A 144,179-nucleotide genomic window follows, 5' to 3' on the forward strand; every position below is an offset into this window, starting at 1 on the left:
AAAATTTTGTCCAATTTGCCCGTTAGATCGTCCATAACTCGAACTGGCTTGGGGACTCTGTCCATAAGGATCTTAACGTTCTAAGTTGGGGACAGACCGGTGACCTTGCTGGCCAATGTAGGGTTTGGCAAGCGCCAAGACAAGCAGCAGAAACTCTCGCTGTGTGCTGGTAGGCGTTATCGTGTTGAAATTTAAGCCCAGTACGGCTTGCCACGAAGGGCAACAAAATGGAGCGTAGAATATCGTCGACCTACCGCTGTGCTGTAAGGGTGCGGCGGGTGACAACCAAAGGGTTTCTGCTATGAAAAGATAGGGCTTCCCAGACTATCACCTCTCGTAAGGGGTTACACTTTCATTAGTTCCACTTGTCGTTTATTTTGGGAGACTATTATGCTACCTCTGTACCGTACGTCCTTCTGGCGAGAGATTTGTAACATTTTAATGGATCTTCCATTCCCGAAAGTTTTCTCTAGACACATCCTTGTATGAATGCATCGGGATTAATTTACTTGTAGCTATTAAGAATTAGTTCATTGCCTTCCTTTCACTTCGCTCTACCGGTCTCAATGCAATATTTTGTCAATTTTTCAATATATCATCCCAGTTAGTACGTTTAGAGACCTGAAACGTGAGATTGACAGTCTGATACTTTTCACGTTTGTAAGTTCGTGTCTTTCCTGGTAGTGTAATGATAGATGGTGTGTTTATTAGCCTACCATCATTTCCTGCTTCAGCCCCTTCTTATTTATAAAAAATAATTTGACATGATTCATTTCCACAGCATGCATTGCAATACACGCTGTTACACAAGAAACTCTTCTCTTACACGCTTTGTTTTTGCCACTTATCCGACTAGGCTGGAAAATATCATTTTTATCCCATCATAAGTACGTTACATGCAAATTAACTCGTGTTACTGAACTGGAAATTCAGTATCAATAAAATGTAAACTTAGAGAGGAAAACACAAATACTTCGCTTAGGTTTCGGGAAGATACCGTATGTTACGTTTTACAATACACCGCAAGTGGTTATAATAGAGCAGATCCAAATATTGATTCATTATATCTGGTGACGTTTAGTGAATATGACTTCTGTGGCTATTTTGCACCAGTTCAGCAATTATTCATTTATTATGTTACTAGTAACAGTAACACTAAAATGTGACGTGGTGCGAGTGAGTCCGATTCATCATCCGCTGTATGACGTACACAGCAAAGAGAGCCTCCTAAAGCAGAGTCCAGTCTACTTAATTGCCCATTGCTTTGCGACAGGCTGTAGCAGTTCCACTTTTGCTGATGTGGTGATGACCTGATGGCAATATCAGCAAAGTCATTGAAGTGGTAAAATTACGGGATAGCGATATGCATACATACAGATGACGGCAGTATCGTGCAGACAAGTTATAAAAAAGCAGTGTGTGGCGGAGCGGTCATTTGCACTCAGGTGATTCATGTGAAAAGGTGCCCGACGTCGTTTCAGCCGCAATACGAGAATTAGCAGACTTTGAGCGCGGAATGGTAGTTGGAGTCAGAAGCTCCATTTCGGAGATCGTTAGGGATTTTAGTTTCCGAGATTCACAGTTCCAAGAGTGTGCCGAGAATACCAAATTTCAGGCATTACTTCTCACCATGGACAACGCAGTAGCCAACGGCCTTCACTTAACGACCGAGAGCAGCGACGTCTGCGTACAGTTGTCAGTGTAACAGACATGTAACACTGCCCGAAATAAAGGCAGGAATCAATGTGAGGCGTACGACGAACGTATCCGTTAGGACTGTGTTACGAAATTTGACCTCAATGTTTCAAATGGCTCTCAGCACTATGGGACTTAACTTCTGAGGTCATCAGTCCCTTAGACTTAGAACTACGTAAACCTAACTAACCTAAGGACATCACACACATCTATGCCCGAGGCAGGATTCGAACTTGCGACCGTAACGGTCGCGCGGTTCCAGACTGCAGCGCCTAGAACCGCTCGGCCACTCTGGCCGGCTGACCCTAATGGCCTATGGCAGAAGACGACTGATGCGAGAACCTCTGCTAACAGCACGATATTGCCGGCAGTGCCTCTCCTGGGCTCGTGACCGTGTCTGTTGGGCGCTAGACACTCGAAGACCCGAGTCCAGATTTCAGTTGGTAAGAGCTGATGGCAGGGTTCGAGTGCTGCGCATACCCCACGAAGCTAGGGACCAAAGCTGCCAACAAGGCACTGTGGAAGTTGGTGATGACTCCATAGTGGTCGGTCTGTGTTTACATGGAATGAACTGGGTCCTCAGCTCCAACTGAACCTGTCATTGACTGGAAATGGTTATGTCTGGCTACTTGGAGAGCAGCCATTCACGGACTTCATGTTCCCAAACAACAAATGAATTTTCACAATTGTTCGCGACTGGCTGGGAGAATATTCTGGACAGTCCGAGCGAATGATTTGGCCATCCTGATAGCACGACATGAACCTCATCAACATTCACGGGGCATAATTCAGATGTCAGTCTGCGCACAAAATCCTGCACGGGCAACACTTTCGCAACTATGGACGGCTATAGGGGCAGTGTGGCTCAATACTTCTGCAGGGGGTTTCCAATGACTTGCTGAGCCCATGTCACATCGAGTTGCGGCACTACTCCGGGCAAAAGGAATTTTGTGCGGTGTGTTACAGAGAGACATTTTGTAAGTCAGACTGCAGAAGAGACTGTATTACTTCTTTTATACGCCTGGTAATGGATGGAACCCACTGGAGACACCGAGAATTTTAATCTACAGTGAAGAGAAATTTGTTAACGTAGAGTTTTAGTGTCTGGAAGTCGTTTCTGAAAGTACACTCCTGGAAATGGAAAAAAGAACACATTGACACCGGTGTGTCAGACCCACCATACTTGCTCCGGACACTGCGAGAGGGCTGTACAAGCAATGATCACACGCACGGCACAGCGGACACACCAGGAACCGCGGTGTTGGCCGTCGAATGGCGCTACCTGCGCAGCATTTGTGCACCGCCGCCGTCAGTGTCAGCCAGTTTGCCGTGGCATACGGAGCTCCATCGCAGTCTTTAACACTGGTAGCATGCCGCGACAGCGTGGACGTGAACCGTATGTGCAGTTGACGGACTTTGAGCGAGGGCGTATAGTGGGCATGCGGGAGGCCGGGCGGACGTACCGCCGAATTGCTCAACACGTGGGGCGTGAGGTCTCCACAGTACATCGATGTTGTCGCCAGTGGTCGGCGGAAGGTGCCCGTGCCCGTCGACCAGGGACCGGACCGCAGCGACGCACGGATGCACGCCAAGACCGTACGATCCTACGCAGTGCCGTAGGGGACCGCACCGCCACTTCCCAGCAAATTAGGGACACTGTTGCTCCTGGGGTATCGGCGAGGACCATTCGCAACCGTCTCCATGAAGCTGGGCTACGGTCCCGCACACCGTTAGGTCGTCTTCCGCTCACGCCCCAACATCGTGCAGCCCGCCTCCAGTGGTGTCGCGACAGGCGTGAATGGAGGGACGAATGGAGACGTGTCGTCTTCAGCGATGAGAGTCGCTTCTGCCTTGGTGCCAATGATGGTCGTATGCGTGTTTGGCGCCGTGCAGGTGAGCGCCACAATCAGGACTGCATACGACCGAGGCACACAGGGCCAACACCCGGCATCATGGTGTGGGGAGCGATCTCCTACACTGGCCGTACACCACTGGTGATCGTCGAGGGGACACTGAATAGTGCACGGTACATCCAAACCGTCATCGAACCCATCGTTCTACCATTCCTAGACCGGCAAGGGAACTTGCTGTTCCAACAGGACAATGCACGTCCGCATGTATCCCGTGCCACCCAACGTGCTCTAGAAGGTGTAAGTCAACTACCCTGGCCAGCAAGATCTCCGGATCTGTCCCCCATTGAGCATGTTTGGGACTGGATGAAGCGTCGTCTCACGCGGTCTGCACGTCCAGCACGAACGCTGGTCCAACTGAGGCGCCAGGTGGAAATGGCATGGCAAGCCGTTCCACAGGACTACATCCAGCATCTCTACGATCGTCTCCATGGGAGAATAGCAGCCTGCATTGCTGCGAAAGGTGGATATACACTGTACTAGTGCCGACATTGTGCATGCTCTGTTGCCTGTGTCTATGTGCCTGTGGTTCTGTCAGTGTGATCATGTGATGTATCTGACCCCAGTAATGTGTCAATAAAGTTTCCCCTTCCTGGGACAATGAATTCACGGTGTTCTTATTTCAATTTCCAGGAGTGTATTTGTATGGAGTGTAGCCATGATTGGAAGTGAAACATGGACGATATATAGTTTGGATAAGAAGAGAACAGAAGCTTTCGAAATGTCGTTCTACAGAAGAATGCTGAAGATTAGATGGGTGGATCGCGTAACTAATGAGGAGGCATTGAATAGAATTGGGGAGAAGAGGAGTATGTGACACAACTTGACTAGAAGAAGGGTAGGACATGTTCTGAGGCATCAGGGGATCACCAATTTAGTATTGGAGGGCAGCGTGGAGGGTAAAAATCGTAGAGGGAGACCAAGAGATGAATACACTAAGCAGATTCAGAAGGATGTAGGTTGCAGTAGGTACTGGGAGATGGAGAAGCTTGCACAGGATAGAGTAGCATGGAGAGCTGCATCAAACCAGTCTCAGGACTGAAGACCCCAACAACAACAACAGTGATTGGTGGTAGAAATAACATTCGGTAGGTAGAAAAAGATTCAAGACTGAATTGAAAAAGAAAGTTAAAATGGTGATTTGTGACACAACAACGTTAACACACTAGTGCCGCCCGTCCACTACTTACCACTGCGTGCTCACAATTGACTGGTTGAATGCACATTTATTGTTTACACCTGTTAGTTCAAGCGGCGACAGTAGTTGCTGTGCTGACGTCGCTCAATCGCCACGAATAAAATCACTCTCAGAATTTTTGGGATGGGCGGCGTAATTGTTTGAATTGTGGCAGCTGTACTCTGTAGTTTCTTGAGTTCTGTTAAATCCATTGCGGAGTGTGCTGTGAGGTCTGCGACTGTTAATTAGAATGAAATAATTTGAAATTATGCGTCAGTCACAAAGTTTTATTTCACCCACTGTGTGCTTCGATGGTTAAAGGTGGAAGGCACCTTTTACGTGTGTTGTTAGTGGTAGGCAGTGGCGATTTCGGCGGTCCAACATGCGAAACATGAATGAATGAAAGAAAACTTGGTGACTGACGCGGAATCATATATCTTTTTAATCCTGATTTCCATCGCTGCTCAAAACGTACCGACAGATAAGCTCTGCGACTGTGTTATGCTAGTTAAACAATTATAATCCGGCTACTGCACACTACTGATAATACTTATATTAAAAAGTCATGTGTTTGGACTGGATTCCAATCATAAGGAGGCGTATGACGCATGAAACTTTCATTTTAGGCAAAAGAGTTGAAATTAATGGCGCTGATGAAATTCATCTCTTTTTATTACACAATTCGCAAAATTTACGTAAATTATCAGCCATATTGACTCTTTTTCTGATGTTACTGTTTTAAGTAGTAAGTATATTTTACAGTAGTCACTATCAGTCACAATTTCTTGCTATTATGATTGGTTTTCTTGTTTTAGTGTTGGATGAAGTAGTATACAATAACTGCTACACACAGCATACAGCGTTAAAATGGCGCTCTCTAGACTTCACCATGCAGCGGGCCTGTTTTCTAAGTTCTACCCACCTTCCATTAGGTCGTCATCTCGGACTCATCTTACCTCTTGGAATCCGGCGAACAACTTTTGCTTCATCATTCCTCCGCCTGGTTACGTATGTTAGACCCCACCACTTCGTTTTCAGTGGAGTCAAAAACTCCGTCTCGTACACTATTCAGTTCTGTCATTCATTTTTTTTTTTTTTTTTTTGTCTGTCCCTGTAATCCCCAGCATGCAACTCACCAATGTTAAAAATCATTATAAAAATATTTACATTAATACTTTCATTAGCACAATGTCACAAACGATTATTGGTTTCGCTAACACAATTATCATCTTCAGATATGATTAACCATGAGTTGCAAAAGGGCAAAAATTTCTGTAGAGGAACTCAGGCATAAGCTGTAAAATAACTTGTCATGTCTTTATTTTAAATAACAGTAATAACTCAATACCAGGACTTGACAAGTCTGATTTTGCAGCTTATGACTGAGTTGCAATAAAAGGTTTTGTAGAGCAATCATTCGTCAAGCTAATGTTCTGAGTTGAAATCATCGAACTTCATGCCGTTTAGTTGTGTCCAATGTGTGTTCGTGTTCCCTTCTCCACATCTTTACTCTACTGCATCATACCGCATCACAATTACGTCTCACCTCACTTCGTGATATAGTTAACAAAATCACATTGTTGTCACTCTCAGGGAATGTGACGGTTGAGGTACATTTCCAAAAAAAAGGCCCATTTGGTGTAAAGAACGATCTGTAGTGTTGATTCTGAAGTTGCTTCAGTTGGTTCGTCCACAGTTGTTTACTTTTCTATGACAGCCTCCTCCATGGTTGTTTACTGTTCTGTGATTGCCTGTACGGTGTGTGCGGAAATAAACGACCTCGAGGTGTAATGCTGTTGAAATCACGCTTGGATTTTGTCAATTATAGAGACCTACCATGGTTGGATGAAGGGAAGGACTGATGTCACGCGATTGCCAAAGCCGATTTCAACATGACTCTAAAAACTGTGACACGCAGGACTACTTAAAGATGTGTGCATGACGGGCAGTCAAATATTTTGACAAGCGACACGGAAATATGAGTGCGACCCCCGTAGTGTTCTTTCTGGTTCTCTCTTAAGACAGGTGGATTTTTATGTGGCCTTTGTATATCAGTTTTTAGATCAAATAACACTAATAAGAGAGTCATTCGAGTCCTTCCGAAATAAACTAAATATGGAAGAAAATGAAGGCAGATATATTTCAGGACTAAAGAATGTGCTTCGAATGATTTTCTTGGTGCTTTTAAGTGCTACGGTTGTGCTAATTTTTAAGAGTGATTCTTGGAGACTGCCACGCATAGTTCAGTAGAGACGACTGGGAACACGGGTGTCATGACCTGTTATCCACCACAATAAAACTGCAATACACATAGTCATCCATATTATAGTTGTGGACAATGAGTAATATGTCTTCGTGAACTTAAAGAATCGCCTAGGTATCGAAAATTCGAGTGTATAGGTGACTCAACAAACTTCAGAACTAAAGTGGCTAAACTACCTTCTTACGGGTATAGTTCAGCGAAATATTGTTTCATATTATCAGCTGTCTCATAGCAAAGTATATGTTACGGACCAGTTAATAGGATGTAAGAATTTCTTTCTTGATTCTTCTTCCTTTGTGATTGACTGGAACTTGCTTCCGCTGCATTAGTAAAAATAGAGTTTAACATCATCCAAAACCAAGCAATCATCAAGTAGAATTACTTTCACTGTATAGTACTGATAACTGGGTTTTCTGTGCTGAAAACGGTTTTCAGGAGTAAGGAGGATCACAATCAGTAAGTTAGTAAAGGATCAGTACCCAAGGTGGTTTTATATGTTGGATCAGTGAAGTTTTACGTACGAACACAAAGAAAACTTCTCGCATTGTATTGTAGAAAGCGGAACTTTTCTCTATTGAATACTAGGGTGCTTTTTAAAATAAAGAAAATATTTGATTTTATAAATCATGTATTGTAACGAACTTAAGTATAGGTACACGTCTTTTGGCTTTATCGGAATGCTATGCGACAAAAATATAATATGAACATGTAAATATCAAGGAAATTATAGATCAGTTTGATTTAATGGTTGCATTTCAATATACACTTTTAGTTCTTATCAGTATTCTAATGAGTACATACAAACGATGGAGCTGTATACTTTTGCAGTGATGAATATTGTACGTAATATTTTCAATTTTTACAAGTAACTTTATTATGCTAAAACTGTACAAGGCTCCTTAAATAAGGTAACTGATATAAAATTAATCTATGTTTTGGTCGCGTTTCATTTTCGATGGAGAAATCACAGACGAGAAAAACAAACTAACCTGCAACCAAAAAGCACATCTTTTGGTAGCTTGTTGATCTCTTATTTCTTCTAGAAATTAGGAAAATAAAAAATTGACAACACACGAGCGATGCTTTATACAGTAGTGATCTACTTACTATCAGTACACAAACAGCACCCACTTGTCGCCTCGAGTCACTCTCAGTTCTTCTTTCAGACTCGTCCGCATTACGCTTCGCGAAACAAAATACGTTTTTATTCACACACGGGGCGTCTCGGTCTTTGGTGAGTTAGTGAGACGCAGTTGTGAAGAAAAAGAAAACGTAACTTCCAACAAGTCAACAATATACTATTATTCTCTGTACACAAGAGACTTCACAATTCGATGTAAGACTTGCGCTTTCCTTTCTCAACAAACAGGAGAAAAACACTGACCTCACACTTCGGGTCCGTAGCAGCAAAGAAATGGACAATACAACCACTTTCCTTCCCAAACAACACGTAACACAACGAGCTAAACTGTAAAAACATTGGCGTGTACATAAAAAAACACGTTGAGGCACGCCCGAATATAGTAACGGAAACAAACACTTCAGAGTAAAGAACAAAACACAACAGAAAAAACGAGAAAACTCAACTGAACAAACAGGCGTGGCGCCGGCTCAGATAGCCACGGTGGAGCTGTCGGTCAAACGGAAAGAAAGACTCAACCGGTGGGGACTTTCCACACACACACACACAAAAAGCGCACACGCAGTATAGTACACAGCCAGTTCTTTCGGCAGCTATTTTTTTTGTTTTATCTCTCTGCAGTTATCGTCTATCTACACAAGCGCGTGGACCTTTTTTTTTCTTTTTAAAGGGGGACGTATTGTTCGGCGTCGATTATGACCACTTGTTGCATATGAAGAATTACAGGCCCGGATTTCGCTCTTGACATATTGTCAGTTGCCTGCGCGGCGCGCGAAGCGATAAATTTCGTATACCGATATTATTTGGCAACTGGCGTGAATATTTACGCTGGTGGGCTCTTGATTCCGCAGGCGGTCTGCTTCGGAACGTCGCTTTCTACAAAGAGTTGGATAGCTAGAGATAGAGAGAGGGGGGAGAGAGAGAGAGAAATGTCCTCTACGAGGCTGAATGTCAATGCTCACTGCGTCTCTTAAGAAAACTCGCTTCTGGAAATAATTCTGTATCAGAGACAAAGCCCGGAAGTCTTGCAATCAGTAGCTTCATAGATTACTAGATGTACTTATTTTCACCAAAGAGTTTTATGTAGCTGTGACACAGTTTGGGTGTCGGAGGACTTTATGGATTAAAGATGGAACAAAGAAAAACGAGGGGAAAGTAAAAAGCGCAGTATTAGACGAATAAAAGCTCGATTAAAACTTGGGAGCGACAACAGATACCACGTGACCAACTAAATTATTTCTTAAAGAAATGAAGTGCAACATACCATTTAGTACCTGGGACAAACGAGTTATTAATTTCCTTTTTAGAGAGCGGGATGTTGTGGCAGATTTATCAGGAAAGGGATATACTGAGGTAGGGCCAAATGCCATTCACATGGAGTTAGCCAGACTGCATGAACCCACTACCCATTGATTGAAAATGGAAATCAGTTGACTGTCACGTCAAAATGTTACCAAAAACAATTTTATAGATATGAACATTTGCTGGTATTCACTTAGTAGCGTGCTCTGGGCAGTTCTAAAATGTCATGCCTGTTCTCCACAGATACTATTTGCTATTAAATCGTCTGTCGGAAAATATTGTGTTGGTATGGTCCTTCGCAAGAACATTCGAAGCAAAACCACTACTTCGCTTATCTTTGCTTTTATGACACGATTGCAACATGAAAAGAAGTATCGACGGATACAATCTCTACAATGCTCCTGTAGATATTTTACAAAACGTTTGCTTTTTGCACACACTGTCCGTACGAGAAATAAAATTGGTCTTACCATCACAGTGCTTTACGAATGAATGAGTGACCAAACCATTAATAGTTGGGATAACCCTGTTTTCATCACCAGTTTGTCATTTACAACTGAATATACTTTTGTTATGTGTTAGTGCAAGTATGTTAATATTAACTTGTATAGATATAACGGTCGAGTTTAAGCAACGTTGAGTGTGGTCATCAACATCTGAGAAATGTATAACAGTGTATATTGAAACTGGGAAAGAAAACGTGTCAGAAATAATAGCGAGAATGAAGTGTCTACCGACACGAGATAGATGACAAACTGGTAAAGAAAACAGTGTAGATACAAATATTGGCAACAGTTCCATGCGCTCAAATGAAAGTCTATAAAGGCAAAAAGTAGCTCTGTAGAACATGAATTATTGATGAAATTTCTTTGCTCTCCGTGGTTCACAAAATGAACATTGTGAAGTGCTGCAGATGGAATTGGTATAAGAGAACGTAGCACTGATGTGACAGCGAAAGAGAAACGCGTGGGTACGCACGAAGTTCAGATGTAGAGTCAGCGCAGTAGAATCAGAGTAGTACAGCTGTGGCCAACGGCTAGCAAGCAGTTTACTTTAAAAAAATACGAGATGTGATGATCACTAATCTTGCCACACCGAAAAGTCAAATGATTTCTCCCGAAAAAATGAAAAACTTTTGTTTACTGAACTTTTCTCAAAAGATATACCAGAAACTTACAGCTACGCTTAGCACAAGGAGGAGACAATATTACTGGCCAATTACAGAACGCACAAACAAGGGTGAAAAACTAGCGAGGGAAACTTAAAACACTTCCGATGAATATAATCCGTGTGAAGAAGGACTTATTCCACCATATCAGTTTGATGAGATCTTATCACGTATTAAAGAGCCAATAATTATTACAACTTATGATTTACATGAGCTCAACACATTTTTACGTCTACCTGCTTGCAATAATGGCTATCTATATCGTAATGCTTCTTTAATTCCGTCTGATATTATGTTCCAAGATTTACTGATTTTGTTACGTAGTTTAACTGATCAAATACTAAATGTAGACTTTGATTACTTCATGCGTTTAATGATATGCAGTAGTAAACCAGTTTCTTCTGGCCTAGATATACGCGTAAAACTTCTAATCTTAATTGGGAAATAGTGATCATAACATGTTCACATAATTTAATTAGAAGTAATCTTAAACATACATTTTGTCTCAAACACATTGATGAAATGCGTCAACCTTTATTTTTTGTGTTATTTGTGACAATTGTTATTGGTATACGGAATGGGAATAGATGACGCCAGTAGTATAATCTAATATAGAAAATAACCACTTTCATGATAAACTGAATAGAAGATGGACATTTGTTTGTAGTCAACCGATTGAAGAACACTAAGCATTTAAAGCAAGAGAAATCAAATCTTTTAATCTCCAGAATATTTTAAGTACTGTTATGAATATGGCTTTATTACTATTTTGTCGTTTATGTCTGAAAGGTTGTTTTGGTGAGAGACTGCAAGGCCCTCACAAAAACAAATTCTTCAGAGATACAAATGTTCAAACTGATGAATGACTCACGATTATTTTCAACTGCTGTTGAACATACTATCCGACTGTTTACATTCAGGTATGTAGTAACAAGAGGAACAAGAAGCGGTACAAGAACAAGCGCATGAATCTAAAGCAGATAAAAGAAAAGTGAATGCTGAACAGCTGTCAGAAGAAAATAAAAAACTTAACACTGATGAAACAGATGGGTGCTTGTGACACTGTTCCGATTTTATGTAAAATATTTGCGTTATTCAGCTATCAACAAGAACGCATATATACACTGCTTGCCTTAGCAAAAAACTTAATAGAGAAATAACCACTTAATTCCAGAATCATAATGAACCGATACCTGGAGTGAGTGAGAGAGAGAGAGAGAGAGAGAGAGAGAGAGAGAGAGAGAGAGAATCGCAGAAAAACTAACACATGACTCACCCCCCCATATCTCACATAGCTACACCGAACTGACCTTCAGCCCTCCGCAGTGAACGTGGAGCTTCCTGCTACTACAGGGCTTCCACGGCTTCTCTCAGTCACTGGTTGCCTGCTTCTTTACAGGGGTTCTCATGTCAGCCTCACAGACTGCTATCAAGACGACGAAGGGTTGACCGAGTGCAACTAGCACGTGCCGTGGCGCGAATACCTCATTCCATTTTGACCAGTTCTATTTGAAGAAGCTAGGGAATGCTAACTAATGGGGAAAAATACTCATTCTTAACAATATACAAGGGCAGTACCTGGGCACCGGAGGAAATGGGACTGTAATAGGAGATTCTCTGAGTTTGTTCATGCTTCCACGGATTTTACCGTAGTTGTAAAACAGTCCGGAAAGTTTAGTAGTATTGATACAATAATTCGGCAAAAAGTAATAAAAGTGAATAGAATGTAAAATGACATCAATGACAACAGAAACATAGTACTGGAAATTGACTGTAGGGGAGATATTTGTCTAATCTTACAAGGGATAGGAATTTTTAACTTTCTCGACTTGTTTATTAATGAACAAAATCCAACTTACATTTATAGTCCAAATTAAATCGAAATTATGCGTTCAGACAGAATGCTTTTATCGGCCTATTTCTATATTTACATAAGGCTGAGCTGTAAGAATTAAAGGTTACAACTGATGGTGATGTGCTGTCAGTTCGGGAATAAATGTTGTACAACAGTGGTGTTATTTCTCCTGAGAAAGTCGAGAAATATGTACGAATCAACAATAGGGGAGTAGTGAACAAATGAAGACATACGCGGGAATGCGGGCTAACCCTCAAATGTAAGAGCTTAGAGATATGTGTGGCCATCTGTTGGTGGGTACGGGAACTACCAAAATTGACACCAGTCTCACCACTGCGTGGTATTTAGGGGTGAGACCAAAGTCAGTTGTGGTAGTTCCCATACCCAGCAGCAGATTTCAACGCTTATCTCTTCTATTTTGATAGTTCCCGTACTCAGAAATCGAGAGTTGGAATTTTAGTAGCGGCAACTATTTATTTACAGCTCGTACAAAATAGTGACCTTCAAAGTACCAACAGCATGGCTGAAGAGCGGCGTATTGTGCCGCTGCCAACCCGCCTGTTTTGGGGAGTGAAATTACAATAAAGAAAACAAAAAAAATATACACCAGCATTGTGTATAACCCGTTGCCAGCGATGTGGAAGTCCTTTTTTTCCCTTTTTATTGGCATCTAGCATACAAACTTTTTAGCCATCACAAAATGTAGAAGTCGTAGAATACTCTAAGCAGTGCCAGTTGTGTTGACAGTTCGAGCGGCGCGGTCTATTGCCTCGATGAATTTGTGGCAGTTCCGAAGCGAATGCCGTGAAGTGTTCCCTTCAGTTTAGAAATCGAGTTGAACTCACGAGGGCTTACGTCAGGTGAGTGCAGTAGGTGGTACAGCACTTAGCAGCCCCATCGATCAGCTTGCACTGTATGTGCTTGAGCATTGTCCTCCAAAATGATGTCAGGTTCTGCAGAAAGTGTCATCACTTCTGTCTCTAAAGTGGTCGTAGGTTGTGTTCCAAAAATGAACAGCATAGAGACAGAAGTGCTTTCTGCAGGACCTGACCATCATTTTGCAAGACAATGCTCAATCACGTACAGTGCAAGCTGTTACTGCCTTGTTTGACTGATGGGGCTGCTTTTGCTATATCACCTACTACACTCCCCTGACTTAAGCTCTCGTGAGTTCAAGTCGATTTCTAAACTGAAGGAAACACCTCACGGTATTCGCTGCAGAACTGCAACAAATTCGTCGGGCAATAGACCGCTACGCTCGAACTATCAACACAACTGGCACTGCTAAGAGTATCCTACGACTTCCACATCGCTGGCAGCGGGTTATACACAATGCTTGTGACTCGTTTGAAGGTCAGTAAAGCTTTGAAGAAAATGGTTCAAATGGCTCTGAGCACTATGGCACTTAACATCTGAGGTCATCAGTCCCCTAGACTTAGAACAACCTAAGGACATCACACACATTCATGCCCGAGGCAGGATTCGAATCTGCGACCGTAGCAGCAGCGCGGTTCTGGACTGAAGCGCCCAGGACCGCTCGGCCACAAAACTTTGAAACAAGTATCTATTTTGTACGAGCTGTAAATAAATAGTTGCCACTATTAAAGTTCCAACCCTCGTAGACTGCGACGCTTATTTCTACGTTTTTACGTTTAAGGGTTAGACCGTTTTTCCGCGCATGTCTTCAGATGTTTCTGGGAAAGTATGTGACTTGGAAGGCAACTACAATGAAGAGCCTACAGAGAGTGACAGTGTCAGGGGAGCACAGAAACGAGACGAAGTGTATTGGGGGCACCGCAGGTGGCAGCAACGGCTGCAGAGTAGCACGACCGGCCCGTCGCCCACGCTTCGCTGCTCATAGCGACAACCCCCCCCCCCCCCCCCCCCCAACGCAGCAGTAGCTGCCAGCCGGCTGTGACGTCACGCTTATTTTGAAGCGTCCGCTGCGTGCCAGCAGAGAAAGTCCACACCTTTGCATCGCCAGCCACCTCGACTCACGATAAGAGACGGCCGCGGCTATTCTATTCCTGGTATCCCTCCCTACGTTTCCTGTTACGAGGGCGGCCGGATGCCGGCACGAGCACTCTATTCAAGGTCGACGTTGTCTTCCTGCCGTGACAACACTAAAATTCTTGCATCAGCGAGTACTTCAGCTAGCAGCCGAAACGATAAATATCACAAAGAGGGGAAGACCTCGTGTACGAAATACAGCCAGCAAAGGGCGTAAATCGAGGATTCGACAAGTCACCACGAAATGAAAAGACAGGTGGTTGCAAAATGTCCGAAATATTTTTCAGGTTATGGGACGAAACATCCTACATACACAGGAACATCAATATGCTCGTACTGTCAATTTCGTTGTTGATTTCGTTTCCTAATCACCGAAATAAAATCACATAGCTTTTCAACGTATTTGTACAGCGTGATACCAATGCGACTAAATTAGCATTAACTCAAAAACTTTGTACCTACGTCCATCGAGTCATGCCATTGGTCAAATACACAATTATACCAGCAATTTTCAAGACCTACATTTAGACGTATCGTGACAGCCACGTTAGCTGGATGCAAATAATTTCACCTTAACAACTGGTTGTAATGTTCTTCACTTTGTATACAATGCCTCTATGAATTCGCCGCAGTTTCGCATGCACTGAGCTCTATTTTTTAGCCTATACAGTCCGGCATAGAAAATCATCAGAATGTACAAAGCGGATTGTTGTACAAGGGTTATCGTTTCTTGAATCATTACTCCAATAGGCAGCAACACGACAAACACTATAACCGAATGCTATAAATTCTAACACTCTTTTCGATTCAATACCGTCTTTGCATTATTCGCTTCCGAATTGTCGATTTTCTACGATATATTTATTTGCTTTTGAATCGGTATCCACTTTGTTCCAGCTTATTTTCAGTGACTTGTCATTCGGGCACATCAGTCATTTCAGGTGTACACAAATAAATAATGGATAGTTGTAATGTGATGACAAGCAATGGCATAAAGGTAACACTGAGAATTACGGTAAGTTTTCCATATTAGTAGGGAAGTGACTGGGCAACGGCGTTAAACAGTTCTGAAGGGCGGATAAAATAGCACTGACTACGAAAACTGAAAAATCGTTCAGATTCTAGTTTAAAATCAAGTTGTTGTGGCATTGCAGTTGCTGGGCATGCAATCGAGCGCGAGTGTCTTGCTGGCAAAACATTTCGATGATGTAACTCTTTGAGATATCCTCGCACATGACAATGGTGATGAGTCACGTCACCAAAACACCCAGGACACTCATGTCGGTTCCATCTCGGAGAACCGGTACCACGGGTCCGAGTTAATTACAAATCCAGCAATGCGCTCGACAAATGAAAGTCATTGTCCGAGATCGCGGAAAGAGGTCCTCAGCTCAGCAGAGCAATGGCTTCGGTCACGGGCTTGACCATTATTTGGTCTCAGCTTCTCTGAAAGTTCACTCCGGCGTTCAACTACTTTGCTATATCGTTCTGTGAGTCGGATAAGCAGCAGTCTCGCGTCTTTGCGTTATCACTAGATTCTACCGCTCCTGCAAGCATGATGCGATTAAACAGAGGAGTAATTGGACGTCTTATCGGCAGCCCGCTGATAGCATCTATCGGGGCAGCCTCGGCTACGCAGCTGACAGGAAATAGACGGCAACTGGCGTGTGTCTCCGCTGGAAGCCATTCCTCAACAGGAACCGGGCGCGCCCTACGCAGGAAGTTTGGCCGATGTCTGGAGGAGCATCCCGCGTGCACGCACTAGCTAACAAGTCTGCGACGGACAAGGCGGTTTCTCATGCGTTGAGTTGCTTGTACAGCTGACTGCATCAGCATTTGAAATTACCCAGGCGCTGCCGCGCACTCGCATACATTACGCGAGAACACGCGGCCATCAGTCGAGGCTGTCGTTCGCGTCCTGTGCCCCCGTCCGCCGCAAACCAAGCAGCCCGGACGGCGTACACACACCGGGCCCCGACAACAATCCGTCGTTTCAGGAGGCCGCGATATCGCAGAACCACTTGCTACCGATTGAGAACCGCCTAGCACCGCATTAGCAATTCCACGTTTACGTAAGACACCGCATTGTCCTCGGTTGCGTCGGTATGTTCTCGGGAATCTGAGGCCAGCATTTGCGTCGCGGATGCCCTGCCGCACCAAGTACCTACCTCACCGTGGGACACTATCTACAGCACACGAGAACAAGACGGGGTGCGGAATCAGGTTCACCAGCGAACACCGGAAAAATATTTGTCACTATAGCTAAGAAACAAATCTTCAAACGAAGTTAGCCATGAGGCGCAGTTTAACTACCGGGACTGATCATCACGTGAATGAATTTTGAAATAAATCTTAATATAAATTTCCACTTCCTGTCACCCAACATTCATTATAGCCTATTGATTTCAGCATAGTTATATACGCCCTTAAATAGTAGCACTTCCTCTACAAACTCACGCATGCCTTCTTCGCAGTCTTTTCTACTACACACCGTTACTTTTCGTGTGATGGTCAACACCACGATAAATTCTAGTCAAGTATAACGACAACGATCTTCCTGTGTTTTATTTCGCAGCTTCTGATGCCATTGTGAACTCCTATAAATCGCTAACAATACTTCCATTTCTTTCTCGACTGCCGCCATTCTTACCTTTGTACCGTATCACTTTCATTACAGCGCCATTTTGTACAATAAGACCTATTTTAAAAGCGTTAATCTTTCACGCCAAAAAGGGAACAATCAACTTGTCCTATTCATTCATCACCACCTCTATTACAACAATGTCTCCTACGTAATTTAAAAATCTGCTAACAGGAGGATTTCACAAACAGCCTATCACACATTCCTTCTACATTAAAGCTTCAGGTTTGCACTCTACTCCTGGGCAATATTTCCACTAACGAATTACGCTGCTCGTTATTCTCGCTGATCAGCAGTACAGTACTCATGTCGATGACAAATCATGACCAAATCGCCGATCTTAGCTGTTAGCATCTGTAAGCTATACGCATATATGTCTGCTCCATGTGAAAAAAGTGTCTTTCTTTAAATTTAATTATGTACATATTACTTGAAGTTTTGTTACAGATTATAACAATGGTGACGCAAAGACAGATGCCTGACTCCACATACAAATTTATAAGCTTGCTGAAAGCTCATAGACGTTAGCCGCTCATGGTGATCCTTGCGTTGTAACTTTCGTGGTAGTTCGGGCGAATTTTCCGCTATAGTCTGTCCCGATGGCAAACTCCGCCATACAACGTAAGGAGTGAAATAGTGATCTACAAACAAACTACAGGGCCCCCCTGGCTGACGAATTTGGCTTCAATATTTGGCTTCAATCTGGCACTACGGCCCTCAACTCTTGAAAGTGCCAGACAAAAGCTGAGCGCTGGAGGCTTCAGTGCGATTTCTCAGGCGCTTCCTACCACTGATAAAGACTTTTTAAGTTTTGCTCTCGGCCTGGTACATACTCTTATCCGCAGCGCAAGTTCGCTTATACACGAATGATACCACTCCACTACGATTTTGATCATCTAAACCTTTGGTTCGTCACCTCGCCAGCACTACACATCAAGGGCGTCCATAACGGGTGCAAGGGGCGACCGCCTCCTGCCAGCCTCTCAGGGAAAGGGAAGAAAATGTAGTTAGGTGTTTTTCTTTCAAGAAAATGACTTAAGAGTCAGTATTTCACAGGTTTTTAACAGCGTCAGAAATTGAAGTTTTCATGTCTACTTAAAAGTCGCAATTTCTCTCCCAAAATATTAAAAATATTCTCTCCCCCCCCAAAATATTATCGCGGACGCCCTTGCTACACATGATGTTCCTTTAATGGGCAGGGAAACAAATGATGACTAAACGTACATAGCAAATAGTTTCAGTGATCAAATCTGCGTAGTCAGTTGTTGAGTGAGCATCGATCCCGAAGCTTTTCTTCTCCATCCCTTATTAAAACTGACATACAGCACTTCATTCCGGAACTGAATCACAATGCATCAGTTACGCTATATTTACAGGAACCAATACAAAACGCCATGACCCACTGAATTGTTTAAACTGAATGAAATGTTGTCTACCACTTTGCTTAAAACAACAGGTTCCCCTAAGTTTTGCCTGAGGTGCAACTGTTTGGATAAGATTCATGCAAACAGTTCTGTTATTTCTCTGATGCCTGCCATTCGCGCAGGACACGTATTTTTCTCAGTTATTCTTCGTCACTGTCTAACATACTTTGTTATTCAAAATCAGAAAACTGTTACACCTAGAGTGGCAGATTAGTACAGCCACTGTCTAATGAATCTGACGTTCATTAACTTCAATCTCAAAACTTATTCCAACCTCTAATACCCTTTAAATACCAATACCTGTGCATCGAAAACTTTTCCCCCCAACAAACTGGCGTAGCTTTTCAAATCACTGACAAATACAAGCAACTGTCGTTTTTAGTGCAACGGGCAGCAAGTCGAAATGTCAGCTGTGAAATGTTTCACAAATTAACCACGAAGTATGCCGCAGTCTATCGGCCCGTTTTATCTCCATTGCAGGGTAAAAATCCAGTGGTGTGGTTGAAACTGTTCTGAGGGGGCAGATTTCGTGTTCAACTGTAACAGATTTTACAGTTGTTTTTGCGAAGTGCCTCATTGCCAAATTTAACACACATTTTCAGTAGCTCTCTTTTAGTACTCTATCCAATGTTGTGTATTAAGAAATACAGATTCTGATGATATTGTCCATGACTGTGCGTTTAACTGTTAAAATAACGAGTCAGTGCCCAGTTACTAAAAATATATTATTGTTAACGACGTAATTCGCAAGCTTGGCTCTTTCTTTTCTTTTCTTTTTTTTTTCAAGTGGCAATCTTGTAATTTAGTTCATCAGCGGAGCTCTCGGGAACGCAACGCAGCTTTCAATGATAAATGCAAAACTGTAAAGCGTAAAGTATTGACGAACTAAAATCCAACGTTGTTACTACGTCTGCGAAATATGTCATAACAATATGATTTTAATGACTGGCAACATTGTTTCATTTTAAAAACGGATAGCTACTCGAATATTTTTACATAAAGGAAGTTGCGAAGCATTACATTCCAGATGGATACTACGCGCTTGCTTTTTTTTTATTTTTTACTTCAATGTTGCTGCTCATGAACCTGCGACAAACAAATGACGATAGCAAAGCGTAAATACTGCAGTGAAGTTAAGCTACAAAACTTTTCTTTTTTGGGTATTTTCGGACTCCCGACAAAATGTGACCCTGTGCGTTGTGTTTGTACGGGAAAGGATGATGCGAGCGAGCCTGCACGAGGTTTCGTGGCGCTATATAGCTGCGATCGAAATCGGCCGACGCGGCCCCGAAAGAACTCGGGCGCGGCAACCCTGTGGCGCGGCCTGCGCATGCGCAGTAGCGGCGTGACGCGCCGGCGCCATCCACGGCCGACCCAACAGCCAGCCAGGCAGGCTCGCGGCTTTCGAAAGCCCGTGTGCGGCGTTGTGGCCGCAGCTCTCATACCGGAGATAACGATGTTTAGCCGAGTACTCGCACGCCACGCACGGTTCGTCCGTGACTATTAAGGAGAAAACTTGGGCGCAGAATTCCACCTACGCAACTGCGTGTCTAAACGGCGCGAAGCATAACGGAATTCATTTTCCCCTGTATTTTCTCGCACACGCTTACGTCTCCTCATTGTCCAGTTAAAACACCTACGGACCTACCAATGCATAAAGTCATTCTGTTACACGCTTTTTGATAATAGCAAGTAGTTTTTTTTACTATTTTATTTCGCGATGCGTTTCAGGATTTAGATACACTGCAGACTCTTTTACACATGAAAACTATTCAAAATGAACGGTATTAAATACCATTCGATACTACTTCCATTGCAGCACTAAGAGCTTCAATTTGTAGTTATAAGAAGGAAATCATTCCAATGAGAAACGTCTAAAATATATTACATGACAAAACAGCTGAAAATTGAAGTTATGATTTTCGAAACACATCGACAGTTAAAAGCATAAATTAACAACAACAACCCAAACGACTTCTAGCCGTTAATCAAATAGCGTTCTGCCACATTCCAAGACGCAGCGGCATGACGATGTAGACCGAGTGAATCCATTCCACCTCTGAAGTGAAAAAAGTTGCCGCCTTTAATGCCCCAAGTCATTGAAGGTAAGACATTCCAGGCCTGACATGCTGTACATGTTTCGATCATTAGTCAGGGATATTATTTCATTGGGAATTTGGCACAGCTTTGATGAAGAAACTATCCGAACATTCACTCAATTTTAAGGAAGCCACAAACAACTTGATTCCGAATGGCCAAATACGAATAGGAAACCACTGCTGTCGAATACGAATCCAGGTGTCGAGGTTAGAATCATTAAAGATAGCTGAGAATTAATTTTTTCTTTCATATGGGGTGCCATTGCTATAGGGCAGTTACCTAATCAAGGGTGTGTCCAATTCTTTGCTGTCCCCCCCCCCCCCCCCCCACATTTGGCTTCATCAAAACTCCAACAGTTTCACTGCAAACCAATCTGAACGTCACTGATGGACTTAAATTAGGTCGAATTAAATACAATTGTCGTCTTAGAATGAAAATGGTATTCGTTGCTGTCACTAAGAGTACAAATATTTTTCTATGCTGAAAATAATAATTTCAGTATCACTCCTTTCCAGACAACTTATCTGAAAAGTAGAAAAAATAGCAATTACTAAATCACGACAAATGAATTCTGGGACTGTTCGCTAAAAAGAGCTGCAGACAATCCCGACATTCAATATCTTCAGTACCGATCCAGTGATAAGCACTGCTAAATGTGTAACAAAGTATTAGAGGACTATAGTGAATGATGAATACCTTCGGAAAAATTAGGATAAGAAATGGTGTAAAAGTGTCTCAAGCACTTTGTAAGGGAAGAGGAGCGTTCATGCAAAAAGGTTCTTTTCTGACTGCAAAAGAGATCAGTCAGAACAATGGCAGTTCATTTTGAGTTGCCAAAGAAAGCGAGGGAATTATAATATTTCTTTTTACTCCAACTCAACATATTTACTCCACCAAGGACAAAAATTAAAGCAATGAGAATTGCGTGATTGCGTTTCTGAGGTCACAAATGAGGAAGTTAGCTATCAGTTGTATGAACTACAAAATATTATTCTCCAAGGGACGAAAGAATAGTTTAAATGAGTACCAAAAAAGAGCTTAATGATTTCCCAGCAGTGTAATAAGTTTCAATTGTTTCATCTAAATTCTTAAGTCCAGTGACGCTATCTAGGGTAAGATGCTTGTTCCGATGTGATAGCTCTTTAACAATCAATTTTTTGCCCGTCCCGGAATCCTTTTCCTATCGACACTTTCCACTTTAGATTCGCACAACTTCTCTAAGTAACTCCATGTGAAAGGAAGAACGAGGGAGGGCTGTTACGTGCTTAGAAACATTCCACAATTCATTTAATGTGTTCTGAGTACGGCTCTGCACCAATACAAAATCCTTTACTATTTGTCAGAATACTGACACAATACTTTAATTCTGTTACAAGTTTTCTAAACTTTTTGACAAAGAGCAAGTGATCGGAACATTTCTCAGAGAGCCCTTGACAGTGTTTGCGCTCACAGAGGACATATCGCTACGCGAAAGCGGCAATAAGTGCAGGGAGCAAGATTGGAGAGCCATGGAGAATCAAGGAGGATGGAGCAGCCAAAGTGCGCCCCGTCAGGGAGGACGAGGCCAACGTAGAGGGCGCGGACGCGTGCAAGAGGGAGGTAGACATCAGGGAACCCCCCACGAGAAGAACCTCCAGCAGCCGAGGCCAGCGATAAACCACCCACCGAGACCTACACCAAGGATTGGAGGGGCGACAGCTCAGCTGCCGTCCGTCGTACCAAAACCCCAACATCTCTCCAAGACAGCTTCACCATTAACTAACAACCCGTTATGGCAAGAAGCTTTCGTCATCGAAGGAGATGAGGGATTTCTGGAAGACGCTGGGGAGGAGTTCACCGTGATGTGCGACAGTTTTTGTTCCACAGGTAAGGAGTTCAACTGGCACGTCTCTAAAGGAATGTACTTCTACTACAACATGATACACCTCTGGGGTAAGGGTTTGCCGCGATGCGCGAGCACGATGGGAGTGCGCAAGAAGAGAGGAACCTGGTGACAGTAGCAGAGAATACCCGCTTCACTCAGCTGGCAATCTGAGGGGCATCGGAAACTTCCAAGACCCAGACGGGACACATCACAAGTTCCGTCCGATGCGTCTCCCGTCTTCTGATGAGTTTGAAGGAGCGACAGGTTTCTTGGGAATGGTATCACAAGCAACGCACGAATTCTGTGAAGGATTACCAGTCCCAACCTTACATTATAAAATTGGACCAGATGTGGGCAACATGTGGGATCTACCACAACTGAGACCAGTCGAACTTTTCGCAGTTGACGTGCGAAAACCACCAGATGACAATGTTGATGGACATCCTGACGAAGGGAGAAGTGGACGACCAACCCGATCAACATGCAGTAGCCTGAGGCATCAAACCCAACTGATAAATCTACTAGGTTGGACACCAACTGTGACAATATGTACCAAACAATGACAGGCCCTCCAGAATGTAGGCATGCCGCATGAGTTCTGTTGACTTTCCAGACTTTGCTTCGAATGACGGACTGTTTGAGGCAACTGCAGCACGTGTGAGGACAACTGAATCGAAGTACGAACTCAGTGCTTCACTGCATGAGCTTGCAAGTGGATCAGTTGCACAATGCCCATTCGTTGGGACAGAACAAGTGATTGTACTAACATCTAGATTAAGGTACTACTCCGAGGAAGGAGTAAGAGGTCGCTCCAGCTATCAGATAGAACACGAATTTCAGTAACTGCGCAGGTAACCGCCTTCCGTATGCCAAAGAAGCCAGTCGCTGGCGACAATTAATACTGGTGTTGGGTGCAATTTCCACGGCTATCGGAACGTTCTTTAAGTCTGTATTGAAAGTCGAAACAAATTCTTGGAATATGGAGAGATGGGCAAGTTAAACAATGCAAATAAACACACTGCCTTCACTGAAAAGGCCAGACCACGAACACCGTGTGTATCGTCTGGTGTCGTGGAAAAGTCAACATAAAATTTAAGAAGAACCCATCTTTTTCATAAATAAGTGGAACAAGGAATTTTATATGTACGTAACACCTGATTCATATGCAACCGAGAAGACATTTTTCGTTAAGCGTGGCTGTACTGTACGCAGAGAAAGGAACTGACGAAATTGGAAGGAAGATAATGTGGTTGATAACAGAAATGACACTAGGAGTTAAATAAATGCAAACATACTCACGAGGTAAAATTAATGCAATAATTTTAATTTTGATTAAAAGGCAATATGGTTACATTTCCAAGTGGGAAGCTCCACACGTGTAATTTCTGAGCCGGCGCGACGGGCCCTGCTTGCGCCGTCAGCAGCCTAACTTATGAGTGTCGTGTCCCACCAGGGAACAAAGTACAGCGAACAACTACCGCGAACTACTTTCGTTGCAGTGTTGCTGACGAACGGATCTCGAACAGTCGACATCTCTGGTGATCCACAGGTGGCATTGAAGAAGATTATCAGCTTAGTATCACGAAATGATTTACGTATTCTGCACTCATTTGAATGAAACTAGCACTCATTCATACTATTTACCATACTGCAGCATGAACCTTGTGAGGTGAAAAGTACAAGTGCCCAAGAACGAAATACACGCGTAGCAGATAATTGCAGCACTAGTAAAATTCTTGAGCAAGAGCTGTTGGGCAGAGATGTGTCCAGAAGGCGGTGTATAGCAGCAACCACTCAACTTTACGAAAGCTGAAAGTCAGTACACAAGAGTTCACAGTACGCTGTCAGCCTCTCCAGTTTTTATAATAGTCCCGCTGTGCACTGCAACTCTCCAGTTCTGCGACACTACGGCATGCTGGCCGGCAGCAAATGCCTCTCACAACTTCACTAGCGCTTTCATTCTTCCTCTCAGCTCGAGGACCACTGCAGCGTCCGTTGCTGAACCCTGGGACGGCAACTACCGAAGATGAAATAATTTATTGTCGGTGTTCATGGAAATGCTTCATCCAGTAAGGCGCCGATTAATCATCTGCGTGGCTGACCACCAACAACTGAAGCTCCATACAAGGGCAAGTCAGTTATGCGGAACCAGCACAGGGCACAGTAGCCCATTCATTGTGTAGCTGTAGATGTCAGACCCGTACACTAGTCTGTCGACGTCCACTTGTTGAGGAATTACGTTGGAGGAGACTCGGTTGCAAGGTGGAGAACTGGCACAGTACGAGCACCTTAACTGCTGGTGCACAAAACACAATATATCTGTCTGATACTTGTGGAATAGCTGCCCCAACAGGGTGACCTAATCTGTAGATGACTGTCACCTGAAAGCTTGCTGGCAGAGAGTAAACGGTGCGTCGCAGTGTATTAATATACTACTGTATATCGACAGTGTGTGACACTGATGACATTTAGAGCTGGTGATTCGACAGAGAACCGCACTGAGTCCTTGAACAGCACCATGTATTTTCATATATACATATATCCTAATCTCAGTCTATTGCACCTGCAACAATGTGGGGAGCTGATAACTTGACGAGATACGAGCAAGCGTGGAAAAAAGTGCTATTGTCAGCCGAGGCAATGTCCTTATCGTCCTCGGCCCTGCTGCTTCAACTCGTAACTGACCAGGGCAGCAGCAGCCTCGACAACCGACGCGGCAGGATGTGTCCGTGACAGTTGATGCTCGGCTCGGGGCGATCGTCGGTGTCCAGTGGGCGTCACGGCACGGGACTGGTGAGCGAACAGCACGGCGACGAGTAGGGGGAGGGGGGGGGGCGTCGTCTGGTCGAGCGTCGACTCAGTCACCGGGGCCGGCGGCTCACCTGACGTGCCACAGGCCCAGGTTGAGCGTGCTCAGCTGCGGCAGCCGCATGATGCGCTCCAGGCCCTGCGTGGTGATGCGCGTGCAGCCGTACAGGTCGATGCAGCGCAGGTGGCGCAGCGACTCGGCGATGGTGGTGAGCCCCTTGTCGGTGATGCGGTTGCACTGGCCGATGTTGAGCGTCTCGAGGTCGTGCAGCGTCTCGGCGACGCGGCACACGCCCTCGTCCGAGATCTGGCACGCGGACAGCGACAGCGAGCGCAGGTGGAACAGCCCCTGAGACACGTGCGCCAGCGCCTGGTCGCCGATCTTGTCGCAGAAGCTGACGTCGAGGTGCGAGACGCGCGACCCGCCCTCCGCCAGGTAGGCCATGCCCACGTCCGAGATGTTGTCGCACGCGCGCAGGTTGAGCTCGCGCAGCGACGCCATCTTGGCCAGGTGCTTGAGCCCGCTGTCCGTGATGGAGATGCAGAAGCTCAGGTTGATGCTCTTGAGCGTCGTCAGGCCCGTCGACACGTGCTTGAGCGCCTCGTCCGACAGCCGCTGGCAGTCCTGCACACACAACAGAAACACATCCGTCAGTAAGCTGAAGGCAAAGTCCTCGCTGACACGAAAGTTGGTTACAGCACGGCCGTGCTTTACTATTGCGGCCCTATTGACCTTGGAACCAACTTAACCACTTGTTGTGATGTTTAAAGCTTTCCTGGCGTACTGATTGTTCCATAAAAACACGGGAGAACTGCCGGATGTCAGTAATGTCCTGCCACGATATTTCGGTGCAGAGTCTTCTACCCATCTTCAGGTGGGTACCACTGTAGTACTACAGTGGTACTCACGTGAAGATGGCCAGAAGACTCTGCGCCGAAATATCGTGACAGGACGTTACTGACATCCGGCTACTATAGTACTACTACAGCGGTGCTCACCTGAAGATGGCCAGAAGACTATGCGCCGAAATATCGTGGCAGGACGTTACTGACATCCGGCAGTTCTCCCCTGTTTTTATGGAATAACCACTTGTTACTTGGGACCTGCAGTCTAACGGGAACACAAAACCACGGCCATTTTTCACATAAGCAAACTGCCGTAGACTGATACTGTCTCCATCCGAAGAGGCTTCGGAAGGCCCAATAGTACTGACCCAACGCTGTGTCATTCACTGCTGATAGGCGCCATTGGATGCAGTTAAGGAGCAGGCACGTGGTCAGCACACCACTCCCCTGAGCGGTCTGTTTTAGTGACTGGCGTCGCTACTTTTCGGTCAAGTAGCTCTGCAAAGTGGCCTCACAAGGGCTGAGTGCACCCCACTTGCAAGAGCACTCAGCAGACCCGGACGGTCACCCATCCGAGCCAGACAGTGTTTAACGTCGGTGATCTGACGGGAACAGGTGTTACCACTGCGGCAAGGCCGCTGCCAATGAAATGATAGAAGCATTCCGTCATCAGGCCACGAGTGGCCTATCGGGACCATCCGACCGCCGTGTCATCCTCAGTGGAGGATGCGGATAGGAGGGGCGTGGGGTCAGCACACCACTCTCCCGGTCGTTATGATGGTATTCTTCACCGAAGCCGCTACTATTCGGTCGAGTAGGTCCTCAATTGGCATCACGAGACCGAGTGCACCTCGAAAAACGGCAACAGCGCATGGTGGCCCGGATGGTCACCCATCCACGTGCCGACCGCGCCCGACAACCCTTAACTTCGGTGATCTCACGGGAACAGGTGTATCCACTGTGGCAAGGCTGCTACCAATGAAATGATGAAGGACATAAAAATCCTAGACTGTGCAGCGATAATGGCCGAGTCCTTTGAATGCTCTCTTCGGCAACACTACGACTGAGTCACTGAATAATACAATCATACAATACAGTCATTCACGGTCTGTATCTGCATCCTTCTTCGTTTCAGTTTTATGAGCTTCAAGCTGGGATGCAGTACAGAACAGTGTAACAAAGCGCTCTAATAATTTTTTTTCGTCAAGTGTAGAAACGTGTGGGACAAGGGAGTTCCTGAAACTTCCAAGCAGATTAAAACTGTGTGCCGGACCGAGACTCGAACTCGGTACCTTTCCGTTTCGCGGGCAAGTGCTCCACCATCTGAGCTACCCTGTCCTCGCAGCTTTACTTCTGCCAGTACATCGTCTCCTATCTTCCAAACTTAACAGAAGTTTCGCAAGGAGAGCTTCTGTAAAGTTTGGAAGGTAGGAGACGATGTAGTGGCAGAAGTAAAGATGTGATGACGGGGGGTCAGTCGTGCTTGGCTAGCTCAGATGGTAGAGCACTTGCCCGCGAAAGGCAAAGGTCCTGAGTTCGAGTCTCGGTCCGGCACACAGTTTTAATCTGCTAGGAAGTTTCATATCAGCGCACACTCCGCTGCAGAGTGAAAATCTCATTCTGGAAACATTCCCCAGGCTGTGGCTAAGCCATGTCTTCGCAATATCCTTTCTTTCAGGAGTGCTAGTTCTGCAAGGTTCGCAGGAGAGCTTCTGTAAAGTTTGGAAGGTAGGAGACGAGATATTGGCAGAAGTAAAGCTATGAGGACGGGGTGTCAGTCGTGCTTGGCTAGCTCAGATGGTAGAGCACTTGCCCGCGAAAGGCAAAGGTCCCGAGTTCGAGTCTCGGTCCGGCACATAGTTCTAATCTGCCAGGAAGTTTCATATCAGCGCACACTCCGCTGCAGAGTGAAAATCTCATTCTGGAAGGAGTTCCTGTGAGAGCCTAACAGGCTATGTTGCCATGTTTGAAAGGTATCCAGTGTCGATTTCGACCTACAGCTCGGAGTGCTGTGTAATTAAGAAGGCATATTGGAGCAAGTTAAAAGCATGAGAAATGCAATTACTCCTTTAGCCTTTTAGAAGACTAGAAGAGTTCAAATAAGGATTGAAGACGTCAGAGGCGAGATGTAAGTGGATATGTCAATGACCGAGAGACTGTGTAATGCGCAGTTGAAATGTTTTGGGCACGTGAAGGCGATGAAATAACCGCTTGTCAAAATAATTCTTGAATAAAAATCTGCATGGAGAAAGACCAATAGGACGACCCAAAAATGGTGGTTGGATCCGGTTAGAGGCGAAACCTGGGGAACAATATCAAGAGAAGAAGTACATCAAGATAGAGGCAAATTGCTCATAAACACCCAACCCAGCTCGCTGGAAGGATGCGAAGATGATGAAGCCGTGATTCAAGGCATGTTTCACTGTGGCATATTATCTCTGCTAATGCTAGAAACATCCCCAGAGGCTATACAGGGGTACTATCCCCAGGCCACCAGACGTCGCGGCCGATGCGAGGAATGTCACATGACATGACCTCGAAACTGCAACACTGACTCACTTCCGCCACAAACAATGAGGCGGCCGATGTTTGCCGCTAGGACTTCGCTACTCGTGTTGCGCAACGCACAGGGCGCCCTCCTCTTTGCGCAGCCCTAGCCCCCTCAGACAGCGGACTTCTCACGGCGCGGGGATCGCAGTGGATTTTTCCTGTTTACGCAAGTGCATATTCAACCGCACAACTGACATCATGCGATCGTTGCCTAGGAATGACATCATGCGATCGTTGCCTAGGAATGACGTCATGCGATCGTTGCCTAGGAATGACGTCATGCGATCGTTGCCTACGGCCACGGTCATGATCGCTGTCATAATAACGACTTAAACTGCACATGGCCTAGGAATGACGTCATGCGATCGTTGCCTACGGCCACGGTCATGATCGCTGTCATAATAACGACTTAAACTGCACATGTTGTGGGCCTTGGTGCAATCTAACGCACACAGTACAACTCTTGTGGTTTCATAACACCATCTCTGAGGAGTTTCGTACAACAATTCGACTTTCCGTGCTTGTTAAAGCGTAAGTAACAACGCCTTCACAGCCTAGCATTACGTTTCTATCATTAGGAGACGAAACGATACATACTAAAAAAAAAAAAAAAAATACCTCAGAACGCCAGCTGATGCTCATTAAAGGTAAATCGCCAAGGGCATTGATGAGTGTCAATTTCGTCCCCGCTCTGGCGCAGAAGATAAATTTTGAAAAGCCCGTAACATATATATCGTATGCTTCTCAACACTTTGGGCAGTGTTCAACTGTTGACTTTTACAGGGCACATGGAAATTCAACGAAACTAATTATGACATTACTATCATTTTATGTATAGCCTTCAACAGTCCAACTATTTGGCAAGTAACACATTCACAAGATTACATGTTCCAATCACAACATGCAATGAAAGGAAATTTTTAATATCTGCAATTATCGGATATGTTCCCTATTACGACAGAAAAAAAGGTTAAAATGGCTCTGAGCACCACAGAACTTAACTTCTGAGGTCATCAGTCCCCTAGAACTTAGAACTACTTAAACCTAACTAACCTAAGGACACCAGAAACATCCATGCCCGAGGCAGGTTTCGAACCTGCGACCGTAGCTTGGAAAGAAAAATGGCTGAAAGCGACGCGCAATGAGCCTCGTCTGATCAGTCACCCAACTATCTTGCTTCTATTAGAGGGCCCTCGAACGTGCAGTGCCTGCCATATAGATTACACTACACTGCATTTAAAATAAATATCTTATATTTACAGAAAAAAGGCATAGGTTAAATTTCCATCCGATTTGCCCTCTATTTTAGCATATAAAGAGAAAAGCGTGTTAGCAATTCTAAAATTTGGTGTTTCGTGTGCTCCTCAATTGTTAGAGAGCAGATTATTTTTAAGTTTTATGAGGTTGGTCACCTTATCCACTATTTTTGGTAAGCATAAGACATCCTCCCTTATTCGAGCCCTTGGTTGAACCCGAAACTAAACTACACTAAACTCCGCCCAAACACGCCATGAAGATCCAATTGTACCGACCGGCCACCGTGTCATCCTCAGATCACGGGCGACACTGAATGTGGGTATGGAGGGGCATGTGGTCAGCACGCCGCTCTCCCGGACGTATGTCAGTTTACAAGGCCGCTTTAGTTTAACTTACCGTGTATAAGTCAGTGAAGAATGTTAACTTCAAATTTTAGCACAATTTTAGCAGTTTTATTTTCTGCCCATGTTGCGGACTATGTGGTGGGTTAATGTTAGTGATACTGAGAGGGACCGTAGAATATTTTACCGCAATTTTTGCTGGTTTGCTTTTATTTTTAACTTTATCACCATATTTTCCCGAGATTATTTCAGCAAGGATGCAAGCAACCGTGCCACGCACTTGAGCACATTTAATGCATAAGCACGCACCAATAACAGTTCATGACGAAACCAGCTAATCACGGCTGGTAATAGGGTGCCAGTGACAATAGAATCAAAACTGACATATACAATGCTAAAAAGCCACAAAACGTCCCTAAATTTATTCTACATGCATGTCATTCATATTTGTAAAGATTGCATAAATCAACAGGTAAAGTATCAGGATAATAAACCAAAGCTTAAAAGTTTGATGTGTACAATTATTTTATCTAGTATTCAGTGGCATTATAATCTCTGTTAATACTGTCAATGCAGATCAACTACAAACTACTTTAAACTGTCTCTTCCTTGAAAACTGGTTCGTGAACTGATTCTCAAACTGAAATAACGCAAAGGAAATGCAATACATCACATGACCACATTTTGTAAAGCAGTGAGACCTTCCAGCCGGACAATGCCACGAAAGCTCAATTTCAGCGTGGTTTGCCTTCTAGACATTTGTATTGTTTCACTGTATGAACTGAATGGCGGCACGACAAATCTTGAAAACAAATACGCAAAAATAATCCTAAAAATACTTGGCATACACCCGTCTTCTTGACTGGAAGTTGCAAAATGTGTGAATCACGTATCAAGTTAAATATTACTCAACGAATGTGTAATTAACAACAGAAGTAAGTAAATGGTAACAAAGGAGATGAACTGTAGACCGACAAACCTTATTAATGATCGGTAATTTGTAATACGACATGCATCATTCTTGCTGTGAGCTGGACGAGAATAGGTGGATGCCAAGGGTGGAAAAAACCGACAAGTTCCAATCGATACCCGTATTTTAATTCTGGATAACCGAAACTTTTCGATATTAGTTTGGCCTCGGGTATAATAGTTTTTTTTTACTAATAACCGGGGAAAAAACCTAAATCTCAATTAGCCAGTCTCAATTTTGTTATTTTTAACTAAATCTTTTTTAGAAAACGAGTAAGTTTTATTTGTAAAATTTCAATTGCTTTCAAACACTGCGTTATTATAAAAAATGGGGAGAGGGATCAGTGCTGTTTTAATAACAATGCCGACAGAAACGAGCAACAGACACATGGCATAAGAATGTGCACCGCATGGTTGAGATAATAATGTACCTGTACCTGTGTGGCGTGACCCATTGGATGGTGCGTGTGTATAAGCAGTGTGCGTGACTTGCACTATCTGGTACTTTCTCGGTGTTGTTGTCGGACTTCAGTTCTACTACAGTGTGGACATTCCCTAGTCTGGAAGTATTCGAATTTTCCGTAGCGCAGAAGTTCTTCAGCCTCAGTCTTCACCCTTTACCACTGATTACTGGCGATTTTTTGTAGTATTCAATCATTTACCCATTTCGAGAAAAGCAGCGAACGGTTGATGGAGTAATTTTTTTTAATCTGCCTATTTTATTAAATATTTTGATTCTATGTGTCTTGAAATTGAGGGAGTCAAAATTACTGAATGTTTTTTTTCGATTTCTACGTTTATTACAGGAAATAATAGGAATAAAGAATGAAAATAGTTATTTCAGAAACCGGTTATTGTGAACGGTTTTAACACTTGGGTTAAACCGGCGTTGAAAAAAAAAATCCGTTGTTTCATAACCGCCATGCCTAGTGGATACCGCCAGGAACCTGTAAAAAAAAAAACCACTGCGTGTGCATTTTCTGGGTGAGTTCGACTGCAGATGAATTTCCTAATTTTTCTCTTTAACGGCATCACAAGAGCTTAAATTACTAATTAAATACATACTGTAAGACTTAACCTTTAAGGGTCTGGCGCCATTGCATTTGATGTAATTTTTGACGTACAGATCTATTGTTCGTATGGAAGATAGTGTTGGGAAGCTAGTTCCATACAAATCAGTGAAGTTTCTTGCTTCGACGAAAGCGAACTTCTGCTAGAAGCTGTGGCAACTCAGGCGACAAAGAATATTCCATTCAAGACACACACACACACACACACACACACACACACACAGGACGTGCGGGCGCACACTCCTCACTTTCGCCCGCAGAAAAACAGACTATGATATTGGCCTGTACAAATTTGACGCTACTCATAAATTATCACTTCCCATTTCTTTATCCACACAAAAGAAAAGTGTCATAATTCGGAATATTGGAAACAGTAGTAGGCTCTGTTATGTAATCAAAGAGTTCTGAGGATCACTGCACTGAGCGCCTTTATGTCGTGACAGACGGTGAATTTGTTACGTAATTGTGACGATAAATCTTTTTTAATGTTTCAGAGACGTTACGTAAGTGGTGTTTCCCGTCGATGCAATGTTAAGTCCTGAAAGTGATGACAACAGCCTTCAATTAGTTTACACACGACGCTGTGTGCATTGTAAAATGTCAGCAAAAAACTTAATTTTGATGATTTTTAAGCAAATAATGTTCTGTGCATATCTAGAATTCCGAAGAAAGCATACGTAGAATTCTAAAGAAACGATATCTCAGCTATAATTTAAAAATGACACACTTTCGATGCACTGAACCCCAGAGTGGATTTGAACATCCCAGTGTTTGTCTCACTGGGGTTAGTACGGAATCGTTCTCTTTACATCTGTCACCCATTTATCGGGAATTCCTGTCTGACACGAAACTCGAGTCATCTATCAACAGGAAAATGTTTCACCAAATAAATAACACTATCACCGTCATGAAACAGTGTGAGGTGCCGGAAAGTCTCAGACACTCGACTCACAGGACTCATATCTTCGTCCGGCCATGAAATTCCCGAGTTGGGAGTACACAGACAGCGTCCTACTGTTAACATTCAGACGAAGTCTAGGATCCAAAGATGCTATACCAATACTGTACATCTGTTAGTTACATACGTCGATCAGGAACTTTTGCACATCAGAACAGCTTAGACCCAAATTTCGCACGTTGTAACAAGCGGACCTGCTGTGTTACATTCCGAGACAAGTACCAAAAGGCAAACAAACTTAACAATTGAGGATTAATATCTAAGGACTGACCACAGCATACAGAAATATAGATGGAATGATCACAACGTATTGCTGGTAAAATACTGTTGCTGACATTTTGCGCTAAACTATATCACGCGTATTTGCCCTGCTTTTACACATTTTTTTTTTACTAACTTCGCTGAGGTATAATGGTTGCAACTAAAGATGTAAACTGAAATACGCCGTAGGAGAAACACTTGCAGCCAAACCTTATTCCTTACTGAGGTCAGGTGATTATATTACTCTGCCCTTTTTTTTTTTTAGTTGACCTAAGACAAGATCACGTACAGTCTATTCCTAATTATTCGTTGTAACTAGTTAGATCCCTATGCGTTAAACAAAAGTGTTCCATCCGACCTATTTGCAACAGCTAAAAAACATGCCTAGAAATTGTAAGAATTAAGTACTAAAGATTCAAAATTATATGTAGATAGCTGCATCGGTAGAGACCTAAATCCCTAAAAATAAATTTTAAAAACGGCCACACGACCTGTGAAACAATGTATACTAACGACAAAAATCCTGTTCATATACCTACTGCATGGCCAAGAACATTACCGTTAACGTAAATGAGTTCTAGAAGCAAACAGTCTTGTTTAGTTTCATCATTTTCATAAGACTGCGTTCGGTTAGTTCCAATACTGACTTCGCTCCGTGAAAACAATTCGTTTTTCTTCTAATGTCCTGCGTAGTTCTAATTGACTATATCTACGGGCCGGCCGAAGTGGCCGCGCGGTTCTGGCGCTGCAGTCTGGAACCGCGAGACCGCTACGATCGCAGGTTCGAATCCTGCCTCGGGCATGGATGTGTGTGACGTCCTTAGGTTAGTTAGGTTTAACTAGTTCTAAGTTCTAGGGGACTAATGACCTCCGCAGTTGAGTCCCATAGCGCTCAGAGCCATTTGAACCATTTTTTTGACTATATCTACAAAGCCCACCAGAGACACTCCGATACAGAAAGAAAGTAACACCACAAAATGACTTTAGCTCAATAAGCAATTATGGGCAGGCAGTAATGTAATGGACGAAATTTTTCATAAGGCAGTACGTGTAAGTGATAACGTCTGTCCCAGGAATCTCTGTATTACCCGGACGAAGAACTTTGATACGGGAGCATAGAATCCGCGCATCTACATCGTCTAGCAGGTTACAGTTAGGCAAAAACTTTCCATCGGTATTTACTTGATTAAAGATTGCTTACTAATTACTGGATATAGACTTTACACAATGGACTGCACCGGTCTCTAAATCCACCCGGATAGCCGCTTCCAGGACGGACGTACGCCGGCCACGGATCTAATTCATCTGGCGTATTAAGGAAGAGGGCCAGAGCGCCGGCCAGCCTGTATGTGGTTTTCAGACGGTTTCCCACACTCGGCTAGGTGAATACTGGACCGGCACCCAAGTCCCGCCTCAGTTACGTGATTCGCAAGCAGTTAGAAAATTGTTCAAGCTCTTTCAAATGGATAACAATAGACGCAGGCAGTTGGGATACACATACTGCATCACCGGGGGGGGAAGGAGGTTACGGGGCATGCTACCACCCCTTAAATTAACCATTCCAAATCCAACAGTAAACCATGGCCACACGTCATAGATGCAGGACAAGGCACAAAAAAAAAGGGGAAGAAGACTGCAGTAATGTCTGTAATAGCATAAGTTTGCAATACATCATAAGAAGACTAGCGCATATTCAGAATAATTCCACCCTTCACATTCGCTGCGGATTTTGCAATATTTCTTGTGCTTCTGTTCTTGCAAAGGTAACATAAAGAATTTGCAAAATTATTCCCCATATCTCTTATCTAACATCTTGTATATGTGTCTATGCTGTCAATAGAGGGACCAGCCGTAATACCCAGGATTGCAGAAAATCTTCCTGAAAACTCGATACTTAATGTCTTGTAAGAAATACACTGTTGCGTTTACAGTACATTGAACGCCGACATAAATGGTGGAGCGCAATGCTCCACTTCGGTTCCATTTTTGTAAAAATGTTAGTTACTTCGATGTAGGCCGAGACGTAGTTTCCTTTGCACATTTTTATCAGTTTATACTTAATGAGTTTTTGCTTATGTCACACGTAAATTATAGTCATCAGTATTGGCATGTCTGAACAAGCAATTTGTCGACTTTGTTCACTGACTGTGTTGTTTACGGCACTTAGTTATACAACTACACAGTCTTGACAGTGTAGCTAATAATGATCTAATTTACGCATTTATATAACATCTTATGGAGTTATTTTGAAATGTAGCGAAATATATGAATACAGTGTATGTTAAACAAATTGGGATCAATTTTCTGATCAGCATGTCAATGGCCGTAAACAATTTAATTTGTTCTTTCTCAGAATATTGGAATATCAGATGTAACAGACTCAAGTGCGTGCAAAATTGGAAAGTATTTTGCAAGGTGTGACATTACTGTGTTAGACAAAGCAGCAATAGACTGATAGTCTGACAAACCGATTTCTAACTAGCTCATATTCATAAAGGGATTTTAAACGAGTTGTTCTGAATCAAAATGGTCATCTGTAGAATGTGTGCAACTTACGAGAAACGTGCAACAATAAGCAGACGAAGATACGTATGCTTGGTAAGCATAATGCTGGAGGGAGGGAGGGAGGGAGGGGGGGGGGATAATTTCAGTGGACTGTTGTGGAAACACAATTTTCATGTTGTAAGATCAGAAGCCGCTCTGCACGCATTCCGGATTCTACAGTGTATAGCCTTCACTGAGTTCCCTCCATCTGACTGTAAGTGGAACAGTGGTATTCCTTACTGTTGCAGAATTGTAACGAAATCAATGTGAATAAGGAAACGCTTATTCTGAAATTCAAAGTGCGCGGTTGAGAAAGACAAATACGTCACAACGACGCTTATTTCATATTACATTCATTGACGTAACTTCCTTCAATTACTTGCTTCATATATATTATTACTAATCACATTTATTATACTTTTTATATTGGACACGAAGAGTTTTGACAGTAGTCCTCTTCTAAGAGATTTAAAAACGTATTTAAGTCACATGAGTTTCGTAATAGATGCGACGATTGAATTCCAATGGTCTTCGAACACTTTCTGATCAGAAGTATAACGACACCTGTTAGTGAACCTTAATGTGGGGGTGTGTCTATACTTCACTTTAATGATGACTTGAAATTTGATGGGGACACTTTCAGTGAGGTGACTGAATTGTCTGTGGAGGAATGCAGACCACTCTTTCTCAACAGACGAAACCAGAGAAGGTAGTGTTGTTAGACTCTTCTGGAGTCTGGAGCGAAGTCGGCGTTCCGACACATCCCAAGGGATTCCACTGGGTTCAAGTCAGGACCCTGGACAGGACAGTCCATTTCAGGAATTGTACTGTCCACAATGCTGATTTGTGGCGGGATGCACGGTCATGCAGGTACAAACTATCATCGCCTAGAACTCGGAACGGCGCTTCAGTCCGGAACCACGCCACTGCTACGGTCACAGGATCGAATCCTGCCGCGGGCATGGATGTGTGTGATGTTCTTAGGTTAGTTAGGTTTAAGTAGTTCTAAGTTCTAGGGGACTGATGACCTCAGATGTTAAGTCCCATAGTGCTCAGAGCCATTTGAACCATTTTGACTATCACATCACCAACAACCGACTTGCGCGCCTTTAGAAGGGTCGATATGTCCCCAATGAATCTGTCGCTCAGGAGACATCTACTATTATGTATATTTGCAGACTGAAGCGACGAATGAAAATGTGTACCAAGGCTACTAGGATTCGAACTCGCGTCTCCTGTCCACTACGCAGTTTCACTAACCACTACGCCATCCTGGCACAGTGGCTTTGCGTAACTGCACGGATTATCCTAGTGTGCCTCCCTCCTCAGTTCAAATTCTCATCCGCACCTCAGCCCACTCAGCATGCCCACTACACTCTAACAACATTACAAAGGCTCTCTAATCGTATTGGAATAGCACACACCAGCGAACGAAACCGGGGATCGAGCCTGAAACCCAGGTATTGGTGGTTTAATGAAATGAAACTATATGGCTCCAGAAACGTTTCCCAGTCTCAAACATGTATGACGTACATATGCAGACTACAGCGACAAATCAAAATTAGGACCTCGGCTGGGATTCGAAACCGGGTCTCCTGCTCACTACGCCACCCTAGCACAGTTTCATTTGATACGTTGACTACTTCACCTTCGAAGCCACTGATCTCTCCTAGCCGACTTATTCTACTGTTACTGCATCCTTACTCACATTAATACCCCGTCACCTTTTATACTGGCAGGTCTGCCCCTCGTGACATCTAGTGGCCAATTACGCATTACATAGCGACGTCCGGATGCATTTCGTCAAATAATGTAATTGTTGGACCTATGGAAACGATATTGCTCTATGCAGATGATTGGCGGAAGATTGGCTTGAATACCACACTACTTTATTTGCAATGTTCCCCTTGCCTTCCTCCGACCTTCGAACTGAGTTACACAGTCAGTTATGGAGGAAACTACAGTTAAACGCGGACTCCGATTCTCTGTATAACTCGCCATTTTTCACGTACACATACCACTGCCACAGGTGAACGAAGCGATAAAGGACGAAGCGATAAAGGACGTAAAAAACCCATGGACCTTTAGATTGGTGGTCTGACACCTACAATTTTTTTCTACCTTACTTTTTACTTCTACCTTGTTGTTCTGGTACAAGGGTCTCATTTTTAATACATTAGCGTTTTTACGTGTAACGGTTTAAACAATATAATAATTAAGAATAATAAATAAGTTTTTCACATAATACAGTAACGTACAAGACGTCGCTTGTAGTGAGAAAGCCTCTGTAAGTAAATTCCCAATTACAGTTGGCAATTGCAGCGTTCATAAAATGGGCCTTGGGAAGTAACATCACTGTCAAACTGAAGTGATGAAATTTCTGTATATCCATTTGGTTCTTGCGCATCCTGCGGGTCCTCTTCATGAGTATCCAAGTCCTAATTAATCATTCTATGGTTTTTCGTAAATTCCCCCCGTGGTGACGAAACAAATTCAGAAATCTCCTCAAAATACAATGTTCACTTATGTCTTTCTTATTTGCTTAATCCTTTAGCATCGTCTTTCCTGTACATGTACGAATATGAGTTTCCATTTTTTTTTTCAACAAAATATTTGATTTATGTTTCGTTTTTCATAGCTCGTTCCCAATAAAAATAAGGTAACTATTTTTTGGTGGTTAACGTCTAGAAAAGAGTATTCGACGTTGATATTAAGGGAAAAAAATACCCTGGTGCTCAAACCCATTATCCTGAGATTAAGCAACATCATGGTCTACCAACTTTTTTTTCAGGGAATATAATTAACTGATATGGCAAAATTCATTTACAACTGTATGCTGAACAGAATAGACATACAATAAACGACTACGTGATCTTCAGTAGTTCTGCCGCAGATTTCCCCACTTCAGTTTCATAATAAAGTTATGCTATTCCTCGTTGATGAAATATTACTTTTATTGTCTTGCTACATTTTCGTTTTATTTAGTGTATTTTTTTTATAGAATTCAGCTTCTATATAAGAAGATTTGTACACCTCAGTTGTGTCTAAGCATAGACGGTGGCAAAAACCATGTAAAATGAATCTCTGGTCATAGCGTTCGTCACGGTCCGTGCATGTGCATTTGTTTCTGCGGTATTCATCTGTTGTTAAGGATGATGCGCGTATGAAAACACTCGTAGCAAGGAAATTTAATACTCTGTAAGTAAAGCAACATTCTAGCAGTCAGCAAACAATTCCTATGTTATTATAACTACAGATCGCAATGCATAAAGAAGATGCTCATCATGCGTGATCAATTCTTTCATTGCTGTAACATCTGACTTTAAGCTAGTGGTTCGCATGTCAGGGCAGTATTCCAAAGGACCTGAGTGTCATTTCACGTCTGATGCAATGATTTTACTGTCAGTTTACGCAAGTTCTACCCCTGCTCAAACTACGTAGGTACCGCTACAGTAAAATCGGTAAGGCATGTGCCTTCCATGTTAGACTGTAATACTGACATCCAACCCCTAATAGTATTATGTCTGATAAAGTACTGTAGCAATGAAGTTAGTCTTCACGTTCAGCAGTTTCTGTACTATCGTATCTACCGTAATTCCAGGAATATTTTAAGAGTCAAGTAACCTTCGATCTTCGGGCTGACAATGCTACACTTTTCAATGTTACGGCTGTATCACTTTTAACTGAGAACTGCCGCTAGACAGTGTTGCCCTACGCACAGCAGACCTTCAGAACTGGATAGCAATACTAAATTTTCAGAGTTACATGAAATTTAAAATTTTCCCGGCGAATTAAATTTTGGAAGAGATTTCGGGACTGCAGCCGGCAGTCGGAAACGTCACTCCACGATATTTCACCTGGACACCTGTCAGTCATCTTCATTCTTCGATGGCCCACCTGAAGATACTGCCAGGTGTCCAGCTGAAATATCGCGGAGTGACGTTTCCGACTACCGGCTGCAGTCCCGAAATCTCTTCAAACATTCAGAGTTATATCCACAGCATCATTATGAATGGAATGAATGAAGTGATATCCATGCTATTCGCTCAGAAATACCGAATCTGCAGTGTAATGAATACGTCGTGATAGATGAAAATAAGTGCTACACTGGGATTCGAACCCTGAACTGCTGACCGCGAGCAGTGACTTTGGCTATTTAGGGCTTCTGAACATGCCTTTAGGGCTGACTAATTACCAACATTACTCATGTTCCCCTTCTATTTACATATTTTGTTGCAATGGGGGGGGGGGGGGGGGGAGTAACTAGAGGGAAGTAAATATTAGTGACAAAATATGATTTGATCCTGTATGCAGATTCAGATGGCCTAACCCAGGTGACTGCTCTGGTTCAAATTTACGTTTACCAGAGCATAAAATTTAATAAATATGTTGTTTACAGTGAAAGTAATGTAGGTGCAGACGAATCGTAAAAATGTCTTGTTTCGTGTATGTCCGGTTAAAAGTCCGAAAACGGCCGAATGTACACCATAATACTCACAATGCCGTTTCATGGTGGCAACTAGTACACCGACAGGAAGATGGCACTGCTAGCAACGCACTTGGTTGACATGACGGATATTTCACTCCTTAATTATTAGTAGTTACAAATAGGCTGCCCATCATTGGCTTCATCGAACATGACGGTACCAACAAAAAGGGGGGAGGGGGGGGGGGAAATTTCCTGATATGCAAGTATCTTTCCTCACTTGTAACATAAACATCTTTATTTTCGTATCTCTGGATACATGTAATAGACAATTATCTTTTAGAACTAAATTTTTGTCTTCTTAATTACGTCGACACTATTTGGCCGTATCTGGCAGGCAGGGCTCATCTTTAGTGGATTTATAGTATGAAGACGCTGAAGTACGTACGATATCTAAGCATATTTCAGTTTTGCATTCGTGACTGCAAATTCTCCCGATTGTGGGTTCAGAAGTACTGGTATCATCAATGTAGGGATGGCGATTACCGCTGAAATACCGGTTCTTGTCGTCTCCAGTTTAACCTGACCGTTAAAACTGCTCAAAATAGCCGGCCGCGGTGGCCGTGCGGTTCTGGCGCTGCAGTCCTGAACCGCGGGACTGCTACGGTCGCAGGTTCGAATCCTGCCTCGGGCATGGGTGTGTGTGATGTCCTCAGGTTAGTTAGGTTTAAGTAGTTCTAAGTTCTAGGGGACTTATGACCTAAGATGTTGAGTCCCATAGTGCTCAGAGCCCTTTGAACCTTTGCTCAAAATAACTGGTTGCCGAAATAAATATTTTCGTTTTTATTGGTATTAATAGTAGACATGGAACAAAGATTGAGGAATTCTAATGAAAGTGAAGGAGTAGATCATCACGACCGATGTGGTATTTAGGATACGACAGAGATAGGTCTCACCATCTCAAGCAAAGATTACGAGGTTGATAAGCTGATGACTTCCATGCGTCGTCACTTTGGCATGGCATCAGTTTTTCACGCTGACGCACCCACAAAATTAAGGATTCCGTTATTGTCTCACGTTTATGGCACGTTAATAAAATTGTGTCAATCAAATTTATCTGCTGTTCCAAGGAACACAAGTGGACGTGATTTTCATATAACGAGCTTATATGAAGTCACAAGTTTGTGCCTCCTCCTGTTTTCAATGATTTCAAGTAAATGGAGCATTTTATTTCAGTGCTACTGCACTTCGTAAAATACCTCTAAACTAGGTATATTGCCATTCTGTAGTCCAAACGATATACAAGGAAGCCAGCGAAAAACTATTGTGCTGACCAGGTGGGGGCAAGTTTTACGTAATGCACGTGCAGTCGTACCGTTTTATTGATCACGTCCCACGGCAACAGTTACATTATTGTGTCTACACTGCTGTACCGATTCTTATGTCATATGTTCGATACTGTAGGCATTGTTATTAAAAATAGTGCTGATAGCTTTGCCAATTTCTATAACAAACCAATATTTCAAAGCAATGGAAATTTTGCAATTACAAATTACTTGTTAAAAGAGTTTTATTTAACACTACAAATGTACACCAGGGTCACTCTTGACCATGAAGCTTCTACATCTACATCCATACTCCGCGAGCCAACTGACGGTATGTGCGGAGGGTACTTTGAGTACCTCTATCGGTTCTCCCTTCTATTCCAGTCTCGTATTGTTAGTGGAAAGAAGGATTGTCGGTGTGCCTCTGTGTGGGCTCTAATCTCTATGATTTTATCCTTATGGTCTCTTCGCGAGATATACGTTGGAGGGAGCAATAGACTGCTTGACTCCTCGGAGTAGGTATGTTCTCGAAACTTCAACAAAAGCCCGTACCGAGCTACTGAACGTCTCTCCTGCATGTCTTCCACTGGAGTTTATCATCTCCGTAACGGATTCGCGATTACTAAATGATCCTGTAACGAAGCGCGCTGCTCTCCGTTGGATCTTCTCTATCTCTTCTATCAACCCTATCTGGTACGGATCCCACACTGGTGAGCAATATTCAAAGTGGGCGAACAAGTGTACTGTAACTTACTTCCTTTGTTTTCGGATTGCATTTCCTTAGGATTCTTCCAATGAATCTCAGTCTGGCATCTGCTTTACCGACGATCAACTTTATATGATCATTCCATTTTAAATCACACCTAATGCGTACTCCCAGATAATTTATGGAATTAACTGCTTCCAGTTGCTGACCTGCTATATTGTAGCTAAATGATAGCGGATCTTTCTTTCTATGTATTCGCAGCACATTACACTTGTCTACATTGAGATTCAATTGCCATTCCCTGCACCATGCGTCAATTCGTTGCAGATCGTCCAGCATTTCAGTACAATTTTCGATTGTTACAACCTCTGGATATACCACAGCATCATCCGGAAAAAACCTCAGTGAACTTCCGATGTTATTCACAAGGCCATTTATGTATATTGCGAATAGCAACGGTCCTACGACACTCGCCTGGGGCACACCTAAATCACTCTTATTTCGGAAGACTTCTCTCCATTCAGAACGATATGCTGCGTTCTGTTATCCAGGAACTCTTCAATCCAATCACACAATTGGCCTGATAGTCCATATGCTCTTACTTTGTTCATTAAACGACTGTGGGGAAACGCTTACGCACCACTGCACATATACAGCCCACTGCCGCCAATATAAATTCAGAATTGAGTGAAAGTTGTGAGACATTGTTGTTTAATTAATTTGACAAAAATATTTTTGAAGGGTCACTGTGACGCTGGAGTACGCATCGTGTTACTATACTGTCGCCGAATGTGAAGTACATTTGAGGGAAAATAGCATGTAGGAATGACATTATAACCAATGGAAGATGTTAAACGGAATGCATTTTTAGCAGAACTCAGTCGTGAACGTGATGTAATGGCTTTCGTGGTGAAGGCGATTTTGAAGCTGATGCCCCTACAGCAGTTACGGACAACGGTGAAATTGATCAGTCTGCCGAATCTCAGCGATGAAGAAAATACAGTCGCCTACAGAAGGCAATGGTCATTCTTGGAACACATTTGTCTCTAATAGAAGAGGCCTGCCAGCTACCGATAACTACATCCCAAGAGTGTGGAAATTATGACGGAACGGGTTTACGAATAATTAAGAACACCTCAAAATATTTGTGTAATGTGTGCATTTCATTAAATGAGTAGCATCGTCATCTAATTCAATTGCAAATTAAGTCTTTAGATCAGGGTCACTTTCCAGTTTCGTCACTGAAAAGCTTCCATGGCAGTTTTTACTTCGTCTCGGAATTTGGATGCATTAATGTCAATACTGATTGAAAAAGTACACAACAGAGGTGAAATAAATTGCGTTTAGTTTATAAGGATCCAATTTCATTATGAAATTTATGAGAGTCCAATTTTATTATAAAATTTTCTGTATTCAGGCAATTTCTCCAGAACTAATTGAGGATCACTGTGACGATTGTGTACAGTTCATGTGAGCTCCGCAGTTATGGCAAATTGATACGTCGGACTTTCTACCCGGTTATTAATAAAGAATGAAAAAGCTTGTTATACATGAGACCAAACATATAACGAAAAAAAACGGTTATTCATAACTAAAATACCGGTATCGGTTTTAACTGGTCGGTTTTTCCCATCCACACATTGACGTGCGTTTCGCTACTGGCCTCTGAAAAATGCCCGTCTCAGATCATCTCACAACATATTAGAATATCCATGGAATGACTATTTTATTGTTTGCTGGAAAAGTCGTATGAATGGTAAGCACCTCTGCTGTTTGGAACTGTTTGATGACGCGAGAAACTTCGTTTGAAGAGTTTGGTGTGCTGAATGGATTCCGACTGGTCCAACGATATTTTGCGCGTCGTTTAGGACACCCCATTAGCGAAATAACTGAAGACAAAACAGCATCCGGTCGGAGGTTCGAATCCTGCCTCGGGCATGGATGTTTGTGATGTCCTTAGGTTAGTTAGGTTTAACTAGTTCTAAGTTCTAGGGGACTAATGACCTCAGCAGTTGAGTCCCATAGTGCTCAGAGCCATTTGAACCAAAACAGCATCTAAACTTCCTCTAGTGGTAAGTCTATATATGGAATAACGATAAGATTAGTGTCGTCGGCAACAAAGACAGGCTGTACCTCCATTTCGCCCGTAGTCAGCGTGTATATTGGCTCCGCAGGGGGGGGGGGGGGGGGGGACCAGGGCTCGATTATCGGTACTGCCAAGCATTTTTTCCTTGGTGCGAGGACTGGAGAAGGTTGCACTCAGCCTCGTGCGACGAGTTGGGGAACTACTTGAGAAAGAATTAGCGGTGCCAGCGTCGAGAAAGCCGTCAACGGCCGGGAGAATGATGTCCCGATTCCGTGTCCATCCAGCCACCATGCCATGACGCCATTGGTAGAGAATGACACAGCGGTTTGCACGCCCCAATTGTTCCATTAGGACCAGAACGCGGAGCTTTGCTTCCTTGCTTTTTGTATCTCCAGTTTCAAGAAAAGCAGGAAGCTTTCACGTACGCCAAAAAGAGTGGAGTTCCATGAGTTTTGTTCCTCCTGCTTTAAAAATATCACGAATGGCATTTTAGCTGTCATTTCAATAGGTTCATTACAGAAACCAACACGCACGCTCTTAAAACGCGCAACCATTGATATATGATAAATAGCCACTCTTGGTTCCAGAGATGTATTTATTATTTATTTACGAATTACGCGTTACACTTGATTCAGGCATTTTACATTGATTGAATATTAGGTACATGGGATACCGAGCATACAGAACGCTCCAGCAAATAGCTGCCCTCGTCAAATATTTGAAAACAATGCACGATGTCCTTTTTGAGGCACGCAACGTGGTCCAGTGAATGCAAAACAGGATAGGGCCTACATAAATCTGTCACCACGCCGACATGTCGGGGGTGTAGTCATTTTTGAGGCATGCAACGTGGTCCAGTGAATGCAAAACAGGACAGCGCCTACATAGATCTGTCACCATGCCGACATGTCGGGGGTGTAGTTGCTCCGACAAGTTTGCATGATGACAGATCTATGTAGGCCTGATCCTGTTTTGCAGTCAGTGGACCACGTCGCATGCCTCAACAAGGACACCGCGCAATGTTTCCAGGTATCTGACCCGGGCAGTTATTTGCTGGGACGCTCTGTGTGTTCGGTATCCTGTGTACCCATCCCCATCTAATATTCTATCAGTGCGAAAATGCCCGAATCAGGCGAAATGCGTCATTGGTTAATAAATATTAAATACATTCCTGCAACCAAGGCTGGCTGTTCCTTCGCCATGCATGCTGCTATTTATAAGTGCTCTAACTCCAGATCGTTTTAAATTCTCAAGCTGTAAACTCTGCCGTGTATTGTTTAGCGGACTGTAAAATATGTCCAGATAAAGGCTGAATAAAAGTGATACCAAAGAACAGACTAGAAGCGCAGAGCTTCATATGTTCACTAGCAACATGTCGGCAACGCTTGCGACTCCTAGTTAATCTCCATTTAACCTATGATTTTCTATTGTCTTGAATACTTGACGGGCAAGTGCTCTGTCCCGATACCAAGCAAGGATGAGAGGTCGTTCATAAAGAGCTATGTCTGTAAGAGAAGAAATGGACTAAAAACTAAGAAATCGAGTCAGTTGCAAGGCGCACCGTCTGTCCAAAAAGTTTCGAGACTGATTTAACTCCTGTCCGTAAAAGAGACGTCAGCGCGGCGGCGGCCTGAACTAACGACTGTAAACAGCAGACGTACACTCCACGAGTCGGTAGTAGGCAGGAAGTTTTAAACAGTGGAAATGCGACTAGTGTGTCAGCGTCACTGTCTCACAAAACGCAATCGAGCAACAACACACGAAATGTTCAAGACATCTTGCAGAATGTTTTGAAAGTGAGAAAAATGTGTGCAAAGTTGCCCCGCACACCTTGACTCCCGAACAAAAACAACGATGTGCGGACGCCTGCCGAAGCAGAGACAAGGTGTTCCCAATCTGAATCAATCACAAAACGACAGAGCGCAGAAATTCACATGAATGGTCAACGCTTTGGACACGTAACTGACATTCAACCCAATGTGACGCGCGAGGACTTTGTGAACAAGGTTGTATGAACGTTCCGTGCATCGTACTCAAGAGGACGGGCGAAGGGGGGGGGGGGGGGGGTGAGTCAGCGACTGTGCAGAACAACTGAACCATTAAAACCATCATCTTAACGTTTTTCTGTTTTTATTATCAACCGGGACTGGACACTTTTTTAGCCTGAAGGGATATATAATTTTTGCTGATTAAACTGAGGCTGAAACTAAAATTATGTTCGATATTGCTGCGGCGACGATAAAAAATGACTATACAATCTTTTGTAGCATTCAAGGACAGTATCGCATGCTTTCACTCTTTTCGTTAAAGCTGAGTATTTTGTTCCGCGCTACAATTAACTTGTCCTCCTGCTATTGACAGGATCTAGGCTACAAAGACATGTGGGTGTACAGTAACTGTCACTGAAGTGGCCTAATATGTCACATCAGTCAAAATCATTGTTTTATCTATAAAACTCTAGATACAGATGTTAATTTCTGTTTTCCACTCTTGCGACATCGTTTTCTCGCTAGCTACTATCTTTACAGGAGAGAAGCCTGTTGTAGCGTTACTGTTGCTCCTAGGCCTTTCTTCTGACGCTTCTTTCACTTCTGGAAATGTTTTGAATATGCAATAAATTCATGGGTAGGAATCCACGTTAACCAGTAGGTTCACATAACTGGCTGCGGTAAGTCAGCTCAAACGACAGAGGAAAACAACAGCATACCATCGTAGCAATGTGCGCAGTGAAGCGCTGCAATGTTTAAAGCAAACTCCAGGCTGAGAACAACTTTGGTTTTACTCGTATCGTAGCTAGCCGTAAAAATTAAAGGTTATAGGAATATCGTCTCAAAACTGGCACATAAAGCTTTACGTACGTCAATAAACGTGACGTAGCTGCAGGGATTGTGAGATTTCCTGGAATAGTACCGAATGATTCTAAAAGAAACAACGGATTTCAATTGTTTATTACACACAAACTATGAACGACAATAACACGTTGCGCACGGCGCTGGATAGAGGAAGATTCAAAGTTCTGACACAGTTGCTCTGTTCTTCGTAGCAGCAAGGCGACCATACCACCAAAAAAAAAAAAATCATTGTGTGTGTTGGAAATTGTGCAAAGTCAGTCCATCCTTAAAAGTGCAACGTGCATTCCGCCGTCAATTCAGGAAAGAAGCCGCCTCTTCAGAAGCAGATTTATGACTGGCATTCAAAATTCATGCAAGATGGCTGAGTGTGCAAAGGGAAAAGCACCGGTCGTCCACGCACGTCTGACGAAAATGTCGAACGTACCCAAGATGGGTTCACTCGGAGCCCTCGGGAGTCCACGAGATGGCCAGGCCAAGAACTTTCAACTTCCTCAAACAATTGTGTGCCGAGTTCTGAAACGAAGACTGCATATGATGCCTTACAAATTGCGGTTACTGCAGCAATTGCGTCGCGGTGACCATAACAGAAGGTACGAATTTTGAGTTTCAGTCCTCCAGGATATATCAGAAGACACTTTCTTCCGAACGACTCATCTTTTCGGACGAATCGACATTTTACGTATCGGGTAAAGTAAACCTCCATAGTGCAAGAATCTGCGGGGCCACAAAATCCTGGTGACGTCGTCGGACATGAAAGAAACTCACCGAAACAAAGTACGAGTACTTTGTACTGTTTCTGTCCACCAAGTTTATGGACCTTTCCTTTTTGGGGAGGAAACTGTGACAGAAATGACATACCAGTACATGCTGAAAAACTGGTTGTTTCCTCAACCTCACCAAGATTCCAATGTTTTCATTTTCATGCTTGACGGAGGACCCTCACTTTCACCTCAAGGTGCGGCGTTATTTTAACAGACTATCCCACAACGTTGGATTGGAATAAGTGGACAACAAGATCTTGTTCATTGCTTTTGGCCTCTCACGTCACCAACATCTTGCTATTTTTTTTTGTGGTGGTTGATAAAAGACGGAGTATTTGTCCCACATAAGGAGCTATTCCACTGCTGACAAATCGAACTGTTGTAGCTGTTGATCCAGTAACCAGGGACCCGTTGATACGTGTGTGGAATGAAATTGAATTCGGTTTCGAGGTTTCTCAAGCAGCGCATGGCGCTCGTGTTGAGTGTGTGGTATAGAGTTATATGCGAACATAAAACTTCGAACCTTCCTTTATCCACTGACATGCACAATGCGTTTCTACTTAACATCTACGTCCACGCGGCTATCCTGCAAAATCACACTTAATTTCCTCCTAACAAACGGTTCATCGAACCACCTTCACAATAATTCTCCATTGTTCCACTCTCGAACAGTGCGCGGAAAACACGAACACTTATATTTCTGTGCGAGCTCTGATTTCCCTTATTTTGTTATGATGATACTTTCTCGCTATGTAGATCGGCGACAACAAAATATTTTCGCGTTCGGAGAAGAAAGTTGATGACTGAAATTTCGTGAGAAGATCCCACCGCAATGAGAAACACTTTTTTTTTAATGATGCCGACCCAAACCCTGTATCATGTCCGTGACATTCTCCCCCTATTTCTCGATAGTGCACAACATGCTGCCCTTCTCTGAACTTTCGTAATCCATTAATCCTATCTGGTAAGGATCCCACACCGCGCAGCAGTACTCCAAAACAGGACAGACAAGCGTATTGTAAGCAGTTTCATTAGTACATCTGTTGCATCTTCTAAGTGTTCTGCCAACAAAACGCAGTTCTTGGCACGGCTTCCCCACAACATTTTCCACATGTTCTTTCCAAATTAAGTTGTTAGTCATTGTAATTCCTAAGGATTTAGTTGAATTTACGGCTTTTAGATTTGATTGATATATCGTGTATTGGAGTTTAACGGAATCCTTTTAGCACCCATGTGGATGATCTCACACATTATTTAGAGACTATTGTCAATTTTCGCACCATACTGATATCTTATCTAAATCGTTTTGCAATTTGTTTTGATCTTCTGATGACTTTACTGGACGATAAACGACAGCATCATCTGCGAACAACCTAAGACGGCTGCTCAGATTATCTCCTAAATCGTTTACATAGATAAGTAACAACAGAGCGCCTATAACACTACCTTGGGGAACACCAGAAATCACTTCAGTTTTACACAATGACTTTCCGTCAATTACTACGAACGACAGGAAATCACGAATCCAGTCGTAAAATGTGACGATATGCCATAAGCACGCAATTTGGTTACAAACCGCTTGTGAGGTACTGTGTTAAAAGCCTTCCGTTGTTGTTGTTGTGGTCTTCAGTCCTGAGACTGGTTTGATGCAGCTCTCCATGCTACTCTATCCTGTGCAAGCTTCTTCATCTCCCAGTACCTACTGCAACCTACATCCTCCTGAATCTGCTTAGTGTATTCATCTCTTGGTCTCCCTCTACGATTTTTACCCTCCACGCTGCCCTCCAATACTAAATCGGTGATCCCTTGATGCCTCAGAACATGTCCTGCCAACCGATCCCTTCTTCTAGTCAAGTTGTGCCACAAACTTCTCCCCAATCCTATTCAGTACCTCCTCATTAGTTATGTGATCTACCCATCTAACCTTCAGCATTCTTCTGTAACACCACATTTCGAAAGCTTCTATTCTCTTCTTGTCCATACTATTTATTGTCCATGTTTCACAATCATACATGGCTACACTCCATACAAATACTTTCAGAAACGATTTCCTGACACTTAAATCAATACTCGATGTTAACAAATTTCTCTTGTTCAGAAACGCTTTCCTTGCCATTGCCAGTCTACATTTTATATCCTCTCTACTTCGACCGTCATCAGTTATTTTGCTCCCCAAATAGCAAAACTCCTTTACTACTTTAAGTGAAAAGCCTTCCAGAAATCAAGAAATACGGAATCATTTTTAAATCCTTTGTCGATAGCACTCAACAGTTCGTGCGAGTAAAGAGCTAGTTGTGTTTCACAACAACGATGTTTTCTATATCTGCGTTGGCCGGCCGAAGTGGCCGTGCGGTTAAAGGCGCTGCAGTCTGGAACCGCAAGACCGCTACGGTCGCAGGTTCGAATCCTGCCTCGGGCATGGATGTTTGTGATGTCCTTAGGTTAGTTAGGTTTAACTAGTTCTAAGTTCTAGGGGACTAATGACCTCAGCAGTTGAGTCCCATAGTACTCAGAGCCATTTGAACCATATATCTGCGTTGACTATTTGTCAATAGACAGTTCTCTTCGAGATAATTCATAATGTTCGAACACAGTATATGTTCCAGAATCTTGCTGCATACTGACGTTAATGATATGGGCTCGTAATTTAGTGCGTTACACCTATGGACTTTCTTGAATATTGATGTGACCTGTGCACAGCTACTATCTTTCATAGTTCGTAACAAGAAACTCAGATCTGTTCTTTCTGGATCGCCTTGAATGTCAAGAGGAAAATGCAGTCGCCTCTCGTAAGTCAAGAAGAGCTACAAATCAAATTTGAAACTATCAATTGTATTGGAGAAAGAGTACAGTAATTTTGTCGAAACCTATGGCACATGTCTCGTAGGTGGGCCGCGCGCGTATTGTTGCTGTATGCGGCGGAATGTCTTTGGGACCCGGCGCTAAGACCCTTGCAGGCGGCTGTGCTTATGAAACATGAACACGGCGCCCAGACGCGCCGTCGGCGCCTACCCCTCCCAACGGCTCGGCGCCGTCGCGTCAGCAGAGGTGGGAGGGGGCGGAGTAAGGGGGAGGGGGGGGGGGAGCGGCGCCGGCACCAGCGCCGGCATCGATCGAAATTTAATTTCGCATTAAAAAAAAGACGGTCGCCGGAGCGGAGCGAGCTACTAGCGAAAGCGCGGGCCGTCTCCCTCGCGCGCGATTACACAGAATTACGGGGACTCGTCACGGGCGGAGACAGAGCAGTTGCATCACGGCTGCCGTCTCGTCTCAGCTGCCCACGTTGCGTAAACGCGCAGCCACGGGGGAAAAAGAAAAAAAAAAAGAGAAAAAGAAGAATGAAAAGCAAGCAGCGATTCGCGTTGCGCTGCAGCTCTGTCGCAGCTTGCGCTAACGCAACCGTTCCGTATTCGACCGTGTATCCTTGTGAAATGCGGAATGCAAAGATTTTACGGGACAGTGTAGCCGAACCGAGTTGAATTAATAAAATGGGAAGAGGAGGAAATTAGCTGAATGACGAGGAAATTCTTTCGAAACAATAACAAACACGGCAGTGCTGCTAGCCTACGGACATTTTCTAAACGACCATACAGACATGAAAAATTACGTGGCAAACTAAAACACTGCAACATCGGGTATAATACTTTACTCGACATCGTTACATTTCTGCAGTTAATTTCAAACTGACGGCGACAGCGCTACGGCAAAGCATTAAAACTGGGAGTTCTTATGAAAACATTTACCAGGAACAGGGGTGGTATCGTTGAGGCAGACACAGGGGCACAGCTACTTTTTTCACGCAATAATAGTGTCTACATTAGTTTCCTAGACATCAACTTAAAATAAAATACATGTCCAATATCTGCGCAAATCACTGTGATACAAATGAAATACCTACACGAAAGTATGAAAGTAAAGTACCGACAAAAACAAAGGGCAAAATTGTTTTCAATTATGCATCAGGCTAATCTAATACAATTATTTGTGGAATGATCTCCTATTCTGTACACATTTCTTGTATGATACTGTGAACATACGCGGAAAAGAATTTAGCAACATCTTTTTCCTCTCGCATTTTGAAGACAAGCAACTGTCACAAGACTTCTACGAGTACTGCAGCTGGTAAAGTTATGCCCGATCTGCCATTTTCTTGTTGCGCTTGCTGTTCTATATTTCAGTGCTTTCCGGAACACCTCTCGTGCAATCATTGAGATAAACATATAACCAGAGATACAAAGTTGTTGATGGGAATTATACGCTATTTCCGTGAGAACATCTTGAGAGAAATCTGAAGTGAGAAATTTCCGAGCTGTCAAATATCACTCGCGAATAAGATAAATGTCAATTGCGAATTTACTAGTCGTCATACGAACAAACCCGGAATGCAATATTCTTGCCCAACAAATCTCTACAAGTTAACACAAGGGCAAGACTACGAGGTGTGGTTATAAAATAACGGATCTATTGCTGTAAAAGACATTGTTTCAGAAACTTACATATTTAATTATTGCGACCGGCAATACATTTCCATCCTCAATCTCTACAACGCTCCATGCGCGTTTCCCGTTGATTGAAACAGTACTGGAAATCTTATTCTGTGAGTTCCTTAATGGTGCGTACCGTTTTTTATTTCACTACTTCAAGGACTGAAACCTTGTTCCTTGTAATGCAGAATTGACCTTGGGAAATAAAATTCAAGTGGCTCTGAGCACTATGGGACTAACATCTTAGGTCATCAGTCCCCTAGAACTTAGAACTACTTAAACCTAACTAACCTAAGGACATCACAAACATCCATGCCCGAGGCAGGATTCGAACCTGCGTCCGTAGCGGATTCGAACCTACGACCGTAGCGGTCACGCGGTTCCAGACTGTAGCACCTAGAACCGCTCGGCCACATCGGCCGGCCCTTGGGGAATAGATAAAAATCACATGGGGCTAAGTCAGGCAAATAAGGTGGTTGGACAACACAGGGACCCTGTACTTGTTAGTAACCCGTAACAGAAAACGCGATATGAGCCAGTGCGTAGTCTTGGGCATAACGGAGTCACAATTCCACAATTCGAGTCGTATTTTTTTTTTATTTTCTCACGGAGCTGAACAAGAAATCCAGTGAAGGTTCACAATTCTATGAATATCGAAAAAAAGTTATCATCGTTTTGAATCTCGAGTTGCTCATTCGGGCTCTTTTCGCTCTCGGTGTAGTTCAGCCTTTCCAGTGCAAGGTTTGCTGCTTAGTTTCTGGATAGTCAGTGACAAACCTAGATTCGTCAAATGTTATCACTCTTTCCAAGAAATTAGGATCTTTTCTATGGCATTTAAAGTGTCAGTACAAATATTTTCACGAGTTTCATCCTCTTCGATTGTGAGAATTTTCGGCGTCAGTTTCGCACACACTTTTCTCATCTTAAATTGGTTGTGTAAAATTTCCCTTTTCTTCGCCAAGTCCTACAGTTTCAGCAATCGATCGAATACCCGACCGACTATCAGGGCGAATCAGGTTACCTACTCCTTCCATATTTTCCTACGATCTTAATGTTGAAGAGCGTCCGGGTGTCAGTCATCTAATACGTCTACTCTGCCATCTTGGATCGCGTGAACCACTTAAAAACTCATGTACGTGATAAACAATCTTCACCATATATTTCTTTTAGTAAAAATAGGTTTTAATAGCATTTTTGCCGAGTTTTGTGTGAAACTTCACAAAAATTCGTTTCTCTGTCATTTCGCTTATCATTTTTCCGGCAAAACCAATTACAGGTCTTACACAAACGAAGACCACGGTCACAATATGTTTACAGGTGTCAGAGAAGCAGCATCCGATTGAGAAGGTTTCACGCTTCACAGCTATTGGTCGTTCATCATCGGCACATGCTAACTTACTCTGCAACAGCAACACTCCCGTTATTTTATAGCCACACCTCGTACTTGATGATAAAACAGGCACAGTCATTTGCCAAAAATATGGAACTAAAGAAAGCGTTCATCTACGGGAAGAGTGTCGATTCCCCATCGTCTACAGTTTCTGCCAGTGCGAAAAAAAAAGCCACATCATTAACTGACACAGACGAAAAACTTCGAAATTGCTCGGCTGTGATGGTAATTCCAAAGAGAAGGATATGACGTTGATACGAATATTAGCGGCAGTATTTTTCTCTCTCTGGGAAGAGAATTGCATAAAATCTAAACTTCGGAAATAATATCATGTAAAGGGATCAGTATTTACAGGCAGGACAGAGAATCTGTAATTTATCCTTTAAATGTAACATATGCTGTTTCACTGCCTGCAGAGGTGACAGAAATATCTCGGCAGATAAAAATGTCGCTGAATTTTCAGCTTGGCTATGTTTGTAATTACACTGAAAGAATTAAAATTACGTTTTCTCCTCAACGGTCTCCCCTCATCAGTAAGACTGACCGTGAAGTATTTTCATCAAGGAAATGGGAATTTGAGTAACATTCATCCAGCCTGTGCTTGGCGCAGTTAAGTTAGTTATTAATTTTAGCTTCACTTATGTTTCAGCATGTGCAGATCTAGCCAGGAGGGTGCATCCTACTGAAATATGAGAACTGAATATCTTCTAGATATCGTGGAGAACAGTTTCATAATTTTCACACTACATTATCTGCTCTTTGGCATACGTGCACAAACAAACATAACGAAGACAGACCGTCCAAATATATGAGTCAAGCCTGTGGCCTTTGCGTGCACACAGGCGTAAGCCACGAATTTAAACAAACAAATAACATTTCCGGAATATGTAACACGCTTCACGTAAATGACAGAAGGCCTCCACTCTTCATGTATCTTTTCTCCTTTTTTTGATGACTTGGGACCACTAACAACAGCTAAAGTACTACCTTTTTTCAACACCACGTTCCGTCGTCGCTTTCCCATCCGAGTGCAGTTGCACATTTGCATACCAAAGCAAAAGCCGATATAAAACCTCACTCGACTCTCAATGACTTGTTTTTTTCGCAAGTTATTTGGATTAGTCGTAGTGAAAGTTAGAATGCTACTTACAATAAGTCTGCTTGTGCATGATTCCTCCTCCCAATCTTAAGCAAAAGTACTGGTGTGTAGTTTGTAACCAAGTTATTGTAGACGAGAAATTCACCGAAGAGATGGCATTCTTGACTGAAAGCTCTGTAACGTAGCTGAAGTAATCGGCAACTCCGTAACAGGAAAGCGAAGTACGCGACAATGAACAGTTTTCCTACAACATAAAGTTTTAGCGATACCGGACGGCACCACACTGAATAACACAGTGTGAAAGACAGAACACACTATGATCCACGTCCTAATCAATGAGAGATATTCCCGCTAAGGGCGAAAACTTCTTAGCTGTGGTTTATAAATGAAAAGCCGACGGAAACATCGAAACGCTAACGATATCTATAGAAGTTCATTGACACTGGGCTGTGAAAAGCTTCATAGTTGCAGGTTTAGTAACAATCCGAGATCCTTATGTCGGAGCGTATTTTTCAGCAAGAACATATCCACCTACATCAGATGTTGCTTCAGTAAATAACAGGATAGTTCCACAAATAGCAGACGAGTGCCAATAACAATAGTCTTCTTCACTTCTTGACGACTTCGCTAGCAGAGAGCGAGTACAGAAACTTCCTCCTTTTCGTGCAAGGTGAGCTCTCCGCACTCAGGAGCGCAAAATGTACTGCAGCGGGTGTGGAGCCGGGGGTGAGGCCTCTAGGATTAGAAATTGTTAAGAATGACGAGGACGATTAGGAAAGGGTCAGGACTACAGTGCACGTAACATTTCACTACCGTTCTTTTCCAGACAAATGTCAAATTGAGTTCTGTCGAAAATTCGTTTTGTTTTGTGGATGTCGGGAAGTAGGTAAGTAATCGCTGCAGGTGCGATATCATATTCGCGCTTTCTTTTCACGCGTTATATTATCGCGTACCACGTTACCTCATGGTTGGCGATGAAAATTAGGTGCATTCGAAATCAGTGCGAGTCAACTCGGTGGCTACTCAAAACTGGGAAAAAAATCCCTGAGAATTCCACGTTTGAGGCGGAAGACGGTGACACAAAAAGCACCTGATAAATCAACGGGAGTGAGTGAGCTGGGCAACAAGGAGGGAGGGGGGATTCGATCATCTCACAATGGCTTTTGTTTCCTCACGGCTGAGACATGCTAGTCAATAAGCAGAATAATATTCAGGTAATTAACATATTTTGAAATAATAAACATTTTAAAATTTGTGGTTTATAAAGACCAATAAAATTAAAATACAGTGCTTAGTCAAAAATACAAATTCCCTGAGATTTTATAGATTCACCCGATTTTTGCAGGTAAACCGTAATTCCCTGGTGATGTCAATCTAGCCAAGCCAATAAATTGACGTACATGATGCTAAACATAAATTACTATCACCTGTGCATCTACATTTTTTTTTTATTTTCCCGAAACTGTTGAACTTCAATGTACGTGGAAAAATATGTCAGTGTGGCTGAGCAATAGGGCTCCTTAACTATGCTGTAGAAAAATAACTATTTTTGGTCTTGTACTGCAATGTTGCGTTGTTTCATTCGCTTTGCAGTGCGTATTTTTTGTTTGTTTAATGACAAATTGGACTAAATATTATTTTCAGAAGCTACAATTTTGTGAAGAAACTGCTGTTTGAGTATGTCGTGCGTTTATAAACTTAGGAGTATCAATTGTTACTCGTGACGTAGGACAAAATAGAACCCTCACTGATGCCCCTACTGGAATAGCTTTCAGCGCAAAGATAGTGTATTTGCTCTCCAACTCAAAATATTGGTGTCTGTTTCCACTACTGAAACCTATCTAACGTTATCAGAGATATCAAATGACGGTCGACTAAGAAATCCTCAAGAATTTTGAAGATGCAAAACCTATATAACTGGACTAAACTATGAACGCATTTTCTGCATAATTCTTAAAGTCTGCTCTCATAAGAAGCCGAAGTGAAACTTGCAATCACTGTACCATCAATATACGCGTTTTGCGACGAACGCCCGTCCGTTAGAAAGAAGCTTAAATTTGTCAACTTTCGCCCTTTTTTCTAAAAGTGCTTCGCAATTATAAGACTCTTGTGTTTTTATTTTAGCATTTAAGTTTTTATGTTTTTCTCACGAAATGTTAGTTTCGACGCACTCAACAGCCTGCATTCTAAGTTTGTGCTGGTTAACTGAAAGATACGTAAGGTTTACTTTTTCGGCGTTGTCTGATGGCATACTTTAGATTTAATAGGGTTTTCGCGTTCTCGGTCATGTTGCTCCTTCCTATTATGGAAGAATGCTACTTCCTCTTTATTTCTTTTTCTGTCCAATTCCTTGAATTCCAGCAACCCAAATTTTTAATGAGCTTGCAGCTGGCACTTATAGAACATGCTGCAATAAATGGACTCCATTCACTCCAGACATCGGCTTCCTGTCTTAACACCAAAGACAGGTGCTTTCGAACTTGATACGTATAAGTGAAGGAATAAAATATTTTTACTTCACTACCTTTTTTTGTGTTTAAGACAGAGGGGTGCAGCAGAAACATATCGGCAAAAGGCAAATCATCAAATAGCTGCACAAAAACAGCGGTTGGCAGACCTCACTCGCACCCGAACTGAGGCGGTCGGGATCCTAGACATGGAAGGAGATGAGGTCAAACCCCCTCCCTGCCACACACACACACACACACACACACAAAAGCAAGCAACCGCATTTACCCGATTCTGGCCATAGACCTCCCACCCTTTCATAGAACAGTTTTGATTTTGATTAATGGTGTGTTGTGTAGCAAGGTTGGTTCCATGACGCATTAAATGCCAAATCTCAAATAAAAGAAAAAAAAGACGATGCCGTTGCGTATGTTTTATTTTATTTAACTGTTTAAAAATTGCAATTTGCTACATGGTCACACTCCACGGGCTTATATTTGTAACTATTTCAGTGCGTCTCACTCGTGATTCGAACTGCAACCAACACACATATTTTCGGCTTCTTCAAATGTACAACACAGACCACACACATAAAACCAACATCCACGTAGTGAGGCCTGGTTCCAATCCGTGGCACTCGCTTTTCTAGTAACTCTCATCAAAAGCGTCGTTCTAATTCCGAAAAAAACTGGTGCATGACTGTGTGCCATTTGTGGTATTTCTCCTACTGTAATAGAATCAATTAGGTCTGTCTGTGGGCGAAAAGTTCAGGCTCAGTAGACGGCACTACAGATTATTTGTATCACCTCTATTCACGCTGCGCCGGCCGGTGTGGCCGAGCGGTTCTAGGAGCTTCAGTCTGGAACCGCGCGACCGCTACGGTCGCAGGTTCGAATCCTGCCTCGGGCATGGATGTGTGTGATGTCCTTAGGTTAGTTAGGTTTAAGTAGTTCTAAGTTCTAGGGGACTGATGACCACAGCAGTTAAGTCCCATAGTGCTCAGAGCCATTTGAACCATTTTTTTCTATTCACGCTGCCAAAGAAAATATGACGGTACTTTGTTTTTTACAGAACGATCCGGTGCAGATGTTTCTCGAATGAACTACATAAGCGGCAGTAGTCTTCAAAATCGTGGAAGATCGGCGGTTGTACCCACTGACTCACTGGTAATGAACGGTACATCTGTCTTCTTCTCCTACTCCTGTTTACCTCTGACATTCCTTCCGCGCTGCGACTCTGAAACCAAGAATGGAATGTGTAGCTAGGATGTTGAAGGCATTTCAAGGAATTCTCCTTCGCGAGTGGGCTCTTTAGGGAAGTCTTTTGCGATATCGTTTCTCCGATTAGCGTGTTGCCATTTTATCCATTACAGACTGAGTTGCGCATATGCCTTCTACGTGTGATGGGAGCTATCACGACAAGGGACGAGAGACAGCTACGGGTAGTTGGTGCAGTGCGCCGTCCTTTTGTCCAGCTGTGCTCCCTTGCACCGGCAGCGGAGTCGTGGCAACGCCGCGATCGAATGACAGGCCCCCTAGGGTAGGCGAAGCGGCGCAGCCCTTTCATTTAAATATTTCCTGCGGCGCTCCACTCAAGCTTGAGGGGGGGAGTGGGGGCGGCCGCTGTCCAGGCATCCGGGCCAGCAGCCTCGTACAGGCCCGCACCGACCTGTACTACGCGCGTTCGCCAAAATTAATTTGCCCCCTCCTCTTCATTGTTCTTGCTCTTACTACAGCCAACCTCTCCGCCTAGTCCGAGTGATTCCGTAATGTCTTCGAAGGAATTCTCTGGACGAAAGTGGAAAACTTCTTCCTGGAAAATCATTTAAAACCATCGCTGGCCGGCGATCGTAGCAACTGAACGACATTGGGTTGAGTTTTCATGTAATCTGCAAATAGAAGGTCTGACAGTGCTCTGGTCAACAAACTACGCATTTAAGAGCTCTTCGTGCTGCACCGCAGAGATATCCCGTTGGAGCTCTGATGATGTTTTTACGGAGTCAGTCACTGGAGTGGCAATTATCCGCACGTGGACAAAATCTGGTTGCTACGCTGTACTACAGACACTCACAACTAGTAAGAAACACACGTACGAAGTATCATTTTCTATCCCCATTCGGACGAGAAACAGATCAACAATCTGTTGAATACCTAGCGGGGTTCAGGATAGGAAAGACTTGCACAGATGACAGGGATGTGTATTTGAGAAACATAGCTCAATGTGGTTTCCAGTTATCTTGCCGGACTTTTTTTAAACAAGAAGTATACGGTTTGGTTTCTCAACTTCCACAGAATTTGGAACACACATTAAAAGAAATAATTAAGCAAATCTTGAGGTGTTCTCGCCCCTAAGAAAAATTTGTACAGCAAGTGTCGGAAGAATTTAAGGTACAACAGGAGCCAGTCCGGGCGATAGCATTCCTACACTGTATATTGGCAGGCGATAGAATGTAAACATGTCTAAACTGTATATTAGAAGTAATCCGGGACAGTGTTACAGAAACTAAGAGCACAATACGTGACTACATGGTAGCTGGTTTTCGTACAACATGGAACGATTACTGGATGATGTGCATCGTAAGACGAGCAGCAAAATTCTGATATTGTAATACAGTGTTTCTATTTACGTTGGATCTTCTGGATGACGGGAAAGGCAGGGCTAAGGGGAACCTAAAAGACTCAGAGACGTTGATGCAATGTTATAAAACGTCAACTGAAATTTACATGGCGAGAAGACACTAGAAACTCTATTTTTAATTAAACTCTACACATTAGTTACGGACTTGAAAAAAAAGACTTCAACAAAGCAGCTTTATAACGAGGGGGCGTTCCAAACGAACACAGTGCAGATACCTTATCGGAACCTCCAAAGGCTTTTACGAAGAAGAAAAGCGAAAGAGCGTCCGGACAAAGGAAAAAAAAAAACTCAGTCACCCAGAAAAAGAAAGCCGATGTCGTGGAAGGTAAAGAAGGTTTCACATAATTAATGAATATATGCATGCCCTAGTCTGCAACAGCACTATACGTGCATAGAGAGAAAAGGGAATGAGACGCTTCCTATGTCATTGGTGGATTTCATTCAACACGACACTAAACCAGTGACAAAATCTGCCATTTGCTCATTTTACGTTAGTAACCGGCGACTGTTTCAAGGAATGGAGGTCGCAGAAGCGAGGGTAAGGGCCTCGCAAACGAAGCAGCTCTGAAACTGATACAGCGTGCTACGAGTGTGCTGTAAATGCGTGTTCTAACAACATCAGGAAATAAGTACGACATGTGGAATTTCCTTGGTAGTCCAGTAAGGAAGAAAGAATTCGTCGACTAGGGCTGAAAACTAAAGAGGCGACGTCAAACAACAAATAAATGCAAGACGAATGTTGAGCACATGGGGACGCCAATGTTAGTTGTATTTCGACAAACAAAAATGACCCGCATCCCGAATATACACTGCAGCAGGCGTTTCGATACTGCTAGCCTTCATAAATACCTGCAAACATTCAAAAATGGTTCAAATGGCTCTGAGCACTATGGGACTTAACATCTGTGGTCATCAGTCCCCTAGAACTTAGAACTACTTAAACCTAACTAACCTAAGGACATCACACACATCCATGCCCGAGGCAGGATTCGAACCTGCGACCGTAGCAGTCCCGCGGTTCCGGACTGAGCGCCTGAACCACTAGACCACCGCGGCTGGCCTGGCAAACATTTGTCCAGTTTTCCAGAGTTCACCGGCTAAACTTATTTCCCCGACGAGAACGGCATATTTCAGTATATGCAATCCATGAAATTATTACTACTATATCATCAAAACTGATTGAGTAATCGCCATTTCTGTATTTTCTGTAATTTGTGCAATGTTTCAGACTCACAGTTCTCAAACAATGGCAAGATTTGACTTGGAAGCAAACGCTCTCTTACATCGAATTTGTTATTCTTCCAGCAGCTTCCGAACTGTCTTAAGTTGAATATAATAGGGACTTTCGATTTTTGGTTTCTGGTGAATGCTGATACCGGATTGTGGACGTACTCCATTTCGTTTTCTTCTGCTTATGATTTCGTTCATCAGTGGCACGTCGGGGTGTCATCAAAACTTACAGCAGTTAAAACTCGGGTCTCCAGAAAATCATATCCACAAATATTTACAAATATCAGAAAAACCTGCAACTGCTCAGCAGCCCTATTTCCTGGGCCATAATTCCGTAAAACATTTCATTACTTCCTATAAAACGTCTGTCAGAGCGTACTTTATGTTACAAATAATTTGTCTGCTCATTTGGAAGTGATCTTTAATGGCCAGTGACATACTGCAGATCCAGTAACATTAAAAATGAATGCTTGCTAATTTGAGTCACTTCCTGCTACAATGCAAGTGACTTGTAACGGTTAGCTTTACTAAGATTATTGTTTCCGCAGCGTTAAGTCGTTAATACCGACGGGACTTCAAAATGGTGACATACTTTCAAAATAGTTATTTGCCATTTTTTAAAATACAGATAGGTGAGCATTCTGCTGTTTCCGTAACAAACGGTAGTTCTAAAACAAAGAAATGCCATGTCCATTCAATTGGCGAGGAACAATGTACTTGGATCACATTACGTTACACAAGTACTCTCAAAATTATCGGTTCAAGAAAGACTACGTACAGTAAAAGCGTATATCGCCAAAATATGAAAAAATATGCTGAAGCGCCATTGTGTCCCCTACAGACACTCGGAATGTGTGGTAAAGCAATTTTATGGGAACTATTGATCTGTCTTACACCAACGAACGTTACAGCCTATCACATGCTCACCAGCAGGTTTCTGCTCAATATTCCGACGGAAAAGAGCTTGTAGTCTGATATGTAGAAATTGTACTTCCATTTAGCAACACTGGTACGCTACTGAACCACACTGTGCAATATACCGGCTTTCTTATATTTCTTGTTAGTTCTACTTTCTTTGGGAAAAACAAGATTCCAAGTCTCTGCTGTATTTTTTCCATTTAAGATACTAATAAAAATAAAATAACAAAACTGAAATATAATCATATAAGACAACACTGTTTACACACCCTTAAGAGATTCCGCTACTATCGTACGTTTTGTATAAAGCGTCATGTGTCCGATACTGAGTCGCTAAAGGGAGTCCTTTTTATTTAATTCGCGGATGAGTTTTCGCTTGGGTACGCTATAGATGGGGAGGGAGGGGCACCCGGAATCATCAGGAGAAACAACTCAAACATTCATCAGAATGGCGTTTTCCTCAGCTCCCCGTAGAGTGTACTTTCATCTGGGACATCTGGTTGATACAGTAAGTGAATGTTCGTTCATACTTGCACCGTTACACGGATAGTTTACGAAGCATCGCCAACAGCTAAACAGTTCCTTGTTTTGCTTTATTGAACTATATTCTTGAGTGACGGCGCAAAGACGCTTCTCAACTTTAATATTTTCAACACTAGTTACCGACATAACGCGACTGAAAACTATTTTTTCTCTCATTTTTTGGTCTGAGCAGTGAACGACAATCCTTCTCAGACTACAACAATGTCAATGCCCGAAAAGCTTTCTGATCTAATGTTTCTTCGGTTTCTTGCTTCTAATAACTCGGAATCCGATGCGACAAATGAGGCAGAACATGTGGTTTGAAACGAAGCAATTAAATACGGTTCACAATTACTGGCGGCTTAAGATCTCTCCCAATTAACAAAGATATAACATGAGCGACTATGAAGCATCAGATTCATTGTAGCAATATAATATAAAGCATCAGGAGACAAAGACTGTAGGATATACGCTAGATTCGGCATTATTTAACATAACTTGGGATGGAAATCATGACAATAAAATGATAAATTTCTGACAATCGGTGAAGGCGAAAACCCTACTCTAACCCCGAACAAGAAAAACAACAACGAAAACAATCTTCATTACGATCATCATATCACCATTTATTAATCAAAATCAGTCATAGGCGATGCCACGGTGTTAATAATTGAAAGGTTTCTGGAGATCTTTTATTACTATATCTAAAACAATTTTTTGTCCTTAGAATTACATTACGATAAAAGCAGTGACTAAATATATAACCCCACTTTTCTGCAGTGGAAAATGTACTGCCATTTCATTTTTCCATTTCTGAATGAAAGAATAAGGTTAACTACATACATAGTCTGCTCTAAATTTGAAACACTTTATTTTAAATTGTGACACGGCAAAAACCTAAAGAACAATATATAAAATTATCATGTTAATTTATTAACACATATCAAAGTACGTTAATAAGTCTTTAAAGTAACCGATATGACAGCGATGTTCAGAACATTGTTCTTATGCAACATATTCCGAATAACGATACTCAGTTGTCACGTTCTACAGGACAGAAATTCTACACAGCTCTGTGCTTGGCACAATATCTAATCTTGCAATCGACAAAGATGTAAAAAAAAAGGGCAATTAGTCCGCAGTGCCAGACTCGTACCGTAAGCCATAGAGAGAAGCTATTGTTTCCAACATGTAACTTTTATTGCCAGACGCACATCACTTTCTCGGATGGATATGTGTGTGTGTGTGTGTGTGTGTGTGTGTGTGTGTGTGTGCAAGTGTATACCTGTCCTTTTTTCCCCCTAAGGTAAGTCTTTCCGCTCCCGGGATTGGAATGACTCCTTACCCTCTCCCTTAAAACCCACATCCGTCTTTCCCTCTCCTTCCATCTTTCCTGATGAGGCAACAATTTGTTGCGAAAGCTTGAATTTCATGTGTATGTTTGTGTTTGTTTGTGTGTCTATCGACCTGCCAGCACTTTCGTTCGGTAAGTCACATCACATCATCTGTGTTTTTAGATATATCACTTTCTACTTGGTTAGACACGCGGTTTGTAGTATTTGCACGTAGCTAAACCAACTTTTTCTCAAGGCGACGTTCTTTCAGAAAATTTAAGACAGCCAATAGCATTTCTGGAATTATTCTCGAGCCAGTTCTTTGTCGCTTTTGATCTCCATTTTGGCATTTAGTTTCACTTTTTTTAACCCCTGTATACTAGATGGGACATGAGATGGGAATTAACCGCGTCCTTTTCAAAGAAATCATCTTCCGAACTAAGATAAAACCTGAGTCTAGTTGGCTCGAAAGGGGTTTGAACCCTGCTCTTTTCGAACGTGAAATGTATCTTTTCACTTTATCTTAAATATACAAAATTAACCAAAAGATCGTAAGTGTACAATTCCTTCCTGCACAGTTTCATTATAGCACAAACAGGAAAATTTGTCGCCCTTATTTACAATTTAAAGTGCAACAACTGCGTCAGACTCATAGTCCCAAACGTGAAAACTAGGCAATGATTCTCTGAGATGATCCTGATGCAGTGTACACTGTCGAAGACAGAAACATAACACGCTTTCTTTTAACCATTTTTATGATCGGGTCGACAGAGCTGAAAAAGTTTAGGAGGTTTATAGAAATGTTTCGGTATTAGCAACAGTTTCTTTTCTAGTCTGGTGGATGGCAGTAAGACATGTAGTCGTGAAAACTAGTTACCAGAAAACGAGAACGTACCGTCGCAGAGTCATGTTTCCAGATATCGCGCTCGGATTGGAATGATAACACATGGGAGAGAAGCAGAGGGGCATCCATCCAATGCCGCCTAGTCAGCATCTGTGGGTTCTGTAGAAAAGAGGGAAATACCTACATACAAGGGTGCCACGCAGCGTACGTTAGCTTGTGAAATGCAGATGCTAGGGTGAGGAATCCGTTGCGGGGTGACGGTCAATGTAAAGGAGCGCTTTGACGAAGTTTTTACTCATGTGCCTTAAATTTATCACTTCCGAAAAACGCTCACTTTAACTGGTAATGAGCATTTGGTCAAGTGGTAACTGACGGACCCACAGATGTCTGTGCACTACCGCATTCTTGGCTGACTTCAATCCACAGTAACAATGAAATCCTCAGTAACAATAAAACGGCGCAACGTTATCGAATTTTTCTCTTAATAATTATTTCTCAGCACAGTCTCTCCAAAACACCCTTAAAAGCTCTTCAGACTGTTCCTGACAACCCTGTAGATACATAAAACCTCACATGAAATCGAAACTGTGTGCGCGTGATTAGTGCCTGTAACACAGGTCACCTGCACACCACCACCTTGGCTCCCACAAAGAGGATGAGAACTGTTTCTTAGCAAGGAAGACACAAGTCACATTTTCTCTCGTAGTATGTACCGAAAAGAGAAGGCCAACAGCCTTCGTCGGACTGGGGAATGATCAGTCTCCGATGGCAGTATTTGTAGTATGAGTATCACGAGACATTACAATACGCAGAACTTGATATAATTTCTTGGGCGAAACTATCTAAGCTAAATTTTTGGTTAGAAAACATTCTCTTTAATGATGGAATGTAATCGAATTAAGAGATATTTGTACAATGCTAATTAAGGGCCTGTAAGAATATCTGTGTCAATTATTTAACGTTACAAAATATTTCCTTCCGATCTATTATATGGTATATGAATGTAGCTGAATGAGATCACACGAAAACCATATAAAGCAAGTAACGAAAAAAGTGTGTTCCTCTGTTCCATCAAAGCGTACGTTGCGTCGACGTCCGACTTAGTACGTGAATCTGGGAGGCTGACCATTTTCATTTGTATTCCAACTAATTTCACTTTAACGTAAAACACAATCCGTAGAATATGCATTACTTACTGGATTCTATCATAACCAAATTTTTGAGCTGGGTAACAGGATAACCGGCCAATTTCATTATATGGATCAACTATAAACCGACGCGAAAAACTGATTTTCGCTACAAATATTAATCACACCTAAACGATTCTGGGCTATTGCCACTTTCGTCTCATTTTATCAAATGTGTGTTTTAAGGGACACCTGAAAACGCTTTTGCTTCAGTATGTAGTAGTGGCATTCAGTGTTTATTTTACTACAGTCTGAAACAGCTGATCAACACTTCGTGTTATATTCTGAAATTTGACCGGCAGTAAACGCAGTGGGCTAGACCAGCAGTTTTTAAACGAAAAAACTCATCTACATGATGTGTCCCAGAGGCCTTTTAACGCAATTTTTTTTTTCATTTTTTTCCTTGCGTATGGATATCTTCATGAAATTTTCCAGTATTTACATACCTTTCACCAAGGTGTACAAATTTCTACGCAGTTCACTATGGTGCTTGAGGCTCGATGTTATCCTACAATCCTCTTAGAGAATTTCACCAGAAATTAGCGGACATTTTTTTCAGTCCAGAAGGTATCGAAAACCCGCTGAAATGAGACGTGGTAAAACCAAACACGTTCCCGTCTGCATAAAAGTTTATTCGGGTACATTTACGTTTCGGAGACCATGGCACATTTTTTGCTGACGCTTTAGATATTAGTTCCGGCATAATCATATCTGAATTTCTCATACTCCGGGATAAGAATGGGATCTTCTACATAAACACAAAATGCGACTCACTGAAGTTTCTGTACTAGTTACAAGCGCTGCTCAGTGCCTAGGTTTAGTGCCGCACACTTCACGTCGAAGAACGCTTCTACGCTCATTTGTTACGTCAGTGAGATCTACGTTTTCTTTGTACAGAAATATCTATAAGACTATTCTTTCCTTGTCGCGGGTGAAATTCAATGATCAGTATAGTAGACACAATTGTAAAAATGAATTTGCCAGCGCCAGCAAGGGAAGTAAAATGGCTAGTGTTCAATAAATCATTAAAAAACGAGGTCACTGCAGGTTTCACTACTTCTTCTGTACACGTTGTGAAATGAAATTATCGTATCGCATTATGCAGGAAGACCACACCTGGGCTGTGCTTCGGCCTGCTGCAAGACTTCCATTTGAGCCGGTTCGGCGACTGGAACGTTTTTGTGATGAAAGGTGTTTTCTCTGCAACCTAAATCCTCGAAGCCTCCGTCATTAATTAAAGGCTGATATTTATAGTTCTCTGCGGAACACAAAAATTAGTCGACACGCATGATAGGGTACAATTTTTACACATTGCAGGATTTTCTGTTGAGTAGAATGTGCGAAAACAGATTATCGATGGGTACGAATTTAGCAGCAATTGCTGACACATAGTTGGAGGGTCTGGAGGAAGTTATTTATTCGTTCGAATGAAGATCCAATCCCCTAGCCCTGGTCGCGCATCGAGCCCGAGACACCACGATCTAGAAGCAGCGACAAAAACCAGTGGACCACGAAGTGTGGACATATCAGCTGTGAAAGGGCTTACCTACTTAAAAGAGCAACTTTGGTCGGACTATGTTGTGTACGGTGAATATAAGTCTTTGGCGGTCTAAAAAAAAGATAATGAGTTAGACTGTTGCAGAAAAACTCTAACAAATGTCAGTCAAGTTTCACTCGAACGAAAAAAAAATTAATAATAAAGCTTCCTGCAAATTGTCAAACTGTGTGCCACCAATTGCTGTTAAGTTCATACCCATCAAATTCCATCAACAGAAAATCCCGCAACGTGCAAAAATCGTACCGTATCATACGTGTCGACTGTTTTGTGCTCCGTGGTATTTCGTGGAGACTGTAAACATCAATCTTGATTGACTGAAGATTTAGATCCGAGAGAAGACGCGTTACGTGATCCATGAAGCAGTGTCGCAAGTGCTTTCTCGTTAAGTCATACGGTTAGCCGGGCGGCTGCCGCTACCTTCTGATAAGAAATCTTACTGTCCGTTAACTGTGCTGCTCGTGAGATATATTGCTAACTGCACTCGTCTCCAATAGCCGATCCCTCTGGCAAACGAAAAAGTAACAAACGGTGACCGCATGGGCCTGTAAAGGGCAACGTAATCGACTTGATTATCAATTTCTTGCATTAAGAAATGTCCTCGATTCAGTCCCACACCAGTTGTCTCCGGCGAGAGGGTGAAGGGGGGGGGGGGGGGAGGGATGGGGGGAAAGGTGTAAGCTATACACTGACGGATTCCTGAAATGATGAAGACTTCTCAAAAACTAAATGATGTCACAGAAATGGTACGCGCTCTTTAGTTCATTGCTCCGTTAAGAGATACTCGAAATGCTTTCTAGCGATTATAAAAGTGCGTATCATTTGTTAATACTTGCTGCCATTATCCGTGCCTATGACGCGCACAGGATGTCCCGAAATTATTCGTTTATAATTAATACAGTTATCAATAACTTGATACCAGTGTCTGAGTTTAATGTGTACAGCACCGAAGACGATCACTATGTGATCGAAAATCGATTCTGCTCTTAATAAAACATCAATATTACGACCAACGCTGACCTTCCTTTTATTTTAACATATATGGTCGTTGCGCACACAGCACTCCATGGAGTCGCCAATCCATCAAACAAATATATTTAGTTATGGTAAATACGGTACTTGAAGGCAACATCTGATGCTATGGACGATTGATACAGAAGGTAGTTTAGCATGCTAATTACCGCAGTGACGTTCACATGGAGTACTCCAATGCGCGACCACTGCCCTGTGTGCACGAAGCACATCGCCGCACCACTGATTTTCATCTCCTTTCGTAGATTCCTGGCATGTCCGCAACGGTACCAGCAGTGAGGGCAGTTCTAGCGACGTCGTCGTTTTCTGATCCCACAACGGTTTCGTACACGAGCTGTGATTCCAGAGGCAGAAACCCAGACACATGAGGTCAGATGACCTGGGTGGTAAGGCGACAGGGCCACCTCTGCCGATCCATCGATTCCCGAAGGCGACTCTCAGACGATTCCTCACAGCAGTTCTGAAAGTGTGCTGGCGCCGTTGTTGTCACAAGATGGCGATGCTTGCGAATGAGTGTGTGTGTCTCCGAGCGGACACATTTGTAGTCAGTGCTACAGGAACAGTTTACGTTAGCACCACGAACAAAATGTTCCCTAACCTTACAAGCTGACTTCAGAGACCCTATGTTCTTATCGAAATGTATTTGTTTTCATGTTCTCAATCTCTTGTATTAATCTGAACGAATAGTTTGGGAACACTCTGTATTTCTACAGAGAAGTTTACAACTTTTCAACTGATTCTTCATTGTGATAATTTACTAGTCAGTTTCTCTCTTTTTATCCAGTTCCTTTTAGATTCTGCCAGAGAAAATATCATTGGAAACAAATTATTCGATCATCTTCCTTGAAAAAATGAAATAAAACAAAACTGGCAATTCTAAAGTGTTGTAAATGACGTTGGTGGACTAGTGGATGCTTTACGATCGAAGGTCTCGGAAGTTTTTCATAAGGGATAAAAGCGACGATTTAATTACATCTTCAGCACCGTACTGTCGAGTGTTGGTACCCCAAGTCTGGCCACTAATACGACAAAAAAAAACCACATCCAGACAACCGGCCGCTGTGACCGAGCGGTTCTAGGCGCTTCAGTCCGGAACCGCGCTGCTGCTACGGTTGCAGGTTCGAATCCTGCCTCGGGCATGGATGTGTGTGATGTCCTTAGGTTAATTAGGTTAAAATAGTTCTGCGTCTAGGGCACTGATGACCTCAGATGTTAAGTCCCATAGAGCTTAGAGCCATTTGAACCATTTTGAACATCCACAGAAAATTATAATTTTATGGCATGCAAAACTGGGAGTATTAAATATGTCAGCGATAAAGCAGCTGGTTGCAGGTAAGTTGTTATACATTTGAAACATGGATGGAGTTTCGTTATACGCAATTCCTTTTATTTCTTCAGACCTAAATATCGATCTATTGACTGAGAAATAGACTCTCGCTGTTCGAATAAATTCAGGTAAAACTAAGTAGGGACCTACAGAAGACAGTCACTATTTAGGTTACCAAATTTATTTCATTATCTTGCATCAATTTCAGGTGTTTCCAATCTCACGTGGAAAGATGCACATTTAGTTGTCACACATGAAACGAATGTCCATCCTGATATTTCCCCAACACTCGCATAATCTTCTTACTTTTCATATGTGTGGCTCTCAAAATATTAATTTAGTGCATTGTTAACAGTTTCGATGTTTCTTTCACGTGAGGTTACGATACAATGACACGTGACAGGAACAGGAAATCAATCGATATTTTTTACCTTAAAGGCTGGCGTAGAATTTTGTTATAGATTGCGTTCGTTTATGCACAGTATCACACCTATAACATTCAATAACGCTACATTATGAAAAAGGCATTAGTTTGAGTTCCAGAATGATACCACAGGAACCTATTACTTATTATTTGGGCAAAGGAGCCAAAGAAACCGCTAACTGTGACTGCAAAGATCATGCCTGACTAAGCTGCTGTTATTTGAGAAATGCTGTCGGGGTTCCAGCCAAGGGCTTTTTATCAGGAGTATACGCTGGCAGCGTTTACGTTCACATATACTGTTATTTAGTTTATTTATGTGAAGAAAACAGAAATGCGGCCGATTTCCATTGTGTGGTAGCCTATGTTTTTCTTAAAAAGTAAGTTCTCTTCAGTACCTAAGGAAAGTACTGTTACCGTGATAATTTGATAGCTGGGTCACTGTGCCGAATCACATTTTAACGTAGATAATGGGCCAAGGCATTGCACGTGTGAAGAAATGACGGGACTTAGCGGCCGTACTTCCCTGGATGGGGCCTCCCGGCCAACGATGCCGTACGCTCATTCCCATCTAGAGAAACATATTCTGTCTCTAAATCTTATGATGCTCCTTTACTTCACTGTGTTGTACTTATAATCAACATCAGTTTCGCAGAATGCTGAATATTTTGTTTTTAAATTGCTTTCCCTAGAATGTGGCGTACAGGCGCGACAGCCAAATGTCTCCCCACGTGGCGATACCAGCAAGATCTTGCATTCGCGGTCCTCTCCTGAGAAATATCCGGGTGGTTACAAGGAAGTTGCTCCCAGCTTGTCACCTCCATTTCTTTATGCAATTATGTGACTTGCACACAATGTCTCATGTGACTTTCTGTCGCATTTGGTAAGTACTGCTGCTGCTGCATTTTTGTTCCTGAGGCTCTAGCCGCTGTTTCGGAAGTAATCATTACAATTTCGACAATATGAATTATTGCTCGGGCCCGGTACGAGCAATTAATATCTAAAATGCAATTTTTGTATACGGGCTTTCACATTACGCAGGCCGTAAACCTGAACTAAATCAAATCATTTTTATTGCTAAATTACAGCAGTATTCGAAAAAGTAACTTTCCACTAACTCAAAAATATCTGCGGAGACATTCATTACAGAATGTACGTACTTGCTCCCTATACTGTCCCCTTCGCCGATAAGGGCGAAAGAAAAGTGAGCACGTCTTAGCTCGCGCTCTAATTGTCCTTATCCTTCCACTCTTCACTTTATTTCAAGATCCTTCTTCCAGTGATTCATATGCGATTTTATTACTCATTCTTCCGTGCTCTGAACCGTCCGGTTTGGTTGTTGCACGCCTCTGAATTTCTTTGACCTCTGCGGTCAGTCGTATTCGTCGGATACGCAGAGGCTAGAAATTTGCTGAAGAGCAGGTGGTATAAAGTTGTTCGTAAGGCCTGCAATAACGTCAATTTTAAAAGAAATTTTCAACGCTGCCCAGAAACTAACATTGACTAACAATAAGACATAACAGTGTAGTCATTCTTGCCGTTTCGTGGCAGGGCTCATCAGGAAGGTATACTGGTAATTCCATTATGGAATCGGACTGAATAGTGATCATCAATCAACATTTGATCCTAAAGTAATAGCAAAGGAACCCCTAGGAGGAACAAGGTTTCTAAACAAACAGAAATAACTATAGAGTGGGTACGGTGACAAACTGATTTTTCCGATAAGAATGGCATTCTCGTGGTAGAACAGGTTCCTCTGGAGGTGGTTTGCAAACCCTCAATTTAGGAGAAACACGAAAGACGTGTGGCGTAACCATCTATAGACAAAATTAATTTAAAATAACATATAATAATATAGGCGTTGCTCTCTGCAGAATGCATAGCCAGTATGCTGCCCAATTTGGTGTGATGTGTGGCATACAGTAAAATTAGCGAGAAAAACTCCAATACTAGGTACTGTCTCCGCACATGAGTCACTCTGAAGGTACACCGCCGTCCCCTGCACCACCCAGTAATTCGCGCGAGTGAAACATTCCTCGGCTGACGAATTTTAAAAAAATTGACTTTTTCATCCATGGGCACTACATAAACCACGTGAATTACTAAACACGAAAGACGAAAATATAGTTTTCATGAGCTGTCTCCCACATTATACGATAATGCTCTGTGCAATATCAGAGCAATTCAGTAGCTGCCACAACAATGGTTCAAATGGCTCTGAGCACTATGCGACTTAACATCTGTGGTCATCAGACCCCTAGAACTTAGAGCTACTTAAACCTAACTAACCCAAGGACATCACACACATCCACGCCCGAGGCAGGATTCGAACCTGCGACCGTAGCAGTCTCGCGGTTCCGGAATGAGCGCCTAGAACCGCTAGACCACCGCGGCCGCCACAACAATGAAAAGATCAATTATTAGAACTGTCACCTGATGACACTAAGAAAATTTAGAGACCGAGTACTTCCTCAGCTGGACTAGTATTAAGATGTAGACGTTGCTGGATTCATCGTTTTCTGTCTTGAGAAAACAAATAGAATTTTGAGAGAGCAACGGAAATTTGATATCCGCTAATCCTGAGTACTAACAAAGTGTCTTTGGCGCTGCAGCACTAGATGCGTAGGCCTACTTGTCATTTTTAACAGCGTACTGCATTAGGACGCCTCGGGGATTTAGACGCTTAACAATATCTGCATCGAATCAGTTCCACAGGCCTTTTACGTAAAGTATCCTTGAATAACCGCCTCATGTTTCGTAGAGTTCTCATTGAAAGTAGAAGACGTAATATGAAGCACAGTTGTGTTCTTTCTTCTTTTTGTTCACTTAGAGGCACTTGGAAAAAAAGCTGTAAGGATGAAATATGATGATAAGCACTTCATCAGGGACAAACACTTGTGCAACCATGGCTAGAGTACTGCTCTTATGTTGATACCCATGTGAGGAGGTTTCTCATGGAAATTGAGCGCTTGCAGAGAAAGGTATCACGGAGGACTGCAGGCTTATCTGACGCGCTGTTCAGTGTAACAGGTATACGACAAAAACTGATCTCACGCACACTCGAAGGAAAATACCTGGTAGCAATTAAAAAATCCTAGACTTAATTTCCGGGGTGAAATATACGAGAATATCACTCTCGTTAAGAGTTTAAAAACTCGCAACATGGGCTTGTGACGAGTCAATCGCTTTCATCGTGTTGAACTTCGGTGGCTTCGTTAGGAATGCATCATTTTATTAAAGCGATTTCAGATTTAAGCGACTTGCACCTACCTTCAAATGGATTCAATCAAGTTTAATACGAAGTGTACAGCTTGCTACGGTCTTGTCCCTCATTCGGTTCTGGTGTTCTTTTGTCGCAGGAATGGTGACGAACACTAGGTCACAAAATAGAGCTCACCTACTGTCTACGCACATACTGTTTTCGCATCTCGCGAGTATACCCTTCAGTATTTCTTACATGTTATTCACAGCATCGGACGTGTGCCTCACAGTAGGTAATGTAAATGTTTTTGACATCGTCTATGTGAGAAAACGCGACCTGTTGCTTTAAAACGTTTATGGACAAAAATCCTTCAACACCGCAAATTTTCATTATTGATTAACGGTTTCGGCTCACTGACAAGCAGAACTAAATTACAGAAAATTGCAAATTAAAAGTGAATATATTTTTGCTTATTTCTGTCTTGCTTTTTAATATTTTTTTCCGTTAAGTCTACATGAGTTTTTATTTAACAAGACCGAAGTGTAATGATTCTCGGACACTGAACTACATTTTAGATTGGTATGAATTCCACAACGGAAATTCATATACTGAACGTATTTTTCATTGTTCGCTCTTTAATCTCAATTTTTTGGATTTTATAACTGAGATGGCTCGCCACTGAGACGAAACCGGTAACCAATAAAGAAAACATGCGACCTTGACGTACGGCTTTTATCCACACGTTTTAAGGTAATGTCAAGCACACGCCAGACCTTGACAACACTTCGAAACAAAAGTTATGGGATCAATAAGCCATACATATGCATTCAGTGAGTATTTTGAGCCCGTTACATATGATTCGTAGTATAAAAAAAACAATAAAGAATTAACATTCGTAGACGACTTTTTTCTGCAATTAATATAGTCGGGTTGTAAGCTGTAAACTTTATATGAAAAAATAGTCATCTGAAGATGGGGCTTCTACCCAAAACCAGTTACAGCTTGGATATGACCTGCATTACGTTGTTATAAGCTTCGATTAACCTTTTACACAATTTACGACCTTTTTTAAAATATAAAAGTACCTCTGTGGAATCACAGGTTTCGTAAAAAGTCTTTTATAAGAACTTCGACAAGGACTTATTCTAGTGTAAGCGGGCCTAATAAATAAATTCTATAAAATCGTGGCTTTTGGCGAGTTTCTTCGCCATTCATACAGGCGCGGAGCCTTCGTGAACAGGACTGGAGAGAATATGACAGAGCAGTGCCTTTTTCTTGTAATATTAAAAATGGAAAAAAGAAGTTCCCGTACTGTGAACTTCCGGGGGGGGCGTTTTTCGGAATTTAAACGTCTTAAAACATTGTTTTCACGCTGTTTTCTCGTCAGAGGTACCGGTATGTGCCATCACAAATCAAGCACTGGACTATAGAGCAATAAAAAATAACTTCTGCCAAGATACGGAAGGTCGTTAGGTATATCACTACTAACGGTAGCGCACATCGAGAACTGCAGTTGGGGAATCGAAGAGGAGGCGTCGCCGGTGGTGGGTGATTACCTGCAGTCCGAGGTACTCGAGGGCGAGGTTGCCGTCGGCGTTGTCGCGGTTGAGGCCGGCGAGGTAGGAGATGCCCTGGTCGGAGATGTGCCAGCAGGAGCGCAGGTTCAGCCTGCGCAGGCGGCGGAGGCCCCACGCGATCAGCAGCAGGCCGGTGTTGGTGACGTTGCAGCAGCCGCCCAGCTCCAGCGACTCGAGGTTCTTGAGGTACTGCGCGATGCGGCCCAGGCTCGTGTCCGTCACCTGCTTGCACAGCGACAGGTCGAGGTGCGTCAGCGACGGCACCTCGGCCACGAACGCGTGCGACAGGCCGATGTCGGTGACGTTGTAGCAGCCGGACAGGTTGAGCGACTCGATGTTGGGTACACCCTGCACCACGTCGCGCAAGCTGCGCCGCAGCGACAGCACCTGCACGCGCCGGATGCCGCGGCGCACCAGGCTGGCGAACAGCGACGGGTTGGCGCGCCGCAGGTGCAGCTTCGCCTCGACGCCGCGCCACACAGACTTGTGGTAGGCCGCGTCTCGCCACGACGTGCACACCTGCGCCGCGCGGCCCTTGTCGCGCACGTCCAGGTAGCCGAAGATCAGCGCCAGGATCTCGGGGTACAGGCACGACACGTGCGTCTGACTGCCGTCCGGCGCGCCCGCCACCTCCTGCTGCGCGTGCTGCTGCTGCTGCGACTGCTGATGGTGGTGGTGATGGTGATGGTGGTGGTGGTGGCCGTGGTGCGACGACGAGGACGACGACGACGGCGGCGCCGCCTTGGAGTGCTTGCCCAGGTGCGCCGACACCTCGGCCGACAGCGCGTGGTGCGCGGCGGAAGGCACGCTCTCGAGGTGCGGCTGGTGCAGGAAGGCGGCCGCCGAGTACGGGTGGAACTGCAGGTGGTGCCGCGCGCTTCGGTGCACCACCAGCTGCGGCGGCAGCTCCGTCAGGAACAGGTGGCCCTCGTCGGTCATCATAGCTGCGCGGCGGTCGTGCTCCCGGGCGGCCCCACTGGCTACGACGCGCGAGTCGACTGGACCGCACTACTACACCGACCTCCTACCGCACTGCCGCACGGCATAGCTCGCACTGACGGCGCTCTTGCCGTCGCGCGCGACACTGGCCGCGCTTGCCGGGCCCGCCGCCGCGCGGCGCTCGCGTCGCCGCTCCTCCCCACCACGACGCCGCGCGGCCAAACATTTTTTCGCGCTCCCCACTCGGGACTGCGTCCGAGCGGCAAACATTGCACGCCATTGGCTGGAGGCAGTCACGTGACGTGACGCCGCTGTATCGATTCGGAGGCTCACTGCGGGCGGCATTTTTAAGTTTGGCCGTTTTCCCCTCGCAGGCTCGGCAAGCGAACGATCGCGTTGGCGGGCGTCCCCCGTCCCCACCACGGGCAGCGCCGGTGGGCGGGACTATCAGCTGACTGGCAGGGGTATCGACCAACCGATATCTCGCACGCCGCCGGCGATAATATCGAGTGCACCTTTTTTCTCAAATATTTTCGAGGATTCGGCGTGCATTATATATTTTATGGCGACGCCGGAAAACGTCAGCTGCAGTTGAAACTGAAAGTGACAGGCCAGAGTCTATCGCCTTAGCCGTCGCCAAAAAACGCTCCAGTACCATCGCCAGCGGCGCAGAAAAAACGACAAAACACCTGCTAGCCAAAAAGCGACCAACTCGTTACAGCCACAACAACGCTATATTTAATTCTGTTGCACAACGACTGAATTTTTTTTACTACCATGAACACAAGAATACTGGTTGCATAACAATTAATACCGAGGAACAGTTCCGTTTTTTTGAACAGCCCGCGACGTAAGGACGCAACAAGCGACGGATACGCTGATAAATCCATCCCTTTTGAATTTAAAGGAGACCTCCGATTGCTGTACACAGGTCTGCGTTCTTTTTTCGCTTCCTCCCCGCCCCGTCCCGGCTGTCCACTACTCTTTTTCCCTACCAGCGGTTTAAATTTATTCGGCGCGCTCTGAATAAACAGCAGCGGCCGACTGGCGCTTATAAAATTTACATTCGCCGGCACGCTGCTCTAAATCTCCAGTGCCAACCGCCGACTTCGATGATAACTTACTCTTTCGGCGGATACCGAGGGCAGGAGCATCCGATAAATACATCAGCGTACCTCGGCGAGCAGTAAACGTTGCAGGTAGGCTTAATGATTTACTGCACACCGCTTTCACCAACTGAAAATTAAATCGTATAAACAAATTTATTTTGCAGTCCCTGATTATCGATATGCGGGAGTTTTCTTGTGCATCGTGTCGAATTTATTGTTGACATTTAGAGAAATTACTAAAATGGCGAAAAGTAAGCAACAGAATGACAAAACGTAAGTGCTGCGTGCACCAGATTCGTGGATTTCTTGGTTGACTAAATTTAAACTTCATCTTACGGAATGATTATAAAAGAAGTTCAACATAGTATAGGGGGCAGTCAAATTAAAATCAAATTAAAACGAAACATATGGAAAAAATAGTACAGCCGCGCGGGATTAGCCGTGCGGTCTCGGGCGCTGCAGTCAAGGACTGTGCGGCTGGTACCGGTGGAGGTTCGAGTCCTCCCTCGGGCATGGGTGTGTGTGTTTGTCCTTGGGATAATTTAGGTTAAGTAGTGTGTAAGCTTAGAGACTGATGACCATAGCAGTTAAGACCCATAAAATTTCACACACATTTGAACATTTTTGAAAAAAGTAAACTATTTATTATTTCAGAAGTAATCGCCTTAATTGTTAACACATTTATGTCTCGGTGAGATAAGACTGTTAATGCCTTCATGGAAAAGTGTTTGCGGTTGCCTACGGATCCATTACTGTACCAGGGAGTGCACCTGTTCCTCCGAAGCATAGCGGCGGTCAAAAATGTCTCCAAAAATAGGGAAATCGCACGGGGAGAGATCGGGATTGTATGCAGGATGCGTAAGGGTTTCCCAGGGAAACATCTGCAGCATTGCCGAAACAACCTTAGCAACATGTGGGCGGGCATCATCCCGCAACAGAATGATGCCGTCCTTCGAGATTCTTGTGGGTTTGGACTTGACAACGCTCTTCAGTTTTTTTAATGTGCCCACATACCGCTGTGTATTAATTGTAACACCTTTTTCCAGAGTATAAATGAACAGTCAAAAATGTTCAAATGTGTGTGAAATCTTATGGGACTTAACTGCTAAGGTCATCAGTCCCTAAGCTTACACAATACTAAACCTTAAGTACCCTAAGGACAAACACACACACCCAAACCCGAGGAAGGACTCGAACCTCCGCCGGGACCAGCCGCACAGTCTATGACTGTAGCGCCCGAGACCGCTCGGCTAATCCCGCGCGGCAAATGAACAGTCAAAGGAAATGTCATCATGACTTCGACTACGCTGCGGAAGCTTCGCTGTGAACCCCTTACGCGTCCTCCCTGTAGTCCCGATATGTCCTCGTGCGAATCCCATATTTTTGGAAACCTGAAGAGAGACATTCGTGGCTGTCGATTTGCTTCGCACGAAGAGGTGAATGCTTGGGTACAATCACGGATCTACAGCCGAACGCAAACATTTTTCCTTGAAGGCGCTGCCAATCTTATCTCACAGTAGACTAAATGCACACCGATGAGGAAAAACATTATGACCACCTGCGTAACAGCGTGTTGCTACGCCAAAGTCAAGCAATTCCCGCTAGTTACAGGACGGCGGTTTGCGGGCACGCAGTATATGTTTTTCAGTGGGTATATGTTCAGTGGGTATATGTTTTTCAGTGGGTATATGTTTCTATGTGGGCACAGATCGGGCACGTTTGCTGACCAAGACATCGATGTGAGTTCACTATAATGCCCGTCAAACCACTGTAGCACGATTCTGGCCGTACAGCACTGAAAATTATCATCCTGGAAGACGTCACCGCCGTAGGGGGAGACTTCAAGCGTGGAGCGATGCAGGCGGCCCACAGTAACATCCACGTGGTTCACTGTTGTCATTACACCATCGATTACCACCACAGGTCCCATGGAAGCCGAACTCAGTGTACCCCACAGCATGACTCTGCCCTCACCGGCCTGCATCTGTTTCTGGGTGCATCTTCCGTGCAGCCACTCGCCTGGATGACGGCGTGTGAGGACCCAACCATCGACCTGGTGTAACAAGAAATGCGATTCAATCGACAGGCGACACGTTTCTGTTGATCCACGATGAAAACTCAGTGATAGTGTGCCCATTGCAGTGATAACTGACGATGTCTTTGGGTCGACACAGAAACACGTTCGGGTCGTGTGATGTTGAGCTCCATGTCCAACAATGGCTTTTGAACGGCGTGCACCGAAACACCAGCACTGTAGTCTATCGTCAGATCTGCGACAAATCACTGCCAGTCCTGGTCCCACAGTGTGAGATCCTGCGACCTCCACGTTTTGTGGTGAGACATGGTCGTTCAGTACCATAAGGCCTACTCGCTGTTTCACCATCCTTCAACCACTTCACGTAGGTGCTCACGACGGTAGGATTCCAACAAATGATCAGCTTTGTCGTTTCAGAGATCCTCGTTTCCTTCAGAGATTCTCTTTTCCTTCAGAGATCCTCGTTTCCAGCCGCAGACCCACAACAATGTGCCTTTTGTGAAAACCGCTTATATCAGTGGATTTCCGAAATTTGCAGCTCGTGCCTTCGCTGTAGCTGCCCGTTCGTCTCTCTTCCGCTTACATGCTTTACTTGCTGCGTCACGTGCTCACAACACCACCAGGAGGCATTTAACCTCGCAGTGGTAGTGGTCATAATATTGTGGCTCATCAGTTTATTAACAGTTATGGCGATTGCTTTTGAAATAATAAGCAGTTTACTTACTTTTTTCCATGTGTCGCAGTTTCATGTGGCCCAAGATCGTGACCGTACCGGATCATTGGCCTCGCTGCATGAAGAGTACAGCCTTTCTGTTCGCCACTGCACTGGGAGGGGTTAGAGGGGCAGGTCCCTCACCCTGCCCGCCTCTAAAACACAGCAAAGGTCCCCTGTACTTATTTTGACAGCAGGTTGATTGGACATAGAGCCGTCCTGGAAGGATTAGAGATCACCCACCTCTTTCTGGGATTGAACTGGGACTTCCAGCGCCGGTAACTAGCGCTCTACCCGGTTGGCCACCACGAGAACTTCATTAAAACAGGAAGACAAAATAGACTTGTTGTTTTGAAAACACTGGAATTTATTTCATGTTTATTATTTTATATTTGAACCCGTCTCCGTAGCCGAGGTCGCTAACGCACTTCTGGTTGTGGTACAATAGTCGGAGGTAAGCCGGCTAGAATCCTGTGTGGATGAAAGTTTCACTGCTAGCATTTGGCTGGCAAGGGGAGGAGAGGTGGCGGCGTTGAGTCCTAGATCATGTATTTCCTCCCAGATCATGTCTTTGTACGAGGCGTGTTTTTTTAAGTAAGTACCGTTTTGAAATTAAAAAAAAAGACATTCTAAGATATCTCAATAATTTTATTTTTACATGAAAGCCTCTACCTTAATCTACTTTTCTACATAATTTCCATCAATATTGAGGCACTTGTCATAACGTTGTACCAATTTTTGAATAGCCTCTTCATAGAAGTCTGCCGCCTGACTTGTTAACCACTGCATCACCACTGCTTTGACTTCGTCATCGTCTTGAAGACGCTGACCGCCCAGGTGTTTCTTCAAGTGCAGGAACAGATGGTAGTCACTGGGCGCAAGATCGGGACTGTACGGAGGATGATCTAGAGTTTCCCATCGAAAAGATGTGATGAGATCTTTGGTCCCATTCGCCATATGTGGACGGGCATTGTCTTGCAGAAAAACGATGCCCTTGCTCAACTTTTATGGACTGTTGCTTTGGTTCTGGTGTGACGTAGGCCACCCATGTTTCATCGCCCGTAACAATTTGGCTTAAGAAATCATCACTGTCGTTGTGGTACCGTTCAAGGAAAGTCAATGCACTGTTTAAACGTTTGATTTTGTGCACATCCGTCAACATTTTCGGTACCCAACGTGCGCACAATTTTCGGTAATTCAAGTGTTCGGTCACAATGCCATACAAAACACTACGAGAAACATTAAGAAAGTCATCCCGCAAGGAGGAAATCGTAAATTGTCTGTTTTCTCTCACCTTATTTTCCACTTGCTGTACCAAACTGTCATTAAAGACCGAAGGACACCCACTCCGTTGTTCATCATGCACATTTGTGCGGCCATCTTTAAATGCTCTCACCCACTTTCTTACCATTCCACCACTCATAATGTTTTCTCCGTAAACTGCACAGGTCTCACGATGAATATCGATCGCTTTTAGGCCTTTTGCACTAAGAAAGCAGCCCGTACTTAACAGTCGGGGTGACTCACGATTATCAGAGGCATCTTGTTGTTGTTGTTGTTGTGGTCTTCAGTCCTGAGACTGGTTTGATGCAGCTCTCCATGCTACTCTATCCTGTGCAAGCTTCTTCATCTCCCAGTACCTACTGCAACCTACATCCTTCTGAATCTGCTTAGTGTATTCATCTCTTGGTCTCCCTCTTCGATTTTTACCCTCTACGCTGCCCTCCAATACTCAATTGGTGATCCCTTGATCCCTCAGAACATGTCCTACCAACCGCTCCCTTCTTCTGGTCAAGTTGTGCCACAAACTTCTCTTCTCCCCAATCCTATTCAATACTTCCTCATTAGTTATGTGATCTACCCATCTAATCTTCAGCATTCTTCTGTAGCGCCACATTTCAAAAGCTTCTATTCTCTTCTTGTCCAAACTATTTATCGTCCATGTTTCACTTCCATACATGGCTACACTCCACACAAATACTTTCAGAAATGACCTCCTAACACTTAAATCTATACTCGATGTAAACAAATTTCTCTTCTTCAGAAACGCTTTCCTTGCCATTGCCAGTCTACATTTTATATCCTCTCTACTTCGACCATCATCAGTTATTTTGCTCCCCAAATAGCAAAAGTCCTTTACTACTTTAAGTGTCTCATTTCCCAATCTAATTCCCTCAGCATCACCCGACTTAATTCGACTACATTCCATTATCCTCGTTTTGCTTTTGTTGATGATCATCTTATATCCTCCTTTCAAGACACTGTCCATTCCATTCAACTACTCTTCCAAGTCCTTTGCTGTCTCTGACAGAATTACAATGTCATCGGCGAACCTCAAAGTTTTTATTTCTTCTCCATGGTATTTTAATACCTACTCCGAATTTTTCTTTTGTTTCCTTTACTGCTTGCTCAATATACAGATTGAATAACATCGGGGAGAGGCTACAACCCTGTCTTATTCCCTTCCCAACCACTGTTTCCCTTTCATGTCCCTCGACTCTTATAACTGCCATCTGGTTTCTGTACAAATTGTAAATAGCCTTTCGCTCCCTGTATTTTACCCCTGCCACCTTTAGAATTTGGAAGAGAGCATTCCAGTCAACATTGTCAAAAGCTTTCTCTAAGTCTACAAATGCTAGAAACGTAGGTTTGCCTTTCCTTAATCTTTCTTCTAAGATAAGTCGTAAGGTCAGTATTGCCTCACGTGTTCCAGTATTTCTACGGAATCCAAACTGATCTTCCCCGAGGTCGGCTTCTACTAGTTTTTCCATTCGTCTGTAAAGAATTCGTGTTAGTATTTTGCAGCTGTGACTTATTAAACTGATAGTTCAGTAATCTTCACATCTGTCAACACCTGCTTTCTTTGGGATTGGAATTACTATATTCTTCTTGAAGTCTGAGGGTATTTCGGCTCTTTCATACATCTTGCTCACCAGATGGTAGAGTTTTGTCAGGACTGGCTCTCCCAAGGCCGTCAGTAGTTCCAATGGAATGTTGTCTGCTCCGGGGGCCTTGTTTCGACTCAGGTCTTTCAGTGCTCTGTCAAACTCTTCACGCAGTAACGTATCTCCCATTTCATCTTCATCTACATCCTCTTCCATTTCCATAATATTGTCCTCAAGTACATCGCCCTTGTATAGACCCTCTATATACTTCTTCCACCTGTCTGCTTTCCCTTCTTTGCTTAGAACTGGGTTTCCATCAAAGCTCTTAATATACATACAAGTGGTTCTCTTTTCTCCAAAGGTCTCTTTAATTTTCCTGTAGGCAGCATCTATCTTACCCCTAGTGAGATAAGCATCTACATCCTTACATTTGTCCTCTAGCCATCCCTGCTTAGCCATTTTGCACTTCCTGTCGATCTCATTTTTGAGACGTTTGTATTCATTTTTGCCTGCTTCATTTACTGCATTTTTATATTTTCTCCTTTCATCAATTAAATTCAATATTTCTTCTATTACTCAAGGATTTCTACTAGCCCTTGTCTTTTTTCCTACTTGATCCTCTGCTGCCTTCACTACTTCATCCCTCAAAGCTACCCATTCTTCTTCTACTGTATTTATTTCCCCCATTCCTGTCAAGTGTTCCCTTATGCTCTCCCCGAAACTCTGTACAACCTTTGGTTCTTTCAGTTTATCCAGGTCCCATCTCCTTAAATTCCCACCTTTTTGCAGTTTTTTTCAGTTTTAATCTACAGGCCATAACCAATAGATTGTGGTCAGAGTCCACATCTGCCCCTGGAAATGTCTTACAATTTAAAACCTGGTTCCTAAATCTCTGTCTTACCATTATGTAATCTATCTGATACCTTTTAGTATCTCCAGGGTTCTTCCATGTATACAACCTTCTCTCATGATTCTTAAACCAAGTATTAGCTATGATTAAGTTGTGCTCTGTGCAAAATTCTACCAGGCGGCTTCCTCTTTCATTTCTTAGCCCCAGTCCATTTTCACCTACTACGTTTCCTTCTCTCCCGTTTCCTACTACCGAATTCCAGTCACCCAGGACTATTAAATTTTCATCACCCTTCACTATCTGAATAATTTCTTTTATTTCATCATACATTTCTTCAATTTCTTCGTCATCTGCAGAGCTAGTTGGCATATAAACTTGTACTACTGTAGTAGGTGTGGGCTTCGTATCTATCTTGGCCACAATAATGCGTTCACTATGCTGTTTGTAGTAGCTTACCCGCATTCCTATTTTCCTATTCATTATTAAACCTACTCTTGCATGACTCCTATTTGATTTTGTGTTTATAACCCTGTAGTCACCTGACCAGAAGTCTTGTTCCTCCTGCCACCGAACTTCACTAATTCCCACTATATCTAACTTTAACCTATCCATTTCCCTTTTCAAATTTTCTAACCTACCTGCCCGATTCAGGGATCTGACATTCCACTCTCCGATCCGTAGAACGCCAGTTTTCTTTCTCCTGATAACGACATCCTCTTGAGTAGTCCCCGCCCGGAGATCCGAATGGGGGACTATTTTACCTCCGGAATATTTTACCCAAGAGGACGCCATCATCATTTAATCATACAGTAAAGCTGTATGCCCTCGGGAAAAATTATGGCCGTAGTTTCCCCTTGCTTTCAGCCGTTCGCAGTACCAGCACAGCAAGGCTGTTATGGTTATTGTTACAAGGCCAGATCAGTCAATCATCCAGACTGTTGCCCTTGTAACTACTGAAAAGGCTGCTGCCCCTCTTCAGAAACCACACGTTTGTCTGGCCTCTCAACAGATACCCCTCCGTTGTGGTTGCACCTACGGTACGGCTGTCTGTATCGCTGAGGCACTCAAGCCTCCTCACCAACGGCAAGGTCCATGGTTCATGGAAGGGGGAAAAGCATGTTAAACACTCAGTACACAACGTAAACAAGGAAGAATCAGACTGTAATGCGTCAGTGCGTAGATTAAGGTAGCCCATTCTTCACGAAGTGCTGCACTGAGGAGAGGTACCGATGTCGGTCGGTGAGGCATGGCACGAAGTCGGTGTTCCAAAACATCCCAAAGATGTTCTATAGCGTTTAGGTCTGGACCCTGCGCAGGCCAGTCCATTACAGCGATGTTATTGTCGTGTAACCACTCGACCACAGGCCGTGCATTATGAACAGGTGCTCGATCGTTTTGAAAGATGCAATCGCCATTCCCGAATTGCTCTTCAACAGTGGGAAGCAAGAAGCTGCTTAAAACATCACTGTAGGTCTGTTCTGCGTAGTGCCACGCAAAACAACAAGGAGTGCAAGCTCCCGCCATGAAAAACACGACCACACCATAACACCACCGCCTCCGAATTTTACTGTTGGCACTACACACGCTGGCAGATGATGTTCACCGGGCAGTCTCCATACCCAAACCCTGCCATCGGATCGCCAAATTGTGTACCGTGATTCGTCACTCCACAAAACGTTTCTCCACTGTTCAATCGTCCAATGTTTACGCTCCTTACACCAAACGAGGCTTCATTTGGCATTTACCTGCGCGATGTGTGGCTTATGAGCAGCCGCTCGACCATGAAATCCACGTTTTCTCGCCTCCCGCCTATCTGTCGTAGTAGTTGCAGTGGATCCTGATGCAGTTTGGAATCCCTGTTTGATGGTCTGGATAATTGTCTGCCTATTACACTTTACGACCCTTTTCAATTGTCGGCGGTCCCTGTCAGTCAACAGACAAAGCCGGCCTGTACGCTTTTGTGCTGTACGAGTCCCTTTATGTTTCCACTTCACTATCACATCGGAAATAGTGGACCTAGAGACGTTTAGAAGTGTGGAAATCTCGCGTACAGACTTATCACACAAGTGACACCGAATCATCTGACCATGTTCGAAATCCGTGAGTTCCGCTCACGATGTCTGATGACTACTGAGGTCGCTGATATGGAGTACCTGGCAGTAGGTGACGGCAAAATGCACCTAATATGAAAAACGTATGTTTTTGGGGATGTTCGGATACTTTTGATCACAAGATGTAAGTAACGCGCACGTCATAGTGCGTCGTCCCCTCGACAGTGACAGAAACCGGGAGAGGTGGCCCAGTGGCTACCGCACTGGACTCGCATTCTGGAGGACGACGGTTCAAACCCGCGTCCAGCCATCCTGATTTAGGTTTACCGTCATTTCCCTAAATCGTTTCAGGCAAATGCCGGGATGGTTCCTTTGAAAGGGCACGGCCGACTTTCTTTCCCATCCGTCCCTATTCCGATGGGACCGATGACCTCGCTGCATGATTCCCTCCCCCAAATCAACCAACCAACCAGCGTCAGAAATAGTGAAGGTGTTTTCCGGCAGACGGCAGTGCACAAACCGCCAGCCTTTTATTTCCGCTGTGGCAGACCAACTGGTTCTAGACAACTGTAATGTGTTGTACGCTGCGTTCTAACGAAGCAATTGCTGCACCTCAGGCATAGTTCATGTGCTACAAAGAGTGCTAAAAAGCTACAAGTCCGTTTCAGTGCCGAGGAAGATATACTGTTTCTAGAATGAAATTTTCACTCTACAGCGGAGTGTGCGCTGTTATGAAACTTCCTGGCAGATTCGCAGGAGAGCTTCTGTGAAGTTTGGAAGGTAGCAGACGAGGTACTGGCGGAATTAAAACTGTGAGGAGGGGGCGTAAGTCGTGCTTGGGTAGCTCAGTTGGTAGAGCACTTGCCCGCGAAAGGCAAAGGTCCCGAGTTCGAGTCTCGGTCCAGCACACAGTTTTAATCTGCTAGAAAGTTTCAAGATATACTGTTAATTGACGTACCCTCAGAAACATATTACTGACTCTTTTTCTGCGCGTCGTTTAAATCTGGAACAAACAATCCTCTTCTTTATCGCCCGTTATCTGTTCAGCTATCAACAAACCTAGGAGTTTCTTTTTCTTCCCTTCCATGCGGTTCATCAGTACTGTCAGTAATTAGCACTTTGGCTGAAGTAACAGTACTTTCTTTGAAAGCTCATCCCAGACAGAATGTGTGGACTGATTAGTTAACGCACTAGCGGTTTCATTTTCTGGGAAAACACAAAGACGCAACCTATTTAAGTTTTGCGTCCCTGCCAACGCAAAATGCCTCGTCCTGTTTCCACGACGAAAAGTCCTTCTGTTAGGAAAACCCGCCCTGACAATACAAAACCATCGTTACACGCTACAAGCACACATAAGTCATCCTCTTGGCACAGATGCACACTTGACACTTCATAACAGATCGGAGGAAGGCAATGGCAAGTCATCTCCAGTAGGACCTTGCCTAGAAAACGGCGACGCAGCATCGCAGCACTCCTGCATCTGGACACACACCCCCTCCCCGCCGCCACCGCCAGTTACGCTCATTCTCCAAATGTGGGACTATTTTCAGTCTGATTTTATATTTGAAAGTCTCGAGTAACCCCTCTACGAATGAGGCGCGGCGCATTATTTTCAAGCACGCGTGTGATTCATAACTCGCCTCACGTGTCAATCACCCTAATCATCCCCTACGGTCCATTCTCATTACCAAGCCCAACTTATTCAAAGTGTCCAGGCCAACCGTGGAAGCCCTTCCTGTCTACAAGCTCTTCCTTTCAACATTTTCCGTATACATTTCTTACGAAGGCGATTTCTAAGAGATCACTGAGCTCTAGGGGCACAATGGTTTTCCAGAGTGCTCTGGAGTAATCCATATTGGTAGCGTGCAAAGAATTATTTATTTTGGAAAGAAATTATTTGCCTTGAAGAGGTGTAGTTTATAACATTGTTAGCTGATTTGTCTTCTGTGAGGTTACAGACTATGGTATCGGGCTTAATTTCACCGATCAATAACTCCTACTTCGTTACTACGCTCAGAAAAGTTATCCAACATCAATATAAATTCTGTGTGGCTTTTTGCAAAGACCACGATTTCGTAAGGTAATCTGTCCTTGATAGCTGAGTGGTCAGTGCGACGGAATGCCATGTAATGAGGCCCGGGTTCGATTCTCTGCTGGGCTGGAGATTTTCTCCGCTCAGGGAGTGGATGTTGTGTAGTCTTCATCATCATCGTATCATCCATCGACACGCAAGTCGCCGAAGTGGCGTCAACTCAAAAGACTTGCACCGGGCGACCGATCTACCCGACGGGAGACCCAAGACACACTACATTTAATAAGGGAATCTCGTGTAGAAGTTTTTCGACCGATAATTCTGAAGTTGCTCGGTTGGTGTAGTTCCCACAAAAAACCAGTCATAGGAAAGTGGTGTCGAATACTGAGTTTTTGAAAGTAAACGTCACAACTGTTAATGTTGTTGAGGACAGTGTCCTCAGCCTTAGTGCAATTATTAAAAGGAGTCATTCCGCAAAAGGCCGTTAAAAATACTTATTGCGATTGCAGTTTCAACGTTTTATCATTGTCACTCACTTGGGATGTCAAAGGCCACTCTGCAATGTTATGTTCAGATACGCTTTCTCCGTTAGGGTAACACTTCATTGCATCTTTTTTAAATTTCAAAGATTAACGTAACAGTGACAGAGCCCGCTTGAGGGTCTCATCTTCCTGTTTTTAAATACGGGCTTCACGTCTGAGACAGTTGTGCCCATAACTATCATGGTCGTGAGAAACATTTAAGAACGCCATCAAATGTTGCTTCCTCCACAGTGATGTGTGAAATGGCAGATGCTGTATGAATGATTAAGATTGTAAGTGGTACCTGCAGTACCTCGAGGCTGATTCACCTATGTCCTTGGTATCGTTCGGATCCAGCGGAACATCGCATTAAGAATAGTCGTAGGAAATCCAACCTGGGCGGGAATACAGACAAGATTACAAGCTCTAGGGAGGCAGAGCTATTTATCAGCAGTATTACAGTGTTAAAAACAATTTAGTCATAGGTTCAATAGTGAATTACGGATAATTTTGTTACTGAAGCTGTTGGGATGACACTATATCTCAAAACGAAATATTGACATGTCTTTATCTTCGGGTAGCTTGAATGTGAAAGGTACTCAGATGCCGTATGTAAAAGAGTAATCATTTGTTAAAGGTGCCAAAGGCACATGCATCTACCACTGGATTGTAAAACACCTAGATGTTAGAGGTGCAGTCGGTATGGACACATTACACCCCAATGCAATGAGAAATTAGGGACCGTATCCACAAGTAAAACGTGAAACTAAGAATGTGGTCCATGAAGTAGTCTCGTGTTACCACGACGAACTCATCAAACGTTAGAGTCATAGACTGTGAAGCAGAGAACGAAATTACAACTGCATATTGCTACGAATTAGTGAGCCATTAATAGATACTGGGTCAGACATAAGTCTCATAAAGGAAGAGAAGGCCACGAAACAAGCAGTAATTAGCATGAAAGATGTCCATAGATTAAAGGATATGACTCAAGGTACTTAAGATACATTGGGAACCACATCTAATTACTAGTAACAGAAAGGTTCCAGTCAAAGCACGAGTTAAATATCGTAGGCAGAGGATCGGATATTCCTTATGATGGTCTAATAGGAAGCAGCATATGGAGGAAGAAGAGACATCCTGAGGAAGTTAAAGGTAGTGACTAATTATGATGAGAAGGCTATCTGAAAACAGGTTCGAAATATTCGGCTCCTGACAGTGCCTGAGACTGAAGCAACACCGCATGCTTTTAGAAAACATACGGGTCGGGTAGCAACAACGATTAATCAATAACGAATTTATAGACGATCCGAAAAAGCGATACGTAATGAAAGAAGGCATGTTTTGAGAAACTGGAAATGAACGGAAACAGTGCATGTAAAAAGGATCTTCTAATAAGGGGGTAAGCCCCCCATGAAACAAAGATGAGACAGTATACATCACAGCTTAACGAATGACAAAGTAAAATATGCAAATCACAGGCAAGTCATGAGATGAAAAGTGATGGGTTACCTTCAAGGCAAAGTAGCATGACACCAGAAAGTTACACGAGAATAGGTATTAGGGAAGAAAAAATCTTAAAGATAAGTGTAGAAACCGGTTCGAATCCCAATAAAGAAAAAGAAGTGTTTATTGGCAAACAGGATGTGATGCCAGGAGTGTGTTGTATATCACCAGATCTATGGTATGAACAGAGCAAGGGAAATGTATTTACAGTGTATTGAATATGACTGAGACCGAGTGTGATCTGACGACAGTGAAAGTATTGGGCGAACCAACAGAGGAAGTGACAGCAATACAAACAGTACAAACAGTACACTGAAAGGTGTATACACAGGGTAAATTAATTCAAGTTTTGTAAGAAAATATTATATTGTGTGTGTGTGCTGGATATATACTTACTCGCTACAGACAGTAATGATTATTTTATTTGCAAGATACTATGAGGTTTGCTAACTGTAAAAGTAATCTCAATAGAAGTTTAAATAATTAAGGTAAAGAGAGTTGTTTTGTTACTAATGCAATGCGCGTATTCGTAAGTGATGATTGAGACAATGCATAGCACTCATGTACAATAATTTTGTATGGGTAATTGTTAATGTATAATCTGTTTATTGCGCATATTAATTGTGAGCATCATTAATTTTAAAAGGGACAAAATACAAGTTTTAAAATTAGTACCATATTGTAACTTACTCCAAGTCAATACTAGTTACAGATCCATGTCATTTTCATTGACTATTTTTCTCAAGAAGTTATTGGTTCAAATGGCTCTGAGCACTATGGGACTTAACTTCTGAGATCATCAGTCCCCTAGAACTTAGAACTACTTAAAGCCAACTAACCTAAGGACATCACACACATCCATGCCCGAGGCAGGATTCGAAGCTGCGACCGTAGCGGTCTCGCGGTTGCAGGCTGTAGCGCCTAGAACCACTCGGCCAAAGAAGTTATTGTCTCAGTCACATCGATTTAATCAAAATGTATGCTAAGCAAAAGCCTTGCACAATAACTGTTTGCTAACTGTACAATTGACAGTAATAACAGAGAGCAGTGCAGAGAGCGTTACCATTGTGCAGATAAAGGTAAGAAATGTTATTATTTCAGGGATAGCATTCATTAAGCACAGGAACCATTATTTTCAAATTGGTCAAGCTTTGTATTATTACCAGGGCCAAATCAGATCAATAGTGTTGCATCAGATTCAGTTTTCCTGTTATCTAAATTCGTGCAGTTTTGGTTTGGTTTAAAGTTATTGACAGTTTACATTCTCGCAGTCAGAAAAGGTCAGCACAGGGCAAAGTGCATAAGCGACGATATAAATACACATTTACAAACCATTCCCTTTCTAACAGTTGCGCTTCAGACTACTGTCAGTTACGTAATTTCAATTATATTTCAAACGCACATGTTCCAATCGTATTTCAAACGTACATGTATCAGCAGGACGCAACGAGTGGTATGGGGACACACAGAAATCGCATCGAGTTGGTTAGAGGAGCAGTCTGAAACAATCGTTTGAATAAAGAAGAGCAGCACGATTTGTAGAAACTTTGTCCTACGTGTTGCAATATATTTTATCGAAAAGATGAGCCATTGGCAGAAACAGACAAGGAAAAGTATGCTCTCCCAATTTTGCTACATCACAAAGGAAAGGTTGTGAATGCACATCCGTCTAGAATACCTGAAGCACAAAATTCGGTATTACAGGAGCAAATTGAGAAAATGGTTAATGCAAATATAGTCGTTGAAAGTTAGAGTCCATGGAATGCACTTCTATTGCTAGTACAGGAAAAACGAAACGTAATGGAATAGTGAAATATAGATTCACAACAGACTATAGAAAGCTTGATGAAAGCACGGGACACATAAGAGTTGTTTGGGAAAATGAACAAGAAGAAAGACAGGAGTTTAGCACAGAGGAAAAGGCTGAAATCACAAAGTAAATTAATGATAATCCGTTACACAGACATCAGGGACTGTACAGACCCTTAGACTGAATAAAATATTACAAGCAATCGAAAAACAAGAAAAGAGATGTGACAATGCCATAGGAATAAGTTCATGCAGATCAAGACAAAGATGCCACTAGTAATTACGGTGGCGGCAGTATTCGAGAAATGTAGCATGGAGATTGTAGGTCTGCTAGATACAACAAGAACTGGACTGGCAATCGATGCATCTTGACACTCCAAGATGGCCTGACTGAGTCATAATTGCAGATCCAACTGAGAGACAGGAGGCCGAGACAATGGAGCAGAATTTTGTCGAAGCAGTTGTGTTGGAGTACAGAATTCCATCAGTGCTGTTGACTGACAAGTGGTCGAATGTTTTAAGCAAAGTTTTCTAAAGTGTATGTAAATTATTAAGAATCTGGAAGATCCAGACCACTACGTTTCACCCACAGACAAATGAGGCACTTGACAGGACGCAGAAGACGCTGGTGGAATATTTACGACACTTCATGGTAGAGGACCGTAGTAATTGGGACGTATGTGCACCATATAATATTTTTGTGCTTCATACAACACCTCATAGCAACGCTGGCTACACAATGTTTGCTTTAACGTTTGGGAGAGAAGTAAACATATCAGTAGACCTGGAGAAAGCAAAGAGAGCCCTTAGATATAATTATTATGATTATACAAGGTGAACCGCATAAAACGTGCACCACAAATAGTGCAGAAATGAAAAGTGCTACTGACGTGCGAGTTTCACTGAGTGATTGGGTAGTCAAGGGTTCGTATATCGATAGCCAATCAACAGGTAGTAATAATACTTGGAAATTTTTTTGTGTTAACATATACTTTATTAAATGGAAGAATGCCTGTTGACACCAACAGACTAAAAGTAGGGTAGTGTCAGTGGCGTTTCTTGCAAGATTCTAGTACGAGTCGTTTAAGAGATATTGTTGGTGCGCACTGCTGGCGTAAGGTCGGTTGGGAGTGGAAGAACCAGGCCAAATAAGGGTTGAAGTTGTTCAACCCTTATTTGGCCTGGTTCTTCCACTCCCAGCCGACCTGTGAGGATTTTTATTAACACTTGCCAGAAAAATGACAATATCAACTAGGTCAACAGGACCTTTACATATTAATACCAAACTGTTAAATAAAATTACTTCAGAACAATTACTGATAATCGATGAGCAATTTATCAAATGAAACTTCCTGGCAGATTAAAACTGTGTGACGGACCGAGACTCGAACTTGGGACCCTTGCCTTTCGCGGGCAAGTGCTCCGGAAGTAAAGCTGTGAGGACGGGGCGTGAGTCGTGCTTGGGTAGCTCAGTTGGTAGAGCACTTGCCCGCGAAAGGCAAAGGTCCCGAGTTCGAGTCTCGGTTCGGCACACAGTTTCAAACTGCCAGGAAGTTTCATAATCAGCGCACACTCCGCTGCAGAGTGAAAATCTCTTTTTGGGATTTATCAAGTATTTAGGTGAGATCTGTCGAATCCTGCCTAGTCGTCGAACTGGGATGTCTAGGAAACCTGCTTTGTCGGATCGCTAGTCAACAATTCAAGCAAATCATATTAATTTTTATTACAAAAGGGTCCACCGCAAGTGGTCTCGCGGTAGCGTTGTCGCTTCCCGAGCACAGGGTCCCGGGTTCGATTCCCGACGAGGTCAGGGATTTTCACCTGCCCTGCGATCACGGGGTGTTGTTGTGTCGCCTTCGTCATTGTCATTCATCTCCATTACGGTCGAAGGAAGGCAACGGCAAACAACCTCCATTAGGACCTTGCCTAGTACGGCGGTGCGGGTCTCCCGCATCGTTCCCCTACGCTCTGTCAAGAAGCATGGGACTTCATTTCCATTACCAAATGGAAAAAAGGAGTACTTAACTCTCTGTTAAAACGTGTGTAGCAAGCAAACGGCGACAGAAAAAATAATCAATGTTCTTCAGTATAAACAATTCCTAAAACAAGTGAAGTAATGCAGTTGAGTCTTCTATTCAGGTCGCTTGTCTTGAAGCTTCTGTAAAACTGGGCTGCGACGAGTCGGGCGCGGCCCTTACATTCTCTTCGCGTGGAGGCCGCTACTGTAGCGTTGTCATCCTGGAGAGGGGTCGGTCAGTGTGCAATTGGCTGACGTCTTCTTCACAGCCCTCTCTGGTCTATCGTTCCCAACTGGCATGCGGCGCTTGACGTTACGCCGGAACAAGATCATATAACAAAAGGCTATTGTGTTAATTCAAATACTTGCTCTTAACTCGCCAAAAGTAATTCATAGGAACATGAAATACAAAAATTTAAATTTCAAACTAATGTTATTCTCTTTCTCAAAACACACAAATATTGTATGCCACTGGTTGCTATTGTAGAATTACAGAAAATTTTTATAAGAGAAGCAACATAATATTTAACCAATTGAAGTTACATAACGGTCTCTTCAAAGGTTCTGAGAAAACAGTTTTCAAATACTTAGTCCAATAGTTTGACTAAAATGCAACAAATAATTGAGGTTTACCTAAAAAACAGATCATTAAAAGGAAACAAAAGAACAATTAAAGCTGTTCAATATGAAACCACCATACATTGAGCAATGAGGTCCGAACGAACGGACCTGAAATTACTTAGGGCAGGTCTGAAACGCTACTCACCAAGCTCTTCCTTTCCTAAGCAATCAATAGGAACCCCCCACACACACAAGGCACAAACATACAATGATAGCCTGATGAGCTGAGAAGCGATTTTTAGGTAGAACAAGTAGAAACAAGAGTCATCAGATTACATTCTGGCATTGCGAACAAAACAGTTGTCAGAAGTTGCTAAAAGATAGTAAGGTAACTGGCCAAGGTAACCACTCCCTCTTACACCTGAGTGAAGAAGTTCAGCTGCCAACCGACATTCAGCTTCAAATTACACCACGAGGCGGAAACAGTAAATACACTACTGGCCATTAAAATTGCTACACCAAGAAGAAATGCAGATGATAAACGGGTATTCATTGGACAATTATATTATACTAGAACTGACATGTGATTACATTTTCACGCAATTTGGGTGCATAGATCCTGAGAAATCGGTACCCAGAACAACCACCTCTGGCCGTACTAACGGCCTGGATACGCCTGGGCATTGAGTCAAACAGAGCTTGGATGGCGTGTACAGGTACAGCTGCCCATGCAGCTTCAACACGATACCACAGTTCATCAAGAGTAGTAACTGGCGTATTGTGATGAGAGAGATGCTCGGCCACCATTGACCAGACATTTTCAATTGGTGAGAGATCTGGAGAATGTGCTGGCGAGGGCTGCAGGCGAACATTTTCTATATCCAGAAAGGCCCGTACAGGACCTGCAACATGCGGTCGTTCATTATCCTGCTGAAACGTAGAGTTTCGCAGGGATCGAATGAAGGGTAGAGCCACGGGTCCTAACACATCTGAAATGTAACGTCCACTGTTCAAAGTGCCGCCAATGCGAACAAGAGGTGACCGAGACGTGTAACCAATGGCACCCCATACCATCACGCCGGGTGATACGCCAGTATGGCGATGACGAATACACGCTTCCAATGTGCGTTCACCGCGATGTAGCCAAACACGGATGCGACCATCATGATGCTGTAAACAGAACCTGGATTCATCCGAAAAAATTGCGTTTTGCCATTCGTGCACCCAGGTTCGTCGATGAGTACACCATCGCAGGCGCTCCTGTCTGTGATGCAGCGTCAAGGGAAACTGCAGCCATGGTTTCCGAGCTGATAGTCCATACTGCTGCAAACGTCGTCAAACTGTTCGTGCAGATGGTTGTTGTCTTGCAAACGTCCCCATCTGTTGACTCAGGGAGCGAGACGTGGCTGCTCGATCCGTTACAGCCATGCGGGTAAGATGCCTATCATCTCGACTGCCAGTGATGCGAGGCCCCTGGGATCCAGCACGGCGTTCCGTATTACCCTCCTAAACCCACCGATTCCATGTTCTGCTTACAGTCATTGGATCCCGAACAACGCGAGCAGCAATGTCGCGATACGATAAACCGCAATCGCGATAGGCTACAATCCGACCTCTATCAAAGTCGGAAACGTGATGGTACGCATTTCTCCCTCTTATACGAGGCATCACGATAACGTTTCACCAGGCAACGCCGCTCAACTGCTGTTTGTGTATGAGAAATTGGTTGGAAACTTTCATCATATCAGCACGTTGTACATGTCGACACCGGCGCCAACCTTGTGCGACTGCTCTGAAAAGCTAATCATTTGCATACCACAGCATCTTCTTCCTGTCGGTTAATTTTCGCGCCTGTAGCACGTCATCTTCGTGGTGTAGCAATTTTAATAGCCAGTAGTGTACTTAATCGTCGCGCGGGACGGAAAACATAGGTTGAAGGAAGACGCGAATAGTTGGCTGATGAACCTCATCTGTGTCCAAGACAAGCTTGGCTGGGAAGTATAACCCACCAAAATACATGCAACCAGATTTGCCTCGGTAAGGCGCATAAGCTAGCGATCTCCAAACAACTAAAGAAGGCGACTTGACGTTTTAGTGCACAATGTACCAGTCAAATAATACTCTGAACGCAGTAATTAATGACACATTAATTATTAAAGCAATTTACAAAACCTGAATAACTTAGAACACACTATCAAACAACCCTATGACAATTACCAAATGGAAGCTATTATATTTTGATACGTTCGTGCCGGCCGAGCGGTTCTAGGCGCTTCAGTATGGCACCGTGCGACTGCTACGGTCGCAGGTTCGAATCCTGCCTCGGGCATGGATGTCTGTGATGTCCTCCGGTTAGTTAGGTTTAAATAGTTCTAAGTTCTAGGGGACTGATGACCTCAGATGTTAAGTCCCATAGTGCTCAGAGCCATTTGAACCATTTGATACGATGGACACGCCCCTCAAATCGCCTGGCGAGACACAGGAACAGAGAGCAACAACAATAGAAAGCTGAACGGAATCCGATACAGAAGCAGCGGAAGCACACGCAGGACGTGAACCAGTCACGATTAGCACGCTTACAGCGAAGAGCAAGATCAGTCTTTGCGAATGCAGCGAGGCCTCGAAACCTAAGCAACAAACCAGAAGCCGCTCCCCGAGCTCACAAAACCGCAGTGCGATGGCGAACAGTGGAAAAACTTGGAGCCGCCAAGAGATGTGTGGATGACAACGACTCAACGGTAGCCTCCGGACTTGATCGGCCATAGTAATTATGTGTCCAGTCCCGTTTCCAGTTCAGGTCCATAATGTCGGAAAGATGCTCATCCAGACCAACTCGGAAACCACATGGGCGGTAGAACAAACAGTCTTCCCGTTGCCCGCAGACCTCGCTGTTCGTGCTGCTTCATTCGCTGAAGCTACCGAAATACACTCTCTACAGCACTCGCGGCAAACGTGCCACGCCCCCTTCACACCAAAAATTGCGTTCCGGCAGACGTAGCGCGAACTATTGATAGCGAAGCGGTTCAATTGTTTTTGGAAAATCTCCCACACCGACACTTCGACATTTATACAATACCTATGGCAGCTCGTACTAAAGAACAACACAAATGCATACACTAGGTAATTGGTTTTTGACCAGCAACGAGACGAGTGACCATGACGTTCATAGTGACCATCGGCAGCGACAATATACGCTTCCAGCCTCGTATGGAACGACTGTTCCCCGTGTGCTAGCGCTCCAGAGGAGATGTCCGAGCAGACCGCAGTAATACGCCGTTGCATATCATCGGGTGTTGTTGGTAAGTCTTTGTAGACGGCGTCTTTCAGTTTCCCTCCCCCCCCCCCCCCCGCCCCCCTCCTCCCCCAGAAAAAGTCTACAGGCGTCAGACCTGGGGAATGTGCCGGCCAAGCTACAGGTACTCTGCGCCCAGTTCAAAGGTTTGGAAACAATTTTGTGAACACATGCTGTAGTACTTCGTGCACTTTGGGCTGGATAGCCATCTTGTTGGACCACAGTTTCCTCCTAGCCTGCAGAGGAACGTCTTCTAGTATCCATGGAAGATGATCTGTTAGGAGGCTGCGATACTTCTACGCGTTCAGTGTTCCGTTCTATGAAAAACGGGCCTGTGAGCTGATAGTTTACAATCCCACACCAATAGGGCATGTTTCGGTGGTTTACCTGACCATGATTGGCAAATGTGGCTTCATCACTAAACAAGAAACGTGATACATCTGGAGTATCCTTTCGTATGCCCATTTACAGAAGTTAACACTATTCTTACAATCGTTGCCGTGCAGCTGTTGATGGAGAGGGATGTGATAGGGATGGAACCTATGTCGATGGAGAATGCGTAGCACACTTGCATGACTCATGCCAACTCCTCGAGCGATTGCGCGAGAGCTAACGTGCGAATCAACCGCAACAGCAGCATGAACATCAATTTCTCCCTATTCTGTCAGCACTTGTTTCCTTCTGTTACGTTGTCCAGGTGTTACACTACCACTTTCGTGTAACTGGTGAAAGTCGCGAGCTCTATCTTCTTATCTCCTGTTTTCTACTGAAAATCTCGTGCTTGTACTCTTGTTAACTTTGCTATTACAGAGATCCCTGAACTTTATTATTACTTTTTTTAATTGTTCCTGTGCGCAACAAATAACTTACTTGGTCTTTCTGCTGCCACTGCTTGATCTGCTGCATTCCATTATTTAACAAAAACGTAAAAAAAACCTATTATTCATGCTGAGTGCAATGCATGTTCTGTATGGCGGCTCCTGCTGTTGCTGCGGCTGCTGCTGCTTACTACCACTAGATATAATTCAAGAGAAAGGGTTTGGTCAAATCTAAACTCGATAATGATAACCCAAACAAGCAATTCCTTATGTCAAAAACTATATTCTGAAAGCGATTCTTTCTCATTCAATTAACAAAACGCTAGAAGCTCTTTGAACAATCGCTTCATATGTAAATCTGCCTCCAGTGGCATTAAAGCAATATTACAAATTAATCAAGCTTTATGAGGCGGACTGAAATACTTCTCAATTAAATACATAGTGAAACAATTCCCTGACAATTACAAACGAAATCAGTGACAAAAATCAATACTTAATCTATTCGCCTAACAATGGCTTCCCTTAAGAATTCAACTCCTATCATTATCAAAATTACCGTCTGCTGCTACGCACATACACAAACCCTTTTCTTTAAATCAATAAGCGCACTGCAAATTATAAAAAATATCAACTCAATACCAAATCCTGTGTCGCCGCTGGCGGACACGGCAGTACGGCAGCTCGGCGACGACCCCTCGCCCAACACACGTGCGCACCACAGCAGGCGGGCTCCTACACTGGCCTCCAAACTGCCACAAATCAATCCGTGCGCTGCGAAGCGCGACAACAATAGCTTAGATTCCAGAGTTTATGTATGCACGCTGCAGCCAACCTTAAAATCCTAGGACAGTATTGCCAACTCTCACTGGTTGAAGATGTTGATAAATAACCGCCGAGATCGTTGACGGCTATTGGGATATATTGGCACATACAGCCAATAAGAACGAACTGCATTCTTCCTACACACGCCATACACAATGAGCATGCCAGCATTTTCTGCATTGTTAAATCCCATCTTCGAGTCACGATCTACTGCTCGGATGTTACCCACTACTCGACTAGCAAGTCGCAGAGCACTCAACAAACACACAAGCACATTGTAATGAAACATAACAGCATCGTACCTAGCAACTACGCAAGTTGAATGGCACAAACAAGCGTCGGTGAGGCAACTTTTAAAAATACGATATCTCATAAATGGCTCGCACTAGAATCCTGAAACAACCGTTACTGACGTTCTAATTTACCCCACTACTAGCTTGTTAATGTCAATAGGCTTGTTACATTTACAGAAGTGTATGTTTGCACAAAAATACACTTTCTAAGTATAATTACAATCTGCTGATTGGCTAACAGTACAAGCTCCTGCCTACATATCCTTTCCGTGAAAACCACACATCAGTAGGACTGTTTATTTCCGCAATATTTGCGATGCAAGTTTTATGTGATTCTCCCTGTATACAGGGTGTTACAAAAAGGTACGGCCAAACTTTCAGGAAACATTTCTCACACACAAAGAAAGAAAATATGTTGTGTGGACATGTGTCCCGAAACGCTTACTTTCCATGTTAGAGCTCATTTTGTTACTTCTCTTCAAATCACAGTAATCATGGAATGGAAACAAACAGCAACAGAACGTACCAGCGTGACTTCAAACACTTCGTTACAGGGAATGTTCAAAATGTCCTCCGTTAGCGAGGATATATGCATCCACCCTCCATCGCATGGAATCCCTGATGCGCTGATGCAGCCCTGGAGAATGGCGTATTGTATCACAGCCGTCCACAATACGAGCACAAAGAGTCTCTACATTTGGTACCGGGGTTGCGTAGACAAGAGCTTTCAAATGCCCCCATAAATGAAAGTCAAGGGGGCTGAGGTCAGGAGAGGGTGGAGGCCATGGAATTGGTCCGCCTACACCAATCCATCGGTCACCGAATCTGTTGTTGAGAAGCGTACGAACACTTCGACTGAAATGTGCAGGAGCTCCATAGTGCATGAACCACATGTGTCGTACTTGTAAAGGCACATGTTCTAGCGGCACAGGTAGAGTATCCCGTATGAAATCATGATAACGTGCTCCATTGAGCGTAGGTGGAAGAACATGGGGTCCAATCAAGACATCACCAACAACGCCTGCGCAAACGTTCACAGAAAATCTGTGTTGATGACGTGATTGCACAATTGCGGGCGGATTCTCGCCAGCCCACACATGTTGATTGTGAAAATTTACAATTTTATCACCTTGGAATGAAGCCTCATCCGTAAAGAGAACATTTGCACTGAAATGAGGATTGATACATACACATTGTTGGATGAACGATTCGCAGAAGTGTACCCGTGGAGGCCAATCAGCTGCTGATAGTGCCTGCACACGCTGTACATGGTACGGAAACAACTGGTTCTCCCGTAGCACTCCCCATACAGTGACGTGGTCAACGTTCCTTGTACAGCAGCAACTTCTCTGACGATGACATTAGGGTTATAGTCAACTGCACGAAGAATTGCCTCGTCCATTGCAGGTGTCCTCGTCGTCCTAGGTCTTCCCCAGTCGCGAGTCATAGGCAGGAATGTTCCGTGCTCCCTAAGACGCCGATCAGTTGCTTCGAACGTCTTCCTGTCGGGACACCTTCGTTCTGGAAATCTGTCTCGATACAAACGTACCGCGCCACGGCTATTGCCCCGTGCTAATCCATACATCAAATGGGCGTCTGCCAACTCCGCATTTGTAAACATTGCACTGACTGCAAAACCACGTTCGTGATGAAAACTAACCTGTTGATGCTACATACTGATGTGCTTGATGCTAGTACTGTAGAGCAATGAGTCGCATGTCAACACAAGCACCGAAGTCAACATTACCTTCCTTCAATTGGGCCAACTGGCGGTGAATCGAGGAAGTACAGTACATACTGACGAAACTTAAATGAGCTCTAACATGTAAATTAAGCGTTTCCGGACACATGGCCACATAACATCTTTTCTTTATTTGTGTGTGAGGAATGTTTCCTGAAAGTTTGGCCGTACCTTTTTGTAACACCCTGTATTAGTTGCGCCGGGAAGCGCGAGAAAGGATAAAGGAAGCAAAAGAAATAAGTGCGACTCACTATGACAAGACGGAGAATCCAAGAATGCGCAGTACAGGAGATAAGTTTCTTTCGTGCAATGAGACTGCTAGAAGGTGTCTCCTTAGAAGCTGCATGCCTAATTATGAGGCCCACAGGAAGTGACTGCGGTAGACTTACTCGTTGGAACAATCACGATGTCTAGGAATATGTAAATCAAGATACTTGCAAACTGGTTGAAGCCTTATTAGTAACGGCAAGAAGGGCCTACGAGAGACAGCAGTATGACGTAAAATTTTACACAGAACCAAGGAGCCATGGCCGAAACGAAACTGATTTCGTTCGTACTGATCCTCTTAAGCAGGATGGTTGACTGCCAGACCCCATGAAAATTCAGTGGGGATCCGAAAGTTTAAACATTCACCTATGGCTTACTACCATCAACAGGGAAAGGTGGAGGTCACGAATACCACATAGAAAATTGTGACGTATATGAATCTGGGAACACTTGATGAAAAATTCTACACAGTGGTCCGAATAAGAAAGCAGGCCTTCCAGCAGTGAAGAGAAAGATAAAGGAATTTCAGTAGAACAAAATGTAACTTTCTAACTAATGATTCTGATAGTAATATAGCCAGATTAGAGTAAGCTAAACAGTTAGTTCAGCAACTAATCAAACATAGCTCCAGATCCAGGAGGTAAATTTTAAATGTTGTGGATGAAATCAGTAAAATACTATTCGGAACTCTGGACGTAGCTGTTGCTTCAAATTGTAGAGCATACATTAACGCAATGGAAGCACGATCGGAGTTGGCAGCCCTGACGCCGGCTATGAGCGCTTTTCGCTTGCTGTGTTACGAGATAAGTAATTTAACTAGTAATTAATCGTTTTTGCTGTATATTCTATAGTATTTACGTGCATTAGTTTCAAACAGACGTGATAAATTGCAGGTTTCAGTTTTTATTTGCGTCTGAATGAGATAATCGAAGTTTCTGATTAGGGAAGTTTCGCGTGTACGTAAACGTTTGTTTACATTCATAACTGACGTTAAATACGCGGGATTATCAATTAAGTCAGTGCACAATACTCAGTATTTACGTTTATTAGTGTCATTTAGACTCGATTCATTGAAGGTAGCAGTTTTTATACGTTTTATTAGGTATTTTTTCGCGTGTACGTAAACGTTTGTTTATGTTATAAATACGAGGGTTAATCAGTTTAAGTTAGTCTACAATACTCACGCTTATTAGTGTCATTTAGACTCGATACATTAAAGGTAGCAGTTTTTATACGTTTTATTAGGAAAAGTGATACTGACAGTGAATTCTAATCTCACTTGTATACGTTTGACTAGAGCAACCTGCAACCGTTAACAGTTAAGCATACGTAAAATACGTGATAAATTAGTGTTACACTACAACGACTGAGTAAATCAGTGTTACAATACAACTTTTGAGCCCTTCTTACATTCGATTTAGTTAGCAGAAAGTTAAAACTCACCTCGCCGTCTGCTTAAATTCCTTAGCTTATTGTGGGCTTTAGTGATCGTGTACTGTAAGCCCATCAGTTCCTGTAAAGTAGATTTCGTATTTCTGCTTTGCATTCTGATCTCTTATTGTTAGCAAAAGGTTTTCTTTTGTACCTGCATCTGTCAGTGTACAATACTCAGTATTTAGGTTTATTAGTGTCATTTAGACTCGGTACATTTAAGGTAGCAGTTTTTATAGTTTTATTAAGTCATTTTCGAGTGTACGTAACGCTTGTTTACATTATAAATACGAGGGATAATCAGTAAGTGTAGCTTACCGTAGGTTATCGTTTAATTCGTTAATAATATTCACTAGAGCTCCAGAGTGCCACCTTGAGGTGCGATGGGTATGGGATGCCTGGGGCAGCCTCTGCTGTACTAGATGTGCAGGGGGGTATGTCACAGCTCTCTGTCACTGAGCCGACCTCAGGTGCGACTGAGCTGGCCGGCCCACTCTCACCTCAGTGTGGGTGGCGGACTGTGTCGAGGTCTCGAGCCTCAAGGCGAAGGCTGCATGGGGGACGCAGGTTCCTGCCAAATCCAACACACTTTGCTAATAGATTCAGTGTGCTATCTGATACTGGGGGGAGGCTGAGCCGGATCAGAATGCACCACCTGCCAGGATAGTGGCCGCTCCTTCAGCAAGGTCTGAACAGGCCGTGAGGGTAGGCGTTTGTTAGTTATTGGGAGCTCCAATGTTAAGCGGGTCATGGAGCCCCTCAGGAACATAGCGACTAGGGCGGGAAAGAAGTCCAACGTTCACTCGGTGTGCTTGCTGGAGGGATGTGGAAGAGGCTCTTCCGGCAGCTATCGAATGCGTGGGGTGCAGCCAGCTCCACATGTCGGCACCAGCGATGCCTGTCGTCAGGTTTCCAAGGAAATCTTTGGGTCCTTTCGACGGCTGTCTAAATTGGCGAAGGCGGCCTCCACCTCTCGAGGAGTGGAAGCCGAGCTGACGATCTGCACCACCGTACCCAGGATGGACCGGGGTCCTCTGATCTGGAGTCGAGTGGAGAATCTAAACCAGAGGCTACATCGACTCCGTGAGGAAAATTGTAGATTCATCGACCTGTGCTATGGGATGGAACGTTGTAGGACTTCCCTCGATAGATCAGGGGTGCACTACACACAGGAAGCATTTCCATGGGTAGCGCAGTACTTGTGGTGTGCACATGGTTTTTTTTTTTAGATTAGGTTCCTCCCCACGGGAAACAAACCGTTGGCCTAAGAAATTACCAGTTCATGACACTGATGTGGGTGTGCCAACTGTAAAAATTGTTAGTTCGCCTAAACAGGTCATTCCAAAGGATTTAAATATGCTAAATCTCATGTTAGTAAGTAGTCGAGGTGTCTGTAGCAAGACCCCCGAGTTACTCTCCGAAATAAATAGTAGCACTGCCAATGTTATATTAGGCACCGAAAGCTGGGTGAAACCAGACATAAATAGCAGTGAAATTTTGAACTCGGATTGGACAATGTTTAGAAAGGGTCGGACTGACGCTATGGGAGGTGGTGTGTTCATTGCAGTTAAAAGCTGTTTAAACGCAGACAAGGATTGACCATTATATTAGGTTGTTTTTATAGACCACCAGCATCCGCAACAAACGTCGCAGAATGTTTCAGGGAAAGTCTTGAGTACATAGGAAATAAATATTCAAATTATCCATTAGTTGTAGGTGGAGACTTTAATTTGGCATCTATTGACTGGTAAAATTACACGTTTATCACAGAGGGCAGAAGCAAAGACTCGTGTGAAGTTATTCTAGGAGCGCTCTCAACATATAACCTTGAGCAATTGGTTAGAAAACCAATTCGAGATGGGAACATATCAGATATCTTGGCGACAAACAGACCTGATCATTTGTAGGAAGTTAATCTAGCAGAAGGTATTAGTGACCATAATGTCGTTGTGGCTTCTATGTCAGTGGAAGTTGCAAAATAATAATAACAATAATAATAATAATAATAATAATAATAATACACCGTAGAGTTTTCTTGTTTGGGAAAGCAAATAAAATTGTCATTAATGAATATCTTCATAGTCAGCTCCAAGCATCGAGCATCTTTGGTTGGAATTTAAAGGTATTGTCCACCACATGCTAGAGAAGTATGTGCCTAGCAAAAATATAGGGGAGGGAAAGGATCCACCTTGGTACAACAAACATATTAGGAAGTTGCTGAGAAAGCAGAGAATTTTGCACAGTCGTTTAAAACGTAGTCACTGCCCCGCTGACAAACAGAAATTATGCGAATGAAAGCAGCTGACAAAAGGTCAATGAGAGATTCTTTTAACAAATTTGAAAGCAACTTTTTATCTGCAGATTCTAGAAATTACCCCAAAAAATTTTGGTCGTACGTAAAATCCATGAACGCTACAAATAATTCAATACCTTCTCTTGCTGACAGTACGGGTAATGTAACGGATGATGATAAACAGAAGGCCGAAATTCTAAACCTAGCTTTCAAAAACTTGTTCACGGTAGAGAACTGCAACACCATTCCCCCTTTCAATTATCGAACAAACGCAAGGTTGGCTGACATAGTGTTTAGTGTACCTGGGATTGTAAAACAGTTAAGATCCTTAGACGCCAGGAAGGCATCTGGCCCAGATGGTGTCCCCATAAGATTATATGTTGACTATGCTACAAATAGCCGGCCAGAGTGGCCTAGCGGTTCTAGGCGCCAGTCTGGAACCGCGCGACCACTACGGTCGCAGGTTCGAATCCTGACTCGAACATGGATGTGTGTGATGTCCTTAGGTTAGTTAGGTGTAAGTAGTTCTACGTTCTAGGTGACTGATGACCTCAGCAGTTAAGTCCCATAGTGCTCAGAGCCATTTGAACCATTTTTGCTACAAATATTTCACCATCCTTATCCATCATCTATCAGAGATCATTGGAATAGCGGAAAGTTCCACGGGACTGGAAGAAGGCCCAGGTCATAGCAATCTATAAAAATGGTAGAAAATCGGATGCGCATAATTACAGGTCAATTTCTCTGACATCGATTTGTTGTAGGATCATGGAACATATTTTGTGTTCAGACATAATTACCTTTCTAGGCTCTCAGAAGCTCATCTGCAGCAACCAGCACGGTTTTAGGAAACAACGGTCATGCGAGACACAGCTGGCCCTCTTTGTGCACGATATACAACAGGCTCTAGATACCATCTCCCAGGTTGATACCATATTTCTGGACTTTTGAAAGGCGTTAGACTCAGTTCCGCACTGTCGCTTGCTCAAAAAAGTGCGCGCTTACGGTCTATCCGATGACATATGCAGTTGGATAGAAAGTTTTTTAAGAGAGAGAGAGAGAGAGCAGTATGTCGTCCTACATGGGGTGACTTCGACAGAAACAAGTGTAACTTCAGGTGTGCCCCAGGGCAGCGTAATAGGTCCTCTGCTTTTTACGATTTACATGAGCGATCTGGTTGATGGTACCGGCAGCGGCATTAGACTGTTTGCCGATGATGCTGAGTCTACGAGAAAGTAGTATCACACGAAAGTTGTGAACAAATCGACGAGGATTTGCAGAAAATAAATGCGTGGTGTAATGGCTAGCACTCATCTCTCAATATTGGTAAGTGTAACGTAGTGCGTATAAAAAGGCGAAAATCCCCCATTAATGTACGAGTACAAAATAAATGCCCAGTCTTTGGAGGCGGTAACATCCGTCAAGTATCTGGGTGTGACTATTCGAAATGATCTCAAATGGAATGGTCAGATTACACAAGTAAAGGGCAAGGCGAACTCTAGATTGCGGTTTATTGGTAGAATTCTGAAGCGATGCAGTCTTTCAAGAAAGGAAATTGCTTACAATACGTTAATTCATCCAGTCTTAGAGTATTGTTAGTCTTATGGGACCATTACCAATTGCCGGCCACGGTGGCCGAGCGGTTCTAGGCGCTTCAGTCCGGAACCGCGCGACTGCTACGGTCGCAGGTTCGAATCCTGCCTCGGGCATGGATATGTGTGATGTCCTTAGGTTAGTTAGGTTTAAGTAGTTCTAAGTTCTAGGGGACTCATGACCTCAGCTGTTGAGTCCCATAGTGCTCAGAGCCATTTGAACCTTACCAGTGAGGTCTCATACAAGAGATTGAAAGGGTCCAAAGAGTAGAGGCAAGATTCGTGACTGGTACATTTAGCCATCGCGAGAGCGTTACAGATCTCATATGAAGTTTGAAGTGGGATAGACGACGCGCTAAACGGAAGGGGCTGCTTACTAAATTCCGAAATCCGATCGACGCCGAAGATATAGAGCATATATTATTACCACCAACTTTCAAATAGCGCAATGATCACCATTCAAAGAGAAGGGAAATTAGAGCTCGTACTGAGGCGTTCAGACAGTTGCTTTTCCCTCGTGTGATCCGCGAGTGGAACAGAGGGGCGGAAATATGACTTTGGTGCGAATTGTGTCCTCCGCCACACACCGCTTGTAGGCTAGCGGAGTATGTAGATGTAGAAAGATTGCTGAGACTACGAAATGGAAAAATTGCCTTAGCACGAGCAACGTGTCTGGGCTAAATCACATATAGACTATATAGCAACTAAAGAGCAGCCGGCTGCGGTGGTCTAGCGGTTCTGGCGCTGCAGTCCAGAACCGCGGGACTGCTACGGTCGCAGGTTCGAATCCTGCCTCGGGCATGGGTGTGTGTGGTGTCCTTAGGTTAGTTAGGTTTAAGTAGTTCTAAGTTCTAGGGGACTTATGACCTAAGATGTTGAGTCCCATAGTGCTCAGAGCCATTTTTTGAACTAAAGAGCAAATATTAAAAATGGAACAGTTCATTACATATTCACTAAAAACGACAGATATAGGATTAAAGAGAATAGCTGGATTCGTCACATTTAATGAGTAGTGATACAAGTAGCCTCACTATATAGAGAATTAAGTACTGAGTACGTGTCATCATGTACGCAGGAAAAGGGATCCTAGCAGTACATATAGTGACTGCAGTGCAAACGCTAAGATATTTGGGGTTAATTCAAGACTATCTTAGAAATCTACGATTCCCTGTACCTATATCAGAAGAATATGGATACCTGCTCCTAAAAATAATGTATTTAGATGTTAGTAGAGGGGCTGGGCGGATTCGACCTTAATGAGCCCGTTGTTCTTCCTATGTAAACAAACCAGCCTTTGCCCTAGCTTCCCTTATACACTGAAGAGCCAAAGAAACTGATACACCTGCCCAATATCGCGTAGGGCACCCGCGAGCACGCAGAAGTGCCGCAACATGACGTGTCATGGACTCGACTAACGTCTGAAGTAGTGCTGGTGGGAACTGACACCATGAATCCTGTTGGGTTGTCCAGAAATCCATAAGAGTACGGAGGGATGGATATCTCTTCTGAACAGCATGTTGCATCCCAGATATGCTCAATAATGTTCATGTCCGGGTAGTTAGGTGGCCAGCAGAAATGTTTAAACTCAGAAGAGTGTTCCTGGAGCCACTCTGTAGCTATTCTGGACGCGTGAGGTATTGCACTGTCCTGCTGGAATTGCCGAAGTCCGTCAGAATGCACAATAGACGTGAATGGGATGCAGGTGATCAGACAGGATGCTTAAGTGCTCATCAGTCAGAGTCGTATCTAGACGTATCAGGAGTCCTATATCACTTCAACTGCACACGCCCCACACCCTTACAGAGCCTCCAGCAGCTTGAACAGTCCGCTTCTGACATGCAAGGTCCGTGGCTTCATGAGGTTGTCCCCATACCCGTACACGTCCATCCGCTCGAAACAGATTGAAACGAGACTCGTCCGACCAGGCAACATGTTTCCAGTCATCAACAGTCCAATGTCGGTGTTGACGGGCCCAGGCCAGGCGTGAAGCTTTGTGTAGTGCAGTCATCAAGGGTACACGAGTGGGCCTTCGGCTCCGAAAGCTCATATCGATGATGTTTCGTTGAGTGATTCGCACCCTGACACTTGTTGATGGCCCAACATTGAAATCTGCAGCAATTTTCGGATGGGTTGCACTTCTTTTACGTTGAACCACTCTCTTCAGTCGTCGTTGGTCCCGGACTTGTAGGATCTTTCTCTACCTGCAGCGATGTCAGAGATTTATGTTTTACTGGATTCCTGATATTCACCGTACACTCGTGATACGGTCGTGCGGCAAAATCCCCACTTCATCGCTACCTCGGAGATACTGTGTATCATCGCACGTGCGCCGACTATAGCACCACGTTCAAACTCACTTAAATCTTTATAACCTGCCACTGTAGCAGCAGAAATCGATCTAACAGCTGCGGCAGACACTTGTTGTCTTATACAGCCGTTGCCGATCGCAGCGCCTGTTTACATGTCTATGTATTTGAATACTCATGCCTATACCAGTTTCTTTAGCGCTTCAGTGTATAAAGAAACTGCTCATTTGGACTCTTTGTTTTATTTATTTAAGATTTATTTAATTAATGGCCCATAGCTGTCACTTTAACTACCATAATTTATGACCTAAGTTGGACACCGATTAGTACACTTGCATTCATGTTTGCGTAGGTGTTCGAAAGCTTTTAGCCTAATCTGATAACTGTCAACTTAATAATCATATTTTATATCTTATCTTAATGACCATAATTTATGATCAAGAAGTGGTATCTCCCCTTGTTCACTCGTGTAGGGCATTCCTACTTGTTCCCGTATTACCGTATTACATCCAAAGGATTTTCTGCAGTTTATGATATTATTGACAGTTTTTGCGGCTTTACGGTACAATTATGCTGACTGTCTCCCAATTTTCAAGAAGATATAATTTCCACAGTCTGATGTTTTAACAAATACACTGATGTTTCTGATAAGAGAATTTCTGCAATGCATTATTTAACAACAAATACACTTTTGTTACATATCTTCTGAAAAGCACTCTATCTTCTTCCATCACTATTTACGGTTTTGGTGCAGCTCTCTACAACTTTTTCCAGTTTTTCACAGTATTCCATACACATTGAGACTGTTAAATGTTACACAACTACCACAGCGTGATATTTAAAGAAATTACATCAATATACCAGTATAAACAATTTCTGCAATGTATTAGTTTGAAATGTACAGTACTGCCCGACACTGAAAATAGGTACAACATTCTTCGTTATTCTTGCCAGAACTACATATTTTTTGTAATAATAACTCAATTTCACTTAATACACCAAAGCCGGATACCAGTGTAGGAAATAAGGACAATTTATTTATTTAACTGATCACATGTGCACTCCCACAAAATAAATCCCTATATCCAATTTGGTGAGAACTGCGAAATGAATGAATGTATGGTCATCTGCTAACTGCAGATAGTGAATGTGCAATATATGATTATCTTTGAGACGGTCCTTTGGTCACCTTTGGTGGAACCAAAGAGATGAAATTTACCTGAGCTTTGAGCGCTTGAAATGTGGCTGACCAATATGGTAGCAAGGTGTTCCCCCACCTCGGTGCAGGTGCGAGATGACCTGAAGAACGCCATGTTTCAGCACTCTGGCGCTGGATCTTGTGTTGGTAAGACCTGTCTTAGGTGTGCTCCGTAGAGACAAAAGAGTGGAGAGAATGGTATGCATGTGGAATACTTAAGAGTAGTTTGGAATAATTATTTCTCTATTTCAGGAACTTTTGTGGGGAGAATTAAATGACAGGCAGGTAATATTAAAGTGATCGTAGTAATCTTCGGAAGTGACCAACGGTCACAATGAAACCACGTGTAGCAATAAGTTGAAATACTTGCGAGTGCTAGTACTAAGTTGTTAATACTTCCGACTACTAAAGTTAAGCTGAATTACTGGCGTGTGTACTATAAATTGGAAATATTTAAGAAATGGCGTGTGCAGGACTTGAAATTAGAGACGAGCACTTCCACGTGGTGAGTACTGAGTCTCAATCTGTGTATGAGACAAAGGATAAAGAGAAGTACTCGTCCATGGTATCAGTTGAGGACTCGCTTGTGTGACGAATATGATCTTAGTATTACTTTGCGTGTTACGTTTCCGTGTGACGCTGGATTCAAACTCTAATACTGTGAGAGAGAAGCAAGGTGAGTCAGCCGTCTCTCCAGCAACGCCACTTGGCTTGCATTGCACAGGAAGACGTGCGTATATCCTCCAGAGTTCGTAGTAGGAAAGTAAAGTTACGAAGTGGGGCAGCGTCGTGTGAAACTGGGATGAATACTAATTGAAGTGGGAAAGCTGAAACTGAAGTGATTCTAACATTGTGACTACTCTTTGTGACGTATTATATGTTGTCAGTGTGATGTATTTCATGAAATTTTAGTACGTGTGGTTTGCATGGAAGAGTAGCAAGATAGGTTCAGAGGCAGTGGGTTATGCATGTTCCTTTTTGTACCGCTCGGTCTGGAGGAAATTTTCGTGATGCAGGGTGTGAGAGTCGAAGTGTGAGATATAGCAAAAGATCCACCATCCTATCCAGAAAGTGCACTGTGGCGTTAGATAATTACGAGACCATAAGATAATCACCAATGTAAAGCCATGCCCACTGGGCGGAATTTCTCATGTGTAATTGTTGTATAAAATGTAATGGTGCGTTTAGGTTACCTTTGAAATCATAATAGAATTTATCGGAATAAAAAAGATAGTGAAAAGAGAAAGATTGGTGGCCTTGTTCTTCGAATAGTGTGTAATCATGATACCCAGAATTTATAATGTGTGCGCCATTCACATTCAGTGCGATAGCCACGTGTTGGTTCAAATGGTTCAAATGGCTCTGAGCACTATGGGACTTAACTTTTGAGGTCATCAGTCCCCTAGAACTTAGAACTACTTAAACCTAACTAACTTAAAGACATCACACACATCCATGCCCGAGGCAAGATTCGAACCTGCGACCGTAGCGGTCGCGTGGTTCCAGACTGCATCACACACATCCATGCCCGAGGCAGGATTCGAACCTGCGACCGTAGCGGTCGCGCGGTTCCAGACTGTAGCGCCTAGAACCGCTCGGCCACTTCGGCCGTTCGGCCATGTGTTGATCAAAGCCGTTGGGTAAGAAAGAAAATGTGGTATTGCCAGAGCGTAGTGAACAATCCGAGTTGTGTAAATTAATAATAGTCAGAAGTGCGTTATCGGTTTCTGTTGCGTAATATTGAAACAGGAGAATAATTTGTATCTTAATTGTGGGTACTAGAGCTCACAATCAGTCATTGATGTTTTGCGATAAATAAGAATGAGTCCACTCGCTTGGCAGACCACTCATCATGCAGGCCTGACTGCTTGATGCCACAGTATAAGCAACGCATGTGGGTGCCTCTCACGTTAACAACAAATATGCTCTTGCTACACTCCAACGCTATGTTTCAATGTAAGGAACTTATCCAAGCAACCATAGTGTGTTAAAACGCAATGGTATCACTACTAGGCCACCTAAGAGACTCTAACACCAAATGACGATGGAGATGTATATACGTATATACGTTACTAATATCCCACGCTTGTGCTGCTGCCACCAGGATAAGAATTGGAGAGCCATCCATGTACTTTGTTTAAAAACAAGCAAGAAAGAGCTTCCTTACTCCGCACATTGTATTCCTATCGCACCGCAGAACACGCTGTTTTAGCGGGAGTTTTCTAAGCATGGGCGCCGACTTTTCTGAGCTCTGCCAGCAGCAGCCTCGCCTCAAGTAACGTATGTAATGCCTCCGCCCCAACCTCCGTGGGCGCTTAAACTGAGGCTACGTGTTACGGCCTACCGAGACTTGGCTGCCGTCGGCGACGTACCAGCTGCTTTAGGGATCAGCGGTGTTAAAAAAAAGTGCACTAACGCTCAGAGAGAACAGTTAACAAAACCAATTCGAGAATTTGCTCCCATTTTAGCGATGTGCAATCTGGTTGAAAGTATCCGGACATCTGCTAGTCGCCGGCCGCGGTGGTCTAGTGGTTCTAGGCGCGCAGTCCGGAACCGCGGGACTGCTACGGTCGCAGGTTCGAATCCTGCCTCGGGCATGGATGTGTGTGATGTCCTTAGGTTAGTTAGGTTTAAGTAGTTCTAAGTTCTAGGGGACTGATGACCACAGAAGTTAAGTCCCATAGTGCTCAGAGCCATTTGAACCATCTGCTAGTCGAAAATAATGTGAGATCCGTCTAATGGTCGAACTGCACGCCATATTAAAAAAGAAAACGTGACAGACAAGTCTGAGACGTGCTGTGAATGCCACGTTTTCTGGAGGTAATGTATGGAGATGCCCTCTAGCAATCTACAGTAACAGTTCGACATTGCTTAACGTGTTTCGGGTTCTAAAGACACTGAAACGGTGGCGAAGTAATGTGATTACAGCACCGTTTACATCACGTGGAAAGATAAGGCGAGGCAGAGACTGTTTTATCCCCACGTACAGCAAATACATGAACACAAGACACTGCTACCACCATGCTTGTTCACCCTTCCTGCGTGGTACAACATCTTTACCAGATACGACTGACGGATGACGTCGGAGAAAGTTCAAAGAAGGGTGAATTATTTTTGCATTAATTCTAAATAGATGAGAGAGTGTCAGAGGTGACGATTTTTCTCCACGTAAACCTGTACACCATTTAGTGGACGATTTGCTGGACTGTACTGATTCGTTCTAGCGAATAAAAAATGGAACATCGGGTCCTATTTGCGAATGTATTTGGCAATTTTCCAGTAGATGGAACTCCAATTCGCGGGCGAAATCGACTCATGCAGTACCTGATCAAAAGTAACCGAACACCTGTCAGTGGACATCAATATGAGTTACAACGTTCGCAACTTTCGTCATCGTAGTGGCACTGTGTGGCGTGACCAAACACGTTCAGCTGCTACATCAGTTTCGTAATCGAACAGTAACCAGATTAACCTACTTATTTACGCGCAGTAAATTTTATTTCTTTACGTTCAGAGCCAACTGCCAGTACCAGCATTAATTGTCTATCCGCTGTACGTCATTCCGCATTTCACTGCAGTCCTCTGATGTTACAGCCTTTCTAGATACGACGTAACCGTTCTTCATGTCCGAAATCTCCCACCCATTGTCAAACAGTCCGAGTTTTGCTTTAGTGACCTCGATGTTGATGGCTGTTGGCTGTAACTCTGTTCCACTCTCACCAGAAACTGTTATGGGCTACCTCTCAAACGGCAAGGAAGGATTTCGAGCCCTACCCTGCTTGACTTGTCGGCTTTTGAGGGTAGTTGTGATACGAATAGCTACTTCACTGCACACCCAACGTGGTTAGTCACCTGAAGAATAAGACAAATGTGTGTGCAGGAGTTAAGGGTTGGGGTGTGGGGATCGGCATTGTAGTCGAGTCAAGGCAGGAAAATTAGGGGGAAATATCGTGTCGTCGCGAAGTTTCACAGTGCTAGGAGGAGATGCTCGGATCAACATACCAAAAATCCTGACCGGTGGGCTGTGAGTTTAAAGGTCACATTTTTATATTTTTCTTGAATAACTCAAAGACCGAGCCGAATATGTTTCGAAGCACAAAATTAAACCCCATTAACTTTACTACAAAAAATTTTCTATTCATTTTTTTCTCTGGATGTAATAGATTCCGCTTTCAGGGAATGGAAAAGCCGCAGATTGTTGAAAATATTGTTCTGACGGTATAAAATTAATGTTTATCTTTAAATAAAGTGGGTTAAGAACAAATATTAAATTTGTGTATCTCACCTTAAGTGCAGTAGAACCGTTGTTGTGTCTTCAGTCCAGGGACTGGTGTGATGTAGCTCTCCATGCTCTCCATGCACGCTTCTTCAACTCCCAGTACCTACTGCAACCTACATCCTTCTGAATCTGTTTAGTGTATTCATATCTTGGTCTCCCTCTACGATTTTTACCCTCCACGCTGCCCTTCAATACGAAGTTGGTGATACCTTCAGCCTCAGAACGCTCTACCAGCCGATCCCTTCTTCTAGTTAAGTTGTGCCACAAGTTTCTCTTCTCTCCAATTCTGTTCAATAGCTCTTCATTAGTTATGTGATCTACCCATCTAATTTTCAGCATTCTTCTGTAGCACCACATTTCGAAAGCTTCTGTTCTCTTCTTGTCTAAACTAATTATCGTCCACCTTTCACTTCCATACATGGCTACACTCCATACAAATACTTTCAGAAACGACTTCCTGACACTTAAATCTATACTCGATGTTAACAAATTTCTCTTTTTCACAAACGCTTTCCTTGCCATTGCCAGTCTACATTTTATATCCTCTCTACTTCGACCATCATCAGTTATTTTGAAACTTCCTGGCAGATTAAAACTGTGTGCCCGACCGAGACTCGAACTCGGGACCTTTGCCTTTCGTGGGCAAGTGCTCTACCAACTGAGCTACCCAAGCACGACTCACGCCCCGTCCTCACAGCTGTACTTCTGCCAGTACCTCTCTACTTCGATCATTATCAGTTATTTTGCTCCCCAAATAGCAAAACTCCTTTACTACTTTAAGGGTCTCATTTCCTAATCTAATTCCGGCAGCATCACCCGAGTTAATTCGACTACATTCCATTATCCTCGTTTTGCTTATGTTGATGTTCATCTTATATCATCCCTTCAACACACTGTCCATTCCGTTCAACTGCTCTTCCAAGTCCTTTGCTGTCTCTGACAGAATTACAATGTCATCGCCAAACCTCAAAGTTTTTATTTCTTCTCTATGGATTTTAATACCTACTCCGAATCTTTCTTTTGTTTCCTTTACTCCTTGCTCGATATACAGATTGAATAACATCGGGGAGTGGCTACAACCCTGTATCACTCCCTTTCCAACCACTGCTCCTCTCATGCCCCTCGACTCTTATAACTGCTATCTGGTTTCTGTAAAAATTGTAAATCGGCTTTCGCTCCCTGTATTTTACCCCTCCCACCTTCAGAATATGAAAGATGGTATTCCAGTCAACATTGTCAAAAGCTTTCTCTAAGTCTACAAATGCTAGAAACGTAGGTTTGTCTTTCCTTAATCTATTTTGTAAGATAAGTCGTAGGGTCAGTATTGTCTCACGTGTTCCAATATTTCTACGGAATCCAAACTGATCTTCCCCGAGGTCGGCTTCTACCAGTTTTTTCATTCGTCTGTAAAGAATTCGTGTTAGTATTTTGGAGCCATTAAGAGATAATTGCGTTCCGGAGGTGTAACAAACAGGGCGGGTGGTATAGATGTGTGGGGTAGAAGCGCAAGGAGAGGTGGGTCGCCGGACTGTGTTCACGCACTCCTTCGTAGGTCTGCAGACTGAAGGTCGAGCAGGTGATTCACCACTCTGTTTACCAGAGTACGTCGCGAGAAGAAACTACAGGGTGTTTAACAAGTTTATACCAACCTTTATGCAGTGTGCGTTGTGAATCACTGACGATGCAGTGCGCAGACATGCCCCGAGACGGTTATTTTGCACAAAATGCGTTAGCACTAGCCAGTGAACAACTTCAAAAGTGTCATTGACGTGGCGTTCAACACTGATATTATAAAATGTGCAAATACGCCATGCGATCAACTCGCATTTCTTCACTGTCCGTTTTGCAGTCATTCGTATTGCTCGGAGCATTTTATTGACATTCTGCATTTCCATTTATAGTTAAGATTGCTGCATTGCGTATGGCGTCTACAATTACATCCACAGTGATATCTAGAGCATGACTGCAGAGTTTTGCAGAAAAACGACACCCACCAGCACATTCAGAGGTACATAATGATCCTGTAACCAAACGTTCATACAGATCTGTTTGTACGAGCCCAAGTACTTTCCTGGTCTGTTCATGAGACACTGTGGGGAGGTTTGGAATTTAATCCAGGCCATTACCACAAAGACTGGTTATCAGGTACTTTTCGACACCACATCTCCTCCCCTTGCCGGCCAAATACTGGCTGCGAAAATTTTTCACCACCAGAATTCGATCCGGTTTACTTCCGAGTCAAGCAACCAGTACAAGTGCACGGTAGCGACCTCGGCTGCAGAGGCGGTCATTTGTCATTTAGTTGTCCATTATGTCCTGCTAATGCCATCTGCGTGCACATTGAACAATTTCTACTTCATTGTAGTGCTACGCGTGTGTGCGTATTGGAGGCTTGCTTTAGACAAGAGAGAGACTGCAGGAAGAAGGATAAAAATCGGTAATATTGGTGTCTATTATAATCTGTGTGACACTCCACCATTCATCCGACAGTGGAAAGCTCTGCGTTAAAGAACAAATCGCTCCCCACTGCACGAAATTACTGGGCTAGTGTGAATCTGCCCTAACAACAACGAGATTTGTCGAACATCAAACGTACTAGCAGTACCTGACGCCTGCAGACTTGATTTTATTTCCCTTCTCAAGGGAGTTCTGAAGGGTATACACACTGTAGACATCCTGGACATGCGAATATAAGGACTAGCAATATCTGTACAAAAACAGTCCTTTGTTGACAGTTTCCAGCTACTATAAATAGGTTGCCAAAAGTGTGGAGAGCCCAATACAGATTCCTTTGAAAGTGAATGATCGTATTTACTTTTCGTGATGCCACTCAATGAATGTTTTAGGCGCACCTTGCAGAAAGCGAGATTTTATTGCTGGGTTCATTCTCGACCTAACTGTTCTGCAACGAAGATGTGCGTACAGCGTTAATGTTCAATGTTGATCATTAGTAAGTCTGTGTGATGTTCGCGGACCTTTGATATTACGTGGTTATGGTTGCAGTCGGAACGTATATAATGACAGTTGAGGGAGGAAGACGCTTTGCCCCCTTGCACTGTGGCCTCTTTCGGCGCCAGCAGTATGAAGAGACAATGCACGCCAAGAGATCAGACGGCATACACGAGTAGCCGCCCGTGGTCAAAGTCGCCATGTCGAAGCCACTATCGATTTTGGCTCCGTTGGCGTTGCAGCTGTTGCATAAACAGAGCGGCCGCCGCTGCCTACTGCGGAGCAAATGTATGCCGTGCTAGAAATTTTTGTCCGGGCGCAAAAACAATTACACACACGCCCCGGTTGGCTGGCTGGGCACTGAAACTTTTACGACTGCCGACGAAAATTACAGCCGGTACGGGGAAGGGGTAGCGAATTGGGGTGAGATGGGGTTGGTGGCTGAGAGGGGCGTATGCATACGTTTGCTCTCCGTCTTGGGTTCTCGGTGCGCGCGCGCGCTGCGGAGCGGAAAATTTTACGCCGGGGTGGGGGGAATGAAACAGGTTGAAATTTTTATGATGCTGTTACCATAGCGGCAGAAAAATGGGAAGCGTCCGCTGTGTCGCACACACTCGGCCGTTTCTCGAGGTTCTTGCACAATCGAAATATTTCTTGCTCCAAGTCGGAACTGATTGCTTTTTAAAAACGAATCTGTATTCTTTCGCGTATTCAATAAGCGTCCCCCTCCCCCCCCCCCCTTCTGCCAATAAATAAACGGTTGAAGGTATTGAAATTTTGTTTTAGACTAACGACGTCAGTAATATTAAGTGATTCATATTCAGTTTTCATTTAGAACGTGGTCCAGATGAAAGAGAATTTAGTATTCGTTCAGTCTGAGTGGGTTTGTTAAACTAATTGAGAAAAATTTGAAACTAAATACCGCAAAATTACCTCTCTGATTACCGTTTAATCAAAAGAGACTAGAGATTCCTGTATCGAAGTGCCTAAAATGATATATTAAAATTCAAGTAGTTTCGTTTTAGGCGGCTTATAAGCAGATTGCCAACACAGCTCGATAATCCTAATTTTCTGTGTGTTATCTGCAACACGATTCTCGATATTAACATAAAATTACTTCTCAATGTAAAATATTCAAAGATTCTTAACAATAAAATGGTAACCATTGAATTTTTCGCAAGAACTAACGCCGAATGGTTTTGAAGAAGCCCTGCCTGGAATGTTGAGGTGGACTACAGAAAGTAATTTCGGCATCCCGATTAAGAGTTAACTGGCCATTTATTCTCTGGTTAGCTTACCACAAAATACAAAGACTTTCAAATAAGAATCACAACTGCAAGGGAATGCTGGTGCCTGATACTAATTACACAATACAGCAAGCACTTCACGAACTTATGGCTTAATACGTGGAAGATATGTAGGATAGGTGAAAGAAAGGATTTATCAAAGCACAGCCACACATACATTCATACTAACTGTCCACAAACAGAGAAGACTCACACGCATTGGCCCAGAGAGTAACTAGTGTTAACTATCAACCACAAAATCAGTAACTTCCTTAGGAACTCCTAACTCCGGAAATACAGTAAATGCAGGAACTTTGAAATAAGGTAATTTAGGAAGTGATCTACTCGTAGAATCTAGATTAAACCACGAAACTTGAGTACATCAACAACTATACGGTTCAGCAGTGAACAAGGTTCTACTTCAGTAAACGCTGTTGTCTTGATAAATACCACCACAGCGAAATACATTTATTAGTAAGTTGAATTTAGTATTCAGATCAAAGCATGGGATGATTACATTGGTCTGAAAATTCATCACAGGTCGAGAACACATGTGTTCTAACTCAGACAAGAAACACAATGCAAAACACTAAACTCGAGGACAATATTATTATTAAATGAAATCATACTCGCACGGAGGACCTCTAAAAGGCCACAGAGAAAGAAGATGGATTACCAAAGCTGAAGGCTCATTACACCATATGGGAAACAGTTGGGTGCGACTACACAATGCAGCACGCTACAAGAAACACGGAATTCTGCGAAAATGAAATGAAAACCAACAACAAAAGAATAATTCTACCACAACGTACAAAAAACAGACAATGCATTCAAGCATACGAAACACAAACTGATTGAATTTGGACCTAGCTTGGCTATTACACTCACCCATCACTAAGCTGCGGTAGAACTAAAGATCAAGTTAAAGAAACGGAATGTTTTTAAAAATTATACTGCTCCATAACTGAAATGAATTATCGGCCTGGTTTTCGATGCTTACACTTGGAGGAAAAGCATTAAAGCCTCAAACTACGCTGTGTTTTAAAGATTCTAACTTCTTCGTTTACGCTACTAGAGATGTTCTTCCAGGACATCTTCACGTATCAGAGCCCCAAAGTACAGTGGGTCCCCAAGTAACGCCGGAAACGGTCAGAGAAAATAAGCGCCAGCTACCTTAATAAATGCCACGGTGATATGGTAACGTGGGAAAACCTGAGATTAATTTCTACGTCGGAATGGCCCCTGACACAGAAACACCCTTAGGATACGCTTCTTTAATTTGTGCGTATGGAATTATCTAAACGCTTATTAATGATGCGTGACCCTAGCAGTGAACCCCAAATTGCAAATTCGTAATAAAATACACTACTGGCCATTAAAATTGCTACACCACTAAGATGACGTGCTACAGACGCGAAATTTAACCGACAAGAAGAAGATGCTGTGATATGCAAATGATTAGCTTTTCAGAGCATTCACACAAGGTTTTCGCCGGTGGCGACACGTACAACGTGCTGACGTGAGGGAAGTTTCCAACCGATTTCTCATACACAAACAGCAGTTGACCATCGTTGCCTAGTGAAACGTTGTTGTGATGCCTCGTGTAAGGAGGAGAAATTCGTACCATCACGTTTCCGACTTTGATAAAGGTCGGATTATAGCCTATCGCGATTGCGGTTTATCGTATCGCGACATTGCTGCTCGCGTTGGTCGAGATCCAATGACTGTTAGCAGAATATGGAATCGGTGGGCTCAGGAGGGTAATACGGAACGCCGTGCTGGATCCCAACGGCCTCGTATCACTAGCAGTAGAGATGACAGCCATCTTATCCGCATGGCTGTAACGGATCGTGCAGCCACGTCTCGATCCATGAGTCAACAGATGGGGACGTTTGCAAGACAACAACCATCTGCACCAACAGTTCGACGACGTTTGCAGCAACATGGACGATCAGCTCTGAGACCATGGCTGCTGTTACCCTTGACGCTGCATCACAGACAGGAGCGCCTGCGATGGTGTACTCAACGACGAGCCTGGATGCACGAATGGCAAAACGTCATTTTTTCGGGTGAATCCAGGTTCTGTTCACAGCATCATGAGGGTAGCATCCGTGTTTGGCGACATCGCGGTGAACGCACATTGGAAGCGTGTATACGTCATCGCCATACTGGCGTATCACCCGGCGTGATGGTATGGGGTGCCATTGGTAAAACGTCTCGGTCACCTCTTGTTCGCATTGACGGCACTTTTTCAACCGTGGACGTTACATTTCAGATGTGTTACGACCCGTGGCTCTACGCTTCATTCGATCCCTGTGAAACCCTACATTTCAGCAGGATAATGCACGACCGCATATTGCAGGTCCTGTACAGGCCTTTCTGGTTACCGAAAATTTTCGACTGCTGCCCTAGCCAGCACATTCTCCAGATCTCTCACGAATTGAAAACGTCTGGTTAATGGTGGCCGAGCAACTGGCTCGTCACAGTACGCCAGTCACTACTCTTGATGAACTGTGGTATCGTGTTGAAGCTGCATGGGCAGCTGTACCTGTACACGCCTTCGAAGCTCTGTTTGACTCAATGCCCAGGCGTATCAAGGCCGTTATTAAGGCCAGAGGTGGTTGTTCTGGGTACTGATTTCTCAGGATTTTTGCACCCAAATTGCGTGAAAATATAATCACAGGTCAGTTCTAGAATATTGTATTTGCCCAATGAATACCCTTTTACCAACTTCATTTCATCTTCGTGTAGCAATTTTAATGGCCAGTAGTGTAATAAATTAAATCAAATATCCACGGAAAAAGACAAAAATTATCAAGTTAATAAGGTATATTACCTATCGAAATGAGAAAGGTTATTCATTGCGAAGATGGATTTATTGCAAAACAACATGCATGAAGTATGACCATTCAACCGCAATAACCAAGAGCAGATATGCAATTAGAACACCTATAAATCACAATCAGATGAGTACTGATGATGATCGTTTGGCAAAGTTGGTGAGGAGAGGTGGAACTATCTGCATTACCCCTCCCTCTTTGAGTATCAACATTAACGTATCTGACTGACGGTATTTTAAGTGACAGAGATGGTGAACCACTAAACTGCAAGACTGTGCAACATGCATTAACTGAACAACAGCTACTGCGAGTCGAAAATACACTCCTCGGAACAAAAGTTACTTATTTTCCATGGCTGCAAAGATGCTCACCACCGAAGCTACCCGTCGTGCGTAAACCTTATGGCCGGGGCTGTAAATATTAAGTTGGTTGGTTGGTTGGTTTGGGGTATAAAGGGACCAAACTTCAGGGTCATCAATCCCAATCTGTAAGTGCGAGACCAGCGTGCCCCTATAAAGACTCAAACATTGGACTCCCTGTCAATCGCTGCCACTGGGCGAGTGTTTCGACCTTCAGTCTCCGGCATTGCTAGACTATATAAAGCACCACAAGGACATTTGAATTTACATTTCCTCATCATACCCTGAAAACCTATCACCCACTCGCGACAAGTTTGTTCTGATCTTTTCTTGAAACAAAAGAATTGGTACTTAGCTGCCACCACATACACTTGTTGGTCATAATAGTTAGCGAATCTACAACCTGGTCATAGGAAAGTTGACTTGCATTTGCATTCGGGAACAATTTCTGGATGAGGTGAAACACTGCACTTCCTACCATTGACAAAAAGTAATGTACCTCCACAGGACCTTTGTAAGGTGGCTATAATTTCGCACCTTCAAGCACTCATGTACATACTTTGCCGTGATTTACAACCGGAATCAGGTATCATTTGATAGGTTGTACATCGAATATACACTCCTGGAAATGGAAAAAAGAACACATTGACACCGGTGTGTCAGACCCACCATACTTGCTCCGGACACTGCGAGAGGGCTGTACAAGCAATGATCACACGCACGGCACAGCGGACACACCAGGAACCGCGGTGTTGGCCGTCGAATGGCGCTAGCTGCGCAGCATTTGTGCACCGCCGCCGTCAGTGTCAGCCAGTTTGCCGTGGCATACGGAGCTCCATCGCAGTCTTTAACACTGGTAGCATGCCGCGACAGCGTGGACGTGAACCGTATGTGCAGTTGACGGACTTTGAGCGAGGGCGTATAGTGTGCATGCGGGAGGCCGGGTGGACGTACCGCCGAATTGCTCAACACGTGGGGCGTGAGGTCTCCACAGTACATCGATGTTGTCGCCAGTGGTCGGCGGAAGGTGCACGTGCCCGTCGACCTGGGACCGGACCGCAGCGACGCACGGATGCACGCCAAGACCGTAGGATCCTACGCAGTGCCGTAGGGGACCGCACCGCCACTTCCCAGCAAATTAGGGACACTGTTGCTCCTGGGGTATCGGCGAGGACCATTCGCAACCGTCTCCATGAAGCTGGGCTACGGTCCCGCACACCGTTAGGCCGTCTTCCGCTCACGCCCCAACATCGTGCAGCCCGCCTCCAGTGGTGTCGCGACAGGCGTGAATGGAGGGACGAATGGAGACGTGTCGTCTTCAGCGATGAGAGTCGCTTCTGCCTTGGTGCCAATGATGGTCGTATGCGTGTTTGGCGCCGTGCAGGTGAGCGCCACAATCAGGACTGCATACGACCGAGGCACACAGGGCCAACACCCAGCATCATGGTGTGGGGAGCGATCTCCTACACTGGCCGTACACCACTGGTGATCGTCGAGGAGACACTGAATAGTGCACGGTACATCCAAACCGTCATCGAACCCATCGTTCTACCATTCCTAGACCGGCAAGGGAACTTGCTGTTCCAACAGGACAATGCACGTCCGCATGTATCCCGTGCAACCCAACGTACTCTAGAAGGTGTAAGTCAACTACCCTGGCCAGCAAGATCTCCGGATCTGTCCCCCATTGAGCATGTTTGGGACTGGATGAAGCGTCGTCTCACGCGGTCTGCATGTCCAGCACGAACGCTGGTCCAACTGAGGCGCCAGGTGGAAATGGCATGGCAAGCCGTTCCACAGGACTACATCCAACATATCTACGATTGTCTCCATGGGAGAATAGCAGCCTGCATTGCTGCGAAAGGTGGATATACACTGTACTAGTGCCGACATTGTGCATGCTCTGTTGCCTGTGTCTATGTGCCTGTGGTTCTGTTAGTGTGATCATGTGATGTATCTGACCCCAGGAATGTGTCAATAAAGTTTCCCCTTCCTGGGACAATGAATTCACGGTGTTCTTATTTCAATTTCCAGGAGTGTATGAATATTTAAAGAAGACTGACATTGTCACGTACACCTTGTAAACAGTTGTTAACGCTTATTGCATGAAAGGTGACGGAGTGTCTATATTATCAAAACGGCGTAATGAAGGATTGCCTATACCAGTAGAAATTGGACTGCCAGTGGAAATGAAACGACAAGCGTAACTCAAGCCCTGGGTGGAAAAGCCCACACAGGTGTGTTGTTCCTGTTTGACACAGGAAGTAACCAAGACGGACGGTCGGGGCACCTGAGCGCTGAAGCACAAGACAGTTGCTGCCAGCCGGTTTGTAGTGGGGCTGGAAGGATAACTAGATAATACCTGAGAAACTCTGAAAATCTTCGATGCAGCAGAGAGGAAAGAGGAAGTGTTACCTCGGAAATCACGCAGGCTGGGTTATTTCCGAGGACTTTTACTCTGAGAAGCGTAGCATTGTATGTATTCCTAATTAACAGTGATAGGTAATAGGTATTTCCTCGCAAACTTTCCGAGCTGGACGACAAAAGACTGAAATATGGTTGGTCGGCGCTCGGAAGAATCTGTAGAGAGAGAGAATATTCCGTGGTTTTTAAAATATGATTCGCTTTCTGCAGTTACGAGAGAGGGGAGCCGAGCTTTGCTGGGAAGCCAGCGGAGGAGAGAAAGAAGTCTTCCTTTTTGAGTGCCCGTGTTTAACGGTCGCTTAGTATCAGCTTTTCTTGGTACAGATGGACTTGCTGTCTTTGCTCTCAGGAGATTTCCTAGTTAGAACGGTTAGGCGCTATACTGTTGCGAACTTATACGATTCTGGACTTCGCCTCCTGGTAGGGAGTCATCATTGAGTACGCAGCGTTCAGTGATTGAGAGCACTTCTTCTGTTTATACGCACGTACAGACGTTATCTGAATTCCGGTCTTGTGGCTGGGAGTTTGCGTTTCTTGTCTGTAGAACACAGAGAGAAGAAGACAGTATTAGATCATACTAGTCAGAGGGCCGCCTTCTGCCTTCCTAGTGTTTGAAAGAGATTTTTTATTTTGTGGCTGGAGTTCTTCCGTCACAGATGTGTACGAGGACCATCACTCCGACTCACCGGACGCAGTACATACGGTGATATTGCTAACTGCTTCGGCTTAGTAGGGCTATAAAACTAAACAGCTGAGATCAGCAAGTTTTATTTCCACTGAGATTGCACACCACTGTAGATCATCTTGGAAAGTATTGTCTTCTAGTGTCTGGGATGTAGATGAGGTCAGTCATATCGAGTTATTTACAGTAGAATGGGTACCCATAAAAAGGGGCAGATTTGGGCAATTGATCAATAATATTAGTTAGGAAATTCATTTTTATCTCTTTATGTCCATGGATTATTGCTATATAAACATTTGTAATACATAAAGGGGTTTTAATCTACAATAAATGTATAATCAGAACTAAAATTTATCATTTAGTATTTGCTAATTTCCTTAACCATTCAGTTATGTTTATTTTGTAATTTATATGTTAAAGAGCAAGAAGGCGGAAATAATATCACCGATAAGAGATCCTAAGATCTGCTTCAGAGGGTAGTCAGACAGGGCCGAATCTTCATTTTCGCGTTCAGTATTTTCTGTTGCGCACATTCATTTTTACACCTGCCTGGAGTAGCATCTTGGACCTGGTACGTTGTGGGCAGTTAGGTGGGCTTCATACTGTTGCTACCACTCGAGCCATTCCTTGCCTTTTTCGTTAAACTGGCGTCAAAGTGGTATGGCACTCGGAGCTACAGTTGTAATTTGCACTGTATTGGAGGCTTGAGTGGTCAGTAGCTACTGTACCGTGTTTAGCAACGAGGCAGTTTGCTGGGTCTGAAACTGAAACATCTGTGTTAGCTGCGTTGCATCTAACACTTGCAGCTGAGGCGCTTGAGCAGGGGGTGGGAGAGGTTGGTTGCTCATAGTGGAAGAGAGAAATGCAATAAACAGATAATCCAAGGAATAAAAATAAGCACACAAGCAAAGAAAATTTATGCAACACCCAGCCGAAAACCCTGATTAGAATAAACGGTATAAGACATTGTTAAAGCAAGCAAACACACCCCTGCAACGAAAAAGACAAAGTAGAATTAAGGCACCAGCAAAACATAAAAGCCCATGGAAAACTGTGGCAGCCAGGCACTGAGTTGCCGCTACAGGATCCGTTGAACCCTCGTCGACAAATGCTAAATCCGGCCTAGTCGTCAAATTTGGGGTGTCTAGGAAACCTGCTTTCTCGGGTCGCTAGACAACATTCAAACAAATCGTATTCATGAGTTTTATTATAAAATGAGCAATTACGGTACTTAACTTTGTATTACACTGATGTCTCGCAAGCAAAGGGCGACATACGGAATAATCAATGTTCTTCAGTATAAACAATATTAATACAAGAGAAGTAGTTGAGTTGTTGCTTCTGTTCAGGTCCCTAGAGGAACGGAGGGTTCCAAATGATTGGAAAAGAGCACAGATAGTCCCAGTCTTCAAGAAGGGTCGTCGAGCAGACGCGCAAAACTATAGACCTATATCTCTGACGTCGATCTGTTGTAGAATTTTAGAACATGTTTTTTGCTCGAGTATCATGTCGTTTTTGGAAACCCAGAATCTACTATGTAGGAATCAACATGGATTCCGGAAACAGCGATCGTGTGAGACCCAACTCGCCTTATTTGTTCATGAGACGCAGAAAATATTAGATACAGGCTCCCAGGTAGATGCTATTTTTCTTGACTTCCGGAAGGCGTTCGATACAGTTCCGCACTGTCGCCTGATAAACAAAGTAAGAGCCTACGGAATATCAGACCAGCTGTGTGGCTGGATTGAAGAGTTTTTAGCAAACAGAACACAGCATGTTGTTATCAATGGAGAGACGTCTACAGACGTTAAAGTAACCTCTGGCGTGCCAGAGGGGAGTGTTATGGGACCATTGCTTTTCACAATATATATAAATGACCTAGTAGATAGTGTCGGAAGTTCCATGCGTCTTTTTGCGGATGATGCTGTAGTATACAGAGAAGTTGCAGCATTAGAAAATTGTAGCGAAATGCAGGCAGATCTGCAGCGGATAGGCACTTGGTGCAGGGAGTGGCAACTGACCCTTAACATAGACAAATGTAATGTATTGCGAATACATAGAAAGAAGGATCCTTTATTGTATGATTATATGATAGCGGAACAAACATTGGTAGCAGTTACTTCTGTAAAATATCTGGGAGTATGCGTGCGGAACGATTTGAAGTGGAATGATCATATAAAATTAATTGTTGGTAAGGCGGGTACCAGGTTGAGATTCATTGGGAGAGTGCTTAGAAAATGTAGTCCATCAACAAAGGAGGTGGCTTACAAAACACGCGTTCGACCTATACTTGAGTATTGCTGATCAGTGTGGGATCCGTACCAGATCGGTCTGACGGAGGAGATAGAGAAGATCCAAAGAAGAGCGGCGCGTTTCGTCACAGGGTTATTTGGTAACCGTGATAGCGTTACGGAGATGTTTAATAAACTCAAGTGGCAGACTCTGCAAGAGAGGCGCTCTGCATCGCGGTGTAGCTTGCTCGCCAGGTTTCGAGAGGGTGCGTTTCTGGATGAGGTATCGAATATATTGCTTCCCCCTACTTATACCTCCCGAGGAGATCACGAATGTAAAATTAGAGAGATTAGAGCGCGCACGGAGGCTTTCAGACAGTCGTTCTTCCCCCGAACCATACGCGACTGGAACAGGAAAGGGAGGTAATGACAGTGGCACGTAAAGTGCCCTCCGCCACACACCGTTGGGTGGCTTGCGGAGTATAAATGTAGATGTAGATGTAGTCTTGAAGCTTCTATTCAGTTGGCTGGTCGTGGCAGTCACGTCCTCTTTGCGTAGAGGCCGCTGCTGTCGCGCTGTCATCTTGGAGTGGGATCGGTCAGCGTGAAATTGGCTGACGTCTTCTCACAGTCCTCTCCGCTCTTTCATTCCCGACTGGAGTGCCGGCGCTTACCTTCACGACATAACAGCCCCCACAGGCTGACAGGTCTCAGCAAGATTAATTCGGTAGCAGTATACCACAATTCTAAGCGACTTAGTTCCACCAACATGACAAGACACAGAAAGACAGAATGCAATTAGCGTTCGATTTATTCGGCTATTTGACGACGAGTACCGCATATTTTGGTATCAGAGGAAGTGATTACTTAGGCTGTGGGAAGCCTACAGAGGCGACACAGACGTGATTGAAACGATTACCTGATGACTGTAATCCGACTGCAAATGGCCTCTGGTCGATTTAATTAATTAGCCTATCAATTTGATGTCAATGTTGTGGCGCCAGGCAGGAGAATGCGAGAGTGAGAGTACCACGGATATGACTGAAGAGTTGGAGAGAGGTAATCAAGAGTTTCATCCTTATCGTGAGATCTTTTAATGGAATTTCAGCCTGCCACGTACACAGGGAGTGATAATAATCATAGCAAAATCAGATATATTATTGAATTTATAAAGTGGTATGTAGTACAAACCTGGTATTCACAACTTATCTGTGCTGTTACCTTGAGAGACTTCGTATGTAATGACACATTTGTTTACTTTAAGAGAGTTCAAAAGTGAGGAGGCATGCCGTGAGACCGGTAGAGCATGCTTTTAGAGCTCCACCACGATGCAGGACGCAGAAGATAAGAACACATTTTTCCATCTGATCAGAGAATACTTATTATCCTATGCCGTAGTGTTGTACAGGATTTGCACAGCAAGTAACGATACTTTAGCGATGTGCAAACGTGTGTATGGTTATTTCTTCTGCCTTAGAAAATAGCTTGTATGAAACAGAGAAATCCACATTGCGCGTGAGAAATTGAAGGTGTATTGCCAAAAAACCATCCGCTTTTCGGACTTTTTAGACTGAGGAGTCTATGTCGGGGGTGCGACTGCAGTTAGTCAGGGTCGCGGTGCGTTGTGCCACAATGGTCAAGGGATGTTGGGCTACCGGAAGTCTAGGCTTATGGCTGTGGCGAGCAGTAGTTTCTCAGCTGGCTGGCTCTTCAGCTACGCAATACAGCCGGTAAATGCGTCGGACTAGATTGGAGGTGACTGGTCAGTTTTGTTTTTCGTTTTGAGACACTGTGTTCAGGTAAGATAATGACCACTAGAGTCACAAAAACATGTCGTACGATATATTTCCCATGTTTTTGTTGGCTAGGATGCGAGTTGTGACTCGTAAATAGGTGTAAAAAGTGTGTTTCATTCCCAAATGATGTTGCTACAGAAGTCCTGTGTATAGGGGCAGGAATTTATAGGCACACTGGGACAGTGGGTCACTCTTCTAATATTATTATTCCTCCCTGCCACTGTTATAGACTTGTAGAGTGAAAGGAAGCTACTCCCCTGTACTTCAATTATAGCTTGTTGTCCTATCATAATTTCTCATATAGGGCTATTGGCAAGACTGGCTGGAGCAACTCTAGTGCTTGACTGCGACAATATCTTCTCCTCATTCAACAGTTATTCAGTTGTGGATTGGCAGGAGTCTACTCCCCTCTGCTTCAAAGATAGCTTGCTGTCCTTTTATTATTACCTGTCCTCCACACACCGCTATTGGCTAGACTAATAGCGAAAATATCCTCTCCACAACCAAGAGTTATTGACGAAACTGGAGAGAGCTACTGTCTTGTGCTCAAACAATGGCAACTCAAATTGTTTAAATAAACAATGTTCCACACCGTGTGGAAAATAAAGACTTACAGCTATCCTATCTGGCGTCCCAGCACTGACTGAAAACTCTTCCCACCAAGATGGGGGTGGAGAGGGGTGGGGTAGGTGGGGGAGGGAGTGGAGGGGAGGGGAGAGTAGGAGGTTCGGGTAGAGGGGAGTGGGGGAGTACAACAGCATGCTCTGGTGGTGGTGTTGTGAACTAGGTCATTTGGTCTCCGAACCTCAAGGTGAACACGCAGATTTGATATTCCCACCAGTAAATTTGGATTTCACACCATTTTTGTGAATTTCCCTCCAAAATTTAAATTTTCCGCCATTTCCAAGGTCGGAAGGGGAAGGGACAAACGTGCCAGCTAGAGAAAAACTCATGATATCATTAGCGTTTGGGTGTAATTAATTGATCAGTTAATTAATTTGTACAGTTAATTTGATATCAAAACTATTTCAGAATGCAGTTTGCCCTACTACTGTTAATTTCCTGTCTGTTTCACATGATTAAATACTGTAAAGAGTTGTCAAAAATGAGTCCTCTTGTGGGAATAAAGAGATTCGAGAGCCATACCCTTACATGACATTTCTTCTTCCATGTGTGACGAGTGTGCCCTCAAAGTTAGGTCGTGCTGTCTTGCTACGCCGTCGGCCTGTGTGGCCGAGCGGCTCTAGGCGCTTCAGTCTGGAACCGCGCGACCGCTACGGTCGCAGGTTCGAATCCTGCCTCGGTCATGGATGTGTGTGATGTCCTTAGGTTAGTTAGCCTTAAGTAGTTCTAAGTTGTAGGCGATTGATGACCTCAGATGTTAAGTCTGAAACGTCCCCTTAGAAAAATTTGTAAATGATTAAGCTGGTAAACCTCTTACGTTATTTGATTATCAAATAGCTGAGCAGAACTGAACGTACTCAGACATTTCGCTCTTTACCTATTCTGAACGACACTAAACTGACACACAATATTTTTAGCGCAACGCAATCTGACTTTCAAAAATCACTACAAAAGAATGGCCCAGACTAACAATAACCTATACCTTTCATGAATCACTTGTTGTTGCTGTTGTGGTCTTCAGTCCAGAGACTGGTTTGATGCAGCTCTCCATGCTAATCTATCCTGTGCAAGCTCCTTCATCTCCCAGTACCTACTTCAACCTACATCCTTCTGAATCTGCTTAGTGTATTCATCTCTTGGTCTCCTTCTACGATTTTTACCCTCCACGCTGCCCTCCAATGCTAAATTTGTGATCCCTTGATTCCTCAGGACATGTCCTACAAACCGATCCCTTCTTCTATTCAAGTTGTGCCACAAACTTCTCTTCTCCCCAATACTATTCAATATCTCCTCATTAGTTACGTGATCTACCCACCTAATCTTCAACATTCTTCTGTAGCACCACATTTCGAAAGCTTCTATTCTCTTCTTGTCCAAACTATTTATCGTCCATGTTTCACTTCCATACATGGCTACACTCCATAGAAATACTTTCAGAAAAGACTTCCTGACATTTAAATCTGTACTCGATGTTAACAAATTTCTCTTCTTCACAAACGCTTTCCTTGCCATTGCCAGTCTACATTTTATATCCTCTCTACTTCGACCATCAGCAGTTATTTTGATCCCCAAATAGCAAAACTCCTTTACTACTTTAAGTGTCTCATTTCCTAATCTAATTCCCTCAGCATCACCCGACTTAATTCGACTACATTCCATTATCCTCGTTTTGCTTTTGTTGATGTTCATCTTAAAATATCCTTTCAAGACCATGTCCATTCTGTTCAATTGCTCTTCCAAGTCCTTTGCTGTCTCTGACAGAATTACAATGTCATCAGCGAACCTCAAAGTTTTTATTTCATCTCCCTGGATTTTAATACCTACTCAAAACTTTTCTTTTGTTTCCTTTACTGCTTGCTCAATATACAGATTGAATAACATCAGGGAGAGGTTACAACCCTGTCTCACTCCCTCCCCAACCACTGCTTCCCTTTCATGCCCCTCGACTCTTATAACTGCCATCTGGTTTCTGTACAAATTGTAAATAGCCTTTCGCTCCCTGTATTTTACCCCTGCCACCTTTAGAATTTAACAGAGAGTATTCCAGTCAACATTGTCAAAAGCTTTCTCTAAGTCTACAAATGCTAGAAACGTAGGTTTGCCTTTCCTTAATCTTTCTTCTAAGATAAGTCGTAAGGTTAGTATTACCTCACGTGTTCCAACATTTCTACGGAAGTAAGTGAATCACTTACCTCACAAAAATCTACGTTACTCGAACTACTGCAATACAGCGAGCGCCACTACTGCCAGCTAAATAAAAGATTCTAACTACTGAAGGCACTAACTACTGATAGACATAGTTAGCAAATGAAAGATTTTGATAGAGAACAAACAATGTATTTACCAGTTCATGACATCGAGTATTACAAATTTACTCTTTCTGGTGGACACACGTCCAGATCATCTGCTCTCAAAATTCTGCCATTTCTCTCCGCACATCCACCACTGCTGGCGGCTCACCTCCAACTGCGCAACGCTACGAGCTGTTCACATCCAACTGCCCAACAATACAATGGCGAATATTCCAACAATGCCAACCAGCCATAGACTGCACACAGCACAGCCAGTGATTTTCATACACAGCGCTAGGTGACGTTACCAACATAAAAACCTAAACAGCCTACTTACAAGTCTCATAGTGCTCAGGGCCATTTGTACGATTTTTTCTTGCTACGCCCTTCATAACGACAAGCGTGTGTTACTGAACTTGAGGAAGGAGGGCGCAAGAGCGGTGATCTGTGGAGTGGGAGACGAGGAACTACGGCAGTGGGAGGAAGTGGGCTCTCGAGCCGAGGCCGCTGCCGTCGGCGCCTGTGCCAGCGGACGTGAGACAGCGGATACAGAGCGTGGGCAGGCAGGTGCAGAATCCAGAGTCCACGTGTGCGACTCACTACCGAGAGAAGACCTCGTCCTAGCGTCCTCTCCGAAAAGGCCATCTATGAAGTCACGGCTGAGGTGTCAACAAACACCTGTCAGTCTGAGGATGGTACTATATTCGAAAAGTTTAGTAAATATTCACGGTTTACTCGGAAGCAACTAATAGGACACGGGGTTTCTTTTAGGCAAAAATAAGGACTTGATTCCAGGAACCAATAACTGAGTATTTAAAGTTACTTACCAATAACAACAAAAACGGTATTTTCCGAAATTTGGTGCTGCAGAAGAATGTTGAAGATTAAATGGGTGGATCGAGCGAACAATAGCTTTATCTTGGAACCTTTCCATTTGGTCCGTGCTTGCATAGAAAAACAAGAATATGAGAATTGTCAATCCGCCATCATGCAAAACACATTTTTTTGTTATTTGTTTACTTATTTAATCCCCAAACTAGTATCAGCGACAAGTATTGCCAACATCATTGGGTTCTTTAAATCTAAAACATACAGAAAATAGTATAGTTATAAAACACGGTAACACACTATTACTTTTGCACTGTTTTTTTATAAGTACTGTTATCTATGGATACTTTCATACTACCTTGTTTAGTGTACGTTACAACATGGTTGTAAGAACTGTTGTAGCTGTTTGCGGCATATTTCAGCGCTTTTTCTGTTTTAAATGCGAAAATTGTAGTTTATGCATTACAGTGAGTCTTACTGACATTCAGTGAAACAACAAGTTTACTGTTACTAGTCACTGATTATTTATCTCCATAGTGGACATAGTGATTGACATCCCTGCGGTTGTGAAGCAGCTGAATGGGTTGAAACTAAATAAATCGCCAGGTCCTCGTGGGATTCCAATTCGGTTTTACAGAGAGTACTCTACTGCATTGGCTCCTTACTTAGCTCGCATTTATCGCGAATCTCTTGCTCAACGTAAAGTCCCGAGCGACAGGAAAAAAGCGCAGGTGACACCTGTATATAAGAAGGGTAGAAGGACGGATCCTCAAAATTACAGACCAATATCCTTCATTTCGGTTTGTTGCAGGATTCTCGAACATATTCTCAGTTCGAATATAATGAATTTCCTTGAGACAGAGAAGTTGCTGTCCATGCATCAGCACGGCTTTAGAAAGCATCGCTCCTGCGAAACGCAACTCACCCTTTTTTCACATGATATCTTGCGAACCATGGATGAAGGGTATCAGACGGATGCCATATTCCTTGACTTCCGGAAAGCGTTTGACTCGGTGCCCCACTGCAAACTCCTAACTAAGGTACGAGCATACGGGATTGGTTCCCAAATATGTGAGTGGCTCGAAGACTTCTTAAGTAATAGAACCCAGTACGTTGTCCTCGATGGTGAGTGTTCATCGGAGGTGAGGGTGACACCTGGAGTGCCCCAGGGAAGTGTGGTAGGTCTGCTGTTGTTTTCTATCTACATAAATGATCTTTTGGATTGGGTGGGTAGCAATGTGCGGCTGTTTGCTGATGATGGTGTGGTGTACGGGAAGGTGTCGTCGTTGAGTGACTGTAGGAGGATACAAGATGACTTGGACAGGATTTGTGATTGGTGTAAAGAATGGCAGCTACCTCTAAATATAGATAAATGTAAATTAATGCAGATGAATAGCAAAAAGAATCCTGTAATGTTTGAATACTCCATTAGTAGTGTAGCGCTTGACACAGTCACGTCGATTAAATATTTGGGCGTAACATTGCAGAGCGATATGAAGTGGGACAAGCATGTAATCGCAGTTGTGGGAAAGGCGGATAGTCGTCTTCGGTTCATTGGTAGAATTTTGGGAAGACGTGGTTCATCTGTAAAGGAGACCGCTTATAAAACACTAATACGGCCTATTCTTGAGTACTGCTCGAGCGTTTGGGATCCCTATCAGGTCGGATTGAGGGAGGACATAGAAGCAATTCAGAGGCGGGCTGCTAGATTTGTTACTGGTAGGTTTGATCATCACGCGAGTGTTACGGAAATGCTTCAGGAACTCGGGTGGGAGTCTCTGGAGGAAAGGAGGCGTTCTTTTCGTGAATCTCTACTGAGGAAATTTAGAGAACCAGCATTTGAGGCTGACTGCAGTACAATTTTACTGCCGCCAACTTATATTTCGCGGAAAAACCACAAAGATAAGATAAGAGAGATTAGGGCTCGTACAGAGGCATATAGGCAGTCATTTTACCCTCGTTCTTTTTGGGAGTAGAACAGGGAGAGAAGATGCTAGTTGTGGTACGAGGTACCCTCCGCCACGCACCGTGTGGTGGATTGCGGAGTATGTATGTACAGGGTGTTTCAAAAATGACCGGTATATTTGAAACGGCAATAAAAACTAAACGAGCAGCTATAGAAATACACCGTTTGTTGCAATATGCTTGGGACAACAGTACATTTTCAGGCAGACAAACTTTCGAAATTACAGTAGTTACAATTTTCAACAACAGATGGCGCTGCGGTCTGGGAAACTCTATAGTACGATATTTTCCACATATCCACCATGCGTAGCAATAATATGGCGTAGTCTCTGAATGAAATTACCCGAAACCTTTGACGACGTGTCACATGCAGATGAGATGTACTGCTTCAGCTGTTCAATTGTTTCTGGATTCTGGCGGTACACCTGGTCTTTCAAGTGTCCCCACAGAAAGAAGTCACAGGGGTTCATGTCTGGCGAATAGGGAGGCCAATCCACGCCGCCTCCTGTATGTTTCGGATAGCCCAAAGCAATCACACGATCATCGAAATATTCATTCAGGAAATTAAAGACGTCGGCCGTGCGATGTGGCCGGGCACCATCTTGCATAAACCACGAGGTGTTCGCAGTGTCGTCTAAGGCAGTTTGTACCGCCACAAATTCACGAAGAATGTCCAGATAGCGTGATGCAGTAATCGTTTCGGATCTGAAAATGGGCCAATGATTCCTTTGGAAGAAATGGCGGCCCAGACCAGTACTTTTTGAGGATGCAGGGACGATGGGACTGCAACATGGGGCTTTTCGGTTCCCCATATGCGCCAGTTCTGTTTATGGACGAAGCCGTCCAGGTAAAAATAAGCTTCGTCAGTAAACCAAATGCTGCCCACATGCATATCGCCGTCATCAATCCTGTGCACTATATCGTTAGCGAATGTCTCTCGTGCAGCATTGGTAGCGGCGCTGAGGGGTTGCCGCGTTTGAGTTTTGTATGGATAGAGGTGTAAACTCTGGCGCATGAGACGATACGTGGACGTTGGCGTCATTTGGACCGCAGCTGCAACACGGCGAACGGAAACCCGAGGCCGCTGTTGGATCACCTGCTGCACTAGCTGCGCGTTGCCCTCTGTGGTTGCCATACGCGGTCGCCCTACCTTTCCAGCACGTTCATCCGTCACGTTCCCAGTCCGTTGAAATTTTTCAAACAGATCCTTTATTGTATCGCTTTTCGGTCCTTTGGTTACATTAAACCTCCGTTGAAAACTTCGTCTTGTTGCAACAACACTGTGTTCTAGGCGGTGGAATTCCAACACCAGAAAAATCCTCTGTTCTAAGGAATAAACCATGTTGTCTACAGCACACTTGCACGTTGTGAACAGCACACGCTTACAGCAGAAAGACGACGTACAGAATGGCGCACCCACAGACTGCGTTGTCTTCTATATCTTTCACATCACTTGCAGCGCCATCTGTTGTTGAAAATTGTAACTACTGTAATTTCGAAAGTTTGTCCGCCTGAAAATGTACTGTTGTCCCAAGCATATTGCAACAAACGGTGTATTTCTATCGCTGCTCGTTTAGTTTTTATTGCCGTTTCAAATATACCGGTCATTTTTGAAACACCCTGTAGATGTAGATCTCCAGGATGCGTTTCAAAGGTTTAAACCTCCATCATCAGGTGGTTTACATTTGTTAGTATGACATTTGTGTGTGTGTCTGTGTGCTGTGTTAGGATTGTCTGGAAGAACTTGTGGCACTGTCTCCAGTGGTCACAGATTCCTTTCACTGTCGTAACACATTACATGTATACTGTCATATGCTTGCATGCATGTCAAGCTTTTTCTGTTGCCGTTTTTTTCGTCACACATCATGTCATCTGGAACTGTATGACCGGCTGTTGGTAAACAAATAGTAAAACGTGAACTTAACGTATGTCAGCGTTATACAGTTGGGGATGAGGTAGTGTTCTGGATCCAGTTTTGGTGTGTACTGGGCTGTTACTTAGTTTGTCGTGTACTCACTTTCGATGGGCGGATTGCAGCTAATTTTATACACAGAAAAACAATTTTCGCCCTTCGTTTATGGTGCAAAACATTACGTCATCTTACTGCTCGCGTGTGTCGCGAGAAATGTATCGCACGTTGCGAGAAGGCTATGAAAACTGTAGCGGTAGTTCTGACGACGTCTGTTCCTTATTTATGTCTCTGTGTGTGGTTCGAGTGGCTCTGAGCACTATGGGACGCAACTGCTGTGGTCATAAGTCCCCTAGAACTTAGAACTACTTAAACCTAACTAACCTAAGGACATCACACACATCCATGCCCGAGGCAGGATTCGAACCTGCGACCGTAGTGGTCGTGCGGTTCCAGACTGTAGCGCCTTTAACCGCTCGGCCACTCCGGCCGGCTCTCTGTGTGTGATGGGGAAGTTGTTTGTTTGTGTGTGTGTGTTTGCTTTCTGTTCTGTGTCCTGGGTCAGTTCTGTCAGAGCGGTAAAGAGTGTGTTGTTGGAAGGTGTCGTGTTTTCGTTTATTACGTTTCTCTCTTCCACTGTAGCCTTTGGTATCTAGTGATTTTCTCCTATTGTTAGTTATCGGTATAAGCTGTTGCTGTGTTTCAGGATGTGTAGATCGCTTTCGACATTAGTGGGGGCTATGGTTTTCCTTCATTAGGTGTTCTGCGAAAGTTGAATGTATGTTATCACTCTTTAGAGCTCTCATGTGCTCTGTGTACCTCTGCCTGAGGTTCTTTTCCAAACGAGGTACACAGAGCACATGACAGCTCTAAAGCTTTCGCAGGACGCCTAATGAAAGAAAACCATAGCCCCACTAACTTTGAAAGCGAACTACTTATCCGAAACACAGCAACAGTTTATGCCGACAGCTAACAACAGAAGGAAATTGCTACATACTAAAGGTTGTAGTGGAACGGGAAAACGTAATAAACTAAAACACAACACTGCAACAACACACGTTTTACCGCTCTGAGAGAACTAACCCAGGACACAGAACAGAAAGCACGCACACTCAAAGTAACCACTCCCCCATCACGTACAGAGACATAAATAAGGAACATAAGCAGTCAGACCTTCCGCTACAGTTTCCATAGACTTCTCGCAACACGCGATAGACTTGTCTCGACACATGCGAACAGTACGATAGCGTAATATTTTGCATCATAAACGAAGGGCGAAAGTTTTGTTTTTCTGTGTATAAAAGTAGCTGCAAGCTGCCAGATGAAGATGTGTACACGACAAACTAAGTAAGAGCCTAGTGCACACCAAAACTGGATCCAGAACACTATCTCAATCCCAATTGTGTAACGCTGAGACGTTCACATTTTCACGTTTTACTATTTGTTTACTGCCAGCTGCTCACACAGTTGCAGATGACATGATGTGTGACGAAAAAAAGGCAACAGAAAAAGCAGTAAAAATGTGCTGCAAACAGCGACAACAATTCTTAAAATCAAGTTTTTATCGTAAAATAAAGAAGATAGTATGAAAGTGTCCACAAAAACAATATTTATAAAAAAACAGCTCAAATGTAATAATGTGTTACAGTGTTTTATAACTAATGCCATTTTCTGCGTGTTTTAGATTTAAAGAACCCACTGATGATGGTGATATTTGTGCTGAAACTAGTTGGGGGAATAAATAAGTAAATAAATAACAAAAAATGTTTTGAATCAATGCTGATTCTCAATTCCCGTATTGTTGACATTTATTTTACTTACGGGACATGTGGCACACATAACATTAGAAGATACTTCATTAAAAAAATAAAAATAAAAACAAAAGACAAGTGAGAGCATGACTCGCACTCTTCATGGTTCCGTAGTAACTTAATTATGCATGAAGATGGTTCAAGTGTATGTTTTGCTGTATGAGCTTGCGAGTATCCAAATACGTAACGTAAGTGACCGTATGTTTTGATTGCATTGACTTAGAAGCTTCAATTTTTTGCATCGCCAAGGGACTGTAGACCTCAGAACTTGACAAAAATTTCAACTTCATACCTTTACTTGTTTATGATAAAAAAGGGTCTTGACAGACAGACAGACTGACAGGCAGTGAAGTGATCATTTTACCAAATGAGGGACGGAACCCTGAAAACACACACTTAAATTTTTAATTTTATGTGCTATCCACTAGAGGCACATGGGTATTGGAATGAGGAACTCCACTGCATCAGCAGGGTATGCTCTCAGTTTACATTCTTCGTGAAGGTTACGGATGGTTTGTTTTGTAGCTCCACAGTCGCTGCTTAGTATGCAAAGTTTTTTTCCACTTGTAAAGATATCCCGTGACCATTCGTCTGTTAAAATTTTCCTTATATGAAGAGGGAGCACAAAACCATTAGTCACTTCAGACGGATCTATTATGTCACGTGGATTCCGGAAAAGTTTTCATTTCACCATTACAACCTTTTGGCCCTGAGACTGTAAATGTCCCAACCGAGCTGTTAACTAAGAAGCCAGGATTGATTTTGGTATCGTAGCCGATGTTTTGGCAGCCGGGGTATGTCCTGGAAAAAGGACAGTTTAGGACTGAGGGTGGTTTTCTTGTATTCTTTTATGAGTGCTTCTTGTCGGCACTGAGTGGATGGTGCTATATAGCTGGGTGGGGTGTAAGTTCATACAGTGGAGTAGAGCGGTTTGACAGTATTCGTCTACAGGGTGTATCAGTGTTGGTGCTGAAGTTCGTAATTTGTTTAACAAATGAAGAGTTACTGAATCAAATATGGGACATTATAGCTTCAGGACACAGCTTGACTTTTAGAAGGGGTTGACAGAAGGCATCAATCAAACTTCAGTTTGTTTATGGAAGGCAGTATGGGGGATATAAATTGTAGAAGAAGACGAAGGCTTCAATACAGTAAGCATGTTCAAGTGGATATGCACTATTTGGTCAAAAGTATCCGAAAACCTGTTAGTGGACAATATGGGGTTTATCCACCCTACGCCTTCATGACGGCTTGAAATCTGCTGGGGACACTTTCAGTGGTGTGCCTGTGGAGAAATAGCAACCCATTTTTCCTCAAGAACCGAAACGAGAGTAGGTAGTAATGTTGGACACTGGGGTCTAGAGCGAAGTCGACTTTCTAACTCATCTCAAAGGTGTTCCTGGTTAGACACTGGACTCGCATTCGGGAGGACGACGGTTCAGTCCCGCGTCCGGCCATCGTGATTTAGGTTTTCCGTGATTTCCCTAAATCACTCCCGGCAAATGCCGGGATGGTTCCTCTGAAAGGGCACGGCCGACGTCCTTCCCATCCTTCCCTAACCCGATGAGACCGATGACCACGCTGTCTGGTCTCCTTCCCCAAAACAACCAACCAACCAACCAAAGGTGTTCCGTTGGGTTCAGGTCGTGAGACTGGGCAGGTCAATGCATTTAACGAATATTACTGTCCGCGAACTATTATCTCACAGACGCTGCTTTACAACAGGGTGCATTGTCATGTTAACAGAAACAACAACCGCCTCCGGACCGTTCCTTTATTGTACGCAGTTTTTTGTAAAATGTTTTCATATCATACCGCATTTATCGTTGTCTTCAGCACAATAAGGGTACCACACCCTAAGGGGACCAAGCAGGGAGGTCATCGGTCCCATCAGATTGGGCAAGGATGGGGAAGAAAGTCGGCCGTGCCCTTTCCAAGGAACTACCCCAGCATTTGCCCGAAGTGATTTAGGGAAATCACGGGAAACCTAGATCAGGGTGGCCGGACGCGGGTTTGAGCCGTCGTCCTCCAGAATGCGAGTCCAGTGTGGTAACCAGTGGGCCACTTCGCTCAGATTCACTGTTGGCACTACACATAATGACAGGTAATGTTCTCCAGGCATTCGTCAAATCCAAATCCTTCCACTGAATTGCCACTGGGTACATCGAAATTCATCGGTCCAAATTACTCGATACCAGCCATCCTCTGTCCAGTGATGTCGTTCTTTACGTCACCTTAAGCATCACTTAGCATTAACGTCAGAAATGTGTCGCTTTTTTTTGCCATCAGTCTTCTGACTGGATTGATGAAGCCCGCCACAAATTCCGCTCCTGTGCTAACCTCTTCATCTCAGGGTAACACTTGCAACCTACGTCCTCCTGTCTTCCTCTACCGTTTTTGCGCTCTACAGATCCCTCTAGTACCATGCAACTCATTCCCTCTACTCTTAATAGATGTCCTATCATCCTGTCCCTTCTCCTTATCAGCGCTTTCCACATATTCCTTTCCTCTCAGATTCTGCGTAGAACTTCCTCATTCCTTATCTTATCAGTCCACCTAATTTTCAACATTCTTCTGTAGCACCACATATCAAATGCTTCGATTCTCTTCTGTTCCGGTTTTCCCACAGTCCATGTTTCACTACCATACAATGCTGTACTCCAGGCGTACATACTCAGAAATTTCTTCCTGTGTATTCATTAGACTGTTCATTCCGTTCAGCAGATCACGTAATTCTTCTTCACTTTCACTCAGGATAGCAATGTCATCAGCGAATCGTATCATTGATATCCTTTCACCTTGAATTTTAATTCCACTCCTGAACATTTCTTTTATTTCAATCATTACTTCCTCGATGTACAGATTGAACAGTAGGGGAGAAAGGCTACATCCTTGTCTTACACCCTTTTTAATACGAGCGCTTCGTTCTTGGCAGTCCACTCTTATTATTCCCTCTTGGCTGTTGTACATTTTGTATACGATCCGTCTCTCCCTATAGCTTACCCCTCTTTTTCTCAGAATTTCGAACATCTTACACCATTTTACACTATCGAACGCTTTTTCCAGGTCGACAAATCCTATGAACGTGTCTTGATGTTTCTTCCATTATTAACCGCAACGTCAGAATTGCCTCTCTCGTGCCTTTACTTTTTCTAAAGCCCAACTGATCGTCATTTAGCGCATCCTCAATTTTCTTTTCCATTCTTCTGTATATTATTCTCGTAAGCAACTTGAATGCATGAGCTGTTAAGCTGATTGTGCGATAATTCTCGCATTTGTCAGCTCTTGCAGTCTTCGGAACTGTGTGGTTGATATTTTTCCAAAAGTCAAGTGTTATGTCGCCAGATTCATGCATTCTACACACCAACGTGAATAGTCGTTTTGTTGCCACTTCCCTCAATAATTTTAGAATTTCTGCCGGAATGTTACCTGTCCCTCTGCCTTATTTGACCGTAAGTCATCCAAAGCTCTTTTAAATTCTGATTCTAATACTGGATCCCCTACCTCTTCTAAATCGACTCGTGCTTCTTCTTCTATCACATCAGATAAATCTTCTCCCTCGTAGAAGTTTTCAATGAATTCTTTCCACCTACCCGCTCCCTCCTCTGCATTTAAGCATGGAATTCCCGTTGCACTCTTAAGGTTACCATCCTTGCTTTTAATGTCACTGAAGGTTGTTTTGATTTTCCTGTATGCTGAGTCTGTCCTTCCGACAATCATTTCTTTTTCGGTGTCTTCACATTTTTCCTCCAGCCACTTCCTCTTAGCTTACCTGCTCTTCCTATTTATTTCGTTCCTCAGCAACGTGTATTTCTGTATTCCTGAGTTTCCCTGAACATTTTTGTACTTCCTCCTTTCATCAATCAACTGAAGTATTTCTTCTGTTACCCATGGTTTCTTCGCAGCTACCTTCTTTGTACCTATGTTTTCCTTCCCAACTTCTGTGATGGCCCTTTTTAGAGATGTCCATTCCTCTTCAACTGTACTGCCTACTGAGCTATTCCTCATTGCTGTATCGATACCCTTAGAGAACTTCAAGCGTATCTCGTCATTCCTTAGTACTTCCGTATCCCACTTCTTTGTGTATTGATTCTTCCTGAGTGATGTCTTAAACTTCAGCCTACTCTTCACCACTACTATATTGTGATCTGAGTCTATATCTGCTCCTGGGTACGCCTTACAATCCAGTGTCTGATTTCGGAATCTCTGTCTGACCATGATGTAATCTAATTGAAATCTTCCCATATCACCCGATCTTTTCCAAGTATACCTCTTCCTCCTGTGATTCTTGAACAGGGTATTCGCTATTACTAGCTGAAACTTGTTACAGAACTCAATTAGTCTTTCCCCTCTTTCATTCCTTGTCCCAAGCCCATATTCTCCTGTAACCTTTTCTTCTACTCCTTCCCCTGCAACTGCATTCCAGTCGCCCATGACTATTAGATTTTCGTCCCCCTTTACATACTGCATTACCCTTTCAATATCCTCATACACTTTCTCTATCTGTTCATCTTCAGCTTGCGACGTCGGCATGTGTACCTGAACTATAGTTGTCGGTGTTGGTCTGCTGTCGATTCTGATTAGAACAACCCGGTCACTGAACTGTTCACAGTAACACACCCTCTGCCCTACCTTCCTATTCATAACTAATCCTACTCCTGTTATACCATTTTCTGCTGGTGTTGATATTGCCCTATGCTCATCTGACCAGAAATCCATGTCTTCTTTGCGCTTCACTTCACAGACCCCTACTATACCTAGACTGAGTCTTTGCATTTCTCTTTTCAGATTTTCTAGTCTCCTTACCACTTTCAAGCTCCTGGCATTCCACGCTCCGAGTCGTAGAACGTTATCCTTCCGTTGATTATTCAATCTTTTTCTCATGGTAACCTCCCCCTTGGCAGTCCCCTCCCGGAGATCCGAAGGGGGGCTATTCCGATCTTTTACCAATGGAGAGATCATCAAGACACTTCTTCAATTACAGGCCCCATGTCCTGTGGATACACGATATGTGTCATTAATGCAGTGGTTTCCATTGCCTTCTGCATCCTCATGCCGTTGATCATTGCTGATTTTCCGCCTTTAGTGGCAGTTTCCCACCCCTAGGACTAGAGAGTGCCCTGAACCTCTGTCCGCTCCTGCGCCCTGTTTGATAGGGCTGTTGTCAGAATGAGAGTGACTTCTTATGACGGAAGTCTTCGGCCGCCAATGCTGATTAATAATCAAAATTTAAGGAGCAGCAGGATTCGAACCCATGACCGAAAGCGTTTTAATTATGAATCAAAGGCGCAACCCCCTTTTTTGCTTT

At 43.6% G+C, this 144,179-nt stretch overlaps 1 protein-coding gene across 1 annotated transcript; it reads right to left on the bottom strand.

The window, feature by feature from the left end:
* Nucleotides 1-21,071: 21,071 nt before the first annotated feature.
* LOC126484395 (F-box/LRR-repeat protein 14) lies at nucleotides 21,072-76,557 on the bottom strand. The gene is made up of 2 exons (XM_050107893.1): nucleotides 75,497-76,557; nucleotides 21,072-25,983 (listed from the first exon to the last, which is right to left on the bottom strand). Exons 1-2 carry the CDS (start codon nucleotides 76,457-76,459, stop codon nucleotides 25,429-25,431), a joined length of 1,518 nt encoding a protein of 505 aa, XP_049963850.1. The 5' UTR covers nucleotides 76,460-76,557; the 3' UTR covers nucleotides 21,072-25,428.
* Nucleotides 76,558-144,179: the final 67,622 nt, after the last annotated feature.

The sequence above is a fragment of the Schistocerca serialis genome, chromosome 6, assembly GCF_023864345.2.
Source record: "Schistocerca serialis cubense isolate TAMUIC-IGC-003099 chromosome 6, iqSchSeri2.2, whole genome shotgun sequence".
In the NCBI taxonomy this organism is placed as follows: Eukaryota; Metazoa; Arthropoda; class Insecta; order Orthoptera; family Acrididae; genus Schistocerca; species Schistocerca serialis.

What these genes read in the sequence shown, in the direction of transcription:
- LOC126484395 (XM_050107893.1), bottom strand. Translation starts at nt 76,459, where the DNA reads ATGATGACCGACGAGGGCCACCTGTTCCTGACGGAGCTGCCGCCGCAG. An exon ending in TCGAGTACCTCGGACTGCAG is followed by an intron (nt 25,984 to 75,496) that starts GTAATCACCCAC and finishes TTGTGTGTGCAG; the next exon opens with GACTGCCAGCGGCTGTCGGA.